Source organism: Hemitrygon akajei, chromosome 4 (assembly GCF_048418815.1).
Source record: "Hemitrygon akajei chromosome 4, sHemAka1.3, whole genome shotgun sequence".
NCBI lineage: Eukaryota > Metazoa > Chordata > Chondrichthyes > Myliobatiformes > Dasyatidae > Hemitrygon > Hemitrygon akajei.
In genome coordinates, this window is record NC_133127.1 from 35,149,727 (window position 1) to 35,264,428 (window position 114,702).

General features: G+C 38.8%; 1 protein-coding gene across 9 annotated transcripts; it reads left to right on the forward strand.

The window, feature by feature from the left end:
- Window positions 1-1,072: 1,072 nt before the first annotated feature.
- On the forward strand, window positions 1,073-108,064 carry ark2n (arkadia (rnf111) N-terminal like PKA signaling regulator 2n). 9 transcript variants are annotated; one of them, XM_073042298.1, is made up of 6 exons: window positions 1,145-1,161; window positions 40,457-40,550; window positions 42,015-42,849; window positions 92,958-93,134; window positions 100,318-100,441; window positions 102,804-108,064. In XM_073042298.1, exons 3-6 carry the CDS (start codon window positions 42,111-42,113, stop codon window positions 103,051-103,053), a joined length of 1,290 nt encoding a protein of 429 aa, XP_072898399.1. In that variant the 5' UTR covers window positions 1,145-1,161; window positions 40,457-40,550; window positions 42,015-42,110; the 3' UTR covers window positions 103,054-108,064. The 9 variants fall into 9 exon arrangements, with proteins under 9 accessions (XP_072898400.1, XP_072898399.1, XP_072898397.1 ...); XM_073042296.1 differs by lacking the exon at window positions 1,145-1,161 and adding an exon at window positions 1,258-1,535; XM_073042297.1 differs by lacking the exon at window positions 1,145-1,161 and adding an exon at window positions 25,395-25,416.
- Window positions 108,065-114,702: the final 6,638 nt, after the last annotated feature.

A 114,702-nucleotide genomic window follows, 5' to 3' on the forward strand; every position in this document is an offset into this window, starting at 1 on the left:
CTGAGATCGTATTTGGAGTATTCTGCACAGTTTTGGTTGACCTGTTATAGGAAAGACATCATTAACTTAGAAAGTGTTCAGAGAAGATCTATGAGGATGTTGCCAGGATTTAGAGGGCCTGAGTTATAGAGAGTTTGGACAGGACTTTGTTCCTTGGAAAAAGGAGATTGAGGGGGGACCTTTAAAAAGTTATTTAAAATCATGAAGGGTACAAATAGGGTGAATGCACATAGTCTTTTTCCCAGGGAATGGGAATAAAAAACTGGAGGGCATAGGTCTAAAGTGAGAGGTAAATATTTTAAAAGGGACCTGAGGGGCAACTTCACATAGATTGTGGTATATATATGCAATGAAATACTAGAGGAAGTGGTTGACATAGGCACAATAATGACACTTAAGAGATTTTTGGATAGATACATGGATAGGAAGGATATGAGCCAAACACAGGCAAAATAAGATTAGCTTGCTGAGGACCATGGTCAGCATAGCCTGGTGGGGCTGAGGTGCATATTACAATGCCTTGACACCGCAGTATTTGAGGAGGGAAAGTTATTTTCCAGTACCAATGGGATGTGTTGGTGAAGTTTATGGGGTTGATCAGTTTTACTTGGGGCATGAAAAATGACTGCAGAAGAATGCAGAAGTCTGAGGAGGATATTAATCCTGCAAATGTTAGAGTGAATACTCCAAGATGTGCAGTTGAAATGGGGTTATACAATTTTATGGCAGCCTATTGATTGGACATTAAACATGGAAACACCTTTGGTCTTTCTATTATTGCTATTCCAACATTAAATTCTACTGCGCCTGTATAATGATTTTTAAATGCTGTATAAATTTATACTTCTCCTTGTGGTGGTGACGCTTTTGGACTATTAATTAATGAGAATACGATAGAACTCAATTCTTAGCTTTAGTTCAGATACTTGTAGTGAAGGATTTTAAATTAAAATGCTTATCCTAAAATGGTGGCAATGGGGTTGTTGTAGAGAAGGCCAGAGCTGGCCGGTCACCATGGTAACGCGGCGACTGAATAAACGATTCCGGTTCACAGACGGCTGACCTTTCCAGCAGCGAAGCCGGTGCGGCGTCTGCCATTTTGTGGGGAGCTCCGAAATGGTGCACGGCGGAGCCGGAGTCCCAGCCAAAACCATGTTGCCGGTCTGTTCATTAGTTTTCTCTACACAGACTCTGCTCAGACATCAGGCTCCCGTGAGCGAACCTGAGAACTGAACCGCAGGTTCGGGGGACGGGGGGGGGGGGGGCGGGAAAGCTCGAGCGCCAAAGCTCATTCGGAGCTGTGCTCTCCGCCATTTTGGAGGCGCAGCTGGCGGGTGTGTGAAGTGACTTTGTGCGGAATCAAAAAAGCCGCGACGGCGTTGGTTCGGGAGGGCTCGGACTCGGTTTCTGTTCGGTGCTAAGACTGCCCTCCCCCCTGTAATGAGCGGCCGCGCGCGACGCCGGTGAAGTCGCAGTGCGCAGGAGCGGAAGTGAGGGAGCTTGTTTTGGGAGACGCAGATACAGAGGTCGAGACGGTAAGAAATTGGGAGAGGGACTGAAAAAAGGGTAAGGGCATGGTGAGTAGGAGGGGAAGTCGGGTGGGTTTGTAATGGGGTGGAGGAAGATTTGGGCAGGGCGGAATGAAAACGAGGAAGATGACGTTGGGTGGGGGAGATTGACAAGTGGTGAAATGTACTAAGGTGGTAGAGGTGCAGGAATGTTACAGAAGGAAGAGACTGGGGTAATGAGCACCAGGAGAAGGGGAGGAAAGTGGGTTCTGTGGAAAGGAATTGATGAAGAATCGGAAAAGGTGAAGGGAGGTAGAATATAAAGAAGGGTGTAGGTGATGTGGAAGGGAGGAGTTGGAGAAGGGAAGTGTGTAGGACGGTTTCATGGTAATTATAGGCAGGGGTAAGAGTGGTTTGGAAATTAAGGTCGTGAAAAGGAGAAAAGATAATTTCAATGTCATGCGACGCTATCTGACATGTAATCTGATAGCAAATACTTGTGGGTAAATCGACATCCTCCAGGTAGAGTATTTTAAAAGTGAAACTATGGGTAAAGCAAAAGAAGAGCAAGACTGAGAAAACTTCAATGTCAAGGAATTGATTTTAAAAAAACTTGTGCTAGGCATAGAGCGTGAATAACCTCACTCGCATTAACTGCATGACCCACTTTCAAGGACTCTGCAAGTCACAAGTTTTATTTGTTTACTTTTTAATTATTTACATAATGTCTTTTGAACAATGGTTTATCAGTTTATGTAGCTTCTTTGTAAATTCTATTATATTTCTTTATTTTCCTGTAAATGCCTGCAAGAAAATGAATCTCTTATAGTAACATGTACAGTTCAAAAAGTTTGAAGGACATCCTTCAGTGCTGAAGAAAGATATTGGGAGGATTGGCTAATTTATTTTTGGAGAGAAGGCTGAGAGAGTTAAGGAAAATGTTAGAGTTATATTCAATTATGATAGTATTAAAATAGATAGACCTTAGGGATTTTTCTGCATTGTCCATAACCAGAAGATAAGAGTTTATAGTAAGGAATAAGAGGTTTAGGGAAGGAATGATTTTTTTTCACCCAAGTGGTGGTTTGGAGTGTGAATGCACTGGCTAACAGAGTGGTGGATGTAGAGCTTTATTTGTATATTTAGCTGATCATTTGAATTGCCAAGACAAGATCAAGTGATGGTAAATGGTTTTAGTGTGAATGGATACTTGATGGTTGGACAAAGTAGGTTGAAGGACCTGTTTCCTTGCTGTGTGACTTAGTGGAAATCTGAATAGAAGTAGTGTGATCAAGTTTATACCCTAGGACCATCTTCCAGCACTTCTCTATATGTCTTCATTGACTTCATATCTAAGAATCTATCTTTCCCTTGAATATAGTCAGCATCTGCGCTTCCGTAACCTTGTTGGGTAGTGAATTCCATTGATAATACCTCTCTTCTCTCTTCCCCACGCTCCCCCTCCCCAACTTGGATGAATAAATGTCTTTTCTCTTTTGAAAGGCTGTTCTTTTTGTGACTGTAACTAACTGTTCTCTTTCTAGACAGTCATAGAAAACTAACTTTGTGGTTACCCCCACTAAACCTCACAAAATAATTTTGTATGAAAGGTTTTGGCCAGAAACATTGACTGTTTCTTCCTTTCTGTAGATGCTGTATGGCCTGATGTGTTCCTCTAGCATTTTGTGTGTGTTGCCCAAAATATTTTATATGTTTCATTGAGATCGCCTCTCATTCCTTTACAAGGTTAGTCTGCTTAACCTCTACTCATATGATAAACTAGCTGTCTCAGGAGTGAGGATGTAAACTTTGCATTCTATTACAAGTATATCTTTAGGTGGAGAGCAGATCTGAACACAGTTCCATAGCTTGTCTTAGCAGAGCTGTACATAGTTGAAACACTCAGTGGTTGCTTTATACACCTATATACCTGCTTGTCAATGAATTATGTAATCTGTCAATCCTGTGGCAGCAATTCAGTGTATAAAAGCATGCAGAGGTGGTCAAGCAGTTCAGTTGTTCAGAACAAACATCAAAATGAGGAATAAATGTGATCTTAATGACTGACCGTAAAGTGATTGTTGGTACCAGATGGGGTGGTTAAAATATCTCAAAAACTGCTGATCTTTAGGGTATAACAGTATCCGGAGTTTACACTGAATGGTGTGAAAACAAAACATCCAGTGAACAGCAGCTCTGTGGGCGAAATCACCTTGTTTATGAGAGAGGTCAGAGGAGAATGGCCAGTCTGCTTCAAGGGCACAGGAAGGTAACAGTAACTGAAATAGCTATGCATTATAACAGTGGTGTGCAGAAGAGCATCTCTGAACACAGCTGGCCGATCCTTGAAGTGGATGGGTTATAGCGGCTGAAGACCACAAACATACACTCAGTAGCCTATTATGTACAAGAGGTTTGTCATTAAGTGGTCACTGAGTATCTATCCCTACTTTTGTACTGAAGCCCTCTGGCAATGAAGGTGAACATAACAATTGCTTTCCAAACTGCTTGTTGAACCTGTAGAATAATTTTCACTGATTCATGCACAAAGACACCCTGGGATAGGGAAATCCTTGTTGGGAGAATTTTCATCCGGTACAGTAGATCAAAGTTTCGCAGCTCAATCATGAATTGCATAGTTATTTAATCTCTAGTGAAGTTAGAAATAGAACATAGAAAATCTACAGCACATTATAGGCCCTTCGGCCCACAATGTTGTGCTGATCATGTAACCTACTCTAGTAGCTGCCTAGAATTTCCCTAACGCATAGCCCTCTATTTTTCTAAGCTCCATGTACCTATCTAAGTGTTTCTTAAAAGTTGAACAAGAAAGTGGCATAGGATAAAGCATTTTCTTCAAACCAACTATGGAAATGTTATAGTTAATCTGTTTTGGCCTTCTCAGGTATCTACTGTCACTTTACATGTTGGTGAGAAATGGCTGAATACTTGTCAGTAACCAAGCTGTTTTCATTCATTTGCAATGCCAGTATTTACCTTATCAAGCAGAAGGGGAAAATTGCCTATATATATCCGCTCCACAATATTGTCAGTTCTCTCCTAGAACTCGTGTGTTTCAACAGGGTAGGTACAGTTCATTTTCCATGGTGGTTTAGAAAGAGGACAGTCAATTACAGTCTCAGAAGAAAAGTTTGTGGAAGGAAATTGGCATTTAGTTAACATGTTTGTTCTTCAGTTTTGTTTCTTAGTTATTCAGCAAGTCGCTAAACTAACATTTACTACCCATTCTTAGTTGCCCTTGTATAGTGAGCTGCTGTTTTCAACCACTGCAATCCTTGTGTTGAATGCAATTCTAGTGATCAGGAAGTTCCCAGACCTAGTGACAGTAAAGGACTGACTATATAATTCCAAGACTGAGTGGGTGTGCACGTGTGACTTGCATGAGAATCTACAGGACATCTGCAAACCCTTTTCCTTGATGGTAGAAGTTATAGGTTTAAAACAGGATTTCCCAGCTTGGGTTCCCTCAGTTAGTGGTAGGGGTCCATGCTTAAAATAAAAGGTTGGGAACCCTTGGTTTAGAATGTACTGTTAAATTAGGCTGTTAGTGCATTTTGGCAATGATAATGCCTGGAGATTCATTGTGTCATCAAGTAAGGATAAACAGTTTGGGTTTGCATTCCTCATGACCTCATTTAAACATATAGGATTTTAAGAGGCTTGACGTGGGAGATGTTGATATGTTTTCGCTAGTTGGAGAGCGGCAAGCAAGGGGACATAATTGCAAAATAAGGGGCTATTCATTTAAAACTGAAGTGTTTAGAAATTCCTTCTTTCAGGGTAAAGAATCTGTAGAATTTCTTGTCCAGAGGGTGGTGGAGGCTGCATTATTAGATACTTCGGGTGGAGATAGATAAATATTTGAAAGGTCAAGGAGTTACAGGTCATGGGGAACTGGCACACAAGAGTGCGTGAGACCAGCATGGATCAGTCATCGTCTCATTGAATGATGGGGCCTGGTTGCCATTTACTATTTTCTTGTGCTTTGGTGTTGCTTTGTTATTGGTACTTGTCCTGTAATACGGTAAGAAGCATTTGTTTTGCATGCCATCCATACAGATTGTGTCATATATAATTAAACTGAAGTTGTAAAAACAAAAATAGCAAATGCAGAATGTAGATTTTACAGTTACAGAGAAAGTGCTATGCAGGTAGAAAAATAAAGTGCAAAGGCAACATTGAGTGAGGCATATTGGGTGATCACAAGTTCATCTTTTCGCAGATGAGTAGTCCGTTTGAGTTTGATAACAGTGGGATAGAAACTGTCCTTGATTTGGTGGTTCATACTCCCAAGTTTTTGTATCTTTGCCTAATGGGAGAGGGGAGTAAAGAAAATGACAAGAGTGGGAGGGGTTTTTGAGTGTACTAGCTGTTTTTTTGAGGCAATGGGAAGTATAGACCGAATAATTGAAAGGAAGATTGGTTTGAGTGATGTCTGGGCTGCATTTGCAACTCAGCAACTTCTTAGTCATGGGCATAGCAGCTTCCATTACCAAGCTGTGATGTGGTGCAAAATTCTGATAGAATATATGTTTAAATTGTGAACAGAGTACCAATTGATTGGGTGTCTTTATCTTGCATGATTTCAACATTTGCAAGGTAGGAACAAGATTGATACAGGCAATTCTAGAGACTTCCACTTTATTCCCTACCATTACCTTGTATACCACCCACATCCAATACTTTTTTTAAAAAAAAACTATACTGTTTCATTTTCACCTACATTTGTCCCCTTCTTACAATTTGTTCCCACACAACCATGGGAGATGCAGTACCTAACTTGTACTTTCCACTTCCAGGAGGCTTAAAGAATCTTTGTTGATGGAACAGCAATTCCCTTGCACTTCTTTCAATTTAGTGTGCTACATTTGATGCAAATGATAAATGCAGGTTGGATGATGTGTTGCAGAACTGCTGTTTAGTCAGTAAGTTGTCCTTTATTTTAATTTGCTTTCCCACTTGAACTTCTGTTTATTTGGCCCCTTACGCTTAGACACAGCATTTTATCTTCTGCCTAGGAATATTGTAGTCACTGCCATGAATTCAACAGATTTAGATCAACAATAATTTTTGTTTCTCTTGGAGTTGGTTTGTTGTAGTTGGATCAGAAAACATCAGAAGTGCTTTGGTGATATCTCTGGGTCAGGGGAAGGATTGGTGTTTTGGGTTGATAACCTTTCATGGTAATTGGCCTAGGCCATTAGCTCTGCTTTCCTCTCTGCCAACACCACTCAGTTTACTCGGTATTTTCTGTTTCAAACTTTGTGTTTTGCTTCTCAATCCTTGCCCAGCTCTGATTTAAATCAATTTTTGTCTCTCCACCAATGCTATTTGACCTGGTTGACTTTTCCAAAATTGCTTTATTTCAGATTTCTAGCAACTGCAGTGTTCTGCAGTTCACTGTTCTAACATGTTTTTTTATTGTTTCTTTCCCTGATATTCTGCATCCATTTGTAGTACCCCCTGACAAATTAGTTGCCATTACCAAGCCGCCTCCTGCTTCTCATGTCAACATCTACGTTATCATCCATTTTCTCTAGGTTCCCTTCTCTATCATGGAAATTTCCTTTGTTTCCTCCCCTGAAGTTTTCCTGATTTTTTTCTTCACAAATGCTCTTAGGCCTGCTGAGTATTTCCAGCAATTTTTGTTTTCATTTCAGATTTGTAGCATCATTATTTTTCTTTATTTTGCCATACTTGAATGTGGAGTATAGATAGTTGAAAGACCAAAGGGTGCTGGAATCTGGAACAACAAACAACTGTGGAATAATTCAGATTGAGCAGTATCGAGTGGGAAAAGGTATAATGTGGTATTTGGATTGAGGCTCTGCGCTAGGACTGAAAAGGAAGAATTTAGATGTCAGAAGGTTCAGAATAGCCAAACTCTAATAAAGAGCCAAACTCTTCGTCCCGACGAAGGGTCTCGGCCCGAAACGTCGACATCGCTTCTCCCTATAGATGCTGCCTAGCCTGCTGTGTTCTACCAGCATTTTGTGTTGTTGTTTGAATTTCCAGCATCTGCAGATTTCCTCGTGCAAACTCCAACCTGCTGTAATTATGTGGCATGTCCAGATGAATATCAGAATAATCCTGACTCACTGTTTGTTGATAATGGGGCTCAGTAATGATAATACCACTGAATATCAACTGTAGGTGGTGAGACTGTTATTGCTTGGTAATTTGATAGCATTCCAGTTAATTGCCACTTGAGCCATGCCTGAATGTTGGCACAAGTAACTCCAGATTGCAGCAGCAACAAATAATCTGCTAGAGTAACTCAGCAGGTCAAGCAGAATCTATGGTGGAAAGGAATTATTGATGTTTTGGATCAATATCCTGCACCATAACAGATGCAGGATTTTGGATGATGTCAGCAGTTTCTTTTCCCTCCTACATGCTGCTCAGCCAGTTGAATTCCTCCAGCAGATTGTTAGTATGAATGTTGTCTGGGCTTGAACTGCTTGATGCCTTGAAGCTGCAAATGAAATTGAGTATTCTGCTCGTTATCAATTAGCACTATTACTAATTATCTGTAAGTAAACTCGCCTTTGATTTCTTTTTTTTATTGAATTTTCAAATGTTTTCAAATGGTTACAGAAGGAAAACAAAATTATCAACTCTTCCCCCCCTTAACATATCCCTATAGAAAGAGGAAAAAAAGAAAGAAAGAAAGAATGCCTGGATATTGGAAGATCCCCACATGCTCCATGGAGTTCATAATAGCTTTAGTATATATATTTATTTATTTCCCCAAATAACCAATAATTTTATCTTTGGAGCACCTATATATTTAATCCTATCTTTTGTAAATAAGGGCGCCAAATTTTCAGAAATATTTCATATTTATCTTTTAAATTATAAATAATTTTTTTCAAATGGAATGCAGCTAAAAGCTATATCTATTTACATTTTCTTAATGTATGTTAAAATTCTTTTTCTTTTCACCGGTCCATTAAGCCCATTAACATTAAAACTTTAAAAATTCAGTAAATTAGAAAAATAGATTATTAAAAAAAAACACAAAATACCCCCCTACTAATTTGTGAATAAAAAAAACCACATTACCCCCCTCCATTGTACGGGTCTTGGCAATCGCCATGATTACACATGTGAATCCCGTAGCAATCGATCAGAAGTTCCCCCAGCTCCCCCGTAACATAAAAAAGTATATATAAGAGAAGAAAAAAATAATATCACTGCTCTCGATTAATATTTCTCAAATTTTTACCTTTCTCTCCTGTATCATATAATTAAGAATATATTTAAATATTCTTCTGTCCTTAAACATCCATCAACTCCATTCACTGTCCCTGTCTTCATCTTTAATCCATTTCATTTTTAAATCTTCGCCTGTGGTTAGCGAATATTTGGGAGTTCTTGTGCAAATTCTTCCGCATCCCGACAATCAGTAAAAGATCTTTTTTCCGTCATCCAAAAAAATTATCAGGGTTGCCGGGTGGCACAATATAAATTTATAACCCTTTTCCCATAAAACTTTTTTCACTGGGTTAAATTCCTTCTTTCTCTTCAAAAGGTCATAACTTATATCAAGATAGAAAAGAACTGTTTTCCCTTCTATCATCAATGGCCCGTTTCTCTTTCTGGCACGTTGGGCAGCCACCTTCAAGATCTTTTCTTTATCTTGAAATCTTAAGCATTTTATCAAGATTGATCGTGGGTTTTGATCAACTTGAGGTCTTGATCTTAAGGCTCTGTGAGCCCTTTCAATTTCAATTCCTTCTTCCATTTCCAAAATTTCCGGAATCCATTTTTGAAAAAAATTTATTGGATCTTCTCCCTCTATACCTTCTTTAAGTCCAACAATCTTAATATTATTTCGTCTGCTAAGATTTTCAAGTACATCCACTTTTTCCAACAACCATTTTCTTTTTGATGTCCAGGCAGAAATATTATCTTCCATTTAATTCACTCTATCAATGGTGTCTCTCGTTGTTTCTTCCAAGTTTTTAATTTTCTTGTCCATTTTGTCCTGTCTTTTCATCATTTTAGCAAACATAATCTTCATTTTTAATATCTTTTTATTACTTTTAATGCTTTTAATTCATGCATTATTTGCACCAAAGATTTTTTTATGTCTCCAATATCACCTCCAACCTCTTCCTGTTGCTCTTCATCTTCGTCTGATTTATCCAGAGAATCTGATTCCACCTCATTTTTACCTTCAGTTCCGATCATAGCTGGGATTTGTAGTTTGGGTTGCTCGTGTTTGCGCATGCCCCTTCCTTCACGCATGCGCAATTCCTGTTGCTCTTTTTTTTGGAAACAGTTGATGTTGCCGCAGTTTCCTGTTCTGTATCGCTGAAGGTAAAATGCACTTGAGCCCGAGGCTCTTTCATGGCGGCCGGCCTTGATTCTTTTCCAACTTGTATTGTCTTCAAAGTAGTAGTTTTCTTCTGCTTCTGTTTAGGAGACATATCCTAAGACAATCCTGAGTAGTTTATAAGTAATTTTTAAAAAGTATTTACTAACTTTTCTTCACTTAAACATTATTTTACTGGTTTTTTATGGGAGAGCTGGATTTCCACGTCTCGATCCTACGTCATCACGTGACGTCCCCCGCCTTTGATTTCTTGATGGAAATCATCAACGAAGTAGATGAAGGTCACTGAGCCTAGAACACTGCCCCGAGGAATTTCTGCAGGGATGTTCTGATGCTGGAATGAATTGATTCTTAATAGCTGCAAGCATATTTGTCTAAGTCATGACTCTAAGCATTGGAGTGTTTTAATCTTGGTGCTTATTGACTTTGTTTAAGCAGGGATCCTGCATTTCACAGTTGCCCATTTGCTGCCCTGATATCAGGGGTAGTTATTCTCTTCCTCTGGAATTCAGTTATTTGGTCCAGGCTGAGCCCAAGACTGTGATGCCTGAGAGGCTCTGGTAAAACCTTAACTGATTATAATTGAATGAGCTATTAATGTATCAGATTTTTGATAGCACTGTCAGCAGCACTGTGCATTGTGATTGAGAGTAGATTGATTAGGTGGTGGTTAAGAAAATAGGATTTGACCTTTTTGTATGGAATATACATTGGCAATTTTCCATATTGTCATGTTATTGCCTGTGTTGCTGTTCTTGAACAATTTGAATATATTGCTATTATTTTTGGAGTTCAGCTTTTCACTATTAAAGGCAAGGTGTTATCTGGTTTAATACCCTTTGCTATTTACAGTCCTCTCAGCTGTTTCTTTGTCACGTGAATGGTGAAAGGGCAATTTCAACAATGGAAAGGATCATGGAAGGTTGAGTTGGGTGTTCCATTTGGCACATCTCACTGAAAATGCTTGTGACAGCTTCAGCCTTGATTTTAGCAGTCACAAGCTGATCCTTGCCATTGTTGAGAATGGATATGCCATGGAGTTACAGCTGTATAGCATAGCAAAAGGCCCTTTGTCCTACTATCAAGTGTCTATCAGTATTAATTCCATTTCCCATCACTAGGTCTAAACCCTATCATGCCTCTACTTCTTTCTCCATCTCACTGGTGGTTAGGCTCTACCAATCATTGAAAATATTCTTCCTCAGATCCCTCTTAATCCTCTTATTTCTCATCCTAGTACCTTCTGGTCATGGGAAAAAAATTCTCATTGTCTACCTAATCAATTCCCATTTTAGCTTTATGTACCTCTATCGGATCCACTCTTAGCTTCCTCAATTTCAGCAAAAATAAATCAAGCATACCCAGTCTTTGCTGATCACTGAAATGTTTCATCCCAGGCGACAGCCTGGTGAAGCTCCCCCACATCATCTTTAGTGCTGTTATTTCTTTCCTATGATATGTTGGTCAGAAAAGCATAAAGTACTACAGCTGAGTCTATATTATAAAATAATGCCTTACCTGATTTTGTATATTGTGCTCTGAATAATGTAAGTTAGTAACCTATATATTTTAATCATGTTATTTACCAATTGCACCTCCTTCAACATTTGTTAGACTTGTTTTTCAAGGCCCCTCTATTCCTCAATATAGACCCTACTATTCAGATGTTGGTTCCTGCCTCATTAAGTCTTCCCAAATGCTTCACCCTCATAGATGATTAAATTCCATCTGCCATTACCCTGAGCAGCCCAGAATATATCAATATCTAACCTTAGGCTGTTCTTCTCACAGTCAAAAACTACAGTGTTCTTAGAATCACCTCCTGCTCGTTGTTTAATTGCATCACCTGTAATGGCAAAAGGCAGACTTTGTCTTAATCTGATAAAGCTTACTTTGGCCTGTGGCATTTGGCATCTTATTTTTAGGCATGCCTCATGCTGTTGTTGGCATGACTTTCTGCACTCCTCATTGGGCAGTATTTGATTGCAGAGGTAAAATGAGGGATATACTAGGTAGTGGTTCTACTAGAGTCATGGAACACTACAGCACAGAAGCATGCCCTTCAGCCCATCACTGCGAACCATTAATCTGTCTGATCCCATTGACCTGTACCCGGACCATAGCCCTCCATACCCCTCCCATCCACAAACCTATCCAAATTTTTCCTTAATGCTGAAATCAAACCCGCATCTACCACTTGAACTGGCAGCTCGTTCCACAATCTCACTACTGTCCAAAGAAGTTTCCCCATAATGTTCCCTTTAAACATGTCATTATCCATGACCTCTAGTTGTAGTCTCATCTAACTTCAGTGGAAAAAGCCTGCTTACATTTACTCTATCCCTTCATGATCTTGTATACCTCTATCAAATCTCCCCTGAATCTTTTACTTCTAGGGACTAAAATACTAATCTATTCAACCTTTCCCTTTAGCACAGGTCTTCAAGTCCTGGCAATGTGATTGTAAATTTTCTCTGCACTCTTTCAATCTTCTTTACATCTCTTGTAGTTAGGTGAGAAAAACTATACAATACTCCAAATTAGGTCTCATTAGCGTCACATACAATTTCAGTATAACATCCCAACTCCTGAACTCAATAGGATGTATTCTGGAGATAGGATATATAGCAAATATTAATTTCACTAGCTTCAGATTTCAGATATCTTCAGATTTGAGTGTGCATTACAGATTCAATTTAAACGCAGCTCAAAACAATTTAGACCTCCGATGCCAGCACATGCATGAATGTGGCCTAGTCAGTGGGGATTAGCATACATTTTGGGTGTTTAGAATGTGGGTGCAAAGAAGGTGCTGATCAATGCCCTAAGCTCATCCTATCTTTCCTACAATGCTCCTTGCATTGAAGTATACATAGCTCAGAATATTAATTCCACCATGCTCAACCTTTTGATTCCTGACTATGTATGTAGGCTTAACAATATCTTTCTCCACAGTCACTCCGTTATCTGTTGTGGTACTTTGGTTGCCATCCCCTGCAACTCTAGTTTAAACTTCCCCTCGTGCAGCACTCCAAACCATCCTGCTAGGATATTAGTCTCACTCCAGTTCAGGTGCAAACTGTTCCTTATGTACAGGCCTCACTTTCCTTAGGAGAGAGCCCAATGATCCAAAAATCTGAAGCTCTTTCTCCTGCGCCACCTCCTTAGCCATGTATTAAACTGTATGGTCTTCCTTTTTCTGGCCTTCCTAGCTCATGGCATGGGTAGCAATCCTGAGATCCCAGCCTTGGAGGTCCTGCCCTTTAACCTGGCACCTAACTCCCTGAACTCACTTTGCAAAACTGGGTCCTGATGAAGAGTCTCAGCCCAAAACATCGACAGTTTACTTTTTTCCATAGATACTGTCTGACCTACTGAGTTCCTCCAGTGTTTTGCACGTTTCTTTCTATTGGATCTTACCAACTGCCTAATTATGCACAATCCAGTGTCTGCTTGGGAATTGTGGTGGGCAAAATGTGCCAACTGCTCCTGCTCACTTATTTTAAACACTCTCTCCCTCTACACAATCCAGTGTCTCCTCAGGAGCTGTGGCGTGCAAAGTGTAGCATTCTAATTGTAGCAGTGTTACAGCACCTAGTCTGTAGTGCCATGGTTGATGGTTAGTTTTGAGCTACCAGATCTATTCCAAGTCTTTTCCATTTAGCTTGAGTACAGTTCTGCAAAATACAGTGGGAGGTGTAATGACAGGATTCTGTTTCTGTAAGGCTGTCACGTCTTACTCATGGGAGATAGTTTGGTGAGGATGAGGTTAAGTGAGACTGAAAGCTGTATCTTTCAGGACTTAACTAGTTTGGCTCATGGTGGTGCCACCAAGATACTATTGATATTCAATATTGAAACCCTTTACCCAGAGTACATTAAGTGTTTGTTCTAAGCATTGCTAGATCACTGCTTCTGTGTGAGCATTCAGGTGATTATCTTTAGGAGGTAGTCTTGCCGAAGTTTAACCTAATGTAATGAAATGTAAGAGGATTCTGAGTGGGTACTGAAAATTCTGGGATTATTTCTTGCTGTTGATATACAGTTGTGCTATGTCTTCTTATGGGACATGGGTGCTGAGATACACTCGGAAGTTGATGCCTTTGCTTGATTAATCTGTGAGACAATTCTCCCAATTCACTGATTATTTTGATAATGACTTTGCTGTGTTTGGCATTAACCAGGTTTCAGAAGGTAGAATGTTCCTATGAAACCGTTTGTAAGCCGAAATGCCATAAAGCAAAGAAGCAATTACCATTAATATATATGGGAAAAAATTTTGAGCATTCCCAGACCTAAAGTAACATTAACATATAGTAAAAGTAGGAATGATATGTTAAATATACACCCTATATAAAGTAGAAATATTGTAGGTATGGTGTAGTTTCACTTATCAAAATTGGGAAGACAGTGAGCCAAACTTGATTTGGAGAAAAAAAATCGGCACGTACACGCATGTGCAAACAACCATCCGCACAAAGCTTCACGGTCATTGTAGTCTTTCTGGGGGTAAACGCACGTATAAAGCGGGAGTTTTTTTTCCGTAAAAGCGAAAATCCTCTTTGGTTAGCGAAAACAGGTACTAATGTGGGTCTTTCCTAACAGCGAGCTGTCGTAAAGCAAACGTTCGAAAAACGTGGGACACCTGTTTAGCCGTGGCATGAATGTGATTAATTCTGAATCTTCGTGTGAGGTGACTTTCTTGAGATCATTAGCTTTTGACTGAGTAAATAGCCCTGTTAAAATTGAAGTTGGTTGAAATTATGAAAAACTCCTCTGGCTTATTCTAAAACTTGCACAAAAGAAGATTGTTGTATTTGCTGAAAATCAAAAATCCCAAACGGAGGTATCACTGCAAAAATTTCTCAGGACAGCATCCTGAACTCAATTGTATTGAACTATTTCATCAATAAATTCCATTGAATCAGAAATTGTTGAATTAACATGGAACTCTTCAGACAATAAATTTGACCGTGCAAGGATACAGTGTAATCTTGGCAACGACTCTACTTCGGCTGGCAACTGACTGCAACAAATGAGTCACTTTCACCCATCAGCTCTTTATTACCTGATCCAGGTTAGTCACTAATTAAACAATGTCTTGATTTTTTTTTCCAGTTAGTTCTTCCAAATACCTGGATTATATTCCCTGTCTCTAATTTGTTTTAGTCCCAAAATCCCCTCCAACTGCTTCTCTAATTCTGGGTTTTTGAACATCTCCAAGCTCAATTGCTTTGCAGTTGATGGTGGTGTCTTCAGATGTCAAGGAATTCCCCCTTAAAGCCCTGTCCTCTCTAATTTTGTTCTTTTTTTAAAAAAAAAACCTTAAAACTAACTAATTTGAAGCATTTGTGTTCTACTCCAATATCTCCATGTGGATCAATATCAAATTATTTGATAATATTCACATGAAGCAACTTGTAATGTTTTGCCATATTGAAAATGTTGTATATAAACCAATTGAGTAATATTTCTGTCACAGAATATTAGGTAGCATAATTTCTTTGAAGTGTATCCATCGTCCATTACGCTGACATTTGGTGCCTTTACCATTTTGCAAGAAATCAGCATCTTATGAAGAGGAAATGAATTAGGATCAGATCATATTATCACAAATGAAATTTGTTTTGTGGCAGCAATCTATTGCAAAGACAAATCTATAAATTACAAACGTAAATGTCTGAGGCCTCCTGTCAGTCAGAGTTGACCATGAATATTGTGACCTAGCTGTCTAGATACACAAGCCTGGGCAGTATGATATGGAGAGCAAGCTGTTGCCCTTGTAGCAAGCTACCCCTCTCCGTGCAACTGGTGAACCCAAAGGAATGGCAGAGATTGATACAGTTTGATACCAGCAGTGTTGCAGGAGTTGCCAGTCAGCATTGAAAATGTAGGACTGCCTTAGGGACTCCAGCTCCAGATTTTTCCCTCGGGGTTTACTCCAGAAGGCTTCCCCATGAGTGGGTATAGCTGCAAGGCAGCAGAGGTTTGAGATCAGAGTTTTCCTTCTAGATGAGCTGCCAACCATGGGTGACGAGCCCCATCTGCCCGAAGTGACTGGTTTAAGATGGCAGTAACCTGCTCAGTAGAAATGGTTCCACTGGGCTTCCAGGAGCTAGACTTGATTGTCAGAGGCTATTTGAGGTGCACACCATTGGGAGCATTTAATAGGTAGTGGGAGCTTTACCCATTACCACCCCTGGCTATGAAAGAGCCATAACTAGTGCATGAAAAAGCAATAATGAGATAGTGTTCATGTGTTTATGGACTGTTCAAACATCTCATGGCTGAAGAGAAGTAGCTGTGCCCAAATTGTTGACTGTGTACATGCTTTTGTATCACCTCTTTGAAGGTATTAAAGAGAAGGGGACGTGTTCTGCTGAGGGTCCTTAATGATGGATGCCACTGAGGCACCGCCTCTTGAATCCATAATGGTGGGGAGGGGTTCAGCCCATGATGGAGCTGGCTGAGTCTACAACCCTCAGCAGCCTCTTGATCATCTCAGGCTATCATGCAACTGGTCAGAATGCTTGCCACTGTACTATAGTGAAATTTGTAAGGGTTTTTGGTGACATACCAACTCTCTTGAAACTCTTAGTGTAGAACCACTGCTGTGTCTTTGTGGTTACTTTGATGTGTTGGGCCCAGGATAGATTTTCTGCAATGTTGATGCACAGAAACTTGAAGCAGTTCACCTTTCCTCTGCTGAGCTGTGCTTAGCCATCTATAAATCCTATAAATATTTACCAGAACATTACCACTGGGCAGCACTGTTGCGTAGTGGTTAGCACAGCAGTATTACAGTGCCATTAACCTGGGTTCAGTTTTATTTACTTTGATTAGAGATACACCGTGGAACTGGTCCTTGTGGTCCAACGAGCTGTGCTGCCCAGCAACCCACCTATAACACTATCCTAATCACAGGACAATTTACAATGACCAATTAACCGACTCACTGGTATGTCTTTGGACTGTGGGAGGAAACTGGAGCTTGTGGAGGAAACCAACGTGGTCACAGGGAGAATGTACAAACTCCTTATTTACAGTGCCAGAATTGAACTCTGATCTCAGATGATAGTAATTGTGTCACTAACAGCTATGCTACCATCTTGTCCACTATTGTCTGTGAAGAGTTTGAACGTTCTCCCTGTGACCACGTGGGTTTCCTCGCACTCTTCAAAAGGTACAGGTTAGTAGATTAATTGGTCACGTAGTTATAATTGGGCAGCGTGGTCTCGTTGGGTTGGAAGGGCCTCTTATTGTGCTGTACTTCTAAATAAATTAATTAATTGGTTAACTACACCAGAATAAAAACAGAAAATAATGAAAAGACTCAGCAGATCAGACAACATCTGTCTACTACTAAAATCAGTGTATTTACAGTGCCTACAAAAAGCATTCACTCCCTTTGGAATTTTTGGTGTTTTATTGTTTTACAACATTTAATCACAATGGATTTAATTTGACGCTTTTATTTTTGATCCAGTGCTGGGCTGTCCCTAAATTTACCTGTGCTTCTGACTTTCTTAGTAACAATACTTTTATTCTGTGCTCACCTGCCTCCGCTCTCATTATTTGCAAATCTCCTGTCTCCTTCTGTGACTCTTCATGCCTTTCATTCCCCTTCTATATCTTGTCCTGACAGTGTATTTTCCACCTCTTTCCAAACCTCTGTAATGCCTTGTCATATGCCTTGTACCTATCTGTCACGGGTCCCTTCTTCTCCAGGCTTATTAACATATACTGTACAGTCATTACTTGCGGTCCACAGGCATACCTCTTTCTCAGGCCTCTTCAATAATCAGATTATCCCCTTTTTGTCTTCCTACAGCAAACAACAGTTTTTTCCCCCCACCAATTCTCAAGACGGTGCTTTCACTTATTCTCTGCTTTGTATGACCTTATGAACATAGTTCCTTCTGTTCTTTGCTCTTGTCATAGTCAAGGCCCTCACCGCTTTGCCAGAAAATAAACCAGTCTCCCATTCTAGAAACTTAAGATCACTGTTCAGGCTAACTGAGCAATGTGGAGGGACTGCAGCTATGTCAGAAATATCAGCTTAGTAAAGGAATTACTTTCAGGTGGTCACAAGAGATAGAATAGCACCACTTGTTCAGTTTCTCAGTACTATTACTGAGATTTGCTAAGTATAAATTACTGTCTGGTGCATTTTCTCCACATTGTAACGGCAATTAAAAAATTTGCTGTGAAATACTTTCAGAATGAAGTTCACAAAAGGAAATAAATATATTCAATTCTTTTGTTCGTGCATTTTTTTAACAACAGTCTGAATTTTTTTAACAACAATCTCTCACTGAATTTTTGTACCCGAGAGGTCTTGTTGGCATGGAAATATTACCTGTTGATGGGGAAGAAAAAACAGAACTGCAGATCACTGTTTTAAAATAAGAGGTTCCGATTTAAGGTGGAGATGAAATAGGGTCATAAGTTTTCTTTTGTTCATCTGTGAATCTTAAGGAGGTCATTTTTTAATCATGTACCCTGTTATTGAATTGACTTTATTACTTGCATCCTTCACATACATGAGGAGTAAAAATTTTACGTTAAGCCTCCATCTCAATGTGTAATGTGCAATTTTTTAGTAATTTGTAATAGTATGTACAACAGGACATTCAATATAACATTGAAATACAATTGTATCAGCATGAATTAAACAGTCTGATGGCCTGGTGGAAGAAGCTATCCTGGAGCCTATTGGTCCTGGCTTTTATGCTGTGGTACTGTTTCCCGAATGGTAACAGCTGGAACAGTTTGTGGTTGGGGTGCCCAATGATCCTTCAGACCCTTTTTACACACTTGTCTTTGTAAATGCCCTGAATAGTGGGAAGTTCACATCTACAGATGTGCAGGGCTGTCTGCAACACTCACTGCAGAGTTCTGCGATTGAGGGAAGTACCGTTACCATACCAGGCAAAGATGCAGCAAGTCAGGATGCTCTCAATTGTGCCTTTATAGAAAGTTCTTGGGATTAATGAATCAGATTTGATTAGGGAGCTTAAGGTAAAGGAAGCCTTAGGAAGCAGTGATTATCCTCCCTTATTCAAAAGGATCTGAGGTGAAAGAAGTGCTGTTATGCTTTTTTCACCAAACAATTGGTACGTACAGACTACGTGAGATCCTTAGTGATGTGTATGCCAAGGAACTTAAAGCTGTTCACCCTCTCAACCCCAGATCCATTGATGTCAACAAGGGCTAGACTGTCTCCATTCCTCCTGTAGTCCACAACCAGCTCCTTTGTTTTTGCAACATTCAGGGGAGGTTGTTTTCTTGACACCACTGTGTCAGGGTAATGACTTCTTTTCTGTAGGGTGCCTCATTATTATTTGAAATGTGGCCAATCAATGTAGAGTCATCAGCAAATTTAATTAGGAGATTGGAGCTATGGGTGGCGACACAGTCATGGGTATACAGAGAGTAAAGAAGGGGTCTTAGGACACAGCCCTGAGGAGCACCTGTTGTGTTGAGAGTCAGAGGGGCAGAGGTGAGGGAGCCCACTCTTACAACCTGCCAGCAACCTGACAGGAAGTCCAGGATCCAGCTGCACAAGTCAGGGTGAAGGCCGAGGTCTCTGAGCTTCTTGTTGAGCCTGGATGGAATTATGGTGTTGAATGCTGAACTGTAGTCCAAGAACAGCATTCTCACATAGCATCCTCCTTCCCTAGATGTTTAAAGACGGTGTGTAGAGCACTGGCTATTGCTATTGCCATTGCCATCTGTCGATTAGTTGTGTTGGTAGGCGAATTGTAGGGGGCCCCATTGTGGGTGGTAGCATGCCGCAGATGTCGACCTTGACCAGCCTCTCAAAGCATTTCCTTATTATTGAGGTGAGTGCAACAGGAAGCCAGCCGTTCAGACACATTACCTTGGTCGTTTTAGGTACCGGAACAATGGTGGATGTTTTGAAGTAGGAGGGCACTCTACACTGGGAGAGGGAGGGATTAAAAATTGCTCTGCATAGTTGTTTGAGCCAAAGGCTGACAACTTGAATAAGTTGCTGAAAAATCCATAAAATGAAGGTGGAAATAGCTGAGGTGGTAGTGATAATGACTTAAAATTGTATGTTCAAAAATTTTTCCATGCTGTCTTGTGTGACGTATTTAGTTAAATTATTAGCTGTAGCAAGATAGCTAAAAAATGTGTGAAATATGCTTCTAAAAGCTAATTCTAACATTTATAAAATGCAGTTGGATATAGTATACAATGACATGTTCATGATTATTTGGGGATATTTTGCATAGATTAACTTGGTAGCATTTATGAAGAAATAATAGGGTTGGGGGCAGCATATTTTAAGCATTCTGTGAATTTTTAGCAAGCTTTTTGACTACAGCATAGAAATTCACATCCATGTGAACTATTTTGTCCATGTACACGAATCCCCTTTACCCACATTAGGATTCTCTTTCTGTGCTCTGTCTATTTAAGTCTCTGTCAAAATGCATCATCAACATTGTATTTGTCTAATTCAACCACCACCTCTGACAGCATGTTCTAGATATCAGCTGTTATGTAAAAAAAACATGCTTCTCAGATCCCCTTTCTCTCACTGATAGTAGATTCCTTTCTCTCATCACAAACCTATTCCCTGTTGGTTTTATATGCTTTCCATGGGGGGGGGGGGGAAGCTATCTAATCTATCTAGACAGACAGACATACTTTATTGATCCCGGGGGAAATTGGGTTTCGTTACAGCCGCACCAACCAAGAATAGTATAGAAATATAGCAATATAAAACCATAAATAATTAAATAATAATAAGTTAATCATGCCAAGTGGAAATAAGTCCAGGACCAGCCTATTGGCTCAGGGTGTCTGACATTCCGAGGGAGGAATTGTAAAGTTTGATGGCCTCAGGCAGGAATTACTTCCAATGACACTCAGTGTTACATCTCGGTGGAATGAGTCTCCTACTGAATGTACTCCTGTGCCTAACCAGTACATTATGGAGTGGATGGGTGTCATTGTCCAAGATGGCATGCAACTTGGACAGCATCCTGTTTTCAGACACCACCGTCAGAGAGTCCAGTTCCACCCCAACAACATCACTGGCCTTACAAATGAGTTTGTTGATTCTGTTGGTGTCTGCTACCCTCAGCCTGCTGCCCCAGCACACAACAGCAAACATGATAGCACTGGTCACCACAGACTCGTAGAACATCCTCAGCATCGTCCGGCAGATATTAAAGGACCTCAGTCTTCTCAGGAAATAGAGACGGCTCTGACCCTTCTTGTAGACAGCCTCAGTGTTCTTTGACTAGTCCAGTTTATTGTCAGTTCGTATCCCCAGGTGTCAACCTGAAATTAGTAACCTTCTCAGTTGAGGAAAAACACCAGAGACACGAAATTACCTCTGAAACGGTTTTTATTCAGTGAGGAGTTCGCAGCCCCACACACTTCGGGCGTAAGGTAGCCAACTCCCAATTTGTCGGTTTACGAAGGTTCATACTTATACCCAAAAGCAGGGTACTACATTCACAAATATGGTTACTGATTCGAATTCATCAATTGATTGGTTATTGCATAGCTAAGCACGCGAAATACTTGGAATAAGCATAGATGCAAGTGTAATACTTGGAATGGGTATGGACGCAAGCAAAACACTCAAAATAGGTATATAGCTCAAAATACTTTGCCAAACACATTGTCTTGTGGTCACAGGTTCCCTTTTCTTTGTGGTTGCCACATGCTATCTGGAATCTTATCTTAGCTACATCCCCAATAACATATCCTCTCCCTGGTCCTGTCTACATATTTTGCTACACCTACCCCTCGCCCACCCCTTCTACACGTACCTGTTACCCTCTTCACATTCTCCCAGGTATTTGTAATCCTCCACCATGTCCACACTGACCCCTTGGATGGAAATAGGGGTCACCGGTGCCTTAGCCCTCCTCAGGTCCACCACCAGCTCCTTAGTCTTTTTCATATTAAGCTGCAGATGATTCTGCTCGCACCATGTGACAAAGTTTCCCACCGTAGCCCTGTACTCAGCCTCATCTCCCTTGCTGATGCGTCCAACTATGGCAGTCATCAGAAAACTTCTGAAGATGGCAAGATTCTGTGCAGTAGTTGAAGTCCGAGGTGTAGATGTTGAAGAGAAAGGGAGACAGGACAGTCCCCTGTGGAGCCCCAGTGCTGCTGACCACTCTGTCTGACACAGTGTTGCAAGCGCATGTACTGTGGTCTACCAGTCAGGTAATCAATAATCCATGACACCAGGGAAGCATCCACCTGCATCACTGTCAGCTTCTCACCCAGCAAAGCAGGGCAGTTGTTGTTGAATGCACTGGAGAAGTCAAAAAACATGACCCTTACAGTGCTTGCCGGCTTGTCCAGGTGGGCGTAGACACGGTTCAGCAGTTAGACAATGGCATCCTCAACTCCTAGTTGGGGCTGATAGGCGAACTGGAGGGGTCTAAGTGTGGTCTAACCATAGGCCGGAACTGCTCTAGAACAAGTCTCTCCAGGGTCTTCATGATGTGGGAGGTCAATGCCACTGGTCTGTAGTCATCTATATCTATACCTCTCACCTATGACTATTAGGTCAACCCTCAACTTCCTTCATCCCAGGGACAACAAGCCCAGACTCTACTATTTCCTCATCAATCTCCTCTGCACTGTAACCACATCATTCTGATGTTGTGATGAGCAGAATTGCTGTCAAGTCTTCAATCGATGTTCCACACTAAGGGAGGTGGAGAGGCAGGAAGAGCTGAGGAAGTAGGGAGTCGGCAGAAAGATTTGGACGGATTAGGAGAATGGGCAAAGAAGTGTCAGATTGAATATAGTGTTAAAAAGATATATGGTCATCTACTTTGGTAGAAGGAATAAAGGTGTAGACTTTTTTAAAAGGGGAGAAAATTCAGAGGTGCAAAGGGAATTAGGAGTCCTTGTGCAGGATTCCCTAAAGGTTAACTTACTCATTGAGTTAGTGGTAAGGAAGGCAAATGCAATGTTAGTGTGGTTTTCTATCCTGATCCTCTCAAAATGAATACTGAGGCTTTATAAGGCATTTGTCAGACTGCACTTGGAGTATTGTGAGTAGCTTTGGGTCCCTTATCTAAGAAAAGAAGTGCTGACACTGGAGAGGGTCTAGAAGGGGTTCATGAGAATGATCCTGGGAATGTCAAGGTTAACATATTAGGAACGATTGACTTGGCCTGTACTCGCTGCAGTTTAGAAGATTGAGGAGGGATCTCATTGAAACCTATTGAATATTGAAAGGCCCAGATAGAGAGGTTGTTTCCTATAGTGGGAGAGTCTAGGACCAGAGGGCAGAGCCTCAGAATAGAAGGATGTCACTTTAAAGCAGAAATGAGGAATTTCTTTAGACAGAGGGTGGTGAATCTGTGGAATTCATTGTCACAGATGGCTGTGGTATATTTAAAATGAGGTTGATAGTTTCTTGATTACTAAGGGTGTCAAAGGATTATGGGGAGAGGACAGGAGAATGGGATTAGGAGGGATAATTAATCAGTCACGATGGAATGGCAGAGCAGATTCAATGGACTGAATGGCTTAATTCTGCTCTTATGTCTTATGGTCTTGTTATTCCTTTGTTTTGATTACACTGGAAAGGGTATAATGGAGATTCATAAAGATCTTGCTGAGACCAGAACATTGTAGCTTTGAAGAAAAATTAGATAAGCAGTTATCATTTTCCATGCAAACGGAGAGATTTAATGTCTAAAGTTAAGGGTCTAGTAGAGTTTTTAAAAAAATAAAGAAATTGATTTCAAGTAATTGGTAGGATAAATTGAAAGATGAAAATATCTTTTCACTAAGATAATAGGGTCTGAAAAGAGGGTATTTACATTTAAAACCTATAACCTGGGATTAGGATGGGTAGCTGTTTTACAACTGCTACCATATAATAGCCTGTTAGGTACTTGCAGTGAAATGTATATCTCTTAGTTTCAGAAGTAATGAATCCCCTTGTGGCATGAGTGAGGAATTGCTAGGATGTGGGTGCCCCTGCAAGTTTCATTGCACAATACAGTCAGTCCTCCTTATCTGCGAGGGATTGGTTCTGGGACCCTTCGCGGATACCAAAAAAAACCGTGGATGCTCAAGTCACTGTCTCAGTGCGGTGGACTTTAGGACCCAGCGGAACCCCAGACCTTATTTAACTTGTCTCAGTTCAGAGGTCTTTAGGACCCGGCGGAGCTCTGAATCCGCAGAGTTTTTGTTCACGAAAATAATCACGATGATGATTGAAAATAAAGTGGAAATAATAAAGCGATCGGAAAGAGGTGAAACACCGTTGGTCATTGGAAAAGCGTTAGGCTACAGTCGGTCAACGATCAGAACAATCTTAAAGGATAAAGTGAGAAAGGCCCTGCCCCGATGAAAGCTACAATTGTTACTAAGCAACACAAAACGTAATCATTGAAATACATATATTTCTTAAGTGTTTTATATGCATAGAAAGGTAAAGTATATACTACATACCAAGACAAATGTTTGACTAACTGACGCTAAATAATACCGGATGTACCTGTTCCAACTTACTTAGTAAGAGAACTTCCATTTTTTTCTATCCCGATCCACGATAACCTACTCACATCCTCCTGTACACTTTAAATTATCTCTAGATTACTTATAATATGTAGTACAATGTAAATGCTGTGTAAGTAATTGTTATACTGCATCGTTTAGGGAATAACGACAAGAGAAAAAGTCTATACATGCTTAAACAACAAGTGCTGGAAGAGCACTTCCGGGTTTTCTCAATTTGCGGTTGGTTGAATTCGCGCATGCGGAACTCGCAGATAAGGAGGGCCGACTACTGATTTTCTTATGTCAACACATGCTTTATATATCTAATTAAGTATGTTGCAGAGCAAAACATATGTCAGGCTGATCGTTACCGAATACAGCTCACCATTGAACTACTCACTACTAATCGCTAAGCTTAAAACATCAGCAATTAGATCTTTGACTTTCTCATTTTAAGACCACTATCAGTGTAAATCAGTAATCAACATAGACACACCCTAAGGGTGCATGCTTAGCCCACTGTTATATTAACTACTCAACTACTGTTGTTGGCAGACTCGTATATGGCCAAGGTGTACAGGAGTTAGATAGATTAGATGGTTGAGTGGTGTGACAGCAATAACTTTGCACGTAAGACCAAGTAACTTATTGTGGACTTCAGGTAGGGAAAGTCGAGAACACACACCAGTTCTCATTGAGGGGTCACTGGTAGAAAAGATGAGTAGCTTCATGTTTCTGTGTGTCGACATCTCAGAGGATCTATTCTAGGCCTAAATGTTGATTCAATTGCGAAAGCATGCCAGTGTCTATACTTCATTATGTGTTTGAGGAGATTTAGTATGTCATAAAAGATTCTTGCCAATTTCTACAGAAGTGCATTGAAGAGCATTCTGATGGTCTTACAGCCTTGTACAGAGGTTCTGATGGACAGATTTGCAAGAGGTTGCAGAGGGCTGTAGACTCGGCCAACTCTCATGGGTCAACCCTCTCTGCCATTGGGTACATCTTCAAAAGGTGATGTCTGAAGTAAGTGGCATCCTTCATTAAGAATCCTCACCATCCAGGACATGGCCTCCTTACATTACTACCTTTGGGAGGAGATACAGGAGCCTGAATCCTGATATTCATATCTTAACATAATTTCCCTTCTGCCATCAGACTTCTGAACAGTCCTTGAGCACAACCTTGTTATTTGCATTTTGTGCTTTTTAAAATTTCTATAACTTGCAGAATTTTTTTTGTCTTACACAGTACTACTGCTGTAAAACAAGAAATTTCACGTCTTGTGTCAGTAAACCCAAATCTGATTCTCAGAACGTTCAAATGAACTTTTCCGTACTAATGTTTTTCCTAACTCTGATTGCCTTTGACCTGTTTGCTTTATTAACCTGTTTCCGAGGACAGCAAAAATTTAACGATATTGTTGTGAGACTGGTTACATTTTGTTCAGACTGGGTTAGAGAGAACATTTTCTTCTCTGAAGGTAGGTTTTCATAACAGTCCATTATGCCTATGGTCACTTCTATTAATAATATTTTAATATGCTGATAAGCATAATACTGTTTTTGAACTTACCATTTCTAGCTATTCAGGAAATAAATGTTTTATTATGTAGATTTTATGAATTATATTAAAATATATAAATCGCATGGTCAAATATAATCCCAAATTTCTGAGGAATGTAATAATCCAAACTTTCTGCAGTGGAGGAAGAAGTTGCAGAAACACTGTCCATTATCTTCCAAACATTTATAGGCTTAAGTGGTGCTGAAGGATAGGAACATTGTAATGTTACATCCTCATTCAAATAAAGTCTTTTAACTATAAACTTGTCAATTTAACCTTGGTGGTGGTAAGTTCTAGAAATTGTCAGTAACAGGCTAGCAGTCACTTGTGACAGTTGTTGATTCATCATGAATTTGTTAAAGACATATTTTCTAACTAATTTGGAGTTTAAAAAAAAAGAATGAATGGGAGAGCAGACTTGATGGGTGGAATGAACTAATTGTACCCCCACATCTTATGGTCATACAGAGGGTCAGTGAAATGCCTTTATTGAAGAATTTGAAAAGATTATGTTACTTATCACAGGTCTGCTATTAAGACTTAAGCTGTGGAATGAAAGGGGTGGTAGTAGCATGGATTAACAAAAATGGTCAAATAGGAAACAGTGTACTGATCGTTTCTAGCCTGAAGGGGTGGCCGTATCCCAGTGTGCAGTATAATTGCATCTTTTGATAAATGGGTATACTGGGCATATTGAGATGGGAAGATGGAGTTATCAATGAGCATGAATGGGCTAGCATGTGGCAGGAGAAGATCAATGTTGGAAAATGTGAAGACACATAGTTTTTGTTTTGAAAAGGAAAAATTAAAGGATTTTCGTAATAGTTCAATATTTTGCAAATAATAATGGAATAGTGTAGGTCACAAAGAGCAAGCCAAATCCTTTATGGAGTGTTGTCTTTCACCTTGAAGAGGTTAAAACAAAAATGAGATAAGGATTCAACTACACAGACAGTCTTGGTCTAATTCCATTTGGAGTTCGATTATTTTCTTTTGGGGGAGGCATTTAAGTTGCATGTATTTTGGGTTTGGAAAGGGAATGGTTTAGAAATGAGTAACATTCGGGCTTATGTGAAAAAAGCAAAACTTAACACATAAAATACAGGGCAAAATTTGTAAAGTAACAAATTTAAAAATTTGTGCTGCTTTTTAGCCACATCCTGGTCACCTCAATGAAATTCAGCTATTCTATTGAAAGCATTTAGAAGAGATTAAGATGATTGACTTTTAGAGGATTAATCTACAAAGTATTTATGATTTACATATGAATGGTCTCTGGAAAATGAGCAATATTTTGCAGCAAATGCAGATTAAGCAAGCATTCTTAGAACTCAAAATGAAAGTCTGGAAGTGTAGTAGAGGGCTGGTATACCTATTACTATATTTTGCTACTTTAGTTGACCAATTTTGAGTAATCAAGGCTACAAAATATGTCACATTATGACTGAAATCACTTGTTCTGATATTGTATTCATGCATGATTTTAAATAATGGCTTTTAGACTTTCTTAAAAAGCATATTAACAAGTAATTGGCAGTCAAAAATTTGCTAGGAGATGCCGCTGCATTTTCTCAGAGTTTGATGCTTGCCAAAGTGAGCCATGAACTTCAGGTTGGAGGCTACCCAAACAATACCCAAAGGTATTGTTCCTCCAACCTAAGTGTGGCCTCATCATGACAGTGGAGGCGGCCACGGATGGACATAATAGAATGGGAATTGGAAGTGGAATTAAAATGGGTGGCCACTGGGAGATGACGTTTGTTCTTGTGGACAGAGTGTAGGTGCTCTGCGAAACGGTTTCTCAATTTACGTTGGGTCTCACTGAAATACAGGAGGCCATTCCAGGAGCACCGAACACAGTAATTGACCCCAGCGGACTCTCAGGTGAAGTGTTGCCTCAGCTGGAAGGACGGTTTGGGGCCCTGAATGGTAGTGAGGGAGGAGGTGTAGGGGCAGGTGTAGCACTTGTTCTGCTTGCAAGGATAAGTACTAGGAGGGAGATCAGTGGGGAAGGACGAATGGACAAGGGAGTCGTGTAGGGAGCAATTCCTGTGAAAAACAGAGAATGGGGGAGGGAAAGATGTGCTTGATAGTGGGATCCCATTGGAAGTAGTGGAAGTTTTGGAGGATTACATGTTGGATGCGGAGGCTGGTGGGGTGGTAGGTGAGGACAAGAGGAACCCTATCCCTGATAGGGTGGCGGGAGGATGGGGTAAGAGCAAACGTGCATGAAATGGAAGAGATGTGGTTGAGGGCAGCATTGATGGTGGAGAAGGGAAGCACCTTTTTTTTGTAAAAGGAGGACATCTTCATTCTCGAATGAAAAGCCTCATCCTGACAGCAGATAAGTCTGAGGTGGAGGAATCAAGAAAAGGGGTTGGTGTTTTTACAAGTAGCAGGGTGGAATGAGGTGTAGTCCAGGTAGTTGTGAGAGTCTGTGGGTTTGTAATAGATATCGGTGGATAAGCTGTCTCCGGAGATAGAGATAGTGAGATTGAGGAAGGGAAGGGAGGTGTCTGAAATGGACCAAGTGAATTTGAGGGCGGAGTGGAAGTTGGAGGCAAAGTGGATGAAGTTGACAAGTTCAGCATGGGTGCAGGAAGCAGTGCCAATGCAGTCGTCAATGTAGCGTAGGAAAAGTGCGGGACGGTCACCAGTGTAGGTTTGGAACATGGACTGTAGCCGACAAGCAGGCAGGCATATCTGGGACCCATGCGAGTGCCCATGGCTACCCCTTTTGTTTGAAGGAAGTGGGAGGAGCCAAAGGAGAAACTATTTAGAGTGAGGACAAGTTCCCCTTGGTGGTGGAGGGGAACTGGTTAGGTCTGGTGCCCAGAAAAAAGCATAGCTTTGAGGCCTTCCTGGTGGGGGTGGAGGTGTATAGGGACTGGATATCGATAGTAAAAATAGGTGATGAGGGTCAGGGAACTTGAAATCATTGAAAAGATCAAGAGCATGTGAGGTGTCATGGATGTAGGTAGGAAGGGGCTGAACTAGGGATGAAACAAGAGTTGAGGTATGCTGATAAGAGTTCAGTGGGGCAGGAACAAGCTAAAACAACGGGTCTACCTGGACAAGCGGGTTTGTGGATCTTGGGTAGGAGGTAGAAGCGGGGGCTGCAGGAACTATGAGATTGGTGACGGTGAATGGGAGATCCCCTGAGTCAATAAGGTTGGTGGTGATGTAGGAGACAATGGCCTGCATTCCTTCATGGGGTCATTCTATAATAGATTGACTTAAGCAAATATGCTTCAATACTTATGGCCTGAGTTCACTGGATCTTATTTGCATTTGGGTGACCCAATTTCTGCTCTGGAGAGTGAGTGAAGTCCACTGTTATTGCAAGTTGATATTTCTAAGTTCACACTTCAGTACATAGAACATCACAAACCAGGTCCTTCACACAATATTGTGGTGACCTTTCCACCCATTCCAAGATCTGCACTAGTTTAGCACTTTGGAACGCTGATTCAGAATGAAAGGTTGTAGCAACATTGAAGTGGATGGTAAGATTTATAAACCAAACCATTGAAGCTGTTTTAGCAGATCAAATTGCAACGTGTGTATACGATCAGCCCTCCTTATCCATGAATTCCGCATGCGCGAATTCAACCAACTGTGAGTTGCGAAAACCTGGAAGTACTCTTCCAGCACTTGTTATTCGAGCACGTACAGACTTTTTTCCTTGTCATTATTCCCTAAACAATGCAGTATAACATTTTACATAGCATTTACATTGTATTAGCTATTATAAGTAATCTAGAGATGATTTAAAGTATACGGGAGGATGTGTGTGGGTTATCATGGATTGGGATTGAAAAAAATCGGAAGTTCTCTTACTAAGTGAGTTGGAACAAGTACATCTGGTATTATTTAGCGTCAGTTAGTCAAACGTTTGTCTTAGTATATAGTATATATTTTCTAACATTTAAGAACGTATGTTTCAGCGCCAGGCTCGGGAAGTTCCCGAGTTCGATCCAGTGAGAGATCGTTCCCGAGCGCACTCTCCACTGTGCCGGGTTGATGTGGAGGATGAAAAACCAAAACCCCAAAACCCAGTAATTAAACCACTGCATTGCCTAGTAATTGTAGCTTTCATCGGGGCAGAACCTTTCTCACTTTATCCTTTAAAATTGTTCTGATCGTTGATCGATGTAGCCTAACGCTTTTCCAATGACTTATGGCGTTTCACCTCTTCCCGATCGCTTTATTATTTCCACTTTATTTTCAATCATGATCGCGATTATTTTCGTGAACAGAAACACTGCAGATTCAGAGTTCTGCCGCTGGGTCCTAATGTCCACTGCATTGAGTCAGGTTGAATAAGGGACTTGAACATCTGTGTTTTTTGGTATCTGCGAGGGGTCCTGGAACCAATCTCTTGCGGATAAGGAGGGCCAGCTGTATTTTTAATCTCCTTCGTAGGCTGTGCCTCAGGAACTTGCTTCCACTGCAGTTCAGGCTACGTCCACACTAGACCAGATAATTTTGAAAATGCCGGTTTCGTGTAAAAACGATAGGTGTCCGCACTAAGCGTTTTTGAAAATACTTCTGTCCACATTAAAATGGATATTTCGGCGAATCTCCTTCTACTGCACATGCGCAGGACGCATCTACCGAAAACAAGCGACGTGTTTGGTGTCGAATCTCGCTGTGAAAGACTTGGTGCGCGTTTGTTCAGTTACAGACTAGAAAAGCTTAAACAATGGACAGCTGTTGGCTCTCATGCAGGAGGATTTAAAACTTAAAAAAAAAACACAAATACTGGAGCGTATGGAGGCAACCAACAGGGAGTTCACGGACAGTATGACCTGGCTGATGACGAACATTGAAAAACTGGCTAACTCTGTTGCATTAATAAAACCCTTTGTTAAATGTATAAAACATGTCTGCATCAGTATTATCTTGTATTTCCATACAATGTTACATTAGGCTGTTACACATCTATTGTCAGAGAAGTACTTGAATAAATAAGTAAACCACCTTCATATGAGCAAGGATAGAAAGCAGGGCATAGTGAGTATACTTATTTATTCAGTAAGTTATCGGTCAAAGTATTTGGTAAGTACATTTCTAACTCTTCTGGCTTCAGTCTCGTTGTTGTCTATTCTGAAATTGTTAGGTTGCATTCAAGAAAACAATGAAATGGCGAGCTGCCGTCACCATCTTTTCCAGCACATCATGACAGCATTTTTAGATTTCTCCAGTTACCACATTCACTCTGCTCTGGCCAATCTGGCGTTTTCAAAATTACACACTCTGGAGGGCTTTTTAGAAAAGCTCTGTTTTCGGGGCAGGAAAATGACATTTTATTGTGGACGGAGGGTCAAAATGAAGAGAAAAAGCTTCGGTTATGAATTTATCCGGTCTAGTGTGGACGTAGCCTCAGTGTGTTCTGAAGTGCCTGCTGCGGCCAAGGTCGAATCTTGAGAATGTGCCACGTGGGGTGGAAAAAGCTTGAGTGGGCAGGAATAGGGTTTGTAAGAAAGTGTTTTTCTTCCATTGTTTATGCTGGGCTTTTGTGCACTCTTAGCAAATGGATGATATTCTCAATACTGTCTCAAAAATACTTCTCCTCCATTTTAAGCAGCTATGCGCAGGAATTCAAGTTGGTTGATGAAGATGTTAGCTTTTTTAAAAAATGTCCTTGAATTCATCTGCTAATTTTCTAATTGAACAGTAACCATTACAGGGTGTCAGTTTCAAAACTCTGGTATCAGTCATATTCACAATATAGTGTGTATGTTGGAGTCAACTGAGAAACCTGAGAGAAGTTTGCTTACCCTTCTAGAGGATTCGGAGAATTTTTCTGGGGATATCTCTTCAGTGATAGAACATACCTACTCAAGGTAGCCCATGTCTCTGAAGCATGTAAGAAAAAATAGGGATCATTTCTGCTTGGTAGATCAGGAACTTTGTGGTGGTGGATCTTTATTGTTGGAATTTTACTGTTTTTCTGGGGACCAGATTGGTAGGGGTCTGTGTAATGAAGGTACACCTAAATTTCTGATGTGCTTCAGTGATGGAGTTGAAAGCTTGGGGCATGACCCTCTGAGCGTGAGCGTGTACAAGCATCATTTCGCTGCTGCAGTGCAAACTGATGTTGGGGTAAATTTGCTTTAGAGTGGAGGCAATGCTGTTGAATGGTTTCCCAGTAGTTTTGTGGATTAGTTCCAGACCAGTAGAAAGTTCATTGGAAGCAAGGTGCAGTTTTGGATGGAAGGGAAAAACGTATTGAGGTGATGATGCAGCTTGCCTTGTGCCAGTTTGCAGTGATATTGGATCTACTGGGGACCTTTTGGTTTTGAAATTGTGTAGTAGATACAAATGATGAGAAGATTGTGCAGGCAAATTTGAAAAGGGCACTTCACACTACATTTCAGTTGAAATGATAAGTTTTTGTGATGTCAGAAAAGGTGAAATGCTGTTTCCTGCATTTCAACAAAGTGTGCAACCCAAGGCACCAGTCAATTAAATTTGTGTACCTGCCCTGGTGAGTTTCAAGGGAGCACTGCTGACATCACTTGATGAACCAGATGCTGAATCATCAAAATATTTGAATCATTGGATAGAAAAATATAGATGTTTCATTGGAAGAAGGAGCTGAACTGAATGATCATTACCTCTTCAAAATGAATTTAAGTTTGTGATTCAATGGTACACTGGTAAAATATCAACTTTCTCTAAAATATTCATTCAAGTAATAAAGTGCTTTGTTCAATATAATTTTAACATCAACCGGAAGTAACGTAAAGATAACTGGATTTGCATTTGGAGTTTCCAATCATTAATGAGATAGAATATTTTTAAGGTTTTGTGCATGTGTTATAAATAGCTTCAGAGTAGAATTTTCCCGCAATGCAGTATTACTTGTTGGATGAGGTCAGAAAAAAAATTGGTGTTTAAGGGAGCTGATGAATCATGAATTTCTTTATTTATAGTATGTAATGAGCAATCTGGCTTCTTCCAAGGGCTTCTGGGGAATCTGTAAATTGAGTTAGTAATGCAGTAATTTAGCTGCAGGTACAATTGCATTCAATTTGAGGGTTTGTGCAGAGTATATTGACTGGCTACATCACAACCTGGTATGGATGCACCTATGCTCTTGAACAGAAAATTCTACAAAAAGTAGTTGATATGGCCCAGTCCATCAGAAATGGGTTTAATATCTCTGGCATATGCCATGAAATTTGTTAACTTTTTGATAAATAGAGGGAAAAAACTGAATTACAGTAAATGTATATATATAATAGTTAAAATAAGTAGTCCAAAAAAAACTGAAATAAAAAAAGTAGTGAGGTAATGTTCATGGATTCAATGTCCATTAAGGAATCAGATGGCAGAGGAGAAAAAGCTGTTGCTAAGTCGCTGAGTGTGTGCCTTCGGGCTCTTGTACCTCCTTCTCAACGTTAACAATGAAAAGAGAGAGCATGTCCTGGGTGGTGGGGATCCTTAATAATAGACATTGCCTTCCTAAGATACCTCTCCTTAAAGATGTCTTGGATACTACTGAGGCTAGTACCCATGATAGAGCTGACTAATTGCGTGCAGTTGCCCACTCACTATACCAGGCAGTGATGTAGCCAGACAGAATGCTCTCCATGGTGCATTTGTAGATGTTTTCAAGTGTTTTAATTGACAAACCAAATCTCCTCAAACTTCAAATGAAATATAGCTGCTGGCTTGCCTTTTTTATAGCTGTATCAATATGTTGCATCCAGGTTAGATCTTCAGATATATTGACATCCAGGAACTTGAAATCTGCTCACTCTGTCCAATTCTGATCTTTCTGAGGATTGGTTTGTGTTCCCTCGTCTTATCTTTTTTGAAATCCACAATCTGCTGTTTAGTCTTGCTGACGCTGAGTGCAAGGTTGTTGCTGTGATACCACTCAACTAACTCAACATCATGGGTAAAGATGTCCTCACCATTAAGCATATCTGTCATGGGGGAAACCAGCACCCATCATCAGGGACCTCTGACCACCCAGGTTATGCTGTCTTTTCATTGTTGCCCTCAGTAAGAAGGTACAGGAGTCTCAGGCCTCACACCACCAGCTTCAGGAATGTTGTTACCCCTCAACCCTCAGACTCTTGAACTAAAGGGAATAACTTCACTTGCTTATCATTGAAATGTTCCCACAACCTATGGACTCTCTTTCAAAGACTGATATTTACTGCTTATTTATTATTATTATTATTTATTTTTGTATTTGTACAGTTTGTCTTTTGCACAGTGGTCGAAGGCCCAAGTTGGTGTGGTCTTTCATTGGTTCTATTATGGTTGTTATTTTATTATGGGTTTATTGAGTATGCCCTCAGGAAAATGAATCTCAGGATTGTATATGGTGACATGTATGTATTTTGATAATAAATTTACTTTGAAATTTGTAACCTCGAGGGATTTGCCCCACTGCCTTTGCTAGCTTGCTTTCTCAAAGACAATTTTTGGTAACTGCTTAATGATCTAAATATTGGTAATTTCAGTTTATCTGGAGCTGGCTTACAGTTTGTGAAGTCTGCCAAGTGATTTATTTGTCTCATTTTTTATTCCTCTACTTCGCCACTACTCTGCTCTTTTAAATGGTTCCTCATTTAGCTCCTTCCAACTCAAATGTTAGGATCTGATACCATTACCACCCATGTTAAAGATCTTTGTAACAAAGAGGGCATGAAGAATCTGATTCATGGAGCTTATACATTACTCTTCCTGGATCTGGTTTCAGGACTGACCCTCAAGGCCACTCATTTTCCTGGAATCGTGTAGTCCCTGGGAAAGGACTTTTAATTAAAAAAAAGATGTTGTTTTTTCAGGATTGAAGGATTTCTGAAGTATTTCTCTCCAACTCAGAAGTGATATAAAACAAGTCTCAGGAAGAAATTTCAATGTGTCATTGGTCATCTTCATTGGAAGTGTGTAAATGAATACCTCATTACTTGGCTGAAAAGAACAGAATATTTAAATTTAATAGTTGAACCAGATATTTGAAATTGATGTTCTGTGCCTTTATTTGCAGTAAATCAGTTTCCAAAGAAGTATACATGATCATTTAGCTTGTAATTGACAAATTGTATGTCAAAATACATTTTTATCTACAGGAATGCTAGAAAGTTTGTGAACCCTGTAGAATTTTCTCCCTTTCTGCATAAATATGATCAGATCTTCACACAAGTCCTAAAACTAGATGAGGAGAATTCAATTAAATTAATAGACAAAAACTTAATACTTGTTCATTTATTTATTGAGAAAAATTATCCAATGTTACATGTATTTGTTGGGAAAAAAAGTATATTAACCTTTGCTTTCAGCAACTGGCATGACATCCTTGTATAGCAATAACTTCATCCAAACATTTCTGATAACTGTTGATCAGTCTTACACGTTGGCTTGGAAGAATTTTAGGCGATTCCTCCTCACAAAACTCCAACTCTGGGATGTTGGTAGGGCTTCCTTGCATGAACTACTTGCTTCAGGTCCTTCCACAACATTTCCATAGGATTACGATCAAGACTTTGACTCGGCCAGTCCAAAACACAATTTTTTTTAAAAAGACCATTTTATTGTTGATTTACTCTTTTCTTTTGGATCATTGTCTTTTTGCATTATCCAACTTCTATTAAGCTTCAGGTGGTGGACTGCTTCCCTAACATTCTCCTATAAAATGTCTTGATATAATTTTGAATTCATTGTTCTCTCAATGATTGTAAGCTGTCCAGGTCCTGAGGCAGCAAAGCAGCCCTAAACCATGATGCTCCTTCCACCATGCTTCATAGTTGGGATGAGATTTTGGTGTGCAGTGCCCTTTTTCCTCAAAATATAGCTGTGTGCATTTCTGTGAAAATGTTCAACTTTTGTCTTATCTGTCCACAGAACATTGTCCCAGAACTGTTGTAGAACATCCAGGTGGTCTTTTGCAAACTTCAGATATGGATCAATGTTTGTTTTGGAGAGCAGTGGTTTCCTCCAAGGTGTCCTTCTATGAACAGCATTCTTGTTCAGTGTTTTTCTTATAGTGGACACATGAACAGAGACTTAAGCAAATCTAGAGATTTCTGCAGACTTTTTGCTGTTACCCTTGGGTTCTTTTACACCCCCTTCAGCATTGCACATTGTACTTTTGTTGTGATCTTTGCAGGATGTCCACTCCTGGGGAGAGTAGTAACAGCATTAAGTGTCCTCCATATGTAAACAATTTCTCTTACTGTGGACTGATGAACACAAAGGTCTTTAGAAATGCTTTTGTAGCTTTTTCCAGCTTCTCGCACCTCTACAATTCTTCTAAGAGTTGTTTTGACCAAGGCATGGTGCGCATAAGCAGATCTTTCTTGAGAAGAGCAGACTCTGTCAGTAATCTGACTTTGTGTCTTTTTTTTTACAACCAACAACTCAAATCTCATAAATGGAGAAAATTCTACAGGGTTCACAAACTTGCCAGCACCATTGTTTTCTGATTTAGGCACTGGTCATTGGTGGTTTTGGAAGTTAATCCAGTGGTGTTTACATTTGTAATTTTTGCAAATAAAAAATACTGATGCAAGTCAAAGGAAGAAGCCCCATTATTTTATTTTTGTCTTATTTATGTGCATAAATTCTGTAGATCTTTGTAGAATCTCACAGATATGTTTATCTGCTGCAACAATCATTGTAATTTTGCATTGTACACCAAAGTTTTCAGAATGAAGGCATTTCTATAGTTGTGGTGTTCTTGCCAAACTATTTGGCTACCTCAAGTAAACATGTTGGTAATTAGTTTAGGTGAACTGAATGTGTATATGCTCCAGTACATTTAGGACTTAATGGTGAAATCATGGAAGAGTACATCATTGAAGTGGTCTGTATATAATTCCAAGTCCAAGCTAATCTTTTTGCCCACTTACACTAATCCCATTTACTGACATTAGGTCTGTAGCTTTATATGCCTTGGCAATTTAAGTGGCTATCTAATTATCTTCAAAGTAGTGACTCCACCGCTCCTCTGGCTATGTGTTCCTGATATCAAGTGCTCTCTTAAGTTTTTTAAAAATTCCCTTCATAGCTCCTTTAACACTCCTTCCTGTTCCCTCTTGCCTTTGATCCTACGGGAAGAAAGTTTTATTGGCCTTTATGCCTCATATGATTTTATACACCTCTATCTGGTCATCATTGGGCTTCTTCACTCCAGGGAAAACAAAGTCCAGCTTGTTCAATCCCTTCCTATAACTGAAGTTCTCCAATCTAGGAATTTTGGTAAATCTTCTCTGCACACCCTCCAGAGCAATCTTTTTCTTCCTATAGTGTGGTGTTCAGAATTAAACACAATACTCAATAAGCAGTTGAATATATTTTTGTTAAGTTGCAATAAAATATCTTGCCTTTTATATTCTCTGCCCTGACCTCTGAAAGCAAGCATGCCGTATGTCTTGTTTACCATCATGTTTACAGGTATTTACAGGAAATTGTGGACTTGAACTTTAAAATCCCTCTGTTAACCAACATTCCTTAGCTGACCTACCATTTATTGTACATGTCCTGCCCCTATTTCCTAAAATATATTGCATTGCACTTGATATGATTGATTTTTTTTTTGCCCAACTTTCCATTTGATCTATATCCTGCTGTAGCCATATATAATCTTGTTTGCTATCCACAATGCCACCAAATTTTGTGTCATTCCAACTTGCTAACCACACCCTCTACACCACATCTGAATGTACCCCTGCCCCCATGTTGGAGAGTAATCGTGTTCCCAAAAAACTGTCCATATCATGATTTTCTGAAACACAAGCCCGTCTCTTCCCCCCGCCCATTGAATTCCATGTTAACTGGAATTGTGCTCTAATGTATATGTAGTTCTGAGGCTAGATAATACTTGTAACTTTAATTTTTTTCCATTTCTGATTTCCTTAATCTGTAGATTTGATACAAATAATTATTCATGAAGCTGTTGGGTATATTATGAATGCCATTTTATTATGGCTTCTCATAATTAATATTTCATTTTTTCTTTTGAAGGTTGTTTCTAGTTGGTTTGTCAGCTAGATAACAATGAATTGAGTTCAGAAGACTATTTGTAGTGTTTTTGACTCAAATCAATAACAAGCAATGTAGAATTTCTTAGTGTCCTTGTATTTATTCATATTCTACTTTTTTGATAATTGGCATTCTGCTGAGCCGGGGTGGATTAAAATTTATCTTTTCCACACAGCTTCATTTAAAAAAAATAGTTTTCATTTTGTTCCAAGGCATTGCTATCACTCTGGATATGGTTTCTTTTTTAATGTATAATTGCTGCACATGAATGGAGTTGCAAAAAAAATTGCTGATGAAATCCAATGTGGTCTCCCACTTCTGAACATGTTACAGTGATAAATACAGAAAATTCCCATTTATAAATCTTCGAGAGGGGATCCAAGGTGTACTAGCTTTTGTGTTGGAAATTAGAAATACACTGCTGATTCCAGTCCAGAAGTTACGCCCATCAGTTCTGGGTGTTTAAAAGACTAAGAATTAAAACTTCTGCCTTTGCAATTGAAATATTAGTTTTCTTACCTGTTAAAAATTGTTTTCCTAAATCAAATTATGTGGAGTTGCACATAGTAGTAAAGGGTTTTATAGTGAATATCTTTATATTGAGAACAGTAGTCTAAAGTAGAGATTAAGTTGATAAACAGGGCAGAAAACTATGGAGTAATATGATTGGAGATGAACATGCTCCTACCCTCAAATTTTGTGGGAATTGCTGAACCTATATTGCTTTCATTCCAGAATTCTCAGTCAGAATTGCAGTGTACAGATGACATTCATTTCAGAAGCTAACCTTCAAATTATTACTAACTTGATCATAAATGCTTATGTGAGACGAGACCAAATGACCTTGGAGGTGGAGTCATGCAGCACAGAAGCAGGCCTTTCCACCCAAACTCAATCCTGCTGACTAAGATGTCCACGAGCTATTTGGATGCATTTGGCCCATAACCCACTAAACCTTTTCTATCCACTTGCCTATCTAAATGTCTTTTAAACTTTGTAGTTGTATCTACGTCTTCTTCTGGCAGCTTGTTCCATGTAGGCACTGTGTAAAAGTCTTAGGCACGTGCAAAAAAAACTTCTATAAAGTGAAGATGCTTTCAAAAATAAAGAAATGAAGAGTTTGTAAATATCAAAAGGAGTAATAAATAGTAAAAAACTAAATTAAATCATTATTTGGTGCAACCACCCTTAAAACTGCATCAATTCTCTAGGTATGCTGTCAAGCAGATTTTTTAAGAAAATGGGCTGGTAGATTATTCCAAACATCTTGGCGAACTTGCCACAGTTCTGCAGACTTTGTCTTGCTTGCTTGCCATTCTTCACTGTTGGCTGCAGACACTCATTCATGTGGTGTTCTCCAGCTCTTCTGTGGACACACTGTCTCCTGTTTGAGTCAAAAATTTCAAATTTTGACTTGTCAGTCCAGTGCATTTGCTGCCATTGTTCAGCACCCCAGTCCTTGTGTTTTTGTGCATAGGTGAGTCTCTTTACTTTGTTTCTATTTCAGAGGAATTACTTTCTGGCAGCATCTCTTCCAAGAAGACCACTTCTGATAAGACTTCTCCAGACTGTAGAGGGTGTACTTGGGTTTCAGTGGCTTCTGTAAATGCAGAGTTGATAGCAGTACCGAACTTCATCAGATTCAGAAGGGACATCAGTTTGATGTATCGCTCATTTGCTGCACTCAGTTTCCGTGGCCAACCACTAAGTTTCTAATCCTCAACTTTGCCTGTTTCTTTGATGTTCTTCAGACGAGCTTGGACAGCACATCTTGAAACTACTGTCTCCTGCAAAATTTCTGCTTGGGGAGACCTTGCTGATGCGGTATAACCACCTTGTGTCTTGTTGCTATGCTCACTCTTGCCATGGTATGAGAATTATTGATTTGACGGTTAAACTGTCACATCGGCCATGCTCTCACCTTTTAGATTGATTGTCCTTTGCCCAGTTTGATTCCTTATATACCTGTTTGTTTCAGTTAACCAGTTTTAGTTCATTCAACTCATTATGTTATTGATTATTAGCATACTGTGTTATTTTTGTTTAATCATGCAATGGGCTGTATACGTAAAGTAATCAAGTTTTTATTTGAAAGATGGTCTATTAGTTATTGTGTTACTTTCTTCAATGGAATACAAAAAATTCACTAACTTAGTTTTTTGGAAAATGAATGTTTAGAAAAATAACATTTTCTTTTCTACTGACACACTAATCCAGAAGACAAAAAATAAACAGCTAAAAATTTACATAAAAATCTAAGGTCCCTAAGACTTTTGCATAGTACTGTATGTACTACCCTTCACTTGGAAAGTTTTCCCTTTTAAAATTTTCCCCTCTCTGCTTAAATGACCCGTGTTCTGAATGTGATGGGAAGGAAATTCAGTTTTTGTTGAAATATTAAATTTGATAGTTATCCATTAAATTTCAATCCTGAGCTTTATGTCAATAATTGTAAAAGAGTTTACCTCATTCAAAATTATCTTTGTTTTAGGGTTGTTGGTCCATGGTTCCTGCATTCTCCCTCGTTGGAACTCAAAATGAGAATGATCTTGGACTGTACATGTCTGCAGTATGCTCCATTCCCAGTGGGTAGACTCCTGTTTAGATTACTGAACTATTTTTGGGTTTTTAGCAGTTATGACTTTGTGGCTTTTTATTTCTTTATTAGATAAGGCTTTGAATATTGGTCAATTTGATCATAAATATGGAATAGCCCTTTGAAGTTACTGCTTCATTGGTGGGGCAATTGTTTAGACAAGGATTCCACTAGTAATCCAGGGGCCTTAAGTTGCGTACTGATAGCTATCTTTATCCATTATGGCAGTGTGAGAACTGGATTTTAAAATTGGTAATAGCATATATTGTTTACAAAGCTCTTAGAGTGAAATTGGTGTTTTATGGAAGGATCTGTGCTGATCTTCCCTATTTAGGTTTAACTGTAGCTCCAGCTGCCAGGATTCTTAATTGTCTTCTGAAAAGACTTAAAATAAAATAGCTCTGCACTTAAGATGAAAAGCTGCCATTACTGAAGTTCTGGTAAGTATAGTTAGTTGTAATTTTGCCAACCATGCCCATTTCTTAAAAGTGAATAAAAGTACTATGGTTTTTAGCAGATTACTAGAAATTTTCCTTTTTTATTCAAATGGTGAATTCAGCATTCACAATAATTCTAAAATGACCTTCAGTCATCTGTGGTGCTGAAAACTTAGTTCTGGGTGTTTAAAAGACTAAGAATTAAAACTTCTGTCGTTGCAATTGAAATATTAGTTTTCTTACCTGTTAAAAATTGTTTTCCTAAACCAAATTATGTGGAGTTGCACATAGTAGTAAAGGATTTTATAGTGAATATCTCTATATTGAGAACAGTAGTCTAAAGTAGAGATTAAATTGATAAACAGGACAGAAAATTATGGAGTAATATGATTGGAGATGAACATGCTTCTACCCTTAAATTTTTTCATCCAATTTTTTTTATTAACAACTTTTGCATCTTAGGAAGTTGTAGTGTGTCAAACAAAATGATGTTCTGTGACTTTTGAATTTAATCAATTTTTCTTTATTATTTTTATTGGGGATGAGAGACAGCGAAGTACAATCCTTAGTTAAAATAAGTGATTGAATTAGTAAACATGTTTGGTTAGTGAAAATATACATGTGCAATTCTTATTGGTATATATTGCCTCAGATATTGTAGTTTCTAAATTGTACCTTAGTTTTACTGGTTATCTGTTTTTGGTTATTGAACAAAATTGAGTCTACAAAATTAATTGGAAAACGAATATCAAGGTTAAGGACCGGCTCTGGAAATCGGAATTTAAATTCTGGAATAAAAATAACTAGAACAGTTGAAAATTGAACTGAGATTATTGGAATATGAATCTTTGGAGAGAGGTGGCAAGTAAATGCAAACTATTTCTGTGCACAATTTGTTATTGCTTGCCAAATTAAAATAATATTCTGCCAAGAATAAGATTTCTGTTTGCTTTGGATAGATGGAAGCCAATATGCTAATTGCAATTTAACTTGTCTAATAATTTTTCTCTTTTCAGGTTTCTCCAGTTTGTTAAACCTTTAGCTGAGCACACATCTATAGTCCTGGGTGCTATATGGTGTTTTATAGTAAGTGTTTAAAAACTTAACTTGACATGAAGATGGAAGCAGTAGAGAAGGCAGAGTTCTCTTCCCAGGATGGTCTGGAGGAAACTGAGGCTTCATCAAAAGGTATTGATACAAAATCCGGTGACACCTGCAAGGAAGATGATGGGTCATTTCCAAAAGAGACAACAGCCAAATTGACAAAAGAGAACAGTGAACATTCTTTGAAAATAAGTGGCCTGTCTGTGGAGCCTTGCTTGTTAATGGAACTTGGGCAAGACTCTTCTGAATCTCAGCTTCCATCTGCAGACAGTGATAAACAAACAGCTGGCCGTACCTATGATAGTGACTCTTCTAATCAGTGCATGGTTTCCCCTTCATCCAGTGGTCATTTGGCAGACTCTGACACACTTTCATCTGTAGAAGAGAATGAGGCACCCCAGACAAATGTGGCCGTGGAAGAGGATCCTTCTGGAGGGTCTGGTCCTTCAATTGGCAGAAAATCACGGCGATCTAGGTCTGAGAGTGAAACATCAACCATGGCTCCCAAAAAGAACCGTTCTTCAAATGACAAGCAGAACGGCCGTGTGTCAAAGGTTAGAACCCAGAAACAAAAGGAACGGATACGATTGCTACGGCAGAAACGTGAAGCAGCAGCTCGGAAGAAGTATACATTGCTGCAGGACAGCAGTACGAGTGATAGCGACTTGACATGTGATTCCAGCACAAGTTCATCAGAGGACGAAGTTTCTGGAAATGGCAACAGGACGATTAGTGCAGAGATTCCAGGTATTTACAAATATCCTTTATGTCAGGATTATGAATGAAAGAATCAGTATCTTGATGGCTTGACTAGTTTCCTCCTGACTTCTTTCGAAGTGAAACATTGTCCATAAAGCAATATTATGTACACATGTATTAAACAGATACCTGAAATTAGCCTAGTCTCCATTTAGAGAACTAAGTCTGCTTTGAGATAAAGCTGCTTATGCCCACTCCTTCCCGATATCAATGCCTTATCATAGTTTACTGATTAAGTGCTTTTGTATTTAGATTTCCTTTTTGGGATGCATTGAGTTTTTTTAAAACTACTTGGAGAAAGTCTTCAAGTGGCTCAAGCCTCCAACTCCCTTAAAAATGTTTGATAAAACAACTATATTTTGATTTATAATGAATGGAGTATTATTATCTTTAAAAAAATATCTTCATGTTTGAACAAGCATTTTTTTGGATCTGATTTTCTATCATTGTGTTCATTTCTTCTATTGGACTGATAATCTGCTGAATTATAATTTGGTAATGGCAAAATCCTTATTGGGATAGAAAATGTATTAAAATAGTTTTGAAAATAGAAGCTTAATGTTTTTACTTTACTGTTAGAAATTACAATGCAGTACTCATCAACTACTCACAGTAGTGGACTTGCGCATTTTCTTGCAGAATTCACTTACATAATTATCCTCTAGAATGTTGGTTAAAATTATTTACAAAAAACTTGCATAATGTTAACCAATTGCTTATTTGCTGGAGTTTAATTTTGGGGCTCCAATCAGTAATTTGGTGTGTAGTATCAAATCAAATTTAAGACTGACTTTGACTTTGGGAAGAAGGGGTAGGTTGCAACGTGTATAAGAATACCTGGGTCACTGGGTTTCATTGTAAATTGTTGCTATTAATTCAGATTGTTTGTAAACTAAGTACCTTGACGTTCATTATTAAGAATGTGTGCACTGCAAACCTGATGATATCAGGTGGTTGATGGTGAATGAAATTGTGCAAATCACTGTGATCAGCTGTAACTTTGTATCTATGTATACACAAATGATGAATGGCAGTACAAAACAATGGATTTTGTTTCCACAAATAGCAAGTGAAATTGATACAGGCTTCTTAAAGGATATGTCTGTTACTTAGGTAATACGTAGATGAGATTTTGAAGTGCCATTGGCATCTGTACAGTTGTATATTTGAAAAGAATGTTTTTCTAAAAGAATATTTTGAAGAAAATGTTGACATGAAAAAATAAAGGGTAATGCATATGAATTTTGCCTCCCAGCCTCTATGGAGATACTTCATTATCAATTAGTGTGCTTACATAATCATATCCAGTTGCTAATAAACCAAGCATTTCTATCATGTAAATTATTTCACTTATCATTGCACTGTTCTTATAGCATTCACTCAGCCAAGTGAAGTATTCCCAGTACCACAGGATAAATCCACTAGTATTGGTTGGGAAACATTTAGCCTGCATCACCAGCTGGACGACTAAAAATTGCCTTAAGTTTTCTTGGGATAGGTTTTGGTTGCAAGGTCGAAGCTGCAGACTTTGGTCAGCTCAGTTACTGGGACAGTTTGAATAAGGGTGACAGACATTGGGAAATATCGTATGTGACCCCAGAGAGGAGTGTGCTAATTGCTGGGGGATTGGCTTGGATCGGAGGAAAGAGCAGTAAATTGGAGAGTGGTGAAATACAGGGAAATCGATGAGGAAACAAAGATTAGGTGAAGGAAGGTTTTAGATGGGGGAGACTGAGGAAAATGTGGAAGCAAGAATGATGTATGAATGAGGAAGAAGGCATAAGCAAGAATTATTTTTGTGTGTTTATGTGCTGTCAAGAATTCTGTGTCTGCATAGTATATGAATGAGTTTGTGTATGGGCTAGTTCTGTACAGAAGAGCTTCTTACCATTTGTCCTGGACCAGCTTGCCATGAGACTATAATTTCTTGCTTTGTCAAGTCTGTGTGGTAGCTCACGCAATGGCCAACCTCCCTTTAAAAGAATTCAGACACAGGCATCTTCCATTCCTCAGAACTGAGTGGAAGCAAATTATCCTTGGAGCCAAGGGACGCTGAAGGAGGAGGTATGTGTTGCTTATTATGTGGTATAACGTATAGGCTGATTGTTGGTCTGTCAATGTTTTAGTGCCTTTGATTGCATTTACAACAGCAAGATTTTAGTTATTAATAGTGCCTTCCGTTTGGTCTCCAGAATAGGTAGACGATTAATCTGAATGTAATTGTAATTCATTCACTTACTAGCTATGGTACACAAATCACTAATGTCTTGTGTTTGTTCTCTAATCTCTACTGAGTTAATTGTTCTGAGGTAGATTAGGAGAAAGGTGGTTGTAATAATCCTTAACTTTGGTTGGAGAGAAAATAGTTTGTGATGAAGTTCGGATGTCATTTATGGCCCGTTACATGTTTTTATGGATTATAATTTGCAATAGATACCCTTAAAAGAGAAGTTAACGAAAGTCCTTTTAGGAAGGTTGAGGAATTTTTAGAGAAGCATTGAGTGTTCATTTTTGAAATATGAAATTTCTGGTTGAAGCAGTTTTATTACTATGAGGAACAAAGGAACATTGAATTGGGTCCAGCAATGAATTGCCCTGACACTTCAAACTGCATAGTGTATGTATGATTGAGAGGCCAGCAAGCTTGATTAATTTAGAATAAAATATGAAGGTTGTGAAGGTATTTTGGCAATTTATATAGAAGCTAGAGGAGTGGGATAGAAAGAAAGAATTGAGGCCTGGATTAGATTAGCCATGATAATGAATAGTGGGGAAGGCTTGAGGGTGAGGCGGCCTACCCCTTCCTATTTGCTTGTTGTAGATGGTTTTTCCTATAGAATTACTGCTTTTAAGTTCTAATTGGACACACATGCTCTCAGTGTAATGACAACAACAAAACATTTCCCTTTCCCATTCACCCACTCACTCACACATAGATAGGCTTCCAACCCCAGGACCTCAAATACTTGGCCCTGGACTCTTGGACATGCAGATATCAAGTCTCCAACCTCCATGGTAGTTAACATAGCCAATGGTTAACAATGTCTTTCTTGGGCTAAGGCACTTTAAAATGATACCTCAGTTTTAAGAGGCGATGCAGAAGAGTGTTATTCAAAAATACAATTGCTCTTCCCACCACTGCATTATTATTTCATCTTTCTTAGGAAAGTTAGATAAATCAATGCCACAAGTGCATTAAGAAAATCTATCATCCCCCGCACAGTAGTTAATTCTCCCAGTCAACTTATTTAACTCTATACTACATAATACTATTTCAATAACAGAGCGCTGTAGCAGGACAATTATGGCTACTTTACAATGGGAAGATGTAAGCAAATTGGATGCCTGCTCTATGGGATACCTTTGTTCAATTCAAAAGCACAGTGTGGGCTTTTATTTAACTCATTTAAAATTTTTTATTATTTTTTGATTCCATTCTGACTTCTTGGTCCTTAATTTTACCAAAGCTTTGGTTCAAGGAACAGCACTCCCATTAGGTACTTTATAATCTTCTGGACTCAAAATTGAATTCAGTGATTTGAGTTCTCATTCCTGACATTCTCGTTTCAGATTTCCAGCCTTTTTTCTACATTCATTCAGTAATGTCTTAATTATTTTGCATTTACACCTACAGACTACCTGTTGTTTCACGTTACCATTACCATTCATCTTGTATTACCACTACCACCCCCATTTTATCTGGTTAGTCTCCTCTACCCTCTCCATTTTCCCTGCATCTCAAAAAAGTTGCACTAAATATGAACTCAGGAGATTCTGCAGATACTGGAGATCCAAAGCAACACACTCAAAATACTGGAGGAACTCAGCAAGTCAGATAGCATCTATGGCAAAGAATAAACGGTCGATGTTTCAGGCCAACACCCTTCATCAAGACTGGAAAGGAAGGGAAAAGAAGCCAGAATAAGGAGGTGGTGCTGAGGAAAGATTTCAAGCCAGCAGGTGATAGGTAAAACCAAGTGAGGGGTAAGGTCGGTAAGTGGGGTTGAAGTGAAAAGCTGGGGAGGTGATGGGGGAAGAGTTAAAGTGTTGAAGGGATCTAATAGGATGCTGAACCATAGGAGATAAGGAGGGAAGTGATGGGCCGGAGAGTGCAAGAGAAGGGGTGAGAGAGGAGTCGGAATGGGGAATAGAAAACTGGAGAAGGGACAGTCAGGAAGCTAGAGACATCAGTGTTCATGCTATCAGGTTGGAAGCTCACTAGACTAAATATGAGGTGTTGCACCTCCAACCTGATGGTAGCCTCATTGTGATCATTCTGACATGCCCGCCTCTACTGACGTGATGAGACCACTTAATGTCCCTCATCTAGTTTCACTTATCTGCTAGCTTGTTTTCCTTCCCCTCCCCCCCCCCCCTTATTCTGACTCCCTCCCCCTACTTCTTTTCCTTCTGATGAAGGATCTCAGTCCAAAATGTTAACTGGTTATTCCTCATAGATGATGTCTCACTTCATGAGACCCTCCAGCATTATGCTTGTGTTTCTGTATAACCATTCCCAGTTTTGAAGAAAGGTCATTGACTTGAATCGTTACTAATTTGTCTCTGTATAGATCTGACCTGACTTGATATTTATTTCCAGCATTTCCCACTTTCACTGTGTTATTTGACAGGAAACTTAAAATATAAATCAAGCTTTATAACTGAGAACTTGTATAGACTGTGTCACAAATTAGGAATGAACAGACCAACACTTTATAGCAGTTCACTCTCACAAGTCCCCTCTCTATTTGAGTCAGAGAGCATCAATATTGGGCTAAACTATCTTGACCTTCTGACAATCATTTAGATTGTGGCACATCTGTACCACAGTTTGACCTGTATCTTAGGTGTGGCATGCATCTGGCCCTGACACACTGAGAAAGTAAGGACACTTATTTCAGAATGCTTTTTCTGTATTTCAGTTCAGCATTCAACAGTATTGTCCCACAGACCTTGGTGGACAAACTCCTACTCCTCTGCCTAAATACACCATTGTGCAGCTGGTTTTTGGACTTCCTTACCAACAGACTTCAGATAGTCTCCAATGTCAGCACATCTCTTCTTAGATAAGAGGCTCAAAACTGCTCACAATACTCCAAGCAAGACCTTATAAAGCCTCAATTACATCCTTGCTTTTATATTCTAGTCCTCCGAACGTGAATGCTAACATCGCATTTGTTTTAATCACCACCTGCTCAACCTGCAAATTAACCTTTCATGAATCCTGCACGAGAACTCCCAAGTCCCTTTGCACCTCAGAGTTTTGAATTTTCTCTCCATTTAGAAAATAGTTAACCCTTTCATTTCTTCTACCAAAGTGCATGACCATACACATCCTGACACTATTCCATCTGTTGCTACTTTGTCCATTCACCTAATCTGTCTGTGTGCCTCTGCAGCCTCCCTGCTTTCCCAACAGTACCTGCTCCACCACCCATCTTCATATTGGCTGCAAACCTGGCCACAAAGCCATCAATTCTGTCATCCAAGTCATTGACGTGTAATGTAAAAAAAGCACCCCAACACATTGCTGTGGAGCACCATTGGTCACTGGTAGCCAACTAGAAAAGGCTCTCTTTATTACTACCTTTTGCCTCCTGCCAATCAGCCAATACTCACATCCATGCTCGTATCTTTCCTGTGATACCATGGGCTCCTAACCTGTTAAGCAGCCTCATGTATGGTACCTTTTTGAAGGCCTTCTGAAAATCTAAGTGCACAATATCCACCAATTCTCCTTTGTCTATCCTGCTTCTTATTTCCTTAAGGAAGCCATGGTGACTATAGCATATTTTATCATGTGCCTCCAAGTACCCTGAAACCACATCCTTAACAATTGACTCCAACATCTTCCCAACCACTGGGGTCAGACTAACTGGTTTATAATTTACTTTCTTCTGCTTCTCTCTCTTCTTGAAGAGTGGTGTGACATTTGTCATTTTCCAGTCCTCCAGATCTGTGCCAGAATCTATTCTTGAAAGATCATTACTATTGCCTCCATAATTACTTCAGCCACCTCTTTCAGAACCCCAGAATGAAGACCTAAGGTCCAGGTGACTTATTTACCTTCATTTCTTTCCGTTTCCCAAGATTAATCTCCCTAGTAATGGCAACTTCACTCACCTCTGCCCCCCTGATGCTCTTGAACTTCTGGCATGCTACTAGCATCTTCCAAATTTCTTACTCAGTTCATCTGCTATTTCCTTGTCACCATTACCACCTCTCCAGAATCACCTTCCAGCCGTCTGATATTTATTCTCACCTCTCTTTTACACCTCATATATCTGAAGAAACCTTTGGTAATCCTCTTTAATATTATTGGCAAGCTCACCTTCGTATTCTATCTTTACCTTATTTATGGCATTTTTAGTTGCCCTGTGTTGGTGTTTGAAAGCTTTCCAATCCTCCAACTTCCCACTAATTTTTGCTCTCTTTGGCTTTGACTTGTCAACCATGGTTGTGTCATCCTGCCTTTAGAATACTGTTAACACTTTGGGATGTATCTATCCTATGTCATTGGTGTCATTTGTGTCATGTACCAAGACTTCTGGATTCTCATGCTTCTCTTTAAAATGCTGTGGACCCGATCCAAAACATTACCTACCCTGGTAGGTGGGAGGCAACGTACCATCTGGCCGTGTCTCTATTGCACCCACGGAATCTCTTCTCTGTTCCTCTAACTATGAAATCTCCTGTCACTACTGCAGTCCTCTGCACCTCTCTTCTGATCAGTGTTAGAGACCCAGTTGCTGCAGCACCCCTCACTAGGTTGACCCCTCAACAGTATCCAAAGCACTATACTTATTACCAGGGGAACAAACACATGGGTACTCTGTACTGCCCATTTCCCTTCCTTCTCCTAACAGTCACCTGCTTGCTGTAGCCTAGAGGTGGCCATCTCCCTGTAGCACCTGCATTCAGACATCCTGAGCTGAAGGTCATCAAGCTGCAGCTCCAGTTCCTTAACACTTTCTCTAAATAGATGAAATTAGTAGAGGTAAAATTATACAAAATATGCCCATGGATAAGTAACTGCAGAAGGAAGGACTGAATGCCTAAAATAACCTTCTGGCCAATGCTTTTCACTCTAGACGCTCATCCCTAAAAATATAGTTGCTCTGAAAAGATCTGCAGAGTTTTATGTTCTTAGATCTGGAGTGTTTTGTTTTGTGATTAGGATTTGGGGAACTGAGCTAATTAATTAGTTGGCTGACATTGAGTTCAGCCTTTCCATTACATTTTTTTAATGTGTGTCCCATCAGCCAATAGAGAAGAACGATCAAATTCACCAAGTTCCTTTTTGGATATTCCGAAATTAGATGAAAATGCAAATGAAAGACTGTTGGATAATGTGAAACAAGTAGAATATTAGGAGCACATAGCAGAGGAAAAGAGAAATACAGGTTGATGTTTGCTATATGGGGTGGGTAGCTGGTAAGAAATAGAGACCCAAAATTAGTTCTATTTGAGTTGCTTTTGGATATAGACACAAAATGCACTTGAGTCTGCAGGACTGGTAAAGTTAAATACAACAATATCATGCCTTAATTTCCTGCATTTTGAATGATTATTTTTTGTAACCTTCTGGTAGCAATATGAATGAAAATATTTCTTTTCGTAAGTTGACGTTTCAGGCCGAGATCCTTCATCAGAACTGGAGGAAAAAAAGATGAGGAATCAGAGTTAGAAGGTGGGGGAGGGGAGGAAGAAACACAAGGTGACACGGGGGGGGGAGGAGTAAAGATCTGGGAAGTTGATTGATGAAAGATACAGGGCTGAATAAGGGGGAATCTGATAGGAGAGGACAGAAGGCCATGGAAGAAAGAAAAGGGGAGGAGGACTAGAGGAAGGTGACGGGCAGATAAGGAGAAGATGAGAGAGGGAAAATGGAATGGAGATTGGTGAAGGGGGGGGTCATTACCCAGAAGTTCAGTCCTTTCCTTCCTACATCCATGAATCTTCACATGCTCTTCATCTTTTCAATGATTTCAAGTTCTGTGGACCTAAGCATCTTATTTTCACCATGGATGTCCAGACCCAATATACCTCCATCCCTCACCAGAAAGGCCTCAAAGCTCTTAATTTCTTTCTGGACACCAGACCCAACCAGTTCCCCTCCACCACCATTCTCCTCAGTCTAGCGGAACTTGTCCTCACTCACAATAATTTCTCCTTTGACTCCTTCCACTTCCTTAAAACAAAAGGTGTAGCCATGGGTACTTGCATGGGTCAGACCATAGAACCTTCTTCAGCTGATTACAGAGTCTCTCGCATGCCTTTTGGCAAACTCTAGCCGAGATTTCATGTAAGTTTGTTTTCTCTTTGCCGCTCCCATAATGCTTGTGACTGGTGAACAACTTGGGCAACAGTTGTTGTATGTGAGGTCTCTCTCTTCTCTACTGGAGCTAGTAACTCCTCCAGAGTTGTCATAGGTTCTTGGTGGCTTCCCTCACTAGTCCCCTTCTTGCACAGTCACTCAGTTTTTGAGGACGGCCTGCTCTAGGCAGATTTGCAACTGTGCCATGTTCTTTCCATTTCTTGATGATTGACTTAACAGTACTTCAAGGGATAGTCAGTGACTTGGAAATTTTCTTGTATCCATGTCTTGACTGGTGCTTTTCAATAACCTTTTCATTGAATTGTTTGGAGTGTTCTTTTGTCTTCATGGTGTAGTTTTTGCCAGGGTACTGACTCACCAACAGTTGGACCTTCCAGATGCAGATGTATTTTTACTACAATCAATTGAAACACCTTGCCTGCACACAGGTGATCTCCATTTAACTAATTATGTGAATTTTAAAACCATTTGGCTTACACTAGTGATGATTTGGTGTATCATATTAAAGGGTGGTGAATACTTTAGATTAATGTAGATCACTGTAGATATCTGTTTTCACTTTGACATGAAAGGGTCTTTTCCAGTTGATCAATGTCAAAAAAAGGCCAAATTGAATTCACTGTGATTAAATTTTGTAAAACACCAAAACATGGAAACTTCCAAGGGGGTGAATACTTTTTATAGGCACTGTATATGCTATTTTCAGTTGAGAGATATATTTTCCTTTTCTCGTGCTGACATTTGTGACACATTATTATCCATCATATTTTTAATTATTATATCCTGGTTGGGAGAGTTTAATTGTAATTTCACCACCTACATATCTGTGATGTTGGTAAATCAATGAAAAAGATGGAAAATGATTCTAGACTTGTCCGTTGAACAGCAGACTATCGTGACTAATAGAATACCATTTAATTTTTGCTCAAGCAGTTGATGGTAGAGAAGGTCAAGGCAAAGGAAAATATAAATCTGATTAACAGATGGGATGTGGTTTTCAATGAAAATGGGAAGAAGTGTAAGGTTTCTTTGTACCTTTGTAGGAGATAGAGCATTGGGCTATCATGGGAGCAGCCATTTTGTGAGGGGCTGTGTGATCAACGAACTGTTGTTGAGGCCAAACTACGGCCTTTGGGCAGAGTGAATAGTAACCAAATCTAATGCTTGTTTTTAGTTGAATGAATTGGAGATAAAAAGGATATGGAAACTGGGGCGGTGGTATATTCCTTCCATAGGGGCATGTGGAAGTTCAAGGAATTTTCCAGTGACCTTGGTGACCATACCTATCAGACTGCATACAGCATTTGAAGCTGTAGTTGGACATGCTGTGGAACATTGAAAATGTCATTGGTTTGGCCATGTTGCGGCTGTAGAAAGAAAGGATATGCTGCTCCAGATAGTGCAGTGAATGCCGGCAGGTAGTACTGGGGATGCCTTTGGTCGTTATCCGTTATGTTTTCCAACACCAAAAACAAATTAATTGAAAGCAAAAATATGGACCTGGGGAGGACAATCTAATTTTGTTTTTACTTTAAGCATAGTATGCGCATATGACGTTATAGAGTGCTGATGTATGCCATTAATGTACTTTGTACATATAACCATAAGAATTATTTAAACAACAAAGAATGATTAATCGAATGATATATTTACAATATTACTGATATTAAATACACAACACCTCCTGGCTTAGCTATAACCTTCAACTCTGTATAAAATGCATCTCAACTATATACACAACTACGATCAATGAAGGTACTATATAGACATCCACAGCATAGTACATTTGAAATTGTCCCATTCAGGCCTAAAGATTTCTTACTCTCATGGTCTAAGTCTTTCCTGACAAGGGAGGTCACTCTGCTTGGCGTTTGAGACTTGTAGTTGTGAAACTATCTCAGGTTCTGAGGCTTCCTCCATGGTGGTTGTGGAGTTGACTCTAAGACTGCAGGAAGTGGTTCTGACAGCTCTGGACATTGTTTTTTTTTGTCTTTTCTCTATGCATCTACTCCAATCTTTGCTTCTCTCCCAGTTCCAGGTTCTTGTTCTTTCTTTCTCCTGCTCTTGGTTCCACCCTTGTTGCCACCGTTAGGTTTTATAACTCCAATATGATTTTGGAGTTCAATTAACTTTCAAAATTGAAAGCAAAAACATGACCTGGGAAAATGGTCTAACTTTCTTTGCTTTTACTTTAAGCAGGGTGCAAGCATATGATGTGGTGGCTTGATAGCATATGCCATTTATATACTTCATGCATGTAACAATAATGAATTATTTATACAATAAAGAATGTAATCAAACAATATTTTATATTACTCAAATTTTACTGATATATTAAATACACAAGTTGTGCCATTATGTATAGTGTTGGTCGGTAAATGGCCTGTCAGAGTAAAGCCGCAACAGCAGTCAAGTCTGGCACTAAAATGAGCTCCAGCAGCGTCTCTACTTTCTGCGAAGGCTGAGGAAAGTTCATCTCCCACCCCCCATCCTCATCACATTCTACAGGGGTTGTATTGAGAGAATCCTGAGCAACTACATCACTGCCTGGTTCAGAAATTGCACCATCTCGGATCGCAAGACCCTGCAGCGGATAGTGAGGTCAGCTGAGAATATCATCGGGGTCTCTCTTCCCGCCATCACGGACATTTACACTACACGCTGCATCCGCAAAGGAAGCAGCATTGTGAAGGACCCCATGCACCCCTCATACAATCTCTTCTCCCTCCTGCCGTCTGGGAAAAGGCTCCGAAGCATTCGGGCTCTCACAACCAGACTATGTAACAGTTTCTTCCCCCAAGCTATTAGACTCCTCAATACCCGAAGCCTGGACTGACACCTTGCCCTATTGTCCTGTTTATTATTTATTGTAATGCCTGCACTGTTTTTGTGCACTTCATGCAGTCCTGTGTAGGTCTGTAGTCTAATGTAGCTTTCTCTGTGTTTTTTTTTTTACCTAGTTCAGTCTAGTTTTGGTACTGTGTCATGTAACACCATGGTCCTGAAAAACGTTGTCTCATTTTTACTATGTACTGTACCAGCAGTTGTGGTCGAAATGACAATAGAAGTGACTTGACTTGACTTGACTAATAGTGGGTCATTCTTTAGTGAGGGGAACAAAAAGGCACTTCTCAGTTTCAGCAAGACCAAGGAATTGATTGTAGACAGGAAGGGGGAGTCAGGAGAACATACACCAGCTCTCAGTGAGTGGTCAAGAATGGAAAAGATGATCACCTTCAAGTTCCTGGGTGTCAACACTTTAGAAGATCTCTCCTGGGTCCAGTACTTTGATGCCGCTCAGAGTAGGCCAGTGCCTCTACTTGGTTAGGAGTTTGAGAACATTTGATATGTCGCCAAACAATCTTGCATATTTCTTTAGGCTTATGGTGGAGAGCATTCTGACTGGTTGCATCACGGACTGATAAGGAGCCTCCAATGCACAGGATCACAAATGCTGCAAGGCTTTCCCCACTATTGAAAGCACCTTGGTAGTGTTATCTCAAAAAGATGACATCCATTATTATAGATTCTCACCATCCAATCATAGTGAAGGAAGTTCAGGAACCTGAAGACTTCCACTCAACAATGTAGGAACAGCTTCTTCCCCTATGCCATTAGATCTCTGAACGGTCCGTGAACCTGCCTCATTATTCCTTTATTTTGCAGTATGTATTTTTGTAACTTTATGTCTTTATACTGGACTGCTGCTGCAAGACAACAAATTTCATGTCATATAAATCAGTGATAATAAATCTAATTCTGTGGCCAAGAGTGAGGCAACAGATTATTCTGATGTCTCCCTCGTGCCAGGTTCAGGGGCATCTTGTTCTGGGAGCAGACCTTCTGAAGGAGACAGAACAGCAAGAGTTTGTAATTACTATGAATAGAGGTAGGTCATTGGGTATATTTAAAGTGGAGATTAATAGGTTTTCGACTAGTAAGGCACTAATAGTTGTGGAGAGACGGCATGAAAATGGCGTTGAGAGAGAAAATAAATCAGCCATGATAGAATAGCAGAGCAGACCCAATGGGCCGAATGGTCTAATTCTACCCCTATGTCTTATGGTCTTATAATTTTAGATTTTGATCTGATTCATGTTTGATATTTACATAACAGTAGTATTAACTTCAGCAATTTTACAAAAAACAATTTCAGAATATTTTTGTTGGTGAGTTTACATAGAGAAAGAAAAATAAATACAGTGGATTCCAGTTAATTGGGATACATCGGGACCAGTATATTTTGGCCTAATAAAGCTGCTACCCCAATTAGCTGAAGTTTCATAAAATACTTTTTAAAAAGTAAAAATGCAAACTATCTTTTAACTTAGTAATAAATTGTATTTGATATAAATACAGAACAATTTAGGATACTACTAATACTACTACAGTACTGTAAAACTGTATTAGTTCCTAATAGCTATTGGCAGAGGAATTCATCCAGAGTGTGCTGCGATGTTCTTCTGATTGATAGGCAGATACCTAGTGAAGATAATGCACTGCCTTTATACAATGTTTTTGATGGTTGCATCCTCCAAATCTTCATTTTCATTGTAAAGTTCAAGATAATTGTTGATACCTTCAAATTCTTCACAGTTCCTAGCATGAAGTAGTGAAGTCGTATAATTTTCACTCCTGGCTATTTCTAGCATCTTTAAGCCTGAATTGTTGAAAGTGCATTGAGCAAAACTGTTCTGAATTATCTTACTGTAGCGGTGTGCTACACGCAGCGCTGAAATAACGACACGGAGTCGATAAACTGCAGCCAAAGAAAAGTTTATTTCAAATTCACAGTCTTGCTTTAAAGCCTGTCTCCCCCACCCGATACCTCGAGAGGCACGTACTGAAACCCCTTGAGGCTATCTTCCTTTGTGCCTGCGCTCTGGCTAATTGTCAGCCGGTTCGAGTGTGCTAGTAATTGGGTCGCCACATTACTGCTTATTTCTTGCCAACTATCAATGACAAAATCACTGGTTTTTGAACACAAACATACACAACTAATGCTATTTTAAAGCACAGTGTGGCATGTAACGACTACACAAGTGCACATGACTGACACTAGTTAGAACCTGTTTGACAACGGTCTCCTGCTCCAATTATATGACAGTGGCCTTAATAAATGAAGGAAATTCTGGCAATTTTCTCAATTAGTTTTTGTTCTTTAAATGTCGTCCCAAATAAGTGGCTGCCTCAATTAACTGAAGGCCCTATTTACTTGAATCCACTGTATTAGTATGTTTTTTAAAATTATTGAGTAATCTCTGCTGTGAAGGTAGTTATATAGGTTCATGTTAGATTTGTGGTTAAATTACCTCAGGTTGCCATATGTTTTCAGATTTGATTTGCTTTGTCTTTTTCACATGTGTTTGGGAATAGCTGTATCCTTGAAGACTTTTAAAATAATGTGTTCTAACAGCCCATGAATAAACGTTCATTGGTATATCTTTAAAGCAAAACTAATCTTTTTCATGTGGTCCTGTAAATACAGGAGACATCTTTTAGCTCTTTCTGTTGCCCGGGTTAGCTAAATTCCAACATTTGAATAGTGAAGACACCTTTTGGTCAATTCTTGACCTTCAGATTGGGTGGGAAACACCATCACTGGTTAGACCAAGAAAAAATGTTGTTATTCCACGTTCTTAGTCCGTGATTGCTGCAGGGAATTTGACATTTATCTATCAAGATTTGTGCATAAACAGAGTGCGGTGGCTGGAAAAGCCTATTTAGTTATAAATTTCAATTGAGTTACTGTAAATTCATGGCCTTTTGTCTTCGGAGCACATCCTTAACGGTTCCACAATCCAGCTGGGAATCTCTTCTCCTACGAGAGCTCAAAGTAGAATATCCAATATTGTATGAGTGACATCACCATCATTTTGTACCATATTATATGACAAGGGCGATCATGGTCAATCAATGACCATGACTGTTCTTGGCAAATTTTTCTACAGAAGTGGTTTGCCATTGCTCTCTTCTAGGCAGTGTCTTTACAAGGCAGGTGACCCCAGCTTTTATCAGTACTCTTCAGAGATTGCCTGGTATCAATGGTAGCATAACCAGCATTTGTGATGTGCACCAGCTGCTCATATGACCATCCACCACTTGCTCCCATGGCTTCACGAGACCCTGATCAGAGGGGCTAAGCAGATTCTACACATTGCCCAGGGATGACCAGCAGGCTAGTGGAGGGAAGGAATGCCTTACACCTCCTTTGGAACAGACGAATCTCCACTCCGTTGCCCAATGAGTGACATACTTTGTCCAATTAAGTCAACTGAGAGTAATATGAGTCTCATTGTTGGGGATGTGGCCTGGAGAGGAAGCTGGCATTGCCTGATTTACCCTGCTGGTGGATTTGGAGTATATTGCAAAGATTGTCTTGGTGTTATCTCTCTAATGCTTTGAGGTACCTGCTGTAGGTAGTTCCTTTATTCTGTAGGGAGTGAAGAGCTGTGCTGGTGCACTGGAAGTCAAGGTAAATTTCATCTTGGTGTAGTAGGTGGCATAACAAGACCACAGCGGGAAGCAAATGTAAAGAAGCCAGATATTTTGAAATTTGACCCTGGTGACTGATTGACAATACTTGGAATAGGTGTACCAATATGCAAGTCAATGTCATCTAACATATCCTTTGGTAGTATCAGTGCATATAAAAAATACCTTTATATTTGAACTTTATTTGGGAGACAGCAAGTAATGGTACTAGTTAGAGTCAATTTCACATGCAAAAAATTAATTTGGTAGTGAGAAGCTTTAAAATTTTTACACTAATAAATATACCATGTGGCTCAAATATCAGCTTGTTTGGCACTACTTCAGTAATATTACAGAGGCTGATCTTCTTTGGAGAGGCTTATTTAACCTTGTACTCATTGTTATATAAAATGGATTAGATTTATACAATATTTATCATGACCAGTTTATTATGATTTATAAAGCTTTGCAAGAAATAAGAGAGGCACTTTACCATCCCCTCCGACCTTCAACTCTCTGAGGCAGAGCGCTCTGTCCTCGGTAAGAGCCTTACTTTTGTCCCCCTTCGCCCACACCTCAGCGAGTTCCGCGTGTGCCATGACGCTGAACTCTTCTTCTGCCGGCTCAGTCTTCAAGCCTACTTCTTCGGCAAGGATTCTCCCAACCCCACTGATGACCCCCTTGTCCCGTCTCAACCCTCCTCCTCTTCATGGACACCCCGCTCTGGTCTTCTGCCTGCTCTGGATCTTTTTATTGCTAATTGCCGACGGGACATCAACCAAATCGACTTCACCACACCTTGTTCCAATTCCAACCTCATTCCTTCCGAACGCTGTGCTCTCCACTCCCTCTGCACCAATCCCAACCTTATTATAAAACCCACTGATAAGGGGGGGTGCTGTTGTAGTCTGGCGTACTGACCTCTACCTTGCCGAGACACAATGACAATATTTACCCCTCGATCATGACCCCACTAAGGAGCACCAGGCCATTGTCTCCGACACCATCACCAACCTTATCAGCTCTGGGGATCTCCCATCTACTGCCACCGACCTCATAGTTCCCACACCCCGCACTTCCTGTTTCTACCTCCTACCCAAGATCCACAAACCTGCCTGTCAGGTAGACCCATTATCTTAGCTTGCTCCTGCCCCACCAAACTCATTTCTGCATACCTTGACACTGTTTTATCCCCCCTTGTTCAATCCCTTCCCACCTATGTTTGTGACACTTCTCATGCTTTGAATTTTTTCAATGATTTTAAGATCCCTGGCCCCCACCGCTTTATTTTCTCCATGGATGTCCAGTCCCTATATACCTCCGTCCCCCACCAGGAAGGTCTCAAAGCTCTCCACTTCTTTTTGGATTCCAGACCTAACCAGTTCCCATCACCACTCTCCTCCCTCTAGCAGAATTAGTCCTTACTCTTAATAATTTCTCCTTTGGCTCCTCCCACTTCCTCCAAACTAAAGGTGTAGCGATGGGCACCCGTATGGATCCCAGCTGTGCTTGCCTTTTTGTTGGCTTTGTGGAACAATTCATGTTCCAAGCCTATACTGGTATCCGTTCCCCACGTCTCCTTCGCTACATCAATAACTGCATTGGAGCTGCTTCCTGCACGCATGCTGAGCTCGTTGACTTCATTAACTTTGCCTTCAGCTTTCACCCTGCCCTCAAATTTACCTGGTCCATTTCCAACACCTCTCTCCCCTTGATCTATCTGTCTCTATCTCTGGAGATGGCTTATCTACTGATGTCTACTATAAGCCTCTCACAGCTACCTGGGCTATTCCTCTTCCCACCCTGTCTCTTGCAAAAATGCCATCCCCTTCTCACAATTCCTCCATCTCTGCCACATCTGCTCTTAGGATGAAGCTTTCTTTCTTTTTGAATCTTTTTATTAATATCAACATGGTGAGATTGATACATAATTATTGGGATTACAAAATTACAAAATTAAAATGAGCATAAAAGGATACATGAGCAATAAGTACAATATAGTTAAGTCTTCCCAAATCATACGTGATACAAATATAATATGGACAAGACAAAAAAAACAAACTAGGTAGATCAATATGAAAAAAAAAACAAAAAGAAGAAAAAGAGAAAAAAAATTATTACCGCAAAAAAAAAGAACTAATCTAATAAAAACACCACTAACTAATAAAAAGGGAGAAAAAATGGGCTGTTTATAGTATCTAAGAAAAGACAAAGAATCATCAGTGTCATCAACTCCGATCCTCTCTACATATATATAATCAGTACCAGAAAAAAGTAGGATTGGAACAGGGTCAAATTACATCATGTGAAAATATTGAATGAATGGCCTCCAAGTCTTTTCAAATTTAATAGAAGGGTCATATATGACACTTTTTTTTCCAAATTTAAACATAACATAGTTTAAGAAAACCAATGAAATATGGCAGGGGGATTAATTTCTTTCCAATTCAACAAAATAGATCTTTTAGCCATTAATGTAAGAAATGCAATCATCCGACAAGCAGAAGGAGATAAATGAATTGACTCCATCATTGACAGACCAAAGATTGCAGTAATAGGATGAGGTCGTAAATCAATATTCAATATTGTGGAAATAATATCAAAAATGTCTTTCCAATATTTTTTCAAAGACGGACATGACCAAAACATATGAGTTAGAGAAGCTATCTCAGAATGACATCTGTCACATATAGGATTTATGTGGGAATAAAAACAAACTATTTTATCCTTGGACATATGAGCCTTGTGCACCACTTTAAACTGTATCAATGAATGTTTAGAACATATAGAGGATGAATTAACTAGTTGAAGAATTTTATCCCAATTCTCAATAGGGATAGTAAAATTAAGTTCTCTTTCCCAATCATTCTTAATCTTATAAAAGGCCTTTGAACATATTTTCATAATTATATTGTAAACATTTGATACTACACCTTTCTGAAAAGGATTTAGTTCTAACAATTTCTCCAAAATACCCATAGAATCTAGATTTGGAAATGTAGGAAGTACAGTGTAAACAGTTCCTAATCTGTAAATATCTTAAAAAAAAAATGAGATCTGGGCAAATTTATTAGATAATTGTTCAAAAGACGTGAAACAATTATCCAAAAATAAATCAGGAAATCATAGTATACCTTTAGTCTTCCAAGCTAAATAAGTTTGGTTCATAATAGAGGGATGAAAAAAGAATTTGGATACAATAGGAATTGCTAAAACAAATTGATTCAACCCAAAAAATTTCTGAAATTGAAACCATATACGTAGAGTGTGTTTAACTATTTAACTATCAGATTGTCAATTCGTTTATGCAATTTAGAAAGAGCAAAGGGAAGAGAAGTCCCTAAAATAGAACCCAGTGAAAATCCTTGTACAGATTTAGTTTCTAAATTTACCCAGTGAGGGCTAGGAGATAAATCCAAATCCCTTAACCAACATTTCAAATATCGGATATTAATTGCCCAGTAATAAAATCTAAAATTAGGCAATGCCAGTCCACTTTCCTTTTTTGACTTATGTAAATATCTTTTACCTAACCTAGGATTTTTATTCTGCCATATATATGAAGAAATTTTTGAATCAACATTGTCAAAGGATTTCAGAATAAAAATTGTTACCACTTGAAATATATATAAGAACTTAGGTAAAATAATCATCTTAATAGCATTAATCCGACCTATCAGTGATAAAGACAATGGTGACCATTTAATAAACAAACATTTAATCTGATCAATTAAGGGTAAAAAATTAACCTTAAATAAATCCTTAAGTTTTTTTGTAATTTTAATCCCTAAGTATATAAAATAATCATTAACTAATTTAAAAGGTAAATTTGTGTAAATTGGAACCTGCCTATTTAGGGGTAACAATTCACTTTTATTAAGATTCAATTTATAACCGGAAAAATTACTAAATTGAACCAACAATGATATAACTGCAGGAATGGATTTATCAGGATCAGAAATGTATGATAACAAGTCATCTGCATATAATGATAATTTATGTATATCCATCCCGCGAGTAATGCCAAAAATGTTAGGTGATTCTCTAATAGCAAATAATAATGGACTAAGAGGACAACCTTGCCTGGTACCCTGAAATAAACGAAAAAAGGGAGATCTTTGGTTGTTAGTAAAAACCGAGGCTACTGGAGTATGATATATCAATTTAATCCAGAATATAAATGTCAGACTAAAGTTAAACTTCTCAAGCACAGTAAATAAATATGGCCATTCAACTCTATCAAATGCTTTCTCCGCATCTAATGAAATGACACATTCTGAGACGCTATGTGAAGGAATATAAACAACATTCATTAATCTCCTAATATTGAAAAAAGAATAGCGATTTTTAATAAAACCAGTTTGATCCTCCGAGATAATTTGAGGTAATACCTTCTCCAGCCTGGTCGCCAGTTACTTGGAAAAGATCTTGGAATCTACATTCAACAGGGATATCGGTCTATAGGATGCACAGTCAGTAGGGTCCTTATCTTTTTTCAATATTAAAGAAATGGAAGCTCTATAAAAAGATTGTGGTAGTTTACCTAATCTAATTGCTTCTTCAAAAACCCTATATAACCAAGGAGAAAGAGTAGAGGAAAAAAAACTTGAAAAAATTCCACTGTATACCCATCTGGACCTGGTGCTTTTCCAGAGTTCATTGAGGACGATGCTGAGGATGTTCTACGAGTCTGTGGTGGACAGTGCTATCATGTTTGCTGTTGTGTGCTGGAGCAGCAGGCTGAGGGTAGCAGACACCAACAGAATCAACACTCATTCGTAAGGCCACTGATGTTGTGGGGGTGGAACTGGACTCTCTGACGGTGGTGTTTGAAAAGAGGATGCTGTCCAGGTTGCATGCCATCTTGGATGATGACTCCCATCCACTCCATTATGTACTGGTTAGGCACAGGAGTACATTCAGCCAGAGACTCACTCCACCGAGATATAACACTGAGCGTCATAGGAAGTCATTCCTGCCTGTGGCCATCAAACTTTACAACTCCTCCCTCAGAGTGTCAGACACCCTGAGCCAATAGGCTGGTCCTGGACTTACTTGCACCTGGCATAATTAACTTATTTAATTATTTATGGTTTTATATTGCTATATTTCTACACTATTCTTGGTTGGTGCAGCTGTAACAAAACCGAATTTCCCTTGGGGTCAATAAAGTATGTCTGTCTGTCAAAATAGCACCTTTAATTTCAGCATCTGTAATAGGAGTTTCTAATATTAAACGTTCTTCAGAAGATTTTGGAAAATTCAGTTTCCCTAAAAAAAAAATCATGCATGGTATTGAGATCATGAGGAGATTCAGAGTGATACAGAGAAGTATAAAAATCTGGAAAAGATTTGTTTATCTCATCATGATTAACTGTCAATTCACCATTCTGTTTATGAATCTTAATAATTTGACATTTAACCGAAGCATTCTTCAATTGGTTAGCTAACAATTTACCCGATTTATCACTGTGTATACAAAATTCACTTCTGGTTTTCATTAATTGATTTTCAATCGAAGATGTAAGTAATAAACTGTGTTCCATTTTAAGCTCAACTCTTTGTTTATAAAGCTCCTTACTAGGAGCCACCGAATATTTCTTATCAATTTCTTTAATCTTATCAACCAATAAAAGTTGCATTCTTAATACGTTTTCTCAAACCAACAGAATAAGAGATAATCCGTCCACATATATGTGCTTTAAAAGTGTCCCAAAGTGTTCCGCAGGAAATTTCATCTGTGAAATTAGTTGAAAAGAAGAAATCAATCTGTTCCTTCATAAATTTAATAAAATCCGGATCTTGCAGTAAGGTAGAATCAAATTGCCATTGCTTAATACTAGGAGCTGTGTCCATTAATTTAATAGAAAGTTTCATTGGAGCATGATCAGAGATGGCTATAATGTCATAATTACAACCAATTACAGATAGAATAAGACGAGAGTCAATGGGAAAAAGTTGTCAATTCTCAAGTAAGAATGATAAACGTGAGAAAAATGTCCTTAGGATGTAGAAATCTCCAAATATCGAAAATTCCGAAGTCAGTCAAAAAAGAATTGATATAAGTGGCCGACTTATTTGGTAAAGTCTGAATGGATATCCAGCAAAGGATTTAAACAACGATTAAAGTCACAACCCATTATTAACATGTATTCATTTAGATTAGGTAGAGAAGTAAATAAAGACTTAAAGAATTCAGGATAATCCCCATTTGAAGCATAAACATTAACCATAGCAACTTTATTATTAAAAAGTAACCCAGTAATTAACAAAAATCTACCATTCGGATCTGAAATAATATCATGTTGAACAAATGTAATAGAGGAGTCAATAAAAATTGAAACTCCTTTTACTTCAGCATTCGAATTCGAATGGTACTGTTGACCCTTCCAAAACCTAAAAAAATGTTGATTGTCCTCTTTCCTCACATGAGTTTCTTGTGCAAAAATAATATGCGCGTTCAGTCTTTGGAATACTTTAAAAATCTTTTTCCGTTTAATCGGATGGTTTAAGCCATTAGTATTCCAAGAGACAAAATTAATGGTCTGAGCCATATTTCTAAAATCAACCCTTTGGTATATAAAGAGTTAACCAAAGTATGAACTCGTGCACCCAGAAGAGGAACAAAAATACAAGGAAGAACAGGAAATGACGACACAGCGGACATTTTAGTAGTTTAAAATCAACCCAAATGAAAAAACTGGAAAAACTAATAAAAAGACAAATAGAAAAGATCCCCCCCGTCCACCATCCACGAAACCCACCTGAGCCTAAAGGAGGCCAGAAAAAGGAAGAATAATACTAAATCTACCCCCCCCCCATGTCTCCAGAAGACGATTCCAAATATGTAAAGCAGAAAAAAAAGATACACCCAAAATCTGAAAAAATAATTAAACACTATGCTAAAACAGACTTCTTAATATAGCTGCTAATAAAAAGAAAATGAAAAGAATATGAACACTGGTAACTATTATAAATCGAGTAAAAACTCAAACAAATAAAAATTAAGCTGTAATAAAAAAAGGTGTTATGGGAAGAAGAAGGCAAAAAAAACGATGGCGAGATACAAAAAAAGCAAGGAGTATTTTAGAAAAAGGAGAACCGCCATCTTAGTTAAATAAAAAATGAAAAAGAAACAAGATATATATCTAAAACGTTAAAAAATTCAGTCAAAGGACTAATAATAATGTCCAGAAAAATAAAGTACAATGGTTAAAGTACAAACCCCATTTCCAGAAAAGTTGGGATATTTTTCAAAATGCAATAAAAACAAAAATCTGTGATAATGTTAATTCACGTGAACCTTTATTTAACTGACAAAAATACAAAGAAAAGATTTTCAATAGTTTTACTGACCAACTTAACTGTATTTTGTAAGTATACACAAATTTAGAATTTGATGGCTGCAACACACTCAACAAAAGTTGGGACAGAGTTAAAATAAGATTGAAAAGTGCACAGAATATTCAAGTAACACCGGTTTGGAAGACTCCACATTAAGCAGGCTAATTGGTAGCAGGTGAGGTATCATGACTGGGTACAAAAGTACCCAGTAAGTACAAAAGTAGCGTCCATCAAAGGCTGTCTTTGCAAGCAAGGATGGGTCGTGGCTCACCCCTTTGTGCCAAAATTCGTCAGTTCAAAAGGTACATTTCTCAAAGCAAGATTGCAGAGAATTTAGGTCTTTCAACATCTACAGTACATAATATTGTGAAAAGATTCAGAGAATTCAGAGACATCTCAGTGCGTAAAGGGCAAGGTCGGAAACCACTGTTGAATGTGCGTGATCTTCAAGCCCTCAGGCTGCACTGCCTAAGAAACCGTCATTCTACTGTGACAATTATAGCCACCTGGGTTCGGGAGTACTTTGGAAAACCATTGTCACTTAACACAGTCCGTCGCTGCATCCAGAAATGCAACTTGAAACTGTATTACGCAAGGAGGAAGCCATACATCAACTCTATGCAGAAACGCCGGCGAGTTCTCTGGGCCTGTGCTCATCTCAGATGGACCGAAAGACTGTGGAACCGTGTGCTGTGGTCAGATGAGTCCACATTTCAGCTAGTTTTCGGAAAAAACGGGCATAGAGTTCTCCGTGCCAAAGATGAAAACGACCATCCTGATTGTTATCAGCGAAAGGTGCAAAAGCCAGCATCTATGCTGGTGTGGGGGTGCATCAATGCCCACGGCATGGGTGAGTTGCATGTATGTGAAGGTACCATTGACTCTGAGGCGTATATTAAGATTTTAAAGAGACGTATGTTGCGATCAAGGCGACGTCTCTTCCCGGGACGTCCATGCTTATTTCGGCAGGACAATGCTAGACCACATTCTGCACGGGCTACAACAGCGTGGCTTTGTAGACACAGAGTGCATGTGCTTGACTGGCCTGCTGCCAATTCAGATCTATCTCCTATTGAAAATGTATGGCACATCATGAAGAGGAGAATCAGACAACGGAGCCCATGGACTGTTGAGCAGCTGAAGTCTTCTATCAAGCAAGAATGGACAAAATTTCCAATTGCAAATCTACTACAATTAATATCCTCAGTTCCAAAACGTATAATAACTGTTATTAAAAGGAAAGGTGATGTAACACAATGGTAAACATGCCTCTGTCCCAACTTTTGTTGAGTGTGTTGCAGCCATCAAATTCTAAATTTGTGTATATTTACAAAATGCAATTAAGTTGGTCAGTAAAACTATTGAAAATCTTTTCTTTGTACTTTTGTCAGTTACCGTAGATTCCGGACTACAGAGCGCACCTGATTAAAAGCCGCAGGCTCTAATTTTAGAAATAAAATCAATTTTTTAATTGTAAAGGCCGCACCGGATTTTAGGCCGCACTGCTACTTTTAAATATACATACGTATCGGTAACACAAATTACGTTGCATATACTTTTTTACTGAACAGCACGAACAACATTCCAATATCTCCTAGCGACTGGTAAAAATATATATACTGCAGCTTACCAGGAAAAGTTATTGATCGACTTAAAAGCAGCGTTTTCGCTCGGGTCTAATCGGCTCTGACGCGCTTGCGCAATGCGATCGGGTCTAATCGGGTCTGACGCGCTTGCGCAATGCGATCGGGTCTAATCGGCTCTGACGCGCTTGCGCAATGCGATCGGGTCTAATCGGCTCTGACGCGCTTGCGCAATGCGATCGGGTCTAATCGGGTCTGACGCGCTTGCGCAATGCGATCGGGTCTAATCGGGTCTGACGCGCTCGGGTCTTGCTTTTCTTCGAGTATTTTCCATGTTGATGAGGGTGAGTACAAATGACTGATTTACAATAATTTAATTGTGAAAGTGCGCTTGATTTATCGTACAATTTCATTGGACCTCTGTGAACTACTCATCAATTTTATTGGTCTACTGTTACGAGGCAAAATGTTTACGAGGCGGCATGAAAAAAACCATGTATTAGCCGCTCTGGATTATAGGCCGCAGAGTTCAAAGCTGTTCAAAATGTGGGAAAAAAGTAGCGGCTTATAATCCGGAATCTACGGTAAATAAAGGTTCACGTGAATTAACTTATCACAGATTTTTGTTTTTATTGCATTTTGGAAAATATCCCAACTTTTCTGGAAATGGGGTTTGTAAGTAAATTGGAAAGATTAATACATCGGCAAAGAAAAACTTTAATTGGAATATAAAATGTAAAATAAACCTACACTAGTAACCAGAAGCAAAATCTGGTTTTTAAAGCAAAAATTGTCTTATAACGATCAAAGTTCATAAAATGATTATGAACTATAAAAGAATAAAAACGGACATAGCCAGTACTGCTAAAACCATATATTTATTTGAGGCGAGATTCTGAGGCAGTAGGATAATTCTCGTCCAGAAAACTTTGAGCTTCAGATGTGGAGAGAAAAACACACCATGATGCATTCGAAGATGAGATTCTAAGTTTCGCAGGTTATAAAAGCGCTGGTTTAAGCTTTTTCTTGTAACATTCGGACATCAAAGGTTTAAAAGCAAGCCGCGCCTTCATCACTTCTGGGCTGAAATCCTCCGCAAGACGGAATTGGAAATCCCACAATTTAATCATACCTAAGCGGCAAGCTGTGTGAATAAGGTGCTCTTTAACATGCACATAGTGAAATTGAACAATTACAACTGGTGGTTTAGATGAAGAAATTAGTGATCGGCGCATAACTCTATGGGCACGATTGAGTAATGGAGGATTGTCTGGGAATTCAGAAGGGAGCGCATCCTTTAAAAGTTGAGCAAAATACTTTGAGGGGTCCCCTTGTTCGATGCCTTCAGGGAGACCAAGTTTGCGTAAGTTCTGTCTTCTAGATCGATTTTCAAAATCGATGCTCTTGGCTTTAAGTATTTCCAGCTGTTTAATCGCCGAAGATAGTTTCTGTTCCAAATTCTCGATTTTCAAGTCTCGCTTCCAAGCGTCCTCTTGCAGAGTTGAGATTAAAATTTGATGCTGTTTAACTTCATGACCAATCTTATCCAGAGGATCCTGGAAAGCCTTTAAATCTTCTTTGAAAGTTTGTCGTTGTTCTTCAGATTTTCATTTAAAAGCTCCAATAACGTATCGTAAATCAATTCAGTACACTTAGGTTCAGTCTTTTTTTCCTTTCCATTGCTGTTAGAATCTTTCCCAGTGTCTCACCCTTTAGATTTTAAAGCCATTTCTGTACTCATTTCTTCAAAACTCACAGTACACATTCAAAGATAAATCCAAAAAAAAGTGATAAGAATCTTCTGGTGTAGGTAAAAATAGGTTCAATAAAGGTGATCATAGGTTTAAAAAAGTAAAGGTTATGGAGCAAATCCAAAGCAGTACTCACTCCATGAGCGTCTCCTGGTAGACTGAAGCTTTTCATTCCAGGAAGAAGGAGATATCTTCCTTTTTTTAGACAAAGGGGCTTCCCTTCCTCCACCATCAACTCTGCCTTCAAACTCATCTCTCCCATTTCACACATATCTGCTCTCACCCCATCCTCCCGCCACCCCACTAGGAATAGGGTTCCCCTTGTCCCCACCTGCCTCCGGGTCCAACATATAATTCTCCGTAACTTCCGCCACTTCCAATGGGATCCCACCACCAAGCACATCTTTCCCTCCCCCCTTTCTGTTTTCTGCAAGGATCGCTCCCTACGTGACTCCCTTGTCTGTTCGTTCTCCCCCCCCCCCCCCCCCCCCCATCCCTTCCCACCGATCTCCCTCCCGGCACTTATCCTTGTAAATGGAACAAGTGCTACACCTGCCCATACACTTCCTCCCTCACCACCATTCAGGGCCTCAGACAGTCCTTCCAGGTGAGGCGACACTTCTCCTGTGTCAGCTAGTGTGATATACTGCGTCTGGTGCTTCAGGTGCAGCCTTCTGTATATTGGTGAGACCCGACGCAGACTTGGAGACCATTTCACTTAACACCTACGCTCTGTCCGCCAGAGAAAGCATGATCTCCCAGTGGCCATTAGTTTTAATTCCACGTCTCATTCCCATTCAGATAATGTCAATCCATGGGCTCTTCTACTGTCAAGATGAAGCCACACTCACGTTGAACAACAATGAGGAACAGCACCTTATATTTTGTCAGGGTAGCCTCCAACCTGATGGCATGAACATTGATCTCTCTCACTTCTGTTAATGCCCCTCCTCCCCTTCTTACCCCATCCCTTTATTTATTTATTCATTCATTCATTCGTTCATTTATTATTTTCCCCTTTTTTCTCTTTTTTCTTTCTCTGTCCCTCTCACAATCACTCCTTGCCTGCTCTCCATCTCCCTCTGGTGCTTCCCTCCCTAGGCCTCCCATCCCATGATCCTCTCCCTTCTCCAGCTGTGTATTCCTTTTGCTAATCAATTTTCCAGCTCTTAGCTTCAGCCCTCCCTCTCCTATCTTCTATCATTTCGGATCTCCCCCTCCCCTTCCCACTTTCCAATCTCTTACTATCTCTTCTTTCAGTTAGTCGTGATGAAGGGTCTCAGCCCGAACATCGACTGTACTTCTTCCTATAGGTGCTGTCTGGCTTGCTGTGTTCCACCAGCATTTTGCATGTGTAGCTTGAATTTCCAGCATCTGCAGATTTCCTCATGTTGTCGAGGCACTTTAAATGTTTAAAAAAAGGACTGAAGAATTAAGACTGCCTTGTGGCAGTTTTATGACCAGAAACAAAATTCAAATGAGTTTATTTCATATCCAGCATGTGCTGGTGATAGCGACTTCGCAAATTGCTTGTTGACATACAGTAATGGTAAAGAAAACTTTGTGGTTTTTAAACAAAATGAACCATAATAACAGAATTAACTTGTCTTTATAATTGAGAAGAAGAGCCTTGTACTTTTCATTTAGCTTACTGTCTACAGAATTGGTAGTTCGGTGAATTCTAGTGCTGAAGATGCAAGATTATTGACAGGAGCTAGCAATTTAATTTGGAATGACGATGAGGAAGGCAGTCATTGTAAAATCATATTGTAACTAGCAATAATAAATGTTGTTAACCACTTACAGTTAATTCTGGGGCAAAGATGACAGTCATGTCTTTACAACAACACACACAAAATGCTGGTAGAACACAGCAGGCTAGGCAGCATCTATAGGGAGAAGCGATGTTGACGTTTCGGGCCGAGACCCTTCGTCAGGACTAGTCATGTCTTTAAATGTTTTGTGATTAGTTTTAAGATGCCTTGGTCCTGTTCTTTGATAACTATCTATGACATTTGTATTTTAAGAATATCCTGATACAGAACATTGTAGTACTTCGAATTCATTTGTTTTTATTGAGTGTGGGAATTTACCATTTTTTTTGAGTTGAGGGAAGTTATTGATATGGCAAAAATGCAGTAATTTTTCATTTTAGTTCTAGTCTCATTTTATTTCTTTTCTGCTAAATCAGAGTTTAAAAATTAGTAATGTGCAAGTTTGTTAACTTTCTTTCCTTGTCTAATTTCATGCCTGTAAGCTTCCAAATCTAAATATCATTTTTAACAAAATAGTACAAAACTCTACTAATGCTGTTAATGTTGAATGTCAAAATTTAGCCATGTTAAAACTGTTTTTCTTCCATAATTTAATCAAGTTTTAATCATTTATTGAAAAAAGGAGTTTCATTAGCTAATTTATAATTGACAAAAATAATTACACTTGTGATTTCCTTTCTAATCTTGTTTATATTAGATAAAAATGTATTGCGTTAAGACCACAAAGTGAGCCCTGTGTAGCACAGTAGAAGTTGCTTTTCCATTTGGGAACAAGAATCCTAGCTAGAATGAGGCAAGAGTTTATTTTTCAGTTAAAGCCTTTTCCATCATCTGTTGATTAATGTATATTTTTCTTTACAGCCATGCATCTAATGTCTCTGTATTGTAATTTTTGGGTCATACAAAGTGAATGTGGATTTTTAAACAAAGCTATAATACAAGAATGTTATGTAGAATGCATTTTGATAAGGCTGACTGAAAGGGATCCTGTCTCTTTAAAAGGTAAAATGGGTGTGTTGTAATCGCTCTTATCAAATGGCCTCAATGTCTTTCAAGCTGCCAACACTCGTGCAGAGGGGTCTGCAGGCACATCCGCCCAAATGGCCGGACTTCTGGACAGTGGGATCTCATGGGAGCGGAACTGTATCGGCAATGTCCTGGAGGAAGCAATGAACTGTTTTGCCGAGATGCAACGACAGACAGAGGAGAGATTTCGGATGTGGATGGAAAAGTTGACCCGCTTGGACACTGATGAAGATGCAAAACAGCAACCAAATCGACAGGAGCCCAAAATGTCAACAAGTGGCACGCCAGTGCCTCCTTCTAATCAATCTGGCACATTTATGCATCTATCCAGCAACCATTCAAATCCACAACCATCACATAACCTTTATATGAATAACCAGCCAAATATTGACTGTACTCCAGCTTATCAAATGTCTTTCAACAACAATCCTTCAACTGGTTTTCAGGAGAATGGAAACTCCTCTGGTCATGACCTTAATCACTCAAATGTTTGAAGCAATCAGATATTCTATAGCATTAAACTCTCAGCCAAACAAGTATTTGAGCAGAGATCTTATAAATAAGGTTTCTAAATATCATACATGAGCAGCAATGCAATTTTGTATATGGTTTAGGAACTGTAGTGGCCAGGTTGTTGTTAATCTCAATGACTGCTTGAAATAGAATTTTAAAGCCAAAAGTCACCATGATAACCATAACAACCTACCTCTAATTTTATTAACGCAAGAGATACTGCAGATGCTGGAAATCTAGAGCAACACACACAAAATGCTGGAGGAACTTGGACAAAGAAGAGAATGTTTATTCTGTGAAGAGAATGAACAGTTGACGTTTTCAGGCCAAGAACCTTTCTTGAGTCCCGATAAAAGGTCTTGGCCTGAAACATCAACTGTTTATTCCCCTCTGCTGATAATGTCTGACTTGCTGTGTTCCTCCAGCATTTTGTGTGTACCCTCTTATTTTCTCATTGGTTGCATTAAAGGCAGATATTTTCTCTCGGTATTGGTGTCGAATTGGCATATTGATTTATTACCTAACAATTAGCAATTATAATTTAAAAATAATAGGAAAACTTTTTTTACCATTTGAAGTCACCAGTTAATAACCTAAGGATGTTCAGTTGACGCACCCACATATTTTTGGATGTGAGGCTATTCTAATTTGCAGCAAAGACAAATAAAATCCCAGTAATCCCTGCATCATGTCTGGAAAACATTGAAGAGAATGTTTGCCAAAAGATGCCTCATCTTTGTCATTGTCCCAAATGGCCCCCTTGTTTACTTCCTCTTCATTTGGTAAATCAGCTACTCATCTCTTCCCTTCCAATTTCTTATTTTTTCTTTCTGGCTCAACATCTTGCCTGACCAGATACCGATTAAAAACAAAATGACTCAAATGTGCATTGTACCTTGCTCCATTTATGCAATACAATACTAGTTGAACTGAATTTCTAGAGTTCAGTGTGTGTTCAGTGCAAGCAACAAAGCATGCATTTCTATTCCAATATCTATTCTGACTTCAGAATGGTCAGCAGAAACTGTCTTAAAGTTTTTGATCTCTGACACTTGAAATTGTATATTTCAAGACTATTTAGGCAGTGGTAATATTTCTACTTATCCTTGTTAGATTCAGTGTAATCCTACAATACTTGTTTGCTGTGTAAGTATCAGAAACTGAATGCCGTAATTGCAAGTTTCAGAGTTAGAATGTACTAACCCAGTCAAAGTGTCTGCCGTATACCAATATATTTTAACCTAGAGCAAAAAATGAACTTTGGAAGAACTCAGCAGTTCATGCATCCGTAGGGGGTAATGGGAAGCCGATCGGTTCATGCAAAAAGTCTTGATCTGACATGTCGACTGTCTGTTTCCCTTAGATATGTCTGACCCACTGTTCCTTCAGCAGCTTGTTTTATTTTACTCCAGAATCCAGCATCTGCAGTCTGTTGTGTTTCCAATTTATCCGTATATTGAAGTTTGGAAATTGCCAGCAACTTCCCACTCTTGATTGGGACATCAGTGAGATGCATTATAAATACCTTTCCGTGAGCAGATCTGAGAAAATCAAAATTTCAACTATTGTCTCTAACTTATTGCTGTAGATATATTTTTTGCACCTCCCCATTCTCTCCCTTATCATTCTTGCCCTAAAATTCTTGGTAAAACAATTGAGATCTCAACTTTGATCATGTCATCTGATTACTTGGATTTGAATACTATGTTCCTATGGTGATTAAAATCAATCGGGAGATGCAAAAGTGATTTTCACCCAATTGGAAGAAATATTTACAATTTTAGATCTTAATTCAACAGCAGCAATAGATATTGACCTGGTGGATTTGTTATGATTCATGGCATATGAATATAGTTTTGTGTGGTTAAAGAGGAGTGGCCATTAAAAATATATAAAGCTTTTGAGTTATGAGATCCTACATATTCTGAGCATTGTATTTCTATCACTTAGTGGGCTATTGATATGAGGCCATATGTCATTGAATTATAAATTTGAGATCATATTGATAGAATCTTTCTCAAAATTTATAATTGCTTAACAAAAGTATGTATGTTAGGGTCAACAAAGCATTCTCACTTATCCTAGTAAATATATTTCTTAATTGGCATGGTATTGACTAGCAGTCATTTAAATTTGATCCCTTGACTGTGTTGAGATAACTTCTACTCTGGGTTCACGTGTGAAAATTTTCTGCACATTCAAATCATTTAAGTGACATTTGAAACTGTAGTAGGTTTTCCCCCCCAATATGGATGAATTCTGATCTGCCAAGTAGCCATTATTGTCTGTTTTTACCTTCTGATCCTAGTCCAGATGGGTAACAGTGTTGCAATTGGTAATCTAATGCACCTAGGCTAAGGAGGGTGAACCGTCAGCTAGGGATCTTGTTTTTTATTTGGTTTGCTGTCAATTGAAGTGTTGACAATTAAAATGCACTGGGTTGTCAGATAAGGACGGGACTAGCATTGTCTGTTTTTGACACTTGGGTGAGGTCTGAAAGTGCTGTCTGAATATTAACTGGTATTTTGAGGAGCAGAAAGAAGAAATTAGGTACAAGAAACTTGCTCAATTGATGCAAGGATGAGAAGTTAAACTTACTAAATTGTATAAATTTTACAGTATAGTCAGTCTGAAAATAATTTAGGCCACTAAGCATCTAACACTCCCTCACCTCCTCTCCCGATAAATAATCATGGTCAGTTTGCATTATCCTGATGGAAGTATCGATGGTATAATCAAATAAGTGTATGTAAATTTTCCCCCTTCGTGTGTCAATAGACTTTCAGTGAATGTGTGCCATTCAGTTACAGTTTAAAGTAACAAAAGATTAGAATTAGTTCCCATGGTGAAAGCATGAAGCTTCCATAAATGTGACATTTTCTAAAGAAAGTAACAATCCAAAGCATGTTCTTTAATTTTCAAGTGCGCTCACTGAAATAACTTGAAGTTTAGGATTTTTGTGGTTTATATAAAATGACCACACACCAAACTAGCTTATCCATTGCATGTGCTGATAAACCAAAGTTCAAATTGCAAAAACAAATCCTCTGTTTTGACAATTTATAAGTTTAACCTTATTTTTTAAGAAAACAATTCAACCAGCACTTGTGTACTTTTATGCACGGGATGTTTATTATTTAATAATCATATAGAAAGATCAGTGCTGATATATCTCTGAAATGTATTATGGTCTTATATTGCAGACTTGAGCACTGTATTAGCTGTTTACAGCAGATTACTATTTGATATAGGAGGTTAGAGAGAATATTGTGTGCCCATCCATTATATGTTGGAAATATCCCAAGATTGGTTTTGAGTGAGTAATTTGAGTAAAGTTCTTTCTGAAGGAATATACTACTAACACATTTAGGAGGGAGGAGAAGGTTCAACTGAACAGCAAGTGCTGGAAATCTAGAAACCACAGAAGATGCTAAAATATTCAGTAAGTCAGGCAGCACCTGCTGATTGGGGATCCGTGGTGATGAAAGAACATGACCTGAAATGTTAACTCTCTTTCTCTCTCATCGTGGGTTGCCAAGACAAGAGTATTTCTAGGATTTTTGTATTTATTTTTCAAAACCTGAGTTGAGATCCTAATTTTTCAGAATTTAAATTTTATGCTTCCAGGGCTGTTCTACCAACTTATCATTGTGCTGGATATCTGACATTGACAGATCTTAAAGTCTTTGTAGTCGCATTGCTGGTTATGCTTTGAACTGATATTTGAACAAATTCCTTTAGATATTAACTAATGTGTTGCTACAAGCATGTGTGCTGTGTTCTGACCATGTTTTCCATCACCAGAAATCCATGACTAGTTTTGTCTTCAAACAGTATGTAGGAAGATTAAACTTAATAGCACGTTATAGTAAACTGTTCAAATTTAACTTCTCAAAACTTTTCCCCCACATCCTTAAAGTTAGGAAATGATCCACCAGACATGAAGTATTTTGCCTCCTTTGCAGAATTGTTTATTTTTATGTAATCTGATTTTTTTAAAATATAGTATTAGGAAATAACCTTCATCTAAGCAGGCAGGAAGTTTTGTCCAAATTTTCTGAAATAGGTTGAATGTGTAAACTTTAGTTTGGAAAGGTTCTATCTAATTTTGTACGAAACTTCTGCACTAAACCTTAATAAAAATACAATTTGGGAATGTATTCCTTGTTGGTGTACCTGGAGTGAATTTATCTCTTAAGCAAACTTAGTTCCATGGCTTTTCGTTGTCTGGGATTTAGTGGAGCTATGTTGCAGATTGGTGATACCTTGTGACCCAACTTGAGAAAGCAGTGCCAATATTAGATTTTAACATTCTTTGTAATTTTAAGTTTTCTTTTTTGTTGTCTGTCATTCAGAGATTAATGACAATGGTTCGTGTTCTTACTTGAGAATTTCTTTTGGGAAGATATTGAAGGGTGGAGTGGTTTTGGGTGGGGAGAAGTAAAAGTAATTTTTTTTGTGCATGGTTTAATATAATTAGTGATAACAGTTGATTTATTTACAGTCCCCTTCCCACAGTTAAAGGGTCAAGGAACGTTGGACTCAATTTAACTTGGAATTTATTAACCCATTCTAGATGAGGGATGTCTTTCCCAGATGAGTGAGAGAGGTGCAAACATCTTTAATAATTCCCTTTCCTCCTACTCACAATAATGGCTCAGTTCTGTAGAATTGTTATAATTGACAATTCTGTGATATTTTTACATGGAATGTGCCACTTGTACTAAGGTTGTGATTGAAGAAAAATCCAACTTCCACTAGTATGCATAGATTGAGATTCACTCTGTCTTGCACCCTGGTTCTCTAAGAATTGTTTTAAATTTCCTTTCTATCTTTCCTGATTTTGTAGATTTACTGGTTCATTAGCATTATAACAGTCTCTGTAATCTGTGGCTCACTAAGAATGAATGTAAGGTATCTCCAAAGATGAAATTCTTGAGCAGTTTTTGAAAAAGCAGCTCATGTAGATCCATGGAGGTAGGGTTTCTACTCTTCTGTTATTAAAGCTGCTATTTGCACTGAAATAATGAGTTACTAGTATTAAGCAACATCTGTGGACGCTAGTTGTGAACAGTATTTACAGTGCAATTTACTTTTAAAACTGTACTAGAGGTGGACACAAGTATCAGATCTGGGATTTGTTTTTTTAAGCTGGTGATAAATGTGCCTTTTCCATTTTGTCTTTCTTTTGCATTAAACTTAAAATTTCAAACTTTTAGAAACTGAAAATGATTCCCCCCCCAGTCATTTAACTAGTGCTATATTTTTGATACAGTTCCAAATAGAAACAGTTTCATTATAGATTTAATGCTCTAAACTCAGTTTTAGTTGCTTATCATTCTGAAAGTTATCAGTAGAACCAGGAAATGACCTAGCATGATTTCCAATTCAGTAAGAACTTCTACATTAAAATCAAGAATGATTTGATTTTTTGGGATTCTCTTTGTGAAGTAGGTTCCTTCAGAACAGACAGGAGGTTACGTGCATTTGAGGTCCTGTATCAATCACTGAACATTATCTTACATTAAGTATTAATGTAAATGGAGCAGAAATAATCTTTTCGAGGCTGCTATGTTATTCACTGAGATCTGCGAAGATTCCCACCACATCTTGCAACCTTGTCTGATCTCCTTATTTCTTGATTCCATTGCTCCTTATAAAATGTTGTGGTGTTTAATGAATTGCAAAACTAACTTTAATGAGTTTGATGCATGACTGACGGTGTTTTACCTCACACCTAATTCTCAGTGTTACTGCTTTAAGCTTTTAATTTAAATAGGGACAAAAAAATTGCTCATTCTTCCTTATTTTGCCATGGACTTCATACTTAAAAGATAGTATGCTCCAATGTCCAATGTGATATTGTTGTGTGAGTGTTAAACCTGACTTTTAGCAGGTTATACACCTTTATTTCCCGAATACCATTCCATTTGGGATTTCTAGATAATCAACATAATACTGACAAATTTTCCTCTATTTTACACAAACTAAACCATTTCTCAATTACTGTTTAGTTAAGTTTAATGACTACTATTTCTCAAAAGAATAGTGTTTTGTTTAGGCTATTGAATTATTAGCAATCAAAAGACAACAGATGATACAAACTCAAAAGAAGTACAGCTTTGTGAGTAAGCCTGTTCCCGTAGTCCAAAAATAAAATGTCAGCCCTAGTCTGTGCTTATTTGTTTCTGTATAAGCTTTGCTGTGTGATCCAACCATTTTGCTTCTCCTTGTGCGCACTGATGTTTTTTCAAGCTCTAATTAAATAATTTTAAAATGGAATTCATGGGCTTGGAAAGAATAAAAAAACCAGAATCTAGTTGTGTCACCTATCCGTTTGTTATGGCTAATGTGAGACTGGGTGCAGTGTTCCATATTTGACTGAAGCAGTGTTTTGTAAGGATTTATCAGGATTTCATGTACTTCTGTTTATAAAGCCAGGAATGTGCTATGCTTTTTAAAAATTGTTTTCTTAACTTCCTTAACACTTCCAATGATTTATGCAAAACTGTCTTCTGTATTCCTTAAAGTATACTGTCTAGTTTTAGTTACTTTGCATTGTTTATCCTCCTGAAATGTAACACTTAGTTTTTCTTCTTAGAAACTATTAATCATTTGTGGTGAGGTATCTGAGCATTCTTGTCAATGAAACAACAACAAATGACAAATCTCCTTGGAACTCAGTAGGTCAAGCAGCATCTGTGGAGGTAAAGGGATGGTCATCAATTCACTTTGAGACTCTGCATCAGAGGTCTATTCTTCAACATTTAGATTAAACCAAATAATATGTTTACCTTAAAGGATTGTTGAGTACAGAAAAAAAATTAGGGCCATTATGGAGTACCGAGTGAATTCTTCCCAAAAACCCGATGCAGTTTTTGTACTGCAAAGGTCAACATATATAGCTTAATCATTTGCTCTGTTTGTTCAAGAATAGATCTGATGCAGGGTTTTGATCCCAAAACATTGATTATTCCTTTGCCTCTACAGATGCTGCATGACCCACAGAGTTGCTCCTGAAGTTTGCTTTATTATTAACTTTGTTTTATTTACAGGAATGCCCAAATACCTCTTTACTCAAATGTTTAATTGTTGCTCACCAAATAACAAATACTTTTTCTATTTCTCCTACTAAAATTAATAACATATCACACGATGCATTGCCTGCTGTCTTGCTTACTTAAACTTTTCCCCTTTATATATACTCAGTGCTTTCCTTGCAACTTAGTTTTCAATGTTGTTTTGTTTTGTCAGCTGATTTGTATGTTTTATCAATTTTATCAAATTTAGATTTCCACATATTTGCCACCCAATTTTTTTGAATTTTCTTTTATTAATTACTTTGTCTTTTTATAGTAATGTTCCAACTAGCTGACAATACAATATTGTAGACATGAGCCTTTAACTTTCTAAGCAGTAGTGAAAAATATTTTGATTTCACAAAAGCTTACTTCCATACTAATTCATCCCCTCATAACAGCATGGTATATCATTCTTCCAGTAATCAGTGCCTGAATTTGTACAAATGAGACTTCTCATGTAACATCTTGAGCATATTCATTTACATTACCTCATTTGTTACATATTCTATAATTCTCACCATGTACAGTTGATGTTTCATCTTGTCTTGTTTAGTTGAACCACTTCCTATATACAGCAGAAAATTAATTGGTGATTTTGAACATCCCACTGAAAATGCATTATTGCCCAGTTTGATTAGATGAATTGTCATAAAGTGGACAACAACAGTATGTTCACCCAAGTATAGAAGCTTCAAGTTTCTGCTTAAGAAAATTACCAAGTCAATTACTGAATGATTGTTCCCCAAATTTTTGATCTGTTTTTACTTGTCCAGTCTCCACTTTACAATAAGCTTATGCATTTTCAAGGTAACTTTTTTTTAATGGAATGTTCCCACCTTGTATAGTAGCCATCCTTGGGCATTGTTTTGGAATACTTTAGATTGTGTTTTGTTGTAATTAGAAGGCGATTCCTTTCTCAGCTTGCTTACCAGTGCTTAATCTCCTATGCAGCTCAGCAAAATTGAAATGGAGTCACTAACTTAATTTAATTCAGATCTGAAATGAGATTATCTTTACAATGGGTTATTGACTTTTATTTTTTAAGTAGGGGGAAATTTGGAATTTTATGCACTTTTTAATGAGTCAGTATTAATTGTTAATATCCAAGTCTCATCACAGAGAAAAGTATATTGAAAATACACTTAATAGGGCTGGGTTTGGGGTAGTGGTTTCCTCATTAATGTTTTGCAAAGCATCAAATGGTCTAAGCACTCACAACCCTACCCATTTTTGGTAAAACTAAGATAGCGGGTGTTGTAGTGACTCCCAGCAACCAACATCCAGGATTGGTGCTTGTGTCCGCCTTTATTTTCTAAGGATTTGCTTTTGCAACACCTTACCTATGTTATGTATCTATATTGTTTGCTAAGTTCTCTATTGCCCAAATCCCTGTAAAGTCAAGAAGTGTAAAGTAAAATAACTGCAATTTCATTGAAAATAAATTGTTCAGATTGAAAATTTCTTTTGGCCTTTTGAAGTTTTCAGAACATAACTGGTGTAATTTGCTTGGCTTGAATATTTGTTCACCTCACTTGGTACCTTAAGATTTGTTTCTTTGAATATTGCAGTGGAAATCTTCATAAGAATAATAACGTTAATTGTTTTTGCCAGAAGAAATGCAGCCGCACTTGTAATAATTACCATTAAAGAAATCTGTAGGAAGAAGAGGCAATCTTTTTGAAGTAGCTTTTTCAGCAAAATGTAACAGTATGAACTTCAGTGTTCATGGGCTTGAGTTTCCAAAAATTGATGAGTAATTGATTCCTTTTGGCTCTGACAAAATGGGAGCTTTTAAATTTGAAAATACATCACTGGTTAGTGAGGTCTGATGTGTTGCTGTACATATTTGTATAATGTTTAATGATACAGTTGTATGCATTTTGCAGCATCCATTCTTAGTAGGCATTCTTGCCCTAATCCTGAAAAGAAAGCACTGGCTACAAGTAAAGGTATAATAAGCTATAAATCTGTTGGCTTTTGTTAGTTAACTCATTAAAAATATCAATACGACTAAATGTACAGTGCTTAACCCACCTCTTATTTGGCTCATTTTAAGATTATAGTCTTTATCCCCTGAGCAGTTCTGCTTACATGATGACATCTCATACCTCCCTCCTCCACAATTTCAGTATTTCTTACCTGACTGCATCTGTTCAAAAGCAATCAAAGCTATGAAATGTGTTTGATTTTCCCCTTTTTAGCTTTCTTCCATCCTTCCATTGCCATCACTGAAGATGTGGCCTTTGTCTCGTGTTGAGTTTTCTATACTCATTGTGAAGTCTTAATGCTTTTAATTTGTGAAATTTAGGATTTACTGTAACCTTTAATGCTCCCTGAAAATTTTCAGGAATTGTGTGGAATTGAACTAATTCTGGTTAACTGCATGCAAGTTAAACCAGTCCAAAACTAATCTGTGGGCACATTTATGACTCTGGTCAGTCATGAGAAGTTCAAAGAGTATCGTTACAGTGGAAGTCTTGAAACTGTAATTTGACAGGCTATGACACCTCCGATAGATGCAATAAATTACCTATCAAATGCACGGGGCAGTGATTGGCGTATTTTTTTAAGAAAATGAGTGATTTGAGTTATTAACATTACACAGTTGAAAGCTCAGCTTTTCAGTTGTGATCAAATAACTTGCAGTAAAATTGTGAATCAAGAACCAGTGCTAAGTACATTTATTCAATGAGCAGCACAAAAAATTGGCTATTTACACAGCATCTTATATTCCATTTGTAAAAATTATATTGACTCCTTAATTGAAGACTTATTTGCTTCAAGGGCCATCAAAACCTCAATGTATAGAAAGAGGCTTTGAAATTCAATTTCAAAATTGTCTATTATTTCATTATTAACTTCATTGAGATTTAGGAGGAAACCAATTTAAAATCAATATTTTTACAATTTATCTCTCCTTGTGCTGTGAAAGTTAGATCAGCATGTTTCACTACTATGTTGATTTTATATATACCATTTAAAAATCTAATAAACCAAATCCTTACTTGAAATTTCATTTTGAGTAAAGAAATTGACTTTAGGACATTATTTTCATTTGAAAAATACCTGGTTATAACAAAGTGGCTGTAAGAAATATTAACTAAAAGTACAGTGCATTTTACTAATATAAAAACTACCAAATCTGAATGGCTGTTTAGTTTTTGACAATATCCTTAATGTAAAAAATCTTTGAAAACTGCACTGCCAAACTCCTACAAGATAAATACTTAATACCATCAACCCTGGATAAGAGCATTTTAATCCCTCTTGTGCTGTCTCAGAATACCGTGGTCCTTTCCCTTGTAGTGATCTGCACTAAAGCAGTACGTTTCTTAAGCTCGACGGCGTGTTATTTGGTAACACTGAAGATGCAGGACCACAGCTACAGAAATAACCAGATGTACCTGTACTTTCTGAATCTGAAGACTGGAAATTTTGCCAAACATATTTTAAAGGGGTAGGTGCTAAAGTATTTATATTTGCATGTATGTACTACCAATAAATGTTGCATGTCATTGTGTCTGTTCCATGTATTAATTGCTACTGTATAAATATTGACTGCAAGGAAATTATGAAGCTTTGGTCAGTGTTAATTTGCTTAGCTCTGCAACAATACATGTGAATATTTGTTGAATTATAGAATCTTACATTTTGTAACTAGTAACATTTCCCCCTTTTTTAAAAAAAAGTTTAAAACCAAATACCTCCAGAAAGAATGTTGATTCAGATAAGTGCATAACATTCTTCAGAAACTGCATATGGTTGGTTATTGGTTTGCAGGAAGACTGAAAAGAAAAACTAAGTGATATTATGTATAGATTATCAACACTTTCCTGTTTGGTTATGACAACCAGTTATTTTACTCTTATTCATTTTTGGACACTTTACTTTTGGCCAAGTATTTACCACATTGAAAATACTGCAACATATTTCTAAAATGGAAAAAAATTGGTTAAACTATTTTTAAAAAAGAAACATGCTCTTAATTCCTGTTGTAACGTTTATGTATGGTAGCATTAGACATAAATATTTTCAGGATCTTTTGTGCTACAACCCACGCACAATTGAACAGCCTGCTTGTAGATGGAGAATGGCCACTGCCACAAGTACTAAATAGTTGTTTATGACCTTAAAACTAACTAAGGTGTTGCTTCTACAGTTGGATGAAACTGAGGAAGTTCTTTCTATAGCATGTATTCATAACTGTATGCATTACTATTCCTAGAAGTATTTCTATTCTGATCATTTTTTTCCTTTAGTCACAGTAATCAAGTGGAGCCAATTGCATGCTTGTGTTTGTGGTTTTTGGAGATCCATCTGAGAATATGAATTTAGTCTGTGAATTTGTACCATTGCTGAGCTTCTGTTCTTAAATGTATTTGGTTCTATTCTGTCAATTTTGTATGGTTAGTTTTCCCTGTCAGGTGTGAAAAGTCCATCTTCACTTCTGATAGTTTAAAGTTCTAAAAGGCATGTTCTGCCTGACACATTGCAATAAAGGCGAGGTTTATTAGGTTATGAGAACAATGTCCATATCATTTAAAATATGCCTCCTTTACAAATTAATTCAACTATACATGAAAAGTTGGTCCTTCATATATCATTCTTTTGATTGTCTTAATCAGTCAAAAAGATAGAAATCATTAAGGAAGTATACAGCCAGATAAATGTGGACAGTACTGTACGTGTCACGGATATTGTAATCTAAAAGGAAGTGGCTTCTGACAGTTGTATCATCTGTCAAGATTCATTTTCTGATTCAATGACTTTAGACTTACTTTTTTTTAGAACAGTTCTGCTTTCTGTCATGTGTTTACTGTAGAGCTTTTCCCTCTGTTGCATCAGGCTAACTTGGGTGACCATTTTTGAAATACTGATGTATCTGGATCAATAGCAGGCACGTACCTTGCTCTATTAACTTAAAATATATTACTCTGTTAACTCAAAATGAATTATTTCTAACTTTGTTCCCATTGAAGCAATGTGGTTGTGGTGCATATAGCTAAAAATTTGGTTAATAACGAAATTCCTTTTTATTAAAACATCTTCATCAAATTAATATCAAATCTGATAAAGAAAGGGCCAAATTTAATTCAGATTTTGTACACATCAGTTTTCTGCAAAAGCAGTTGGGGTTTTCCTTTGTCAATTTATTAACACAGTGAACATTACTTGTTTAAACTTCCACTGATAGAACTGGGAAATAGAGTTCAATTGGGAAAAGGGTGAAGTGATGCACTTCGGTAGGTCGAACTTGAAGGCCAGACTGTTAGCAGTGTGGAGGAATAGGAATCTTGGGCTCTGTGTTCATAGATCCATCAAAGTTGCTGCACAAGTCGATAGGATGGTTAAGAGGACATATTGTGTGTTGGCTGTCATTAATTGGAGGATTGAATTCAAGAGCCACAAAGTAATATTGCAGTTCCATGAAACCCTGGTTAACCACACTTGGGAAATTGTGTTTGGTTCTTTTCGCCTCATTTATAGATGTGATATGGTAGCTTTAGGTGCAGAGGAGATGCTGTCTGGATTAGAGAGTATGTATGATGGGGGAAGGTTGAGCAAGCGAGGACTTTTCTTTTTGGAGTGAAGGAGAATGAGAGGTGATTTGACAGAGATGTGGAAGATGATAAGATGCATAGAATGGATTGCCAGAGACTACTTCCCAGGGCAGAAAAGACTAATAAGAGAGGGCATAATTGTAAGATAATTGGAGGAAAGTATGGGGAGAGTGGTGGGAATGTCAGAGGTTGGTTTTAACACAGTGACGGGTGCATGTAACACAGTGCCAGGGTTGGTGGTAGAAGCAGATACATTAGAGATATTTAAGAGACTTTAGATGGTCACATAGATGAAAAAAATGGAAGTCCACGCTGGAGGGAAGCATTAGATTAATCTTTGAGTAAGTTAACAGGTCGGTAAAAAAATCATAGGCTGAAGGGCCTGTACTGTACTGTGCTGTTCTATGTAATTTATATTCCCAGTAAATTGATGTCTCTTACATCATTGCCATGATTTACTGCTTGTATTTAAACTTCACCAACACTTGACTGCCCTGTATATTTGTATAGTCCAGCCTGTTTTAAGGACCTTACATTTTATAGCTTTTGTTCATTTTGCTTGTGCATATGGTACAGCAATGAAAGGATGCAAGTTGCATGTGCATATACAGCTATTTGGATGCAAAAATGTGTATGAAATGCCAGAGACACTGTCTTAAGCTAGCTGACTTTTAAGTGAGAAGTTTGCTCTGCTTTTAAACTGGATGTCTTTCTTTTAATCCTCCATCCCATATCTGTTGATGTGCATGCTACCATTGTTCTGGTGGGATACCTACCCTTAAGAAATTTCCTTGCAGCTCAATATCAAGAAGCGTATCATAATTGTTGCACTATTCTACCTATCTTTTCAGTTTCTAGAATATAAACTGAAATTTAATAACCACCAAATAGGAGAGTAGGAGGGTGAATGCTCTCATGGTGCAGAATCTTCCTTCAACGCACTGCGTTTTTGAATTTACAAGGTGATTAAAGGTAAAACCTCTCTTTGTGCACCTACTGTGATTTGTTTCAAGGTGGGGTTGAAACACCACGTTGTTACTTCATTAGGATTCAACTCCTCGCTATGAATGCACATTGATGATGTATTTTACATCCATGAAATTAAATCACAGATTGTTTAATAATGACTGAATTAGTTATGCCCAAAATCATTCAAAGCAGAATATGCATCTTGATGCAATATATTAGGTAAATTGAAGGATTAAAATATAAGCCTGATGTATTATCTAATACATAATACTCTTCTGAAGGACCTTGCAGGAACATGCACTCCTTGTTTCCTGGGGAAATTTGTAACATTTATTAGTTTATAAATGTCTAGACGTCAGCTGGTGCTGTCTTTTTAGTTTCATACAGTAGTTACACCCCAACTGAAGTACTTTGTAATGCTTGTGATTTTTCAATTTTGCAAACCCCTAAACAATTATCAGAATAAAATATACTGTATGTTGTCAATATTGGATGGATCTTGTTTGACCTCTGCAGTCATATCACCCCACTTTGAGCTAACTTTGCTGACACATTTAAGTGTTTGATTCTTAATAATCTTGAGATCTTTGTGGCAGACTGGGCCATGAGCAGCTTGACCTCAGGCTGTGCAGACTGGCTGTGTTCGTGGACTGCAATGGTAATTATCTGACGGGATAGAAGTTCTTAGTAGTTTTTAAAATGTCTCTGACTTTATTAAATTGACATTTTATATTTACATAAATAAAGTAACATTTTAAAGCAGTAAAATTAAAGCGGTCAATTATGGAAAACTCTGAACATCCTCTACATAGCACCATCCAGAGACAGAGAAGCAGTTTCAGCGACAGGTTACTATCGATGCAATGCTCCTCAGACAGGATGAAGAGGTCAATACTCCCCAATGCCATTAGGCTTTACAATTCAACCGCCAGGACTTAAGAACTTTTTAAAAGCTATTATGAATGCTTTTTGAGATAGTGATTTAGATGCATATCATATTTTTTTACTGAGTTAAGTATTGTATGTATTAGTTTTGCTACAACAAGTGTATGGGACATTTGAAAAAAAGTTGAATTTCCCCATGGGGATGAATAAAGTATCTATCTATCTATCTATCTAATTAAAAGTTTCAATCATAAACAACCACTTAACTTTTCAATGAAGGTCATTGGGACCCATTCAAATAAATGGAGTCATGATGGCAGATATAAAGGTGTGAAGCCATATATAAAATGAATTGTGTCTCTAAACTGACATTGTTATAGAAGCACTCTGAATGCAATGGTGAATTTGCGAACAGAAATGAGGCCAGTACCCCTGTGCCTAAGCTTTAGTACTTCCATCCTTCCATGTTGTGTTGTTCAGAGCATGCTGACATACCTGTTGTGACTAGCTAATAATTCACTTGGAACCCAGTAGCTAGCTGTCAGTATGAGCTAGCCCATGTGTTTAGCTAATGCAATCTAAGTCTATTAGTACTTTCCCACAGGAGAAACTTTGATAAAATGTCCCTCTATACCAGAACATTAAGAAAGTTTAATTGATCAAAACAAAATTTATTTGCAAAATGATGTTTCTTTTTTATTAATTTATTCTAATTAAGTTCTCTCCTAATTTATTCTTATTTTTAAAAAATGAAGCTGGTCTTCCTATTTAGCCTATGGCAGCTCCCAGCAGACTGAATCTCATCTTTCCTTTTTTTTCCTCTATACCCCTGCAAATTATTCTCTTTTGTGTGCCCATCTCTTCCGCCCACCCACCCACCCACCCACAAGACCACCTTTCCCTAGGTATTTAGCAAAAAGGATCAGTGGTAATTTACAGTTAATTTACCAGTACTGTATGTCTTGGAATGGAAGGAAACTGAAGGATCCATGAACACAGCATTGAAGATCAGAATTGAACTGGACCTTTTGAGCTGTGAGGCAGCAGTGTTAATTGCCAGGCTTTTGGGCTGTCCATTTAATTATTATAACATAGCTGTTGCTATTACTTGCAAGGATCAAAATGTTTTAAAATTATATTTCTAGTCACTGTCATACCTAGAAAGGGATTTTGCCTTCCTTGTGGCTGTTAACATTTTCAGTGTGATTTTTATTTAAAACTCTTCATCAGAATACATATTTAAAATGTTCTATTTGGAAAAGAAATTGTGAGTCCTAATGCAATTCTTACAATTTCTCACATTTTAAGATCAAACAGGTTGGTCAGATTTCAACAGTTAATTACAGTTTATAGTGTATTAGACAGACCTGAAATGTGAGAATTTGCTTTCAACTCCTTTCCTAGAAACATCTTTCCCCTGTTTGAAACATGCAGTCCTTCACTCAAAGCTGTCTAGTAACGTATTTGCAAGAGCAACACGGGAAATAAGACTGATTGTTTAGCTAGCAAACAGAAATTCAGTATATATGCATGGTCTCATCAATCCTTATGAAATGCAGTCCATTTGCTAACCCAAGTTTGGGATCACAGTCACACTATTCTGCTAAGTTCATTAGATGTAAGTTTATATCAAATTTAAATCAATCAACGATAAAGCATTGTATACTAGTTATCTCACATCTGCCAAATGTCAAGGATCAAGGATTTACGTGTATTAGGAATTTGCTGTGGTGTGTTGGTCAGGGCAGGTCTGCAACAAAAACTGTAACATTAAACAAGTATGAAAATGTTATGTATGTATTTACAATGTAAACAGCATTATAAAAAGTGGCTTGAAGTGTCAACAGTGCAGTGATGGGGATAATAGAGGGGGCGAGGGCGAATTAGAATGGTTGATCAGATTAACTACCTGTTAATCTTGATACTGTATTGTAAAACATTGACATAAGAGCTTCCAACACCAAAACTTCTTACTCTTAATGTTAATTGTGAGAAATATGTTAATTCTATAACAACTAGGATGTAGGAACAGATTAAATCTGATCTACAAGTGCAGTTATTTACTATAGGTGTTTAATAGTCAACCTGGGATTATCTAATAGCTGAGGGAACTTGTTATAGGCAGTAAAAAGACCTTTGGCAAATATACGTGAGGTTGAAAAGATAAATTTTGCTCAAAGTAACAATTGCGGAATAAAGAATTAAGTTAATACTTTTATTTTCATTATTTAGGTAATACAGAATAGATATAATGAATGCAATATAGTAGAAATTACTTTGGATGTTTGAAGTGGAGGAAAGTGGAACTTGCAGCATTATGGCTGAGTTTGCAGATGATACAAAGATGGGTGGAGGGGCAGATATGTTGAAGAAGCAGGGAGTTTGCTGAAGGATGTTGAGAGAATGGTCAAAGAAATGGCAGGTGAAATACAGCATTGGGATATGTATGGTAATGCACATGGGTAATAAAGGCCTAGACTACTTTCTAAGTGGGAACACATTCAGAAATCAAAGGTGCAAAGAGACTATAGCAGAATTCCCTAGCGGTTTACTCTTAGGTCAAGTCAGTAGAAAGGAAGGCAAATGCAATGCAATGTTAGCATTCATTTCAAAAGGACCACAAAAGAACAAGGATGTAATCTTGAGGCTTTATAAGGTGTGGGTCAGACCATTTTTGGAGCATTTTGAAAAGTTTTGGGCCCCATATGAGTTGGCGTGGAGAAAGTCTAGAGAAGGTTTACAAGAATAATCCCAGGGATAAAAAGGATTAAGGTATGAGGAGTGTTTAATGGCTCTGGGCCTATACTCATTAGAGTTTACAAGGATGTTGCGAGATTGCATTGAAATTTACTAAATGTTAAAAGGTCTAGATGGAATGGATGTGGAGAACATGAGGGGTGATTGATATGTTCGTGGCCTAAGGTAGAAGGAGTCAATTTTAGAAAACCTAGCACATATATTTTACAACATAGTCCCTTCCTACATTTACACACTTAGTCCAGTGGTCGTGGAGCATACGGATCTTGGACCTCCAGGGGTGATTGATTAAGTTTGTGGCCTAAGATAGATGGAGATAAGTTATACAGCTCTCTTTACACACACATGCAGTTCAATTCTTTGAGTGATTATGCAGAAAGTTTGAAGTTATTAACTCATCAGGGGTGATTGATAAGTTTGTGGCCTAAGTTAGAAGGAGATGAGTTATTAACTTACTTTAATTTTATTGTCACCAAACAATTGATACTAGAGCGTACAATCATCACAACGATATTTGATCCTGCACTTCGCGCTCCCTGAAGTACAAATCAAAGTAAATATAATAAAATTTAAAATTATAAATCATAATTAGAAAATAGAAAAGAGAAAGTAAGGTAGTGCAAGTCAGGTCCGAATATTTGGAAGGTACGGCCCAGATCCGGGTCAGGATCTGTTCAGCAGTCTTATCACAGTTGGAAAGAAGCTGTTCCCAAATCTGGCTGTACGAGTCTTCAAGCTCCTGAACCTTCTCCCGGAGGGAAGAGGGACAAAAAGTGTGTTGGCTGGGTGGGTCGTGTCCTTGATTATCCTGGCAGCACTGCTCCGACAGCGTGCGGTGTAAAGTGAGTCCAAGGATGGAAGATTGGTTTGTGTGATGTGCTGGGCTATGTTCGCGATCTTCTGCAGCTTCTTCTGGTCTTGGACAGGACAACTTCCATACCAGGTTGTGATGCACCCTAGAAGAATGCTTTCTGTGGTGCACCTATAAAAGTTAGTGAGGGTTTTAGGGGACAAGGCCAAATTTCTTCAGCTTTCTCAGGAAGTAAAGGTGCTGGTGGGCCTTCTTGGCAGTGGACTCTGCTTGGTTAGACCAAGTCAGGTCATTTGTGATATTTACCCCGAGGAACTTAAAGCTTTTGACCTGTTCCACCTGCGCACCACCGATGTAGATAGGGTCATGTGGACCGCTACTCCTTCTGAAGTCAACAACCAATTCCTTTGTTTTGCTGACGTTGAGGGATAGGTTATTGTCTTTGCACCATGCCACCAGGTTCTCAATTTCCTCTCTGTACTCAGACTCATCATTATCCAAGATACGGCTTACAATTGTGGTGTCATCAGCAAACTTGTATATTGAGTTTGATGGAAACTTGGTTACACAATCATGGGTGTACAGTGAGTACAGTAGGGGGCTGAGTACACAGCCTTGTGGGGCACCGGTGCTCAGAGTGATTGTAGAGGAGAGCTTGTCCCCTGTTTTTACAGCCTGGGTCCTGTCTGTGAGGAAGTTGAAGATCCAGTTGCAGATCTGAGTACTAAGACCCAGATTCCGGAGCTTAGGAATCAGTTTATTTGGAATGATGGTATTAAAGGCAGAACTTTCTGCATAGTCACTCAGAGTTGAACTGCATGTGCATGTAACGAGAGCTGTATAACTTATCTCCTTCTACCTTAGGCCACGAACTTAGCAATCACCCATCTGTGGACACTTTCTGGAGGTCCAAGATCTGTATGGTCCATGAGTGCTCCACTTATACTCCATTAAGTGTGTAAATGTAGGAAGGGACTATGTTGAAAAATAAAAATGCTAGGTTTTCCAAAATTGACTCCTTCTACCTTAGGCCACAAACATATCAATCACCCCCTACCCCCCCCAGGTATTTCCAGTAGTGAGAGAGTCTAGGACCAGAAGGTACAAATTTATAATAAACAGACATTGCATTATAGAGATGAGGAAGAATTTCTTTAGCCGGGGGTGATGTACTTGTGGAATTCATTGTCACAGATGCCTGTGGAGGCCAATTCATTGAGTATATTTAAAGCAGAGGTTGAGAGTTTCTTGATCAGAAAGGATGTCAAAGGTTGCGGGGAGAAGGTAGGGGAATATGGTTGAGAGGAAAAAATAAATATGCCAGGATCAAATAGTGGAGCACACTTGCGGGACCAAATGGCCAAATTCTGCTCCTGTGTTTTATGCTCTTATGATACAAGATACTTCCTTGATGTTTACACAAAATATACCAATATAACTCATTTTGAAAAGACTCTTTCAAAACTGATCTAGAAATCATTAAATCTTTTACAACAGCTTGGACCTTGATTCCAACGTTATCACCTAACATTCATTGAAAGTGGATGAAATTCTCTAGCAGCTTATTTCATTGAGCTGCAGACCTTTGTGATTCTTCTCCCTTATCATTCATTTAGGAAGCTTATGCATTACAGCTGCTGAAAATGTTGAATTTTGCCCTTGAGTGTAATGAAAATTTCAGTATCATTTGTACTGCTGTAAGTGAAGAGGTACTGACCGAAAGATAAAGAGGTATTGTAGCCCAGATCTGTTTGATCTCCTTGTAACACCTTGCTGAGAGAGAGATCTTTTCCTGAACTTTAGGTCATCCTTTTTAGTGGAGAAGGTTAAGGGAATGCATGTGTCTAAGTGGGAGGAGTAAAAGGCTAGGATGAAGCACTGACTTCAAAATAAACTTGCCTTATATTATGTGGTCACATAGAGGCCAGAAACTGTAGACTTATAAAATCTAGATTTAAGTACAGTTTTCAGGGTTCAAAATTGATTTATTCCTTAAATTTTACTTTTGTAGTCTGTTAAGTTGCGCCATAGAGAACCAGACATTCCACTCTTGCTATATCTAGCTTGCCTAAAATTGATAAGCCCATAAACCTTCCACATTTGCGCTTTCAGAATGCCATCAGGTTGCCCTTTTGTCTCAATTAGACAATGTAGTCTTGTGCAATCTTGCCTGTTAATATTGCCTGTTAAATGTGATATGCTTTGTGTTGCATTATAATTCTGTCTTGTGTTACTTTTTTCTGTCCATTCTTGTAAGAAACATTGACTAGAAGTTAGTTAAATTTACTTGTTTGAGCTTGAGTTCCAAGTTTGACTTTGATTGGATTACTTTCTTGGGACTACCATTTAGAGCCACCCTCATTGCTACTGCAATTTTTTTTGAGAAGTTGGCAGCTTTTCTTTAAGTATTATGAGGATGCTAAGTAGCCACGACAACAATATAAGTATACGAGCTGAATGTTTCTTAATAACGAAGATTTAAAATATTGAATAAAAAGAACTATCTTGCGTAACACAAAATGTTGGAGAAACTCAAGTGAGTCAGGCAACATCGATAGAGGGAAATGGACATTCAATGTTTCAGGTCAAGATCCTTCATCAGAGCTGGAAAGAAAGGGAAGGTGGCCAGTGGGGTTGGGGGGTGTGTGATGGTAACTATCTTGGGTGCATATTGTATGACACCTTCATTAATTTAAGCAACCTTCAAAATGGAATTAAAAAATATTCTGCCTACTCAAGACACAAATAAATTTTGGAGGTAAATGTTAAGAGCTACTTGTGTTGATAGTTATACGAAATTGGATTGTGCTTTGTACTGTTTTTTTTTGGTATTCTTTGGCAGAACATGTGTATTTGTGGCTCTTCTTCAGACCACACCTACAGTGCTGTCCACATTTACTGCTTTGTTTTCAGATTATCTGCAACAACGTGATTACAGCAGAATTTACAAAGCACATTGAAAGATTGAAGGTTGGCATTTTTTTTGTTGTTTTCTCATTACTGCATTTTCATTCAAGAAATACCAAGGTTATTTCACTGTGTAAGGGAAATTTTTCTTTGTGCATGCTGGAGGTTGTACTGCATTTCACAAAACATTCAGCATAGCAGAAGTACATCATCGTAGCAAATTCTATATCATATACGTAAAATTTTAGTTATTTTACCCTTCTCTCTTCTGTCCTTTTGTACACGTGAATAAACTCATCCATTGTGTTATGTGTTCTCAGATGGCCCTCCAGTGACAGCACATTATGATATTTCTGACACTAGCTCCGACCCAGGTGTGTTGACCATGGATAATCTTATTGCAGCTGCCGCCGCGCAGGAACAGTTCTCTTTTGGACATCATGAGTTTAAGGTCAATACAGTTAGGAACCAAGGTCTACTGGAACAATGTGTTACAGGTTAGTTAATGAATAATACTTATGTTTTCTTTCTTTTACCTTGTGTGTTTTAGAAGTAATTTCAGACTTCTACCTTCTAAAAATTCTGAGCCACTGTACTGCAGTTTCTGGTAATACTTGTAATGTGGAAACAGCATCAGCACATATGCCCCAGCCTTGCATCAAATCTGACCTTGATTAACACTTGGTAACATCATAGAGGAAGACAATTTGATTCTCCTTGGTGACTTCAAATCTTGGGCCAGAAAAGGCTCAATAAGCGCAATTGGCAAGGAAGGAGAACAGACAAAATGCCTGGAAAACAATCTTGTGAACTGTTGTATGCAGCAGAAATAACCAACCTAATTGATTCATTCAGACCCAAGTTCAGTTTCTTGGCTGTACCAATTACTAATCTCAACCAGGGAAATTGTAGGAATGTTAACAGGGGAATAAAAATCATTATCAGCTTATCCAGTAAACTCAGTTGGGCATATGAAAGTGTTCCTTCAGTAGCAGCTATAAGGTGGTAGAGAAAATTCATTATGGTGATTGACATCTCAAAACAAGAAAGTTTGTTATGACCTTGCATTATCCAAAAGTGTTTTCCTGCTTGTGAAATCCACTATTGTTTTATAGGGAATGTGATTGCTAATTTTCACAAAAATAACTCCTATAAGCAATGGAATACCAGTAACAAAGGAATTTCTTCTTAAACAAGAAGCTAGACAGGTGGACAGACCTGTCCACTACAAGTTAATGTTTCATCCAAAATAGAAGACATGACCATTTGACAATTATTTAGTATGTAGTGTAGTAGTAAATTTACTGGAATAGCTGTCAGAGTTTGGATTGTTAACCTTATATAAGAGTTGAAATCTCACCATGGCAGCTGGCAAATTTAAATACAAACAACTAAACACTGCAACAGTTTAAAAAAAATAGAAACCTCCATAACAATAACAATAGAATTAAAAGAATATCATAAAAATGGTTCTGTGATGTACTTCAAGAGAAGATCTTGCTATCCTTAGAACATGGAACAGTATGGCCTAGGAACAGGCCATTTTGCCCACTGTATCTGCGTTGACCATGGTGCCAATCTGAACAATCTCATCTGCCTGCACATAGTCCAAAGCCTTCTATTCCCTGCCAGTTCATGTGTCTGTCAGAACCTTCTATTCTGCTGCTTCTGTCACCTACTCTGGCAGTGCATTCCAAGACCCTAATCTCCAACTCTTCCTTTAAACTTATTCTTCCCCCCCCCCCCCAATATTTTGACATTTCCTAGGTTTTTTATGCCTCTCATAATTTTGTATACTTATATCAGGTCACCCCTCAATCTTCAATGCTCCAGAGGGAAAAATCCAAATTTGTCCAACCTCTCTTTATAGCTAACATTCTTTAATCTAGGCAATATCCTGGTGACCATCTTTTGCATCTTCTCTAAAGGCTCCACATCCTTCCTATGGTGCGGCATTCAAAATTACACAAAATACTTCTAATGTGGCCTAACCAAGGCTTCATACAGTTGTATGTGACTTCCCAGCTTTTATACACAGTTTTCAGGACAGCCTGATGAGGGCAAGCATGCTGTATGTCTTTACCACCTTATCCACGTGTGGCCACTTTCAGGCAACTGTAGAGTGAGGCACCAAGGACCCCCTGTACAGCAATGCTCTTCTGGGTCCTGCCATTTACTGTATACGTTCTTCATGCATATGACCTCCCAGAATGCATCACCATGCTGTCTACCATCCTTATGAAGCCTGACATACAAGTCACACCAGCCCAGTTGCTGCATAGTGATTATCAAGGACATTCTTAATAGAGGTGGATAACAAATGCTACCATTGCCTGCAAGATCCATAACCTATGAATTAATAAATACATAAAATAATTATTGATTGTATTCATGGAGTTTCCTTCCTTTTCCTTAAGGAAGGAAAAGTCACTCTTGCCTATTTTGTGTATCATCTAATTTAGTTATGCACTAGTGGATAGAGATCATGAGAAAAGAAAATTTGAATTCAACTATTGATAGAGCATAGAAATCTACAGCACATTACAAGCCCTTGTTGTGCTGACCATGTAACCTACTCTAAAAACTGCCTAGAATTTCCCTACAGCATAGCCCTCTATTTTTCTAAGCTCCATTACCTATCTAAGGGTCTCTTAAAAGATGCTATTGTATTGGACTCCAACACTGTCGCTGGCAGTACATTCCGCACACCCACCACTCTCTGTGGAAGAACTTGCCTCTGACATCCCCCTTGTACCAGCTTCCAAGCAACTTAAAACTATGCCCCCTCATGTTAGCTAGTTCAGCCCTGGGGGAAAAAGCCTCTGGCTAACCACACGATCAGTGCCCCTCATTATCTTATACACCTCTATCAGGACACCTCTCATCCTTCATCGCTCCAGGGAGAAAAGGCCTAGTTGACTCAACCTGTTCTTACAAGGCATGCTCTCCAATCCAGACAACATCCTTGTAAATCTCCTCTGCACTTTCCCTATAGTATCCACATCCTTCCTGTAGTGATGTGACCAGAACTGAACACAGTACTCCAAGTGGGGTCTAACTAATAGCTTTACCATTACCTCATGGAACTCAATCCCACGGTTGATGAAGGCCAACACACCATATGCCTTCTTAATAACATTGTCAACCTGCTCACCAGCTTTGAATGTCCTATAGACACGGACCCCAAGAGCTTGCTGATCCTCCACACTGCCAAGAGTCTTCCCATTTATATTCTATTCTGTCTTCAAATTTGACCTACTGAAATGAGCCACTTCACACTTATCTGGGTTGAACTCATCCGCCACTTCTTAGCCCAGTTCTGCATCCTATTGATGTCACGCTGTAACTTCTGATAACCCTCCAGACTATCCACAACACCCCAACTTTTGTGTCATCAGCAAACTTACTAACCCACCCTTCTACTTCTTCAGGTCATTTATAAAAATCACAAAGAGGAGGGGTCCCAGAACAGATCCTTGTGGAGCACCACTGGTCACCACCTTTCATGCAGAATACGAACCATCTACAACCACCCTTTGTCTTCTATGGGCAAACCAATTCTAAATCCACAAAGCAAGGTCTCCTTGGATCCCATGTCTCCGTACTTTCTGAAGGAGCCTTCCATGTGGAACCTTATCAAATGCCTTACTGAAATCCATATACACTACATCCACTGCTCTACCTTTATCAATGTGTTTTGTTACATCCTCAAAGAATTCAGTCAGGCTCATAAGGCACAACCTGTCCATGACAAAGCCTGGCTGACTATCCCTAATCAGATTGCCCACTACTGAAGTAAGACTCACTGGTTTATATCTACTGGGTTATCTCTACTCCCTTTCTTACAAGGGAACAACATTTGTAACCTTCCAATCCTCTGGTACTTCTCCTGGCCCCATTGATGATGCAAAAATCATCATCAGACGCTCAGCAATCTCCCTCACTTCCCACAGCAGCCTGGGGTATATCTTGTCCAGTCCTGGCAAGTTATCTAACTTAATACCTTTCAAAAGTTCCAGCACATCCTTTTTCTTAATGTTTAAACACTCAAGTGTTTCAGTCCGCTGTAAGTCATCCCCACAATTGCCAAGGTCCTTTTCACTGGTGAATACTGAAGCAAAGTGTTCATTAAGTACCTCCGTTACCTCCTTCGGCTCCTGATTGGTCCTATTCTTAGACAGCTCATCCTCTTGCTCTTCACATACTTAGAGAATGCCTTGGGGTTTTCCTTAATTCTGCTCGCCAAGGCCTTCTCATAGCCCCTCCTAGCTCTCCTAATTTCATTCTTGAGATCTTTCCTGGCACCCTTTTAATTTTCTAGAGTTCTTACAGTACCTAGTTTCTTGAACCTTTCATAAGCTTTTTTTTCTTCTTAACTAGATTTTCCACATCCTTTGTACACCATGGTTCTTTTACCCTATCATCCTTTCCCTGCCTCATTGGAACATACCTATGCAGAACACCATGCAAATGTTCCCTGAACATTTCTCCCATGCATTTCCCTGAGAACATCTGCTCCCAATTTATGTTCCCAAGTTCCTGCCTAATAGCATTGTATTTACCCTTACCCCAATCAATTGTTTTCCCAAATTGTCTGCTCCTATCCCTCTCCAGTGCTATGGTAAAGGAGATAGAGTTGTGATTACTGCCTCCAAAATGCTCTCCCACCGAGAGATGTGACACCTGACCAGGTTGATTTCCCAATACCAGATCAAGAACAACCTCTCCTCTAGCTGGCTTACCTACATATTGCATCAAGAGACCTTCCTGAACACCTAACAAACTCCACCCCATCTAAACCCCTTGCTATAAGGAGATGCCAGACAATATTAGAAAAGTAAAGTCACCCATCACAACAACTCTATTGTTATTGCACCTTTCTGGAACCTGCCTGCCTATCTGTTCCTCAATGTCTCTGTTACTATGGGGGGGGGGGGGGGGTCTATAAAAATACCCAGTAGAGTTTTTGTCCCCTTCCTGTTTCTGACTTCCACCCACAATGACTCAATAGACAATCCCTCCATGACTTCCTCCTTTTCTGTAGCCGTGATACTATCCCTGATTAGCAATGCCACTCCCAAACCTTTTTTTGCTTCCTTCCCTATCCTTTTTGAAACATCTAAAGCCCGGCACACTCAGCAGCCATTCTGCCCCTGAGACATCCAAGCATCTGTAATGGCCATTATGTCATAGTCTATGTATTGATCCACACTGTAAGTTCATCCTTCTTGTTTATGATACTTCTTGCATTAAAATAGACACATCTCAAACCATCTGGATGAGTGCATCTTTGCTCTATCATCTGCTTATCCTTCCTCACAAACACCCTACAAGCTGTCTCTACTTGTGCACCATCCATCCTATCCTCTGCTTCTTCACTTCAGTTGACCCCCACCCCCCACAAATCTAGTTTAAACCATCCCCAATAGCATTAACAAACCTCTCTCCCAGTATATTGGTTCCCCCCCAGTTCAAGTGCAACCCGTCCCACTTGTACAGGTCACCCCTTACCCAAAAAAGGTTCCAGTGATCCCAGAACTTGAAACCCTGCTCCCTGTACCATCTCCTCAGCCATTCGTTCATCTGCATTACCTTCCTGTTTTGGCCTTCACTAGCTCGTGGCACCGGGAATAATCCGGAGATTACCACCTTGAAGGACTTGCTCTTCAGCCTCCTTCCCAACTCCCTAAGCTTACTGCACAGGACCTCTACCCCTCTCCTGCCTACATCATCGGTACCAACATGTACCACTGAGCAACTGCTCAGAGACATCCTGGACCCTAGCATCCGGGTGGCAACACACTATCCTGGTGTCTCTCTTGCTGTCACAGGATCTCCTATCTGCCCCCCTAACTACTGAGTCCCTATGACCATTGCTCCCCCTGACTTCACCCTACGCTTCTGAGGTTCAGAGCTGACCACAGTGCTATTGGTCCATAGAGGTCATCCCCCTCCGCAGTATCCAAAGGGGTATACCTGTTGTTGAGGGGAATTGCCACAAGGGGACCCTGCAATGACTTCCTTCTCCCTTTAGCTCTCAGTGTTCACCCATCTACTCCCTGAATTCTGCACTCTGGGTGTAACCACCTGTTCAGAAGTCATATCTATCAATTGCTCTGCCTCCCAGATGATCCTAAGCTCATCCAACTCCAGCTCCAACTTCTTAAAGCAGTCTTTCATGAGCTAGAGTTGACTGCATTTTCCACATCTTACAGAAGGAGCATTCTGCTGCCATATGTGCTATCCTGCCTGCGCTGTTCACTGGACAGCCAAGACCAAATCTTCTAACCTGTGTCTTTGGCCTCAGCCTTTTTTCATTGAAGCCTCTTGAGTCAAAGCCTGATGCGCCCACTCCCACCACTGGCCTACACCCAACAGTGGCCGGCCTGCTTAACTCTTCTGTACTTTTTTAAAATTCGCAGTGCTCTGCTCCCAACGCTGATTGGGCTTCTGGAATGTCCGAATGCCTGCAAAGCTCTCCTTTTATACAAGCTTTGCCAACCTGCAAGTAACCTCTTCAAAATGCTCTGCTCCGGATACTGATTGGGCCACCAGATGCAGCACTATTTAAAGATGTCCCAAAGCATTTCATTCACATAATGAAGAGAGCTCCCCTGGGCATCTCCTTTTATCGTACTAGCTTAGGAATCCAGCATATCATCCAGTCTTTCCCTTCTGTATCCCATTGGGAGCACACTATCTGTGACTCCCTGGCCTGTTCTTTGCTTCCTACCTACCTTTTCTGTAATGGGTTTAACTCTAGCCCCTTTACCTCCTCTCTCACTATCATTAAGTGACTTAAACAACCCTTTCAGATGAGGCAGATATTCACGTGCATATCCTCCATCTCGGTCTATTACATTCAGTGCTCGGGATTTGGCCTCCTCTTCATTGGCAAAACCAGTGAAGACTAGACTAGATGACTGATTTGCAGAGTACCTGTGCTCTGTTTGTAAGGGCTCTCTAGAGCATCCAGATACGTGTCATGTCAACTCCCCATCCCATTCTGACGGTGAGATCTTTCTACCTTGTCATTGCCATGGTGAGGCGAATTGCAAACTTAAAGAACAGCGCTTCATACTCCACTTTGGTAACTTGTAGCCAATGGAATGAACATTTAATTTTTCTGTTTAACCTAACCCATTCTTTCCCACTCTCACTGATCAGCCAAAATCCCCTCTTCCTTTGTTCGCTTTCAAATATGGTGCAATAAGGAACTGCAATGAAATTTTAGTCTTGAAATATATTTAAGTCTTAGAGTTAAGTCCATGTTTCCCTCGGTTTACTGACTCAGAGTAGAGTATTTATGCTTGATACACAAGTTCTGTACCTGTTGTGGATTGGCGTGGTTTGTTGCAGAGACGAACACTTTTTTAAATGGAGCCCGCTGGCTTACTTATTGGTGCTCTCTTTCTCACCCTTTCTCAATCTCTCTTATCCTTCACATGTTCCCTGCTCTGTGGAGCCACCATCCCGTCTCCACTCATCCAGCTCTGTGATTCTCCTCCTCCTCCACCACCATCACTGCTAATCTTGCAATAAAGAGTTGGACGATAGGGATTTTAAAAATGTATTTTTAGACTGATTGGGAGTTGACAAGTGAGATTTTCATTGCATTTGAAGTGCTAATGTTTATCTTCATTGAATGTTGTCTTTAAGATGATATTTGCCTCATTGCAGGTCGAGAAGAGAACTTCATAGCAGCTGATGGCTCCACAGGCTTCTTTGTAGCTGAAAAAGAAGAAATTCAAATTGCCTCCTCGGATAGTGAGGTTGAAATAGTAGGAGTCCAAGAGGATTCAAGGTACAAGCACTCTGAAGCATCAAATACTGCACAAAAGCTCAAAGTTCAAAATAAAGCAACACACACAAAATGCTGGTGGAACGCAGCAGACCAGGCAGCATCTATAGGGAGAAGCACTGTCGATGTTTCGGGCCGAGACCCTTCGTCGAGACCCAGTTCAAAAAGTTCAAAATAAATTTATTATCAGAGTACATACATGTCACCATATAAAAACCTGAGATAATTTTTACTGTGGGCATTACTTAGCAAATCTATAGAACAGTAACTGTAAAAGGGGTCAATGAAGAACAAACTGCAAAAATAGCAATAAATAATGAGCATGAAATAACAAGATAAAGAGTCCTTAAAGTGAGACCATCAGTTGTGGGAAATTAGAAATAGAATCAGTGTAGTTGTCCCCTTTTGTTCAAGAGCCTGATGGTTGAGGGGTAGTAAATGTTCTTGATTCTGGTGGTGCGAATTCTGAGGCACCTGTACCTTCTACCTGATGGCAGCAGTGAGTAAAGAAAATGGCCTGGGTGGTGAGGATCTTTGATGATGGATGCTGGTTTTCTCTGGCAGTGTTTCATGTAGATGTGCTCAATGGTTGGGAGGGCTTTACCCATGATGTACTGGGCTGAGTCTACAGCATAGTGTAGCGTAGGGGCATGCAGATCTTGGAATAACTTTGATAGCCTGAGGGAATCCACTCCTTAGTTACAGTGGTTATTAATGCTAAAACATCCAATTTAATGTTTATAAATAGTTTCGATATTCATAAACACATGGAAAGACTGAGACTATGAAGTGCATTTAAAGGTTATTAAGTTTAAAATTAGGGCAGGAAAGGCTACTTGGAATTTGATCTATGTTAGTTCATAAATACAGGATTCATATTTGTCATGTTCTTTCTCTTCCTGTCCTGTTATTTTTCCACTTTTTATGATGAATATATAGTTGTACGTCTCTTCCCTAATGTTTAATTTGTGCAAATTCAACCATATTGATCAGGTGCTTTAGTCTTTCTAAGTTTAGATTGTCAATTTGTTTTGCATTTTGTCTTATTAGGCTCCACAGTAAATGTTGAAGCAAAATAATTGGTAGTTAGGTGTCATTCATTTTGTTTTTAGTATTATATTTTCAAGGATAATTAAATTGTCAAGAGAAACAAAAGAATTCATTTCAACTCTCCTGACAAATTAACTTTCAAGTTTTTTATGTTTCTAATTGTCTTTTTGTTATTCCCTTCTATCAGATTGGTCATTATTGTCAATATACTTGATGTGCAATATGTTTCAGGTTTTGTTCTGTTCTACTTCATAATGTGCCATTACATTTTAGTTCTAGCTTTTACAAGTGAGTATGTTTCTTCTAGGCTGAATTGGACACTAATTTAAAAGTCTGCCACCTCTGTTCTGTTAATTTCTGCAGTTTATTTTCTCTGGAAGCATTTCAAGCATGTTAAGTTTTTTTTATATGGTATCTTTGTCAAATTTTATTATCCAGAATTGAGACAGCAAAACCTTGGAAAAAAACTTAAACGGGCTTTCACCTGAATCAATTTGATACTATAGGGTCTTTATTATTGTCTGGAATATTATTCCATCTACCATTTTCTATCAGCCTTTAGCTTGGAATTTTTTTTATCGTATCTGCAAATGTGACAGTAATAGGTGGAATGTGTTCACCTTTGTGTCATCACTTCAGTTTTTCATGTGGATCCAATAAATGATGCTAACAGACCAGGACTGGTTTTATTGTACATCTGGAGTAATTATTTTGCACATGTTACCACCTGAGCAGAGGAAGAATGTTTGCAATGGAGGAATTACGAACTCATGTTTGAGCGTTGATGTACTTATTGGCAAAATTTATTGCCACTGGAAAGCCCTCAGAATTTTGCATACAGTGAAAATGATAAGTGCAAGAGATCCTGCAGTTGCTGGAAATCCAGAGTAAAACACACAAAGTGCTGGAGGAACTCAGCAGGTCAGGCAGCATCTATGGAAAGGAATAAGTGTCGACATTTCACGCCAGGACTCTGCATCCGGATGGGAAAGGGAGGGGGAAGAAGCCAGAATAAGAAGGTGGAGGAGGTGAAGGAGTTCAAGCTGGAAGGTAATAGGTGAAGCCAGTTGAGAGGAAAGATAGGTGGGTAAGGGGAAGGGGTATGAAATGAGAAAGTGGAGGTGATTGGGGGAGAAAGTAAAAGGCTGAAGAAGAAATTTGATAGAGGAAGAAATGGATCATGGAAGAAAGGGAAGGAGGAAGGGCACCAGTGGGAGGTGATAGGTGTAGATTTTACAAAGGAACTGTTCTTAAAAACGAGTTTAAGAAAACTAAAGGAATTGAACATTGAATTTTCATTCATCTTTTTAAACAGGTACACTCAGACCCGGCCTGGTGTCATTCAGCGATGTTCATCATGGAAGCAGAGTTCTCATTCATACTGCCTCAGCAACAGGGAGCAACCACAACAGATGCATTCGTGGTCTGCCATTTCGCAGCCAACCTGGAGCGGACCATCAGAAGTTGTTGACCTTACTCTTGATGAAGATGCTAGACACAGAAGCCATCATGTGCTTTCTTTGTTCTGTGCTGCAAGGAGAGAAAAAAGGAAAAAAAATGCTTGACGTCACCTATCTGTTGTTTAGAAAAATTTGTAAAGCTATTTCATTTTTTGTTCTCTGAGTGGAATTGCTGTAGTTTCTATCATTAGTGCTTCCCACAAAGGTATGTTTCCTCATTGTCTTCAAATGTCAATATGTCAGTATTGTGGGGTCCATACAGGAAGAATGTTTATAAGTTTAATTAGTATTTTACATTGTGCCATGAGCTTTAGGAGGTTATCAGATTCAAATTGTATTTACCTAAACTAGAGTTGCAGAGTTACCAGAGCTAAACCTGCCCAACAGGTGGCATGATCATGCTGGAGCTAGGTGCACCATCAATTTAAGTAATAGATAGTTGACTTTAAATGTTCCTCTTTTGTTTTGAATTTTAAAGGCTGGTACAGGAAACACTGAATCTTTTGTTTAAGACTAGCATCTTTTGCTTTTGACCTCTAGCATGTACAGTAACAGTTCACTTTAATTAACTAGAGTAGATGAATATTGATCAATGCCATAAAGAACAAAGGAAAAATGATAGTCATCATATATATGGCAGTGTAGCTCATTGTGTTAGGCCTGGTCTGCTTATTAGTTTATTTCAAGAATGTATAGGAAAGCACTAATTTGGAAAGCGTGCTGCCACCACATTTACAGCACAAAGGAATTTTACCCATTGACAGTAGGGCTGCAAAAACTTTTGTATTATTACACCAAGCAGCATTGATAATTTGTATTTTCAAGCCTGATGGTAATTTGTGGTCACTCATGCTACCTATTATAAATGGTGGTTTAAAATTGAACATGTTAAATTGAGCAGGAAACTTAGTGCTGAACATGTCATAGTTGTGCAACCGGGTGCACTTACTGGGCACTTATTTTATGTTCTTGGACAAGTTTTATTGGGTGAAATGCATCCAAGTGATTTGTTTGGATAAAGGCATCAAATATTCTGTGTTGTTTCCCCAAAGCTGGAGAGATTTTAAGGTTGCACATGTTAGCTGATCTTAGATCGATGTTTAAGATGGTAAAATTTCTTTTGTACCTTTAATCATAATTTATGCTAGAAAGTTGAGCTTGCATTTTCAGTAAAGTTTGATCAGGTTAAGTTATGATACATCCCATGGCTGGGAGGGCTGTTAGACCTCTAAATCACAGAATTATCAAGTGCAAAAAGACATTGGCAGTCCATCTTGTTCACGACAGCATTTTGAAAGCCATCTAATTAGGAACTCCACTGCACCCACACTCCCTCCGCTTCCCTCATGGACTTCTAAATTACTTGCTTCTAGAGAATAGGGTAATTGAAAGAAGTATTGAAAGGAAGCCAGTTTTGGTGTGCCATTAAATCTGGAAAGTTTTATTTTTTGATTCATTCTCTTTGGAAATCCTGTTTAATGAAACTTCTCATTTCCTAATATTTGAAGGATTTCCATTTTGGAATCAAAGCTGCAAAGAAAACTAAGCCATTTATCCCATTGGTTGTTTATTGTATTATAGTGGTAAATGGCAGTTTTAATTTATTGATAAAGTTGTTGATAATGAGCCCTGTTGTTAAAATCTGTGTATTATATTTTAGCAGCTTCAATTACAAGTGTCAGAATCTTTTTTTTTATCTTACCTGTGTATTTTTTTCATTTGCATTAGTATTTCTTTTTAGTGGAGTTCTGGAGTGATTACCACTTTTGAGTTATGAGAGTGTTTTATCAGAAAGGTACTGATAAACTGATAGCTTATGATAACTGATAGTTGTAAGTGTAAATTATCATCCCGAGAAATCACTAGAGACTAATATTTGTGGCAGTAGCATTTTAATGTTTTGTTTTTAATCCTTTATGCTATTATTCAAAACTTTGTGCACTCAAAGTTTAGTACATTTTTGTTCGTAAAGTGTGAATAATGGTGGATTTTTGCACACCAAGCCCCATAGCCAACCTCCCTAGTTCAATTTTTTTAAGACGGTAACTACCTTTATCTAACATTGGTTGTTTGCATTATGTGAACCAACTTGGTAGATGATGTGAACTTGAGAAACAGGAGAAGATTAGGCTGATCAGACTGTCATTAAGATCATTAACTGATCCATTCTTGGTCTCAATGCCGCATTCCTTCACTCTGTCTATACCCCTACATTGGCTTGCAGTTTAAATGTCTGACAATCTTGCACTTGAATACAAACAAGGACTCCACCTCCATGGCTGTTTGGAGACCATTGAACCCAACATATAGCTTGAAGCAACACACACAAAATGCTGGAGGAACTCAGCGGGCCAGTTAGCATCTAAGAAAAGAGTACAGTCGACGTTTTGGGCCAAAACCTGCCAAAGAGTTTCAGCCCAAAACATAGACTGCACTCTTTTCCGAGATGCTGCCTGGCCTGCTGAGTTCCTCCAGCATTTTGTGTGTGTTGCTCAGATTTCCAGCATCTGCAGATTTTCTCGTTTGTAATATAGTTTGAAGCTCTGATCTTGACCCGATTACATTATTTTTTCCTATTCTAAAGGCTGCAGTTTAATTGTGTGGAGTTTTAGTAGACTTGCCAACAGGTTGCCAGACTATGAATAATTCTCAGCTTCCTGTGAAGTATATAGTTAAAGAAAGTAACCTTCCCACTTTAAAATAAAGTGAAACAATTCCATTCAACCCTTAAAATGTATACTTTTTGATAGCAAGCTTAAGTAGGGTCCATTAGATGACAAACCATAGAATATTATCTACAACATCACATAAATTCCAGATAGATTGCATAAAACTCAACTCATATTTTGTGTTAACATCTTAGCTGGTGTTTGTGATAGTTTTCCAATTGGGCAAGTTTTTGTATTGCATGTAGTTTTATGTGCATATTGCTCTGAAATGGTGTTTGCTTTAAATTGAACTTAGATCACTATTTGAACCATTTTCGTGTTAACTGGGATACATATACCTCATACGTGTCTCTGAGCAATCATGGTTCAGGTTCAAGAATCCAGGTTTGTTGTGTAAAATCACTTACAACTATTGGAAATTTCCATTAAATGATGTCCACTCTTTCTCCCTACGTGCTCCTGCATTTAATAACTATCCCGCAAGTAAGGAGCTCACAGAATTGGTATATAACAAGTGAAGATTTCAGGTGATTATCTGTGCCTATGTTATACTAAATGCTTTGTTACAGGTTTATACTCTAGAAAAAAGGGTTGTATTCAGTAAAAAGTCAAATTATATAATTCTGCCATTAGTTAATTTAAGTGGATGCTGCTATCTAATTCCTTGTAGATTTTAAATTAGTTAAAAGGTACTTGCTACCTTTTTAAAAAAAAATTCCTGATGGTTGCTAACTGCTACTCTATAAAAATTTTCTAAATCACTTCTGAGTAGTGCATGTAACAGTGTTAAGAAGAAAAGTTGAGAGTAGCCCTTCACCTGAGACAAACCTATGAAATGAACAATATTTATTTTATTTCGCAATTCGGTGTGGTCAAGCCACACTGCCCCAGCAAGCCATGACAAAACCTAACCTACTCATAGGACAATTTACAATGTCCATTTAACCTACCTGAAATGTCTTTGGACTAAGGGGAAACTGAAGAACCTAGGGAAATACCATGCATTCCATGGAGAAGATTAGTGTCCTTGGAGGTAGCGCTGGAATTGAACTACAGACTCTGGAGTGCCCGAGCTAAAATAGTGTCTCGTTGACTACCACGCTGCCATGGCGTCCAGCATATGATATGAATCAATCCTTGTACTACTTTTTGTTCATCCAAAGTTCTTTAGAAAAAGCAGTAAAAATAAGAAAACAAATCAAATGCAGACGTTAGTCTGGTTAGAAGGGTGGCTGCTTATTCAGGATTGGGGTTTGAGTTTATTGAAATAACTAAAATGTGTTTGTTCTTTACCTTGATCATTTTAACCTTTTCTATTCAGGCACAAAGGAGCTGCTACTCAAAAGATTAATTGATACTTCGATGCTACCCATGAAGTATTGTCCTAGTTTGATCATAGCCTCTCCTAAGTAGTTACATCTATTCCAGGGTACTAAAGCTCAGGGAAATAAATGAAAATAGTGTTGTTATATCTGACAGATTACTCAGCAAACTCAGTTGAGGAATGCACACCAAGATATCGAGTGAAAACAGTATTGGGCTCAGCTGTTTGTTAAAGTAGTCTTGACCACTTTAAGAGTTTGTGTTTGAACACCCACTTGAAAGATGGATTGAAGGACTACCATTATCCTCTGACTACTAACTATCCTGCCATGCACCAAGGAGAAAGACTAAGGAGGAACCATGAGCTGTGTCTAAACCCTGTAGAGGAGGATTTTGTTTGGCTAATGCATATAGTGGCTGATTTCTCATAGAATCTTTTGTTTCCTGTTACATATGCTAGAACTTCTCATCTTTTTCTAGATGAATCATAAGCAGTCACAAAAGGCAAGGCAATGTAGAAACTATGGATACAATCTACATGATATCCCCAGGAATCAGTAGTACAATATTTGCTCATCAACTTCATAAGGGAATTTAGTACAGAGTTTCATCCAAATCAAAACAATATACCTGTGTTTAAAAATGCCAAACCACTGCTACAAATATTACTGCTTTACTAAATCTGGATTCTTTGGGATATGTTTTATATTTCAGGACCATCTTCTTTTTGAGGGTTTATTTAATTTTTGTGTAGGAATGGGATAAAGTTTGCTGTTCTAAAAGTAGCCACACTGGATAGTAACAGCAAGATCTAAAAGAACTGAGGTATAAATGCTTGTAAGTAGATTTTATTGAAGCATAAAAATGTATAGAATTATTACAAGAGTTTAAATTGCAGTTTAAGGAAGCAATTCTAAATAATCTCCAATATATACAGTGAAAATCTGATGAGATTGCACTAATTATGGATTTTGTGTTTTTGTTTCAAATATGTAAATACTTAATGCTGCCTTTTCTGAGGTTCTGGTAGCAGTGTATAGAATTTTAACTGTTATGCAGTGATTATTAAAAAAAACAGAAAAATTGAGAAAGAAGAATTAAAAAAAAAACTTTTAAACAATGAAGGCTGACTTATTTTTGTAAAGATATTCTTAATTGTTCTAGGTGGTTATCAGACATTTGTACATGAACCATTTTCTGTGTGCACTCCCAGATATAAGGCTGTGCTATTTTCTGAGTGGTATCGAATCTATTGTTATAGAATCCAGAAATGTAAAAGTATAGGATACAGTATTCTGAACAGGTGAAGTGTGATGTGTCAGTTACATACAGCGAGTATGAGGTCATGGCATTATACTACAGAAACCACTGGAGTAAAGTAGACAAAGTGGGCAATAATGAAAATGAGAATTTGTAAATGGGTCACCTTACTCTATATTGTGACATACTGCACTAACTGAGCTGAAATTGGAGGACAGGCCAAAATCGCCATCTGTACTTGAATGAAGAATTCCCATAAGCATATAGGCTTCGGACAGTGTAGTCCTAGAGTGGATTTGAGACCCTTAGAATGTAATGGGTAGAATCTATTAATTCTTGTGGCTACCCAGCAAATCCTATATAAACTGCATATTATTAAAGAAAGGCTGGGTCAGATGCAGCTGTAGTCATTTCCAAGATTAAATGATCAACACTACTTATAAAGGTTACATAGAAAGAAATCTGGGAACTCACCTGTAAGAGGATTTGATTGAAGTTATCTTTGTCCCTGTTAGGTTATTTCTGGTTACATTCATATGGCTGACGATGTCAAGGTGTAGACAAACCATCACTTTATGTTGGTACATCAATTTCAGTCCCTGTTAAACCCAATCAGATAAGGTGAAGTGGAGGTCCTCCCTAGTTCATGAATGCTCAACTTATATACACCTACATATACAAATGTTCACTGGGAGACTGGTAGAATGGCTTGTCTCCAGTATTTAGTGTTTTTGCCCTGGATTTGGATGCCGGTTGGGAAATCAATGTTCAATTACATTTCTGGCTTGCAAATTGTTCAGGTTACAAACATTTCAAAGGAGTGGAAACAGTACACAAAATTCTGGAGGAACTCAGTATGTTAGGCAGCTTCCATCTGGACTGAACCCTGCCATACCCTAGGGAGGACACTAATGAGTTTACCTCAGGAGGAGAAAACATTTTCTGCATTGCAACACATTCTGCTCCTTTGTGAGCCAGCTCAGCTACTGTGCAATTATTAACACATATTTCCTTAAGCAGACTGATGTTAAAGGCTATGCTGAATGATGGATGAATTCAGAAGACATGCTTGTTTTAATCATGCAATTTTTCTGAGGGTTTCAAATGGTAATTTATAAGTTAAATTCTGGAACCTGATTCTTATTTGTTTGCTAAATACCCATCTTTGCTCTGTCTGGAAAGACTTCTTGTAAGAAGTAACATTCATTTTTTTTTAGTAATCTTGCTGAAATTTATTGATGAGAACAAAACTGATCTCTGACTCCAGACCACTCGTCCCTTGCTTCTTCATTCCCGTTACCTGATCTATTATCCCTTGTATGGTTTTTGTGTTACATTAAAATCCCAGTCATGTCGTCATCCTCCCTGTTGTTGAAAAGCTTCAGCTTTAGGAAGAAGCATCCAAATTATTAAGACTGAAATAAAATGCACCTGTAACCTGATCAAAATAAGGAGGGGCTTTGTTTCATCAATGTCTAAAAATAAATACCTAAATTATTGTTTGGTGTATAGACTTTTTAAAAATAAATGCAAATTCCAGAACTTACAAAAATTGTTGATGTACAAGTCCATTAACATCTGCTTCAGTTGTAGTCCATTGCTTTCAGAAAATACCGATGAACTGAAACTTGCATTCATGATAATTTCCACATAAAGTACTCAATGCCCTGAATCAAGGAAATGTTGGGAAAATAATGACTTAAGAAATATTTCACCATGTTAATTCTGATGTGGTCATTATCTGAGTCCTGTTCCTTGTTTACCTAAGCCCGTATTATCTTGTTTATTTAAACCACTCAAGTCCCTCCCTTTGATATTTTAGATTTTTTGGTGTTACCTGTATTTTGTCTTCCTTCCTTGTGAAATTAAATGTAAAGTATCCATTTTGTGCATGATCATCTTTCAAAGTTCAAAGTAAATTTATTATCAAAGAATGTAAGTGTCACTGTATATACAATCCCGAGAGTCATTTTCTTACAGGCATACTCAATAAATCCATAATAGGATCTATGAAAGACTGCACCAACTTGAGTGTTCAACCAGTGTGCAAATGATGACAAACTGCATATACAAAAGAAATAAATAATAATAAATTAGCAATAAATATACAGATCATGAAGAGTCCATAGGTTGTGGGGACATTTTAATGATGGGGTAAATGAAGTTGAGTGAAGTTATCCCCTTTCATGCAAGAGTCTGATGGTTGAGGGGACCCTGAGGCTTCCATTCCACCTTCCTGATGGCAGCAGTGATAAGAGAAGAGAGCTTGTCCTGGGTGCTGAAGGGTCCCTGATGCTGGATGCTGCTTCCCTGCAACAACATTTCGTGTAGTGTCTCAATGGTGGTGAGGGCTTTATCCTTGATGACTGAACCACTACTTTTTGTAGGATATTCCATTCAAGGACATTGGTGTATCTGTTACCAGGCTGTGATGCAGCCACTCAGTATACTCTCCACTACACGTCAATAAAAGTTTGTCACAGTTTTAGATGTTATGCTGGATCTTCAAGAACTCCTAAGGAAGTAGAGGGGCAGCTGTGTTTTCTTTGTAATTGCACTTGCGTGCTGGGCCCAGTGCAGGTCTTCCAAAATAATAATATCAAGGAATTTTAAATTGCTGATCCTCTGATGAGGACTGGCTCATGGACCTTTGTTTTCCTCCCCCTGAAGTCAATAAAAAGCTCCTTGGTTTTGCTGACATTGAGTACGAGGTGGTTGTTATGACACTATTCAGCTAGATTTTCAATCTCCCTCCTATGTGCTGATTCGTCATCACCTTTGATTCAGCCCACAACGCACGGTCATAAGTGTGAAGCAAGTAGAGCCGGGGGCTAAGCACACAGCCTTGTGGTGCACCTGTGCTGATGGAGATTATGGAGGAGATGATAAAAGACCATAAGACATAGGAGCAAAATTAGGTCATTTGGCCCATTGAGTCTGCTCTTTTGTTCAGTCACGGCTGATTCCCCCTCCTCAACCCCCCTGTCCTTCTCCCCATACCCTTTGATGCCATGGCCAATCAAGAACCAATCAATCTCCACCTTAATACACCCAACGATCTGGCCTCCACAGCTGCCTGTGTTAACAAATTCACCACCCTCTGGCTGAAGAAATTACTCTACATCTTCGTTTTAAATGAACACCCCTCGATCCTGACCCTGTGCCCTCTTGTCTTAGACTCCCCCCACCATGGGAAACATCCTTTCCACATCTACTCTGTCTAGGCCTTTCAACATTTGAAAGGTTTCAATGAGATCCCCCCCCCCCATCTTTCTAAATTCCAGCAAATATAGACCCAGAACCATCAAACACTCCTCATATGATAAATTTTTCATTCCCAGAAACATCCTTGTGAACCTCCTCTGAACTCTCCAATGCCAGCACATCTTTTCTTAGATGAGGAGCCCAGAACTGTTCACAATACTCACAGTGAGGCCTCACCAGTGCCTTATAAAGCTTCAGCATTACATCCTTACTCTTGCATCTAGACCTCTTGAAATGAATGCTAATATTGCATTTGCCTTCCTCACCACTGACTCAACCTACAAGTTAACCTTGAGGGTGTTGTGCACAATGATTCCCAAGTCCCTTTGCATCTCAGATCATTTTGGATTATCTCCCTTTTTAGAAAATAGTTTGCACATTTATTTCTTCTAATAAAGTATATGACCATGCATTTTCCAACATTGTAGTTCATAAGCTGATTTCTTGCCCATTCTTCTAATCTGTCTTAAGTCCTTCTGCAGCCTACATGTTTCCTCAACACTACCTGCCCCTCCACCAATCTTCATATCATCTGCAAACTTGGCAACAAAGCCATCTATTCCATCATCTAAATCATTGATATACAGCATAAAAAGCGGTGGTCCCAATACAGACTCTTGCAGAACACCACTCGTCACTGGCAGCCAACCATATAAGGATAATTTTATTCCCACTTGCTACCTCCTAACAATCAACCAATACTCTAACCATGCTAGTAACTTTCCTGTAATACCATAGGTTCTCAACTTGTGAAGCAGCCTCCTGTGTGGCACTTTGTCAAAGGCCTTCTGAAAATCCAAATATACAACATCCACTGCACCCCTTTTATCTATCTTATATGTTATCTCCTCAAAGAATTCCAATAGGTTTGTCTGGTAAGATTTCCCCTTATGGAAACCATGCTGACTTTGTCCTGGCATGTCCTGTGTCACCATGTGCTCCATAAACTCATTCTTAACAATTGACTCCAACATCTTCCCAACCACAGAGGTCAGGCTAACTCGTCTATAATTTCCTTTCTGCTGTGTTCCACCTTTTTAAAGTGTGGAGTGACATTTGCAATTTCCAGTGCTTCAGAACCATCCTAGAGCCCAATGATTCTTGAAAGATCATTACTAATGCCTCCACAATTTCTACCACTACCTCTTTCAGAAACCTAGGGTGCAATTTATCTGGTCCAGATGACTTACGCACCTTTAGGACTTACAGCTTTTTGAGCACCTTCTCCCTTGTAATAGTAACTGCATCCACCTATCATCCCTCGTGCCCCTCAACATCTGGCACACTGCTAGTGTCTTCTGCAGTGAAGACTGATGAAAAATACTCATTTAGTTCATCTGCCATCTTCTTGTCCCCCATTGTGAATTGTCCAGCCTCATTTCCTAGTAATCCTATATCCCCTCTCATCTGTCTTTTATTTTCTATATACTTGAAAAAGCTTTTTCTATCCACCTTGATATTGTTGCTAGTTTGCTTTCATATTTCATCTTTCCCCCCCAATAATTCTTTTAGTTGCTCTCTGTAGGTTTTTAAAAGCTTCCCATTCCTCTATCTCCCTGCTAATTTTTGCTTTATTGTATGCCCTCTCGTTTGCTTTTACAATAGCTTTGACTTCCCTTGTCAGCCACGGTTGTACTATTTTGCCATTTGAGTATTTCTTTGTTTTTGGAAAGCATCTGTTACAAGAATCACCCCTTGTAATAATGATCAGTGAGGCACAGAGAATCTGTATTTACCAACAAGTAACTTATTATTTCAACTAAAAAGCACATGGATTCACACTCTTATAAACCTGTGTGCACCCTACTAGAACTCCCTGACACACCATGAACAGTCAGTCAATGAAGAGAAAAGATATTACCCAGGAAAGGAGTCTACGCTGGCTAGGTGTTCCTTGTGGTCCCAATCTCCACATGTCCGTGGGGTCCTCTTTATTCACAATGGTTGGTCTCTAGCTGCTGGACAGTTATCGCCTCTGCGTATTTGGAGCTCCTGAGTCAGTGGCTCAAGGTCACCTGACCTACCTGCATCACCACCTTATTGGTCATTGTACAGGGCTACAGCCAACATTGTTTCATGGCTCTGCCCACCCCAGCCTTGTGTATTTTACACTCTGACTGGTCCAAACCAGTTAAATGAGGCAACACAGACAGAGTCTAACGAGATTACCGATTATAGGTATGGCATTTTACAAAACAAGTAGCTAGCTACTCCTCTGAGAATGGTTTCAGGTGTATTGCTCTGATTAGATTGTCCCAGAGCAAGGATCAGTTCAGAGTCCATTCCCTTCACATAACAAATGGCTACTTGTTTGAGAATGGTCTCAGGTTTAGCAGATCATTACCTGAAGCTTCCTGTATCCACATTCAGTTGCTCTGATTAGATTATCCAAGAGCAAGAAACTGTTCAGAGTCCACAAAATGGGGGAGAGAAAGACAACTGGCTTGTCTGCTTCCCCTGTCCCTGATCAGACTGAAGTTTCTTCTGGCCAACACATCTATCCTCACCTTCCTCATTTTTCCCAGAAACTCAAGCCATTGTTGCTCTGCTGTCATCCCTGCCAGCATCTTCTTCCAAATTACTTTGTTCATCTCTTTTCTCAAGCCACTGTAATTTCCTTTACTCCACTGAAATACTGCTATGTTAAGACTTTACCTTCTCCCTATCAAATTTCAATTTAAATTCAATCATATTGTGATCACTGCCTCCTAAGGGTTCCTTTACCTTAAGTTCCCTGATCGCCTCCGGTTCATTACATAACACTCAATCCAGTATAGCCGATCCCCTAGTAGGCTCAACGACAAAGTGCTCTAAAAAGCCATCTCATAGGCATTCAACAAATTCACTCTATTGAGATCCATTACCAACCTGATTTTCCCAATCCACTGCATGTTAAAATCTCCCATGACTATCATAACATTGCCTTTTCTATTTCCCATTGTGGTCTGTAGTCCACATTCCAGCTACTGTTTGGATGCCAGTTTATAACTGCTATCAGGGTCCTTTTACCCTTGCAGTTTCTTAACTCAACCCACAAGGATTCAACATCTTCTGATTCTATGTCACATCTTTCTAATGATTTGAAGTCATTCTTTACCACCAGTCATTCTTTTACCATCTTCTGCCTACCTTCCTGTTCCTCCGATACAATGTGTAACCTTGGACATTCAGCTCTCAACTGTAACGATCCTTCAACCACGATTCAGTGACAGCCACAACATCATGCCTGATAATCTGG

Bases quoted from the DNA above. Each gene is read 5' to 3' on its own strand.
- ark2n (XM_073042299.1), top strand. From the start codon at position 42,111: ATGAAGATGGAAGCAGTAGAGAAGGCAGAGTTCTCTTCCCAGGATGGT. The intron at 93,135-100,317 runs GTTAGTTAATGA...GCCTCATTGCAG, and splicing joins ACTGGAACAATGTGTTACAG to GTCGAGAAGAGAACTTCATA. The intron at 100,442-102,803 runs GTACAAGCACTC...CTTTTTAAACAG, and splicing joins GGAGTCCAAGAGGATTCAAG to GTACACTCAGACCCGGCCTG.